Raw genomic sequence first — 144,179 nt, 5'->3', positions numbered from 1 at the left:
AAGATAGACCACAAGATTTCATCAAAAGTTTATCAATAGATTCTACGTAACAGAGCACCCTGGTAACTAAACTTAACGCTATAGTGATAATTACCCCATTCGTTTTAATACACGCAAACCAACGTGTCTTAAACTCAAATAACATACGTCCGTTAAAAGGCTAGCGCTCTAGCTCGGACGGGGATGTCAAGCCCTATGGATCCATATACAATTATTCGCGCCCACCAGTCCATATCCTATGTACTGGCAGCTACTAGTTACCAAAGCTAAGGGATTTTCGGTTTAACCCAGTGTAGAATTTAGTATGTACTTGTGTCTTATCGCGTTTAAAATAAATTGCATGTATTCTCAGCCCAAAAATATTTAAAGTATTTAAAAGGGGAGACTATAAACTCACAGTTCAATATTGCGATTCAATATTGTAGGTAAATTGCGTAGACGTAATGATGGTAGACGACTGTATGGTTGGCCTTGGATTCAAGAACAATACCCCGAACAATACTCAATATTTTCTTAGCTTAAAGCGGTTTGAAACCCGAATTAAAACACCCTCGTATATATCTTATTATTATTAAACTTAAATTATAATTATAATTATAATTATAATTATAAATATAAAAATTGATTAAAGAAAATTAAAGTGTGAAGAATTCGTGCAGAAATCTGGCGTATTTATAATACTTTTCGATTTACTGTAGCTCATGCGATCGCATGAGTTTTCAGTGTTTTTGCCATGCGATCGCATGGCCGCTTTTTCCGTTTTTGTTTGCTAGTTCGTCGACATCAAATAGTGTTACTGTAGCAAATAGTGTTACTGTAGCAAATAATGTTACTGTAGCAAATAGTGTTTACTGTAGCAAATCACTATAGCAAAGTCGTTTTCACTGTAGCACTGTAGCAAAATACGGTTTCACTGTAGCAAATAGTGTTTTACTGTACCAAATAGTGTTTTACTGTAGCAAAGTCATTTTTACTGTAGCAAATAGTGTTTTACTGTAGGAAAGTCGTTTTTACTTGTACACACACACACACACACACATATATATATATATATATATATACACACACATACATATAATTATTCATGAATCATCGAGAGTAATCAAAGGTAATTGTATATATGAAACAGTTCTAAAATTTTGAGACTCAATCTAACAGACTTTGTTTAACGTGTTTAAATAATAAATCGTATAGAGAATTGGTTTAAATAAGTCAAAAAATTTCGGGTCATCACATCGGGACTCACTAACGTGAGCAGGCTGTCGAGCACCCATTCCATTCGCGTGTACTTGAGTCGCGAACAATATAGTGCCAGATTTTGATAACTCGTGAACGCGAGTCATACAGTGTGAAGAAACTCGCGAACACGAGTTGGAGTCGGTAAGGAACAGTTTTTGGTGTTAATCAAGTCCTCCCATAAGTGAATTAGCACACGTCAAATCTTCCTTTTAAAAGTTGATTTACGGAATGTATACAATATCGGTCCGGTCCTTTCTCATTTTTTTAGGTTCGGCCCGTCCCGTACCGAAGACCGAAAAATATAAAAATTAAGAATCATGGACCGTACTGAAACTCCTAGAGAATGTTCGGTTCCGGTTCGATCCGGTCTGGTCCTCAGTTTTTTTTTCCTTTTTTTTCCGTACCATGACCATGCACACGTCAACAAATAGCCACATATTTATTAACTGCTGTTTGCCATATGTTTTGCACCATTTTCAGTCTAATATTGTCGTCGTTGCCGCAAAACGCCTTATAGATGCTCTAAGACCACTTGTATCGGGGTCTAACAACCCCGTTGGATCCTACGTGTTTGGCCAAAAACGCCAACTTGGCACTTGTATCGCGGCGTTGGTGATGGAAGTTTTCGAGGCGTTTCGGGCTATGCAACATGAAGGAAAACGGACCGTTGGGGGTGGTGATCGGTTGATTGGGAGAAAAAAAATAAATATATTTTCACTTTTAATAATAAAAATAAAATAAAACAAATAAATAAAACAGAAAAATACAAAATTAAATGTCACATCAGCATTCCACTAACACAACACCAACTCACAACACCAACTCACAACACCACCACTACTCCACTCAACAACACAACACATCCTAGTCATCAAAAAAGTGCAAAAAGTGCACAACACGAACTCACAACACGAGTCACCACTACAAGTGGTCTAAGTTTGATACATTAACAAAGCCTCACCAACACTTTTCTGATTAGTTAAAATTGAAAAATTAAAAGATTAGTTTAAGACAATTAAAAAGAAAACATGAATATTACAATTAAATAATTAAATTAAATAAATATTCTTAATATTAATTATTAATTATTATTAACATATTATCTATTATCTATTAGACAAATTAGACAAAATTTGTCTTATACGCGATGAACAGTACTATTTATATTTTCGCTTTTCACAAACCTAGCCCCCTAACATCACCTAAAATACAAATCACACCCCCCACTTTATACCTATATTCTAAATTCTAAATTATTATTTATCACATTACTAAAATCAAAAATACTGAATAATAACATCCACCACGCTTTACCGACTTGTACGTTGCGCTCAAACAGTTGCACCCACAGGGGCCAGTACTGTGCTACAGTAAATTTTTTTAATTTTTTTTTTGTCTCCAACGATAAAAGAAACAACTTTCGTAAATGAACCAACCCTTCAATGTTACCAAAAGATGTCGAAAAAAAAAATTTACAAAAAAATCAACTAACTTTTTTTCCTTTTTTTTTTCTTTTCTTCCTCAACGATAAAAGAGGCAACTTTCATAAACGGAACAACCCTTTAATGCTACCAAAAGATGTCGAAAAACATTCTTTTTTACAAAATAGATCAACTAACGTTTAAAAAAAAAAAAAAAAAACTCGAACGCTAAAATAAGCAACTTTCACAAAAGGAACAACCCTTCAATGTTAGATGTCGAAAAAATTCTTTTTTACAAAATAGATAATGACTTTTTTTAACTCGCATTTAAAACAGAGTCTCCGACGCGAAGCGAGAGCTCCACGACCAGTTAACCCTTAATCCCCTATCGACATATCACTTGACGTTAGTTACAAAACAGAGCACATGGAAAAGATATTGAGAATGATCCGATACAACCGACTTTCTATTCCAACTATATAACATCCTCGACAGCTATCCAATCAACCAATAATATATTGCCACGTAGACAATCTTTTATTTTTATTACTATATTCAACTACACCGGAAAATGGCTACTGTCTCTTCATTTCTTCATTTCCACATTGACTTGAAATATCAAACTCACAAATGCATAATATTCCAAATTGATTAAATAATTTCAAAGATAGCCGGCTATAAACCTCACATCCGTACAAAATTAAATACTGAAATCAAGGGCGGATACTGATAGGTTGCTTGCTTTGTAGCTCCAATTATATATAATAACAACATCATTAATAGGGTCAGTTGTTTTTCTCTCATTTGCACTCGTATTATTATAATAATTTATATTTATATTTAATAATTATAATTATACTTGCAATATTGTTTAGGTTGTGTTTGACCAAAAAAATTGGGGATTTTGATAGATTTTGATAGATTGTACACTTGATTAAATGAAATTCCTCTTGTAATTGGTGTATTTTTGGGTTGTTTGTGTTTGTAAATTGATGGTTCTTGGTTTATGCACACCAAGTGTTTGTGAAAAGTCCTCTCTTGTGTGAGTTTTAATTTGTGATTTTGTGTGTATGTTTTTATGGGAGTGATGGAAACGGTTGAAGAAGATAATCTGATTGATGCTGCTAGGCTTATTTTAAGAGCATTGGATTCAAATAAGAAAATTAGTAATGAAACAAGGAAGATATTGGGGGATTTAAGTGTTCGTTTGAGTTCGATTGTACTGAAAATTGATGTTGATGATGATGAAAAAGAAGAAGAAGATGGAGAACTTAGTGATATCAAAGGACGAATTAGTTCGATTCATGAAAAGATCATGAATTGGGAAGGTGATAAGTCTATGATATGGGATTGTGATCCTGAAGAAGCTAAGGAGTATTTAAAGGCGGTGGATGAAGCTCGAAGATTAGCCGAAAGTTTAGAGAGTTTGAATCTGAGCAAAGATGATGATATTCTGTTACGAAACGTGAACACTGTTATTCAAACGTCTATGGCTAGGCTTGAGGAGGAGTTTAGTCATATGCTTGTTCATAGTAGACAATGTTTCGAGCCTGAGCATGTTTCTTTTCGTTCTAATGAAGATGACGGTCTAGATGACCACTCAGTTGTGTCGTTCGGGGATGATTCAGTTGATGAGTCGATTCAGAGAGATAGTGTAAGCCGTGGGTCCGAGGTTGTTATTATGGATTTGATCAATCCTCAAGTGATTCCTGATCTGAAAGGGATTGCTAATTTGATGTTTGATTCGAGCTATGGTCGAGAATGTTCGCAAGCTTTTATTAGTGCACGTAAAGATGCGCTTGATGATTGTCTTTTTATTCTTGAAATTGAGAAATTGAGTATTGAAGATGTGTTAAAAATGGAATGGGCTTCGTTAAACTCGAAGATTAGGAGATGGACAAAGGCGATTAGGGTCTTCGTACGGGTTTATCTTGCAAGCGAGAAGTTTTTGTGTGACCAGATATTTGGGGAAAACGAGTCGGTCAGTTCGATCTGCTTTTTCGAGTCGTCAAAAGGTTCAATGTTGCAACTTTTGAACTTTGCGGAAGCTATTGCTATCGGGCCCCACCAGCCCGAAAAACTTTTAAGGATTCTTGACATGTATGAAGTCATGTCTGATGTCATGCCGGATATTGAAGGTTTGTATTCGGATGAAAACGGGTTGTACATTAAAAATGAATGTCAAGATGTTCTGATACGGGTCGGTGATTGTGTGAAAGCCACATTTATCGAGTTCGAGAATGCAGTGGGGTCCAACACGTCAAACACTGCTTTCCCGGGTGGCGGGAACCATCATCTCACTCGTTACGTCATGAATTACATTAAAACGTTAACCGATTACAGTGATTCTTTGAATGCTTGTTTGAAAGACAAGGATCAGTTGAAAGATGATCAAGATTCTTCGTTTTCACCAGACATAAGTCCGGATTCAAGAAACGGGAACTCGTTTTCGTCTCCAATGGCTTTACATTTCAGATCATTAATGTCGATTCTTGAATGCAATCTCGAGGAGAAAGCAAAGTTATATAAAGACGACGCATTGGGACACCTTTTCATGATGAACAATATAAATTACATGGCAGAAAAGGTGAAAAATTCAGAGTTACGAGACGTTCTTGGTGATGATTGGATTCGAAAACGTAACTGGAAGTTTCAACAATACGCTATGAGCTACGAACGCGCCACCTGGAGCTCGATTTTAAATTTACTCAGAGAAGACGGTTTGTCTAATTCAGGTAGTTCAGGTTCAACTACAAGAACTTTGCTTAGGGAGAGGCTGCAGGCGTTTTACGCTGCCTTTGAAGACATTTACAAAAGTCAAACTGGTTGGTCAATACCGAATATTCAACTTCGTGATGACGTGAGGATCTCAATGTCTCTTAAGGTGATTCAAGCTTATCGAAATTATGTTGGTAGACACGCTAATAACATAAGTGAAAGGTATATCAAGTATACAGCTGATGATCTTGAGAATTATATATTAGATCTGTTTGAAGGTACTCCGAAATCGTTACATAGTTTCTATAGAAAGTGATATCACTAGTTTTTAAGTGTGTTGTTTTCTTCGTGCTAGTAGATCGAGCCTGTGAGCTCGACCTACATTTAGCAATCAAGGTTAGTTGCAGGTCCAGTAGTGGAAGGGGCTGCAGGTTTGCATATGGGTCCTGTAACTTAATGGTTGCTTTAGGGTTTGAGTTTCAGATTGTTGGTCCTAGCACACCCTTATGTTGTAACACAGTGATAGTAATTGTTAATACTTATATAAGAAAATTTATGTATGACTTGTTTATTTTTTTTTTTCAAAAATCAAAGTGTAAAGCATGCTAAAAGTTTGTAAAAATAAGAGGAAAACATGTAAAAGCTATTCACATAACAACATTGTTCTCGCACATTTCATCAAATACCTTTTGGGCCCTCCTAAAATCATTAAAGTTGCAAAATATTCTCAATATTAGCATCCAAATTATAGGCAACACCATTTTACATAATTGAAATTATATACTTATACTCTATATGTTAAAACAAAATGGGGACTTGCTTAAAAGGTTAAGCTACCTGTGGTTGTCGTTGTATATCACCTTATTCAACAGAGATACAAGAGCTTGCAATATTATAATATTGTCGTATTGAATGTCATCTCTATAAATTTTGATTTAACCAAACGTTTATACGTGAGCTTTTACACATAAAAATATAAATAATAAAATAAATAATAAAATATCCCCAAACACCCTCCAATATAACACAACTACACATGAATAATAGTTTAAGCTCGAACTTGACTCGTTTGATATTTTACAAGCTCGAGTTCGAACTCGACTCGCTAGTTATATAATCTTTTTTCTTTATATTGTTAATTTTTTTTATATTTCAAATTCATTGTTTTTATAATTTTTATCAACATATAATAAAAATTCTATTATTCTTTCAACTATTATAAATAGGGTGATGATATATACACAACCAATTTTTACAAATACACAACCAAACATGTTTTACAGTGTTGTACAGTACAACACTGTAAAACACGTTTGGTTGTGTATTTGTAAAAATTGGTTGTGTATATATCACTACCCTTATAAATATATGATTAATTATTATATAACTATATATCATATTATTTAAAAATTAATAATTTGTGTATATAAATGAAAAGCTAGTTTAGACTCTCGAGTTTTTTCTAGCTCGAGATATGAAGCTCGAGCTTGTTAACTAAATGAGCGTCAAATTAAGTTCAAGCTCGGGCTCGATCTCGTGTAAGTTCGACTCGAATCAAGCTTTTAATGAATCGAGCTCGGGTAGCTCGTGAGTAGTTCGGCTCATTTAGAGCCCAATAGTACGAGTACTATTTAAATTGGGAGTAGAATGTAAATTTTTTGAAGAAAAAGCTACAATTGTAAATATATTTTATTTTTATTTTAAGTAAATGTAATAAAGTACTATTACTAAAACCCTGAATCTCTCAGTTCGTTCTTAAAACCCTAATTTACTTCCGCTCCCGCCGAATTCTTCACAGTTTTATTTTGCAGTTACTTGCATCACCAATTGTATCTATAGTGTCTGCCACAAATGGACATTGATGGAGATACTGATGATGTTACGAAAAGTGTTCAAGTACGGTTCGTCACGAAGCTCCAACCGCCGTTTAAAGCTCCGACGACCTCCGTTGCACTTCCGTCTAATCTCACCAGATTAGGCCTATCAGCTGTTGTTAATAATCTTCTGGAATCAGGTAATTATATCTTTCCAATTTTCAATTTTATCTACTGCTTTTAATTGTAGTTTTAGATGAACTGCACTTAAAGCTATAACTTTCTAATTAGATGTTGCTTTACATCCAATTAAGTTTGTTCACATGTAAATGTTGATGTACAAATTAATAATTACAAAAAAAGTTCTAGATCATTTGAATTGAAATTTATATTTTCGGTTCACATGAAAATTTCATGTATATATTGGTAACAAATTAGGGTTGAAACTATATGTTATATTTGTAAAACATGGTCAGTTGTATAATATGTTACATTGTTTAATATGTTTTATAGAAAATGATGAGTGGAAACCTGAACCATTTGATTTTCTAATTGATGGCGAGTTGGTGAGGATGTCACTTGAAGACTTTCTTCTTGCAAAGGGTATCTCAGCGGTATACTTTTTTTCGCCCTGTGACATCACGTTGTTTGTTTGATTTTAAATAAGTGCTGTATGTATATGTTTGGTTTATAATAAGTTTGAATATCAGGGGATGCTTGTAGTGGTATTATACTACAAGAAATGTAGGAAACTAGGATATAATAACCTTTTAGAGTATGCGTTAAAACATACAAGATTTATGCTACATGATTAATGAAAAGTCCTTAAGTACTCGTTTTGTCTCTATAGAAACTACTCTTTAGATTTTCGTGATCAGAACTTTGATCATCGTTTCCCATTTACTAGTTTAAGCATTTGTATCAGAGAGACTGAGAGAGAATTAATGATAAGGTGACGAAGGTTATATAATTAAGGATATTTGTTGGACTTCTATAATTTTCTATTCATCTTTGCCTCACAATACTTAATTTATCGCGTGTGGGGATGTCAACAGGAGAAAACTTTAGAAATTGAATACATAAGAGCTGTAGCTCCACGTAAGGAAGAGGATCCGTCATTACACGATGATTGGGTCAGTTCAGTTGATGGTTCAAGTCGGTAAGCCTTTTTTACATGAAGTGATAGAGTTTCTATTTTTTTCCCTTGTTTTATTCACGTGTGAAAATCATATCTGTTGTAGTCACTGGTAGGCATGAGTGACAACTTTGAAGCCCGATATCTATAAATAAAATATTGGGGAGGAATATTTTGCAAACGTTAACTTTTGATTTCTCATGTTCAGAAATATAGGATTATTTATAGTTATTTGTAATGCACAATCAACTTATGGACTTAGATTGCAGAAGTGGTCTTATACTAGATATTAAAATATCTTAATAAGTTATTTTAACGTGCACAAATGATTTTTTCATCTAGGTGTAGCTGAACTTGAATGGAGGTTAGATTATCTTTACTGATCGATGTACTTAATGTTGTTTTGCAGGTTCATTTTGACCGGTTGCTATGATGGATTAGCAAGGTAATAATGCCTTAAAAGTTCTGATTGATACTACTCAAGTGCTTCTCCTTCTCCACTGAAATAAATTGCAATGAAAAGTGTATGCTCCTTTATATGTGTAATGTAGGGTATGGAAAGCAGCTGGGGTTTGTACACATGTGTTGGAGGGACATAATGATGCAATCACATCAGTTTGTGTTGTGAAAGCAATAGGTATACAGGATTAGTTGGGTTATATACTATGTCGATTATCGTGCTTTCGGTGAATATAAACAGTTTCTATATTAGTAAATGAAGTTAAATACTCATTATTAAATGCTCAATTGAATAGACTTCATGAAAATGCAGAAGTTTGTTTTATCAATTAGTTCACTTGTCAGAGGTGAAAAACCTGTTTGATGTTGGGATTATTGATTTTACTTATATTAACTTAAAAAAAGTTTTTTTTTTTCTTTTTTCTTTTTTACTATGCAGATAATGAGAATGACACCAATCTTGTTGCCACTGGCTCAAAAGATAAGACTTTGAAACTCTGGAAGGTAATTTTACATAGACATTTCACTTTGAACAGACCTTTTCAGAATTAATAGTATTTTTTTTTTTTTTTTTTTTTTAAGGTTGATGGGGAGCCTCTTGCGGATAATTTGAAGATTGGAACTTATAGAACTCTTCGAGGGCATACAGCTTCTGTTCAAAGTCTTGCAGCACAGCCAACTGGGGATATGGTCCTCTTTTTTTGTTCTTTTGGTGTATATTTATTAATATTAATTTATATATTACATACTTCTGCTAGGTTTGTTAATATCTTTTATCTTTTGATGTTACAGATATGTTCAGGTTCTTGGGATTGTAGAATTAACTTGTGGGAAACAGAATCTAATGAAGGAGATATTGTTTCAACTAAGAAAAGGAAAAAAGGAAGCAAGGAAGAAGAATCTCAATCAGAGGTATTTATCGTTCAATTGGTCACAGAAGTAAGATGAGTTTTTTATGAGTTTGCTAAATATGTAACATCTAACATCACCTCAAGAAGCTATATTGTTTTTTTAGCTTATAAATATGTAATGCTTATTTCTAAAAGTGCATTTCTTTGACTATGCGATTGGGAAGAGTAGTGATTGAAACATAAAGTGCAATTAATAGATGGCTACCTTTGAATCATGTGCACACTCTGCATACAGATTAACTCCCAATCGCAGTACCATTATCTTCAGTAATGTTTGTTTCTCTGCTTCGGACCAGATTTAAAAGCGTAATGATACATGTTGATAAATACATTCTTGCTGCCTGTCGTTATACAGATTTCTATATATCTAAAAATACAGTAATTATCTGTTAATGTTAGCTGTTTGTCACTGGAAGAAAGTTTCTCCCAAGATGTACTTCAATAATATCATATCAACTATTGAATATGTGTAACAAATTTAATTTTTTGACTACTGATCTGCGGTTAAGTTCTTCTGTTCATCTTGAACATTAATATGGCCTAACTTTTAGTTGGTCATTAGATATGACAACTTTCGATAAACTGAATATTTTAACTACATTTTTTTTTTGTGCTCAAAGTTCATATTTTTTCTTATCTTTAAGTTTCTCATGCATGCAGGGAGAGGCTGTATCTACACTCGTGGGGCATACACAATGTGTATCTTCAGTTGTTTGGCCTGAACACGGAACTATTTATTCTGCATCATGGGACCACTCAATTAGAAGATGGGATGTCGAGACAGGAAAAGATACATTAAACATGGTATGCCTAATTAATGTGTATCATTTATCATTAATTAGCAATATCTTTAGATACTTATGTTCCGTACGAATGCTTACATTCAATGAATAATCTGAGCACCACTAGAAGCCTGCTACACAATAATAATATCCTTCATTATCTACATCTTTATATATCTTCACACCATATAAATACATTGCTACAATGTTCAAAGTTAGTATGTAATATTGTGTCAGTATTTTCACCTGCATTTTCGATTTTTATCTACAGTACTGTGGGAAAGTGATTAACTGCATCGATGTTGGGGGTGAAAGTTCTGCTCTCATTGCTGGTGGGGGCTCTGATCCTATTCTTAGGATCTGGGATCCTCGAAAACCAGGTATTCTTTCTCTGATCAAATGTACTTTACATGTAAAAGTGATAAGTGTACACATATTATTAATTCACACGTAACCCTTAATTTGTTGCAACAAATATTTCAGGAACTTTGGCTCCTAGTTTCCAGTTCTCGTCCCACACATCCTGGATAACAGCATGCAAGTGGCACAAAAGATCATGGTTTCATTTGGTTTCTGCATCTTATGATGGGAAAGTGATGTTATGGGACTTGAGAACCGCGGTATTTACTTTTTGCTTCTCCATGTATCTCAAGGTTGCAAAAATCGCTACTCGGGGAGTCTCGGATGTTGACTAAGTTTGACTTTGACTGATTTTGACCGAGTTTTGACCGATGTAACGAGTAATCCCGAGTTTGACCAATTTCCGAGTAATTCTGTATTTTGACCGAGTACTCACTGAGTAATTCCGAACTTTGCAACGCTGATGTTTCTTATCCACCTTTCAATACGAACATTTTGACTTTTTTTTGGTTCCAAGTTCTTGGAAAAAAACCAATGTATGCTTGTGTGCTTTGTCTCAAATGATTCTCGGGTAATTTGGTTTGTGAGAAAAAATCGTTTACTACGTTAAAAAGCCAGATAGAATGGTCTGGAAAATCTCTCGCATTAAGTTTATCCAGATTATTAACCTTACTGTTGATATCTGATCACTGTTATTTGTTGCAGTGGCCATTAGCTGTAATTGACTCGCATAAGGATAAGGTATTTGACTTTGTAATCACTAATCAGTATCACATGATTCAAGTCGATTGCTGTAACAGTCTGTTTTTGAAATCTACAGGTATTATGTGCTGATTGGTGGAATGAAGATAGCGTTGTAAGTGGAGGAGCAGATTCAAAGCTACGAATTTCTTCTGAAACTTGTATCCTGTGATTGTGACGGTATGTTTTTTTTGCTAAACTGGTGAATTGTTTTTTTTGATTTTTCTGACAAGCTTTGTAGTTTTATTTATTTATTTTTTTTTTTTTTATAATTTACTTTTAATTTTATGATTTGCGGTTTAGGATTGCTTATTTAAGCACTTATCTGATTATTTTATTTGCTATCCATATCCATTAGTCATATCAAACCTGTTTATCTGCTTATTTTAGAAGGCATTACAGCCTACATGAATGCGTGTAATATTGATTATTAACTAGCTTTGCCTGTTTTTACTTGATACAGAAAAGATGAAATATGTTTATCGAAAGCAAGAGTGCTAATCTTATGATCAAAAAGATTAATGAGGACTTGATATCTATGCTGGATTTCACCAATATTTTGCAGGATATCAGGGAAACTCAAATCCAATCACTTTCCATTTACTTATATCATAGGATGCAAAACTCATATGTGATTACAGTAACTTATTTATTGCACATTGCATAGTGGTGTTTACTGCTAGTCAGAATGCCTTCGACATTATTCTTTGTGATAGATTCATAGAAGAATTTTTTTGGGTGTCAGTCATGTATCTTTCTGTAATGCAAACTTGAATATGTTTTTCTTTATATGAATTCCAAAATCTACAGTAGCTGGTGGTTATGATATCTTAAAAGAACTAAATATTCTTGAAACCAAAAATGTAACTAACTGGCTAGATGAGCAAAATCCCCGAAAAACCGAAACCGAACCGGTACTGAAAACCGGTACCGATAGAGATTCGGTTTCAGTTCTTGATTTTGATAAGTTCCGGTATCGGTAAATTCGGTATGGGGAAACCGAATTACAAAGCCGAATTTTGTAATTTCCTTTTTTTTTTTTTTTTTTTTTGGGCAAAAAACTATAACTTTATAAAACTCGAGCTTCATCAAAAAGATGAAAACCCGCAACAAAGATACAAAACGAGGCACCGAGGCCCGCACAAGACTAAACAACCACTACAAGAACCTAACATGCTAACATTAAAGAACTAAGAAACCAAAAAACTTTATAAACCTACACGTTAACCTTTTATAGAACCTTTTTTCTTAACCTTGAACCCCTTCCTCACTATACGTTTCAGAAACGCCTTCGAATTAAGCAGTTTACCTTCCACCCTAATGCATCCTTCAAGATCTTTCGCCACCTCCTCAAAAAAACTATTAGTCAAACCCGATGTCTTACCTTCATCTGGGCCCAACAACCCAGGCCCAGTCCCATCAAGACTCCCCAAAACTACACCTGCATCCCGACCCATCTCCGGTGCCTGTCTATTTAGACCCGAATCGACCTGAGGACAACCATCATCCTCCACCACCAGCTTGCAAACCGGATGAACATCAGAAACACCATTCACCTCCAGAAAATCAGGAACACGATCCGAACCACAAACCCCATTATCCATTTTGTAATTCTCTGAAACCACATCGTCATTCCCTAAACTAAAACAACGAGCCCTTTTGTGACTGCGAAAACCATGAGAATCTAAAGCCGCTTGAACCTTGTCTACAGAAAACGTAACCGAGGGAGACCGATCCAAACCCAAACCTGCACAATCAATAGATTTACCCCCAATGTTCTTGCCACCCGTATGAGGACCCGTATTCACCCGAGAAGAACTTCCAACTTCAAAATTTTCAAACACAAAATTGCCATCACATCGAACAAAGTGCTCAGACTGAACCACAGGACTCGACGGCACATCCGTATCAACCATTACAGCTGTGTCAACATGTCGACCAACACCACCAAAAACAGAGGATCCGAAACAGACTCCCGTAGCTCCTGGTAGGTCACTCGAATGTACATCCATCAAAACAGAAGCGTTTAATTCCTGCACAAAGTCACAAGAAAAAGAAAGAATCCGTATTCTCTTCACAACCGAAGTGTCGGAGAGCTCGTTAACCCAAATATGTCCTTTAGCAAGTGAATCAGAGATTAACGCCACCGGGACAAGCTCATGAAGATGCTTAACACAAGTAGTTTCAATAAAAGCAAACGAAGATCCAATGTTTGATAAATCAGACGAGGGTTGAGCCACCTTCACCACCGTACCCACACCGCTAGCAACTTTCTTAATATTGTTATTTTAGTATTTCAGTGGCACATGATGACTTTGTCTATATAATATATGCATGTAGTAATACTAATATATGAAACATCACAATACCTTCTTAATGTTGATGGACGTGGACCTAAGTTATTTGTTTAACTGGTATCTTACACTGGACCACTATCTAATTTTGCGATGACAAGTAGATTGAATGATAAGTAGATTGAATGCATGTTAATTAATTTAAGTTGCTGTTATATGCTACCGGTCAAGAGTATCAGATATATCACCATCAGTTGGATAATGCAATCTGTATTACTTTGTCATGTAGTGATGATGAAATTAGTTTAAAAGAATTAAAATTTCTTGTATCTACATAATAATGAGTTGTAATCACTTGCATCCATTAATTTGTTTGAAATTTAAAAGACCAATGAGATCACGACATGTGGCGCGAAAATCACATATGATTGGAAAAAAAAAAATTCGAAAAAAAATAATTTTTTTTCGAAAAAAAAATAATTTTTTTTTTTGAAAATTTTTTTTCGAATTTTTTTTTACAATCACATGTGATTCTGCATGTCAATCACATGTGATTATGCATGTTAAATTCAATCACATGTGATTATGCATTTCAAATCTAATCACATGTGATTGTGCAGGTAAATAAAATGTGATTGTAGAAAAAAAAAATTCAAAAAAAAAAATTTCGAAAAAAAATTCGAATAAAAAAATTTTTGGAATTTTTTTTTCAATCACATGTGATTTCGCGTCACATGTCACGCTTTCATTAGTCCCTTTGATCTAAACTTAATTTATGGATTCAAATGAATATTACTCACATAATAAAAAAAAACTTAAACTTCTGATTCAAAAACTTAAAAGTACTAGGCATGAGCAAAATTATATGTATATTGTCATGTACTGATTTAAAAACTTAAAAACAATACATGTCATGTACTGTTTTTATGTTTATACCTACGAGGTCAATGGGGTTTGACTATATAACCTATGAACAAACAAGACTTTATAGCAAAAGCAAATGAACACCCCGAATTTAAGTTGCTAAAAAGTATATGAAAAAATCATTTTTCGGTATCATGAGGTACAATACCGAAAATACCCAAACCGATACCGGTACTGAACCGGTACTGTTTTAGGTATTCGATTCTCACTTTTCTTTATTTTCAGTATTCCGGGCTGCTCGTGTAGCGAGTAGTCGTCCTGGGATTAGTCAAGTTGACCGTTTGGATACCCAGGTTAAAAAAAAAAAATGTACTGTTTTTATGTTTATACCTACGAGGTCAATGGGGTTTGACTATATAACCTATGAACAAACAAGACTTTATAGCAAAAGCAAATGAACACCCCGAATTTAAGTTGCTAAAAAGTATATGAAAAAATCATTTTTCGGTATCACGAGGTACAATACCGAAAATACCCAAACCGATACCGGTACTGAACCGATACCGTTTTCGGTATTCGATTCTCACTTTTCTTTATTTTCAGTATCGAGATTTTCGGTTTCGGTACGGTATCTGTACCGATCTCATCCCTAGCTGGATCAATGGTTTTTGTTACAACGGTGTAAATAATTTTGAGTTTTATGCTCATTTACAAGAATCTCATATCTCATATTCTCATTAAAATGCATATACACCAAGTGGAAATTATGTTATTCTTGCTTTGTATTCGTTTCTTTTTTAGTTAAAAAAACTGACACGAGTAAGGGGCTCCATTATTATTTTTTTAGCTAAAAATATGAAAACTCGTATAGAAACGTAAACGTTTACAGAAGGAAAATATCCACAACAAGAATTTACAAATCTTGGGGGTCGTGACGAGGCTCGAACCTAGAAAGTTACAAAGAAAACTAACGATCAAACTATTCATAACCGAACCTCATCTGCTACAACAAACCCACTAACAAATGACCGAAAACAGGGAAAATACAACAAAGAAAACTAATGATCAAATTATTTATAACCGAGCCTCATCTGCTACAACAAACCCACTAACAAATGACCAAAAACAGAAAAATACAACCACATAGACAGCCACCTTAACCGAAACAATCCAAATGAGCAAGACTACTAATCAGACACGCATCAAAATATAAATAAAATAAAGATGATCAGTACCTATGGGCTACCTTCCTTAAATTGTCAATGAAAGTTTTTATCTTTTAGTTTTGTTTTTTTGCTAGTATTGTGTTTGCTTTTTTTTACTTGTGAATTGTGAATGTATTTTTAGCTCTTGGTACCGTTTCATGTAAGGAAAAGTGAAAGATGTTAGTAGTTTGAAACCGGGTCCGAGCTTTAAGGTTACCAAGTTGGGCAAATCGAGTTCGTTTATTTTACGTGACAATTATGAAGATTTGGTTGTTGGAGGTGCAATCCAAAGTATGTTCAAAGATGCTCGTGGGATGGCCGATGATGTTCGTGGGGTGGGCACTCCATCATCGACTACTTTAATTGGCGACACATCCTCCATTGTCCTTTCATTTAAGTTCGAGAACCGGGTGGGAAATAGGATTGGACGGGGACGGTCAACAATAACTTAAAAAGGTTGTGCCATAGATTGCTAGTATATTTCTTTGTTTTGTAGTTTGTTGTGTTCTTTGGTTTATTTGTATGATGTCTTTTATTTGAGATCGATTCTAGCGTTGTGTTTTGTTTCCTTGTTAAGTTAGTTTTTTTTTTTTTGTTTTTTGTTTTTTTTTTTTGTTTTTTTTGTTTTACTCGGTATGTCAGACGCGTTTCGGTTTTAGATAGTTTATCTTGATTTATTTTATCTAGCTTTCTGGGCACGAACTTTGTTTCGTTCCTTTCTTTTGTATTTCTTAGATAGTTGAAGTTATCCTTTTAAAAAAGTTTCTTTTATCCTATTTTCAGCTTAAAAAAAAAGTAAGAAATAAAAAATAAAATCGCATCATGTAAGGATGACAGCTGAGTAGAAAAATGAAAAAAAGATTCCTTCACTTTCACACGCGCATAAAGGTCGCGTAAAGCTAACAAACCGTACCACTCTACTGATCTACTCTCTTCAATTCATCCTTCACTCCAAGTCTCCAACCAACGATTACAACTCTCATCGATCCCAACCGTCCAATTCTTCATTTATAATAATCAACGGACAAGATTAATACACAAATACACCAACACTTCCCAACGCAAACCTGTAACTTGGTACTAGCATTTACACCAAAGTCCAGACCTTAGGTACGGGTCCGAACCTAAGGCCTTGAAACAAAAATAAAATTAAAAAAGTATATTCAGAAAAAAAGAAAGAAAAAGAGGCCGTCTTTCTCGGTCATCTGTTTTAGTGAGAGAAAGAGTGTTGTAGTCAGTAACAACAAAAAAGTAAGGAGCTAATATTATACGAGCTAAGCATATAGATATAGATACATATACATATATAATGTATAGACATCGAGAAATTGAATTGGAGGAGGAAGAAGAAACTGCATTCAGCTGCGATTTCATTTGAATTTATGATCTCCGGAAGCTATTAAAGTAAGTGTTTATGCTCACACTTCACAACTACCCCCAAATTTGCTTTTAATTGGATCAAAATTTTGACACTAGGTTTTAGTCTCGAAGGTAGCTGTAATTGAGTTGATTGTTAACTTAATTTGTGTTGTATCATGGAATATTATGGAAAATAGTGAAGTTTGCAATTGTTGCTTTTGCGTTATTTGTGAAATTTAAGTTAGGTTTTATGCTGTTGTGATTTTAGAGTTTAAGTTTTGGTATGCTGCAAGTTTTTGTTGTAGATTTAGGGTTTGGAGTTTATTTGAGTAGGATTTTGTGGATATTAGGGTTTATAGCTATTTAACCTTGTTGTGTTTTGTTTTTTTATGTATAAATAGTTTGAGTGATGGTTGATGAAATGTTTATTTGAGTCAGTCTGACTCTTCATTACCACAAAGACATGAATTCAGGCTAAAATTATGGTTACAGATCAAATGAATGATGCTCGTGAAACATCTATCTTGCCAAAATATGAAACACTGTAGTTTGCAAATAGGAAATGTAAATGCATATATATGTCGTTGTACTCGGCAACCTTCTCAGATTTGCTCATTTAATCAAATTTGAGGTTTGAAATCTTAATTTGTGATACTTGTCCCTGCACCATTTTCACGCTTGTTTTTCTTATCAGAAACTTGTAATTTATAGGTTTGATTGGAACTACGTTGCTGAAATTTCTGCAAATTTTGATCCAAGATGCATTCAGTGGTGAATCAGAGATATTAATATTTTTTTATTTCTAAACTTTGACAATAAGGCTTTAAATCGTTGATTAAGAGCAGAGGGTTAATAAACAATAGTGTTAGCAGCGTCCTCATTTTTAGTAAGATTCAAATGTTGCAGCGGCAAATTATGTTTAAGCAGCTAGAAGAACTGCAAAGGCAAAAAAAACTCCAAGAGTTAAATAACTCTAGGCAGCAGACTGATATATATCAACAATCGTTAATACACAATAAACAAGCCCCCGGGGCTCAATATGGACCCTTGATTAATGGAACACCTGTTCGAGATGCATCCCAAATGTTTATGTTTGGCAATACCAACTTGATCCAAGGGTTTCAAAACGGGTTGCCTTTCTCACAGGCTCAAAATCAAGTCTTGCATTCAATAAATCTTCCATCTCAGCCAATCGATGCACATAGTTTTGGTCGCTTTTCTCAATTACAGGGGATGACTTGCGAATCAATTGGTGAACAACTTGATGACACTAGTAGATCGTCTACGAGCGATCAATTTAACGTTCCTTATCAGGAGACAAACATGTTTGGACCAGGTTTTAGTCAAGGTCAAACAGGAACTGATCTTCAAGAATTCGAAAGGGGTCAAGAACAAGACATCAACCCGTCTCAAGATTCAAATACTTTGGATCCATTGGAACAGAAATTCTTATTCGATACGGATGATGATAGCGTGGGAGGTTTCGGGAAGATGTTTGAAGACACTGATAATGTACAAAGCTTCCCGTCTATTCAAAGTGGGAGTTGGAGTGCGCTTATGCAATCTGCACTTGACGAAACTTCGAGTACTGATACTGGGGTGCAGGAAGAGTGGAGTGGCTTGAGCTTTCAGAATCCAGATCTGTCTAATGATAATCACCGTCCTAGTTTAATGGAAACTGGGAATAATCCAACTTTATTTCAGAACAATAATTTTCAAAATGCATCTTCTTTAAATATAATACCGGAGCATCTAAAAACATCTAATGCAAGATCAAGCTTTCCCGGTTTTCAGCCGTCCCACAAAGAAGCCAGCGAGTATGAAGCAAGTGCACAAGTTCAAAGATTCTCTCCTTTACAGGTCCGTCAAGGACTGAATGAACCGGCTGGGGAGTTCGAGTCTGTCAATGTTGCTCCGAATAAAGGCAAGGAGTTTAATAAGGTAAACAACAAATGTAGTGTTATTAAAAGTATGTGCTATAGCTTATCTTACAATGTCCAAAAACTTAACAAATGATTACCGTGCCCTCCCTAGGGTTGTTTTCCCTCTAAAGCGTCTGAGGTGACAACTTTTAGAAGCAGTGATTCTTCTGGTTTGTCAACTAATGTGGATAGATCAGCTGACCTATCTTCTATGGACTCAAATGCTCAGACAAGGTGTGTACTTCTTCGTTATGCATGTGTAGGCTCCCATCCTATATATTGAGAATTGTAATGTTGACTTGATACTTAGTTAAGTATATAATGTAACGATCTTTAATATGTCTTTGAGCAGTCGTCATATGCCTGAGCGTCTTCACAAGGTAGACAAATTCAGAGAATATAAACATGGAACTCAGTCTGCTTATATCGGAACAGCTCCAGCAAACAAGATGCCTAAAACGAAAACCTCAGATGCATTTACTTCATCCAGTAATTCTTCTACTCCACAATCATTTGGCTTGAGGTTGGCCCATTCAACTCAAAAGCCTCCTGTCAATTACTTTGACTTATCTCAAATCTCCCAACATGCGGTATGTACGACTATTATAAACATAAACATTAAACATCCATTATATAATGGTCAAAGTGTCAACTTTCCATATTAGCGTCACTCTTTTTATCAGGTCAAGTTTTATCTTAATCATGATGCTTTGCAGGCAACATCTCATCTAGTCTCATTGAAGAACCAAGATGGTCCAAGATCATCACTAATTGAGGGTCAACGAGTTCCAAATTTAACAAGTGGAGCTAATGTATGGGTAGATATACCTTCAGAGCAAACCCTTTCTGGGACGGGAATCTATAAGGCGCCAGGTGGATCTCCTTCGACCTCAGATGTGGCAAATAGCAGAATGGAAACTGTTTCCGAAGCACCAAAGGAGTCGGAAGTGGCAAATAATTTATTGGAAGCTAGTCGGCACATATTGAATTCTCAAAGTTTAGATTACGCAAGACGTGCAGAAGCAAATGTTTCCATGCTGAAGCAATATATTTCCCCTCTGAATCCAGCATACTCTGATCCTAGTATAAGGGCAACATTAAAGAGTGAACCAACCTCTGTGTATGAAAATTACAGAAGCCTGCTCTTGCCATCAGCTGCAAGAGATGATCAGTTGGTCAAAATCTCATCTCATCCTCCTCTTCAAGATGTTTCTCATCTGCATAAAAATAATTCGTTTGTGCAAATGAATTTAACCAGCACAAGTCAAGATGGAAGCGTAAAGCCAGTAATTGGGATCAACTCGTATTCTACTAATCAACTATCTTCCGCTTATTTACAACATATAGATGTTGCTAATAAAGATTTGGTTGTTTCTCAATCAAAGAAGCGTAAATTTTCTACATACGATCTTCTACCATGGCATAAAGAAGCCGCACAAGGTTCTTCTAGGCTTCAAGGCATGAGGTGGGTCCTACAGATCGCTGACATATACAGTTGGAGATCTGTTGTATTTCCTTGTAACCTCTACAACGGTTGAGAGTGACTTATTGGTCCACCATTCAGTTTATGTAATGTGATCTGATCTTTGACTATATTTTTATGCAGCATTGCTGAATTAGAATGGACACAGGCTGCCAATCGGGTACCTGAAAAGGTGTGATTTTTGGTTGAGCAGTTTACATTATGATAATTTTGATACTTTTTCTAACGTTCATAATTTCCTTCAATAGTTGAAAGGAGAAACTGAAGCATTAGGGGACTTACGTCGGATGGTTCACCCAAAGAAAAAAATCATCTTAACAACACAGCTTATGCAAATGCTATTCCCGCCTATACCCGCGGCAATTTTATCAGACCATGCAACTGCATGCTATAATACCACAACATACTATGCTGCTAGATTAGCTGTTGGTGACGCCTGTAGTTTGGTATTTCATTTTCAAAAGCCTTGCGATATGTCTGACTCGTAAGATTGCAGTAAAAAATCTCATTTTTCTTAAATTTCCATTCTTATGTTATCATTGATCACTATTTAATAATGCATTTTTTTTACGAATGCAACTATGTTCCGAAGTTTAGCATATTTACTTTGTTATGTATATTAATTTTTTCTTACATTGCTATCCAGGTTGTCGGGGGAAGACGTAGTATCAAAGGGCACCGGTGATCAAAATCTCTTGAAGACTGTCGAAAAGCTTATTGATCGAGCAAAAAAGCTGGAAGATGAGCTTTTGAGGTAAAAACAGTGTCCTTTATCTTAGGAAATTAGCGAGCCCCAACAAGAAGTTGATAACCCAAAGTTATCACTCACCGCACAACAAACACACAACAAACAGATAATAGCAAAGAAAACGAAAAATTAATGTAAGAAACGTAAAGAAAAAAAAGGAATTTAACGTGGTTATATCCAATATTGCTATTGGTTTAAGCAATGGCCAACCGGAGAGAAATTCTCATTATTTTCGTAGGTGTTACGTTTACAAGAGGCTAGGGTTTCATTTCATCGGAGAGTACAAAATAAGAAACAAAAATTGCAAACTTGTTGCCTACGCTCTTCCTCGCGTTTCGCGAGAGGACCGGATCGCGAGGTTTTCACCGTCCGCAACCATGAAACCCTGATTGTTTTCTTGCGTTTCTCCTACAGATGTCGAGTTCCAGCACCCATCTTGCATTTCGCGAACTCACCTCCGCGTTTCGTGAGGTGTCACCGGAACCGACTTGTTTCTTCCATTTTGTTCCAACTCTTCACCTCAATAATCTCCCACTGAAGATTTTTATGGTTTAATCAAAAGCCTTACTTTTTGATCATACCCCACAACTCACACATAACCAACTGGTAACAACTTTTTATGATACCGCCGTGAATCCCGCCACACCTCCACATCGCTACACTACGAGGGAAGAAAATCTGTTGACACCAAACACACCCCTGAGTAATAATCCGATCTATGTTACTTGCTTGAGATCAAGAATCTCGCTCTAGATACATCACCTATCTCACTAGTTTAGGAGATATTAGGTCGGAATCTGACCCGACTCTAGCAACCCCATTGCCCAAGCAATTCATCCGTACATCAAACCATCCGCCCGATTTATGTTTTCATCAATGAATAAACCAGCTGGCAGAACAAACACGTGGACAATACCGTCTGGGCAGCCTTAGAGAACACGATCACACCGTGGATCTTCCCTTTGGCGCTCTTGCTTTCACCGGGGGAACACTAACCACATACGTGTGCACGAATTTCGACAAACCCGATTTTCACCCCGAGCCAACTCCCACTGTACGAGCCAACTCCCACTGTACGGATGTGTTCTTAACAGTGACTCTTTGAATACTTTCTTGTTCATCTTTTAAGGTCAGTCGCAACAAAGTTGCCATTGGATATGAAGTACCGAAGACTGTATTCAATTCTACTCGAATCTCCACTAGTTTCAATCCTTTCCGAGCTCCCGCTCTAACAAGATCCCTCAACAATACTAGAAAGCTCCAGCCCGTTAGGATTTTCAACACCTATTCTTCCACGTAGCCATCCCCCGAAGAATTATCAACCATATATACATGGTTCACGTCTTATACCCGCGAGCAATACCCGACCGCCCCTGAGCACCTTCTAATGCTACCAGACACGATGTAAAGCAGTTTATCATCCAAATGCACAATTGATATCAACCTTATCTTCTCTTGAGTTTGAGAATGAACCTGACATCCCTTAAGATCCATTTAGTACTAGGGTGTCTAAGTCTCCAATAATAACCGCAACATCAAGTACGTTATCATCCGCTAGACGAACCTTACCTGAAGAATATCTGAAATTAGTTATCTCGATATTGTACGGGGTAGCATGAAACGAGGAATCCGAATCCAACACCCAAGACCTGGCAAGAGCTCCCTCATAGCACATCAAAGCATCATCGATCACTACAGCCGTAGCGCTCCCACCCGACTTAGCATTCGCGCACTTTGACTTGTAGTGACCAACCCACTGACAATTCCTACACGTTACGTTCATACTTCTTGATGGATTTCTCAATCTAGTTCTCCTTGACCAACACTCAAAGCTGAACCCGAACTCTCACCCAATCCTTCACCGAGAATTAAATCTCGGATTCCCTCAAAAGTAAGCTTAGTAGTTCCAGATGAACCACTACCCATTGACCAAATCTCGGGTAATGAAGACAACGGAAACAATGCCTCCAACTTATCCTCGAATTTAACCCTGATTTTTTATCAGGTTAAAATCAAGGTAAACTCGTTCATATGATCTGCTGAGCCCTCGATCATTCTAGCGTTCACCAACTACCGTATCAAGAAAACTTTATTCAAACTAAAAGGCTTTTGATACATGTTAGATAAAGCCGTAATCAATCCTGCGGTGTGGTCCCTCACAATGTTGTAAGCGACGTTCTTGCCAGAGAAAGTCGAACAACCCCTAGGGCTTCCCTATCTAACAAATCTCATGCTCCTTGCTCAATCCCTTCCGGTTTAACACCTAATAACGGCTGGTACAACGTCTTATGTCTGCATCTTCCAGAAACTAAAATCACTAACATCAAACCTATCTACCTTCATGTCACTTTTATCTGTCATTGTTCCCAGATTACACTCGTAACATGAGCTATGATACCACTTGTTAGAAATTTGGTGAGCCCCAACAAGAACTTGATAACCCAAACTCCCAAAGTTATCACCCACCACACAACAAACAACAAACATATAATAGCAAAGTAAACAAAAAATTAATGTAAGAAACGTAGAAAATACAACGGATCTAACGTGGTTATATCCAATATTGCTATCGGTTTAATCAACGGCAAACCAGAAAGAAATTCTTATTATTTTCGTAGGTATTAGGTTTACAAGAGGCTAGGGTTTCAATTGCTATCGGTATTATTGCTATCGGTTTCAATTTATGGGAGACTACAATATAAGAGAATCTGCAAATTTGCTGCCTACGCCCTTCCTCACGTTTCACGAGATGACCCTCGCGATCCGCGAGGTCTTCACCATGCGCAACCATGAAACCCTGTTCGTTTTCTCACGTTTCACCTGCAGATGTCGAGTTCCAGCACCCATCTCGCCTCTCACGAACTCACCTTCGCGTTTCACTAGGTGTCACCTGCACCGACTTGTTTCTCCCGTTTTGTTTGAACTCTTCACCTCAACACTTTATTAGTGAATCTACTTTATTTTTAGATAAGCACCAATATCAAACTTAAAGCAAAAGAGAAAACCCCCCCGTTAAATTCAAGTTACATGATGATATTTGAATTTGGTGATAAAGTTAATCATGTTATTGCTAAGGCTATACTTGTCAATTGCTTTTCATGTGTACGAAAATGGTAATGAAGGTTGGAGAATGGAGCATCATTTGTAGATATAAATATAGAGTCCCAAGATTTGGAAAGATTTGCAATCATTAACCGCTTTGCCAAGTACCATAGCCGGGCTCTAATGGTTGCAGCTGAGACGGGTCCTAAGTTTTACCTTCAAAGATATGTAACAGCTAGTCAGATGCCCAGGATAGTACCCGAGGGGCATAATTGTCTTTCACTGTGATTGTTAATGATGCTATTGTTTTCACCTTGCCTGCTTTTATTATTGTCTAACTCATGTTTCTGAAAACAAAGCTAACTGATATCGATTTAGACGAAGTATATAACCTTCTCTTGTACATGTCCATGCGAAAATAAGAACCTATTTGAAGGTTGCCTTAAACCGTTGTGTTAATGACAGGTATGCACTTTCATCAAAAGTAATTTTTTAGAAAATTAACTGTTTGGAATTTATTACGTTAAACAGCAGTTAGTAACAGACAAACCAACCATTTAATCAAGTCTCCTGTGTGTCAAATGTGCATATCTAGCTTTGGATTCCGAACCTGTTTGTGGGGATGAAAAAATGAAAATATCTGTAGGGTTAGAAGACCTTTGTTTTGTTTGCTATCAGAAAACTGAAGTAATGGTACTAGGTTTCTGACACTGACAGAGTGGACCTTAACTGATGTTAAAATACTAAACTTATTCATTGTGGACCATGTTTTTCACATTTTGAAGTGTCATGAAAAAAGCTGTGGTGCCATGTCAACTGGTTCTATACAATCTAACAAGAAAATCACCAAAAAGAGCTCACCTTAGATGCTGAAACCCCTCATTTTCCACTTATTCTTGGGTGGTGGGCCTTCTGACAAAATTGTAACAGCGACAGTTATGACTGATGGGTTTAAATGAATTACAATCATAGTATGCAATGCGTCGTCAGAATTTTGCTTGAAGAAACGGTGCAGATACCGTGTGATTTGACATACTAGAAGATTTAGTCCTGTGATCATTGCTGTATGTTTAAATTTGATTGATTTTTTTTACTTTTATGAAATATTATTGTGGTCCACCGTCCACAATACAGATTTCTGGGCTGCTCTGCAGGGCTAAACTGTGTTTGATTGGTACTGACTTTGGTTGAACCGAACAAGTGAAACGCGAATGTTAGCCTAGTGCTAAAAAGGGCGAATAGCAATCGGGCTAAATGCATGGCTTCGACTCCAAATTCTATCGTTAAAGTGCTTCATTTCTGCCTATGGAATTTCAGTTATGTAAAAGTCGGTCTTCGAGGGCATAAAGAGGGCCTTATAATTCATAATGAGGATCTTATAATTCAAACTAGATATCGGATGAAAGTGGTATGACAACCTCAAACCCCGGTCCCCATGGGGATAGTTTTCTATTTGACTTTTGAAGCTTGCTGACTAGGGTTGGAAGCTAAATTAAGTCTCTACCATAACATAAAAGATTTCTTTTTATAGAAAAAATGAAAAATGGTAGGGACCGAGGCTCTGAAGGCTTTACAACTTTCTAGGGAATAGCACAAATGGATCAATCATGCGGTTTTGCGGTGTCTTCCAACTCGCTGTCCGTTCCCCTTCACCTTCTTTGCTGGACGAGAAGATGTGATTTGTGAAGGCCTTCCCACCACACGAAGTTCATACTTCGCCGGTGGGGAATTGAAAACCGGAAAAGCCCTTCGCAATCGAAGTTGAAAGCGGGGAAAAGACGACGAAAGCCTTTTTTTTTTTTTTTTTTCTTTCTTTTTCAGCCGAAAGGTGCTCTTACTAATCAAATCTGGATTTAATAAGAGTAGCTGACTAATCAAAATGTTATACAAATCCATAAAATTAAATCAACAAATATGAATATAATACTAATACATGAAAATTTAAGATTGATAACTCCTAACATTCTTGCTATAAGATTCTATAACCAACAGCATATTAATTATTCCACTTCCATCAAACTTCAATCAATTTTTATGACACTAATGGAGGCCAAGTATGTTTAAATCCATCTGTTATTAATAGAACCATGGAATATGACTGCCTGTTTTATCTAGTTTTCCACATTGTTTTAAGTGGGCTTATTTTGGGAGAGATGGTAACAGCCCAAATTATTTAATCATAACAAATTTTTTATAATCATCTAATTAAAAGAAGACAAACAGATACAAACACAGACACAAAGTCAGGACTCACGAACTACTAATTTGAATGCAATTATGGACTTGTTTAAGTTAATTAATTAATGATTCCTAATTGGCTAACAGTTACGAACAAGAAACAGAAGAAACAACAAAATATGTAGTTGGAACTTCAATCATTTATGTTTATCTGAGTAATAAATGAGTCATGTTAAGTGCAAAACATTACAGTTTGAATGAAAACTCAAATAAAAAAGAAACAAAAATGAAAAATACTCATGTTCTGCTTATTCCTTATCCAGCACAAGGCCATGTAATTCCTCTTATGGAAGCTTCACGGTGCTTCACCAACAACGGTCTTAAGGTCACGTTTGTGAACACCGAGGCAACGCACAAACGAATTATGAGTTCCTGGTCAAAGGAAAACGATCCGAGTGATTTGATGCAGATGGTTTCGATACCAGATGGGATGGGCCCACAGGACAACGGTAATGACATTGGGAAGAAGATAGAAACGATGTTCCGATTCATGCCTAACAAACTCGAAGAGTTAATAAACGGCATCAACAAAACACACGATGAAGATATCACCTGTATTGTTGCTGATTATTGCATGGGATGGGTCTCAAAAGTTGCACAAAAAATGGGAATTAGACTAGTAACATTTTGTTCCGGCCCAGCTGCAGTTATGGCCTTGATCATGAGCATTCAGAAACTGTTGGACGATAGAGTTATAGACGTCAACGGTGAGATCACTTTTTATTAAGAGTGCGTTGCATAATGATTAAACACTGGTTCAAAATCCGAAAGAGTTAAATGTTCTGATTGACTTAGTTCTAAACAACAATAACATGTTTGATAATTTTTTAAATGAATAAATAAAAAGAATATAATTGTTTGATAACATGTTTGATAATTTTTTAAATGAATAAATAAAAAGAATATAATTGTTTCATATGTGTTCTCAATATAATTTAAGAAGCATATTAAAGGAAATGGAGGTGTTGAATGGTTAAGAGATTATTTCAATTCTGAATGAATCAACACAGATTGTTGAATGGTTCAGCCGTCATTCGTCAGTAATAAACACATTAAATGCATAATGGTTTAACATTCAATGCTCAACCATTCAATTAAGAGGCATTCATACGTACGCTAATGCAATAAAATTTTGTTTCAGGAGTACCTTTGAATAATCAAATGATCCAGCTGTCAACAAACATGCCACCGATGACCCCTGCGCATTTCTTCTGGTCTAGCATAGGTGACTCAGCTACAAACAAAATTGTCTTTGAAAACACGATAGTAGGTGGTAAGGAAGCGGCAGAAACGGCCGACCGGATAATTTGCAACTCGGTAATGGAACTCGAGGCTGGTGCGTTCACACTCTTCCCAAAAATCTTGCCAATAGGTCCGCTTTTGGCAACCAACAGGTTCACAAAACAAATAGGCCACTTTTGGAATGAAGACTCTAGTTGCCTAACATGGCTCGATCAACAGCCCGTGTGCTCAGTAATTTATGTAGCATTTGGAAGCATCACAATCTTTAATCAGGCCCAGTTTGAAGAGCTTGCTCTTGGGCTCGAACTCACAAACAGACCGTTTTTGTGGGTTGTACGCTCTGGTACATCGGGCAGTATAATTGACCATAACAAGTATGTGTACCCAAGTGGATACATAGAGAGAGTAGGTACTCGTGGGAAAATGGTCAGCTGGGCCCCGCAACAGGAGGTATTAAAACATCCGTCGGTGGCGTGTTTCATGAGTCATTGCGGTTGGAACTCAACAATGGAAGGTGTCAGCAACGGTGTTCGGTTCTTGTGTTGGCCGTACTTTGCTGACCAGTTTCTTAACGCGAATTACATATGTGATATCTGGAAAATTGGTTTGGGTTTGAAAAAAGATGATAAGGGTATTGTGACGCGGGTAGAAATCAAGAGTAAAGTTGAGGAGCTACTGAGCAACAACATTTTGAAAGTCAATGCTTTGACTTTGCAAGAAAAAGTGATAAACAGTTTACAAGAAGGGAATAATACATCCAACAAAAATCTCACCGATGTTATTGATTGGATAAAGGGAGATTGATAATGCATTTGCAAAAGATATCTGTGAATGATAATGAAAAATCTTACAGTTGGGTGAAAATTAATATGAATTATATGATGATGTTGCTTATTATATAGTTCCACTTTGCTACACATTATTTGCAATTGCCTCATAAGTTAAAAGGGTTGAATATAGTAAAAAATACAGTATATGACAACAGCAGAGATAAAATATATAGAAAGCAAACAGTGATAGTTTAATCTCTAGTAATTAAAAAGGGAGACGTGATTTTAAAATACATAAAAAACAACAGTGATATTAAAAAATAAAGAGACAAGAACAAACAGATAAGAAAGCACTAACCTTTGTCAACCATGGCATCAAAGTAATATGAATTCGAGTCTCACTTGATCACAAATACAATGACCCATGGATGAAAGCTTGAATGATTTGGAAAATCTCGTTTCAATAGAAGCTGCACGGGGCAGGAACAACTGGGTAAACTATCAGATGTAATCTTTTAATGTAAATCTTGGAAAACTTATTACAAAAATAAACCGGAAATATGGCATTACAGGGCGGTCCTGTAAATTTTGATGCCCAGGGCGAAAGATCGAATTACGCCCTCCAAATTTTAAACGATAATTATGCCCAGTTCAATTCTGGCTATGCCAAATTGTTTAAAAAGGGAGTGTGACTAGAGGGTGCGCATAATGCGCAATTCATCCGGTATCAGGTCTCGCGCTCTCGGGAGGCTTAATTGCCCGAGGTTTTACCTTCTATGTGAGAGCCACGCTTACAAAAAAAAAAAAAAAAAAAAAAAAAAAACTTGAATATAGACTCAAAATAAATTATTTAGAATGATATTTTCGCGTGTTTCTAAATAAAATGTATAAGTAGACCTTAGAAACGTAAGATTTGTATTACACTTAAAATGTTAACTATAATTTGTGTGTTGATTTATATTGTAGACATGAATTTAATAGTATTTCATTTATTTTTCTTTATTAAAGTTAACATAATTACTCCGTATAAGTTAATTTGAACGAATAATTTTCGGAAGGTAAATTAACTTTTACTAATTTAAACTAAAAATAACTAAAAAAATATTTAATCATAATATTAGCTAAAGTGATTAAGAATTATAAAATAAACACTGTTATAATTCAGTAGACTTATAACTACCTTTGGTGGCCCGGTTTTTGACTGTAGACTACTAATAAGTATATAGAGGGAATATGAGAGAAGTATGTGTTTTATATATTTTTAGGAGTGTGCACATTATGAGCTCTTACATAACACATATATATACTCAAAAAATCTACTATACAATATCTTATAATAATAATAAAATTAGCATCCACAATTGATTTTTATAACACTCTCCCTTGGATGACAATTTTATTAGAGAATAACTAGTACTGCCTCGTTAAAAACCTTGCTAAAGAAAACCCATTGGGATAAAACTTTAGCTAAGGGAAAAAGAGTGCAGCATAGAGTTGACCCCCCCTCAAGTAGGCAACGCCTGAATTGTTACATCTTCTGAACATGCCTCATGCCAATATTATGAACGTATGTTTTGAAAATAGCAGTTGGAAGTGCTTTGGTGAAAAGGCCAGCAGAGTTTTTGCTGGACTGAACATATCTCATTTCAATCTGGTTGTCCTTAATGAGATTTTGAGTGTATGAGAAGAATCTAGGAGGTATGTGTTTTGTTCGGTCACTTTTGATATACCCTTCTTTTATCTGTGCTATGCAAGCTACATTATCTTCATAGATAGTTGTTGGACTTTTATCGCGTTCTAGTCCACAAGAATCAGTAATGAGTTGTGTCATTGATCTCAACCAAAAACATTCCCGAGTAGCTTCATGTAATGCAATCACTTCGGCATGATTTGATAATGTTGCAACTAGTGTTTGTTTTTTAGAACGCCATGATATTACGGTATCTCCATTTAGGAATACATATCCATTTTGAGATTTAGCTTTATGTGGATCAGATAAATAACCTGCATCTGCATAACCAACCAAATCTTGTTTCGATTCGTTAGAATAAAATAATCCTAAATCAGTAGTTCCTCGAAGGTATCGAAATATGTGTTTGATCCCATTCCAGTGTCTTTTGGTAGGAGCTGAGCTGAACCTTGCCAACAAATTAACTGCAAAAGAAATGTCAGGTCTTGTGCAATTTGTAAGATACATAAGAGCTCCAATTGTACTAAGATATGGTACTTCTGGTCCCAGGATATCTTCATGATCTTCACAAGGACGAAATGGATCAGTGTCATCATTAAGTGATCTAACAACCATAGGAGTACTTAATGGTTTTGCCTTGTCCATATTGAAACGTTTTAAAATCTTTTCAGTATATGTTGTTTGATGTACAAGTAAACCATTAGGCATATGCTCAATTTGTAAACCAAGGCAATACTTGGTTTTTTCGAGATCTTTCATTTCAAATTCTTTCTTTAGAAGTTGAATGGCTTCATGGATCTCTTTATTTGTACCTATGATGTTAAGATCATCAACATAAACAGCTATGATCACATATCCGGATGTTGTTTTCTTAATGAAAACACATGGGCAAATAAGATTATTGGTATACCTTTTGCTTATCAAGTAATCACTTAATCGTTTATACCACATGCGACCCGATTGTTTCAACCCATATAAAGATCTTTGTAACTTGATTGAGTACATTTCTTTAGGTTTTGCATTGGTTGCTTCTGATACCTTAAATCCTTCATGTATCTTCATATATATATATCACTATCAAGTGATCCATATAGATAAGCAGTCACAACATCCATGAGATGCATTTCTAAATTTTAGAAACTGCCAGACTGATTAAGTATCTAAAAGTAATTGCATCCATAATAGGAGAATAAGTTTCCTCATAATCAACTCCTGGTCTTTGAGAAAAACCTTGAGCTAGAAGTATAGCTTTATACCTTGTAACTTCATTTTTCTCATTTCTTTTTCGCACAAAACCCATATATATCCCACAGGTTTCACATCTTTAGGTGTGAGAATGATAGATCCGAAAACTTTTCTTTTATTGAACGATTCAAATTCAGCTCGTATTGCTTCTTTCCAATGATCCCAATCATGTCTATTTTGACATTCCATGACAGATTTTGGTTCTGGATCATCATCATCATTCATGATGTCATATGCAACATTATATGAAAATATCTCATCAAGATTTTTCATTTCATCTCGATTCCATAATATTTTTGAATGTGCACAATTGATTGAAAATTTCGTATTGACATCATCAATCTCCTCTGCAGAAGGAGTATTGATTTGTGGTTCTTCTTGAACACTTTCTTTTACCTCATTATCAGCTGATTTTTTTTCGAGGATTTTTATCTTTGGAACCAATTGGTCTCCCACGTTTCTGGCGTGACAAATACTCAAGAGTGACATTATTGCCAGCTTTTGGAATTTCAATTCGAACTGGAGCATTTACTGCTGGTATATATGATTTAATCACTCTTTTTGTATCTGTAAATGCATCAGGCAATTTATTCGCAAGTTCTTGCATATGCATTATTTTTTGAACTTCGGTCTCGCATTCTTTTGTGTGAGGATCAAGATACATTAATTGAGATTCACACCATGAAACATCTTTTTCTTTATTTTTTATTTCTCCCCCTAATCTAGGGAACAATGTTTCATTAAAGTGACAATCAGCAAAACGTGCTGTAAAAACATCACCCGTCATGGGTTCAATATATCTTATGATTGAAGATGTTTCATATCCAACATATATTCCCATCCTTCTTTGAGGACTCATTTTAGTGCGCTGTGGTGGTGCGATAGGAACATAAACCGCACAACCAAATGTTCTAAGGTGGGAAATATTTGGCTGATGGCCAAAAGCAAGTTGCAAGGGAGAATATGTATAACTTGCACTTGGTCTAATGCGAATTAATGATGCAGCATGTAAAATTGCATGACCCCATACAGATACTGAGAGTTTTGTTCTCATTATCAATGGTCTAGCTATTAACTACAATCGTTTAATTAGTGATTCGGCTAAACCATTTTGTGTATGTACATGAGCAACATGATGTTCAATAACAATCCCAATAGACATGCAAAAATCATTAAATGCTTGAGATGTAAACTCACCAGCATTATCCAATCTCACCCTTTTAATAGTATAATCAGGGAAATGTGCTCTCAATTTAATAATTTGAGCAAGAAATTTTGCAAATGCCATGTTTCGACTTGATAATAGACAAACATGAGACTATCTACTAGATGCGTCTATTAGGACCATGAAATATCTAAATGGTCCACATGGTGGATGAATTGGTCCACATATATCACCTTGAATTCTTTCAAGAAACATTGGTGATTCTTTTTCAACCTTAAGAGGTGATGGTCTTATTATCAATTTTTCTAAGTGAGCATGATGTACATGGGATAATTGCATCATGAGGGATCTTTTGATCCGTCAATGGATGTCCATGTGTATTTTGAATTATTCTTTTTATCATTGTTGATCCTGGGTGGCCTAATCTTTCATGCCACAGATTTATCATTACAGGATCACATGCCTTTTCATTAACTACCATGTGTGTTTCTGGTACATTTATATATGTATAATGTAAACCAGAACTAAGTCTTGGTAGTTTTTCAATCACTTGCTTCTTGTCAGTGATACTTAAATATTTATCATTTTCTGTAGTCACTGACTGATAATCATATCTATTTTGGTATATGTCAGAGAAGCTTAACAAATTTCTCTTTGACATGGGAGAAAATAAGGCATTTTTTATCAGAAAATTTGTACCATTTGGTAACATGAATTTTGCCTTTCCCATTCCTTTTATTAAATCCGCAGGACCTGATATAGTATGTACCGTTCCTTCTGTTGCTTTAAAATTAGTGAAATATTTTTTAGATTTGAGTATAGTGTGTGTGGTACCACTGTCTGCAATACAAAGATCCTCACCATTTGACTGATTTTGCACTCCAGTAGTGTACATCATGAACTTCAAAATATGAGAAACAAATAATGAGTATATAATTCATCAATATATTACATTCAAAAATATGTTATAAACGAAAGTACATAATAAGGAAACATATAGTAAAGTAGATATGGTATAGATCGTAAATCTACATCAATTTATTTGATATGGACATATAATAGGAAATTTATTCATTAAAGTAGTTACTTGTTGGCTCAGTGATTTTTGTATCAAGGTCATCCACAAGGTTTGCCTCTTTTCCTTTTTCTTTTAGGGATTCCTGATATTGATTAACAGAATATTGATTTGTTCGACAGTTTTTAGACCAATGTTCAATTTTACCACATCGATAACAAGAATCTTCAATATTCTTTGAAGAGCTTCCTTCAACATTATGATTGGTGGGATTGTATGGTGGTTGAAATTTATAATTTTGTGGATTATTATTTCTTTGTCCACGACCACGACCACCGTAACCATTACGACCATGACCACCACCACGACCATTACCATAAGGGTGATTTCGAACATAGTTATGATTTTTATTATTGTTATGGTAATTTCCATGATGATGGTTTTGGCCAATATGACCACGACCTCGCCCACGTCCTCGTCCAGGTGCATTTCTTTTTTATTATTATTATTGTTAATAGCATTAGTTTCTGAGAATGCTAGCGCACCCGTAGGACGAGACTCTTGATTCTTCATCAGTAATTCTTTATTCACTTCTGCAACTAAGAGATTAGTTTGAAGTTTGGAAAAAGTTTTGTAATTCTGCAATCTTAAATTTTCTTGTATAGTAATGTTTGCAGAATGCATTGTGGAGAAAGTTTTTTTCCATCATGTCAGCATCACTAATTTCTTGACCACATAATTGAAGCTTTGAACGGATCTTGAACATGGCCGAGCTGTATTCACTTACCTTTTTAAAGTCTTGGAACCTTAGATTTCTCCATTCTTCCCTCGCAGCTGGGAGTAATATTTCCTTTTGATTATCGAATCTACTCTTGATACTTTCCCATAAAACATGTGGATCTTTGATAGTGAGATACATATGTTTTAAGGTGATATCAATATGTTTGCAAATAAAAGCAATTAATTTTAATTTATCTTGATCAGAACAAGTATTGTTTTCTTTTAAAGTTTCTAGAATACCCAATGATCCAAGATTTATTTCTACATCCATGATCCATGATGTGTAGTTTGTTCCCGATACGTCTAGGGCATCAAACTCAAGCTTTGATAAGTTTGATATTTTATATTTTCAGAAAGATGAACAACATAAATTATAATCATAATCAATTTCTAATCATAGATAAATAATAAAATGAAATTAGAATTATTTTAAATTCATAAGTAGCAAACAACAGAATAATGGCATGATTACAAATGATAAAACCACAAGAGCAGGATAGAATATAGGTTCACCCGATGGTATATTAGTGACAATGATGATAGTTAATATGACCAATACAATAGGAAAAATCAACCTTGTGTGAATCATCTTTACAATTTTTTTTTTTTTTGATGGTGGTAATCTGAGAAAATGAAGATTGATTTGTGAAAATGTGAAAATGGAGATGTTTATTTTATATTTAAAAAATATAGTCGTTGTAACGTCGTCAGTTGACTTTAACAACCGTTATGTACATATGACCGTTGTAACGTCGTTAGTTGACGTTAAGGACTGTTATGTACTCGTTGTATTAATAATAATTTTTAATAAAAGAATTTTATTAGTACAAATACGATTACTATAAATATATTTAGTATAAATACGTTTAGTATAAATATGAAGATTAAGAGAATAAACATATTATGCATAAATAATAAATTTTAAGAATAAACATTAGTATGCATGAAATAAATAATGATTAATTGCATAAGTAATCATAAATGTTAGATAACATAAATATTAATGTTAGTGAAGTTAATAAGAGTTAGATTACAGAAATATAATTCAGGCGGTATAACCGACCATATATAACTTAAATAACATAAATATAAATGTTAGTGAAGTTAATAAAAGTTAGATTACAGAAATATAATTCAGGCGGTATAATCGACCATATATAACTTAAATAACATAAATATAAATGTTAGTGAAGTTAATAAAAGTTAGATTACAGAAATAAAATTCAGGCGGTATAACCGACCATATATAACTTAAATAACATAAATATAAATGTTAGTGAAGTTAATAAAAGTTAAACAATTTTTTACCTTGAATAGTGACGTGTGCTTGCTTAGATAAACCTTGATTATACGGAGCACTTCGTGCTGATAACGTGTTATAATTCAGTAGGCTTATAACTACCTTTAGTGGCCTGGTTCTTGACTGTAGACTACTAATAAGTATATAGAGGGAATATGAGAGAAGTATGTGTTTTATATATTTTTAGGAGTGTGCACATTATGAGCTCTTACATAACACATATATATACTCAAAAAATCTACTATACAATATCTTATAATAATAATAAAATTAGCATCTACAATTGACTTTTATAACAAACACCTATCATAAGATTTGTAAAATATAAATGTTGTTATGTATTAAGGTTTCATGTAATGTTAACCTATCGATAATAAGGACTATATAAATTTTATTTTTTGTTACATTGTAATAGAATAAATAAAATAATAATAATCATTATTTTATTTATTATTTGTATACTTATATATGATTTACAGTATCATTTTCATTTCATTTATTTTATCAATAATAAATAGAAAATAAATAGTTAATGGGCCCACGCAATCATAATGATACAACCACTTTCCCGATTAGTCTTTTTCTTCCATACGGCCTCTTATACCTCCATTAAACCCTAATTTGAAATTTCAACGTTTCTTCTAAAAAGTTAAAAATTGATCATATACATTTGGTGCCTCTCATTTTCTGATGCCCAGTGGAGTTGTACTTGCCGCCCTATACCAATGTCGGCCCTACGGCAATAATCAAGGTTGGAGATCTCGGATCTCGGGGAGATCTCGTTTAGACATTTTTTTGGAGAACTCGACATCTCGGAAAAATCTCGGGGAGATCTCGGACGTTGACTTTTTAGTTTTTATAATATAAATATATAAAAATAAATAAATATACGTATATTTATATACATTTTTACGAGATTTTACAAAAAATCCAAGAAATGAGCAAGAAAATATGAAAAAATACGAGATTTTATAAGAAAATTTGAGAAAGAAAGCTTAGAAAGCTTTGTTGGTTCAAAAGTTATTAGTTGAGGAAGAGACAACATAAGGAAGTGAAGTGAGTGTGACTGAGTCAGAAGAAAGCAGAGATGGTAATGATGTGGAAGGATTTGCTGAAGGTACGGCTCTACTGTCTAGGCGTTTCAAAAAGTTTAGTCATAAGACAACCAACAGACCTTACAAACTCAGCAAGAAGCAAGGAGTTAGTTATTATAGCTAATCTACTGTCAGACCTAAATCAAAATGTTACAACTGTGATAAGGTAGGAAACTTTGCATCTGAATGCATGTGCAGAAAACCTTCCGCACACGCTAACTCATTCTCAAAAGCTGATAAGTACAAAAACAAGTACAAAGCTATGACGGCCCAGCTAAAAGAAAATTGTAAGGCTGAGAAGAAAGAAAAGAAACCAGAAAAGGTTCTTGTGGCAGAACACCATGATTGGGATAAGACCAGTTCATCATCTTTCAGATAGTGATTATGAAGAGAATTGCACTAGTGTTTCATCTGGTAGAAAGATGTGTTTAATGGCTAAGAAAGTTGATGAGGAAGATCATGGTAGCACATTTTTAGCTGACATGAGGGAAGCCAACTTGAACTCAATAGAAATCTAAATTGATGTATAAGGTAGAAAATTTTCGAACTTATATTGTTGATGAGAAAGCTGAAATGTTTGACTATCTAAGAATTGATCTCTACCGAGGTAGCAAAAGGGGGAAGTTTTTAAATCTGAAATTAAGATCTTGAATGGAAAATAAAAAGTTAATTCTTTGGAAATCTACTTTGAATAAAGAAACTTCAAGTCTTAAATATCAAAACTTTATCATCCAAGCCTTACATGTGGAGGCAACAGAGGTTAAGAACCAATTTATAAACCTGGAAAAGTTTGTAGCCTCTTGGATCACTTCTGCTCAACGCACAATTAAATGTGTAAATGATCAAGTTCCAGCCCAAGTTGAGGCATTCTTTACTGGTGTATGCTGCTACTGCTCATGCAGAAGTTGCATTCATGTACCTTATTCTTGAAATTGATCTTGAGGCTTTATTTCCAAACACATTTTCTAAGATAGTTAAGGGTAAAAAGGTCTTAAAAAATAAACTTGTTAGATCTAATTAGATCTCACTACCGTCCATGAAAGAAAATTTTAGAGACTAAAGCAAAAGATGCTAAGTCTAGTGAGACCAATACCTCACTCTATGAGGTTACTGATCCCTCCAGTGACTTTTATATGTCTCCAAAAGAACTATAGATTAAATGGATATTCTCAACAACAAACATAAGTCAAAACTTACGTTGATTAATCCCTCGATTTCTCTAAGTACTTCTACTGCTATGCATGTTTTGTCTACTTCTGAAAGTTCCACTTGTCTACAAGCAAACCAAGACGACGCAATAATGAATTCAACTGCTTGGTCTACTGAACTTTCAAATGCTATTAAATAAAAGTGTAAAGGCAGGGCAGTAGCAAATTTTGAAGCTGTGTGCAAGAGGAAGAATCCTCATAAGAGCAAGATTCAAAAATCTAAAGGAAATGAGTCTAGTGGTGAGTCTTCTATGACGCATGTACTGGCTGAAAAGCTGGACAGGCTCCTGTTGGTAGTTACAAACAACCAACAGTAGATACCATCTTTCTATCCTTCCTACACCAATGAATTCATGCAACCACACAAAGTTAGGAAGTGTTATAACTATGGCAGTAAGAAACATTTGTCCCATCAATGTTCTGAGTACAAAAAGGATGAAAAAGTATATCTTGACAAAATTGCCAAGATTCATTATGTACCCAACATTGACACCCCGATCTCGTCTGTTGCTGCTTATTTTAGCAAACCAGCAGTAAGGAAGATCAAATCGTCAAAGATGAATCTTCCAGAACCCATCCTTGGATGGATTCCCAAAAAGAATTAATCTCTTATTTGGTGTGTAGGGCATTGAAAAACAAGCAAACCTGGTATCTTGACAGCGGTTGTTCAAAACATATGACTGGATGTAAGTTCCTGCTGATGGACTATCAAGAGAAGGATGACCCAGTTGTTACTTATGAAGATAATTCAAGAGGTTACACAAAAAGTTTTGGCACTTTAACTAATGGGAATGTCACTTTCTCAAATGTAACATATGTTGTTAGGCTTAAACATAATCTACTCAACATAAGCCAACTGACAAACAAGAGAAGGATAGTCCAATTCATAAGAAAATTTAGCACTATCTTTGAAAAAATAGGGAAACCCTTGCTGACTGCAAAGAGACATGAGAACATGTATCAGATTGACATGAATATTGCTATCAAAACTACTGATACTTGGTTCTACTCATAGTCAGCAGATAACTTTAAATGCTTATGGCACAAAAGACTCTCACATCTCAACTTCGAAGATATTCATAAGATCTCAAGTTAGAGGTTAGTGTATGGGTTACCCACAATGTCTTATGTGAAGGACATATTGTGTCATGGTTGTGAAAAGGGAAAGCATCACCATACATCTTTCAAGTCCAAGCATATCTCATATGTTAAGAAACCATTCCACTTAAACAATATGCATCTTTTTGGACTTGTGAACATTTCCAGCTGTAGTGGGAAGGGATATACACTGGTCATTGTTGATGAGTAGATGCAGTTGGTATTCTTCTTAAAGAAAAAAGTGAAGCTGCTGATGATATTATCAATGTTATCAAAATAATGGAGATGTTTAATGGACAGCTGGTGAAGCAGCTAAGAAGTGATCATGGCAAAGAATTCAAAAATGCAACACTTGAAGAATTATGTGCTGACAAAGGCATTTTACAAAACTAATCTGCTGTGACAACACCTCAACAAAATGATGTTGCAGGAAAAAAGAACAAAACTCTCATTGAAGCAGCAAGATCTATATTACCTGAGTCTGGGCTGAAAACTCCTACTGGACAGAAGCTGAAAATACTGCCTATTTTACCCAGAATAGATATTTGATTGTTAATAGACGCCAAAAGACTGCATATGAGGTCCTTAAGGGAAAAAGACCCTCCATTGGATTCTCCCTTGTATTCAGCACTCTTTCTTGTATTCTAAATAATAAGGACCAACTTGGAAAATTTGTTGCTAAAGCTGATGAACAAATATTCCTTGGATATTCTAACATGTCAAAAGCCATGTCTTCGGGTCAAGATGATGTGGAATTGATTTTTGAAAAGCCAACTCAACAAGATCTTGATGATGAAAAATGAGTAGCAGTACCCTAAAATATCCTAGTTGTTGGGTTCTACGATGATGAGTTAGATTTATCCATCTCATCTGTTTCTAAAACAATTGGACCTACTGGCTCTACTAAGTATAGGATAAACCAACGATACATACTTGACTGTCTGATGCATGTGCATAAGTATTGGCCAACCAGCACCACAAGATTTTCTACTTAGATTTTTCAGTGAATATATGATAAATAGCTGACACAATAATAATGTTCTCAAATTAAATGGATGTAATGTATTCCCAATATTTTTCAAATCAATATGTAACACATTAAATGTAACAAATGATTTGAATTTAAATTTTTTTTAAATTTAAAGTATAAATGATTTAAATTAAATATCTTACAATTTAATGCTTATTGGAATGAGTGTTTAAACCGTTTCTCTATCCACCAACCGTTTATTGCACCTCAAAAATGTGCAAAACTATCACACATACCCACGCGCCTGCGGACAATAGTTTCTCTCTCATGCACTTTTGCAGCTAATACCCATTGTCTAAATAGATGATTCACCTTCCTTTTTGGATCATTATTATCAAGACCTAAATCCCCAAATTCTCTTAACTCTCAAATCTTCAACTTTCATCTTTTTCAAACTAATTCAATGGTACAACAACAACAACAAGGCAAACAACAACAGCAAGAATGCAAACAACCACAACCTGCTGCACTTTTTGAACTTCATGAAATCTAGTTGATGCACCTGGTGCTCCGACACATCACTTGATTCTATTGTTTAATGGCAATGCTCTTCATATTCTAGAAATTCTGCCAAACGAATCTCTTATGGCTACGAGAACATGGTTCTCTAATTCAAATGGTCTCTCATTGACTTTACAATCACTGGTTCCCTTGATGATGTCTTTTCGAAGACTCTAAGGCCTTTTTGGTACACTTGCAAGATGGGCAGAGTGCATCACCGACATTGTGACAAATGATGTTGATTGCTCAATCACTGCTGGAATCATCCGACAAGCACTTCATCTTCCAAAAGGCCCATTCGTTAAATCACCAAGCAATGCCATATATCTGAAGAAAGTCCTGCAGTACATCCAGTATGATGGAATTCTCACCACTCATAGACCGACAAGAAACTAGATGCCTCCATTCTGAGGTTATTTCTTTGGTGTTCTTACTCAGTGTACGAGTTTTAAATCTAGCATCTTTGATCAACGCTATGAATTTGAGCTAAAGATAACACATGCTCTGTTGTTTGGGCACAACATTGATTTTACTTTAGAGATATACATCAAGCTTCGTGAAGCAGTGCAGTAAACCAAACACAATGAAGTCATCCATTTCCCTAGATTCCTAAGTCATTATTTTTCTTAGAAGTTGATGGGTTCCTTTATAGAAATCATTGATCTTACGAGGGTGTTCAACCCAAAGAAGGGTGGGATGTTCAATAAAAGAAGTGTGAAACCATATCTTGGTTTAATACAAGAAATGTTGATGTGTATTCTTGTTGAACATCGAGCAACCCTTGAGTTAACATCTAACGTTGTTACTGATGCTGGGGGGAGGGTCCTCAACAAGTAGAGCCAGTGGAAGAACCTCTTGCTACTTCAGAACTCAAGAAAGGGACAACCACAGTATCAATTACAAGTAAAGTATTATTGGTTATAGAATCTTGGTGCTCCTCTTTCAGAGACAGCCCCCGTCTAATATTATAATTCTACTAAACTAGTTATGAAATATATTGCTCAACCATTTCTTGATACAGTCGAAGTCTTTAATACTGAGCCCCAACACGTTACATGGGAGACATCACCAGTATCAACTACTGAGATTTTTGAAGATTTAGCTATGCAATATAGCGATCCTGTTGTAGAGACAACACCTGTTGCAACTGTTAAATATTCCAAAGCACCGGCTATGGAATTTGGTGCTCCTATTGACCAACCCACAGATGACCAAACAACAAATGTTTCAAACTTAATCTCCAATATTGATCCTGTTGTTGAAAATAAATCTTGTAAAAACCAAAGTACTTCACATGTTGTATATCCTAGTGGTTTTAAAACAAGTGTGAAGAGGAGTAGCAACCCATACTTCTCTAACGAAGCACTACCACACTTTTCAAAATCATACATTAAAAGATATCCTCTGCTGACAGTACAACCAGTAGAGATCATAAATCACCCCTAAAGCAGACTTGAGCCAGCTCTTCATCGTGTTGAGCCATCTTAAGCTACAACACAAACAACCAATACTCCAGATAATATAGATAGTATTAGCACTATAACATCTGAACCTAACATATATCTTACACAATCTGAGTCAGCATATGTCACCTATGAGTCAGCAAAGTCACAATTGCCGTTACAGACACCGTACTCCATCTCAATCGAAGGAATGACCAAAACACAAGTCATTTCCCAAAGTCTAACATCTGATGCAATTTTTGAGTCATATTTATTTGGTTATGCTATTGGAAACTTAACATGTTCTGTTGTTCCAGATGTTGTTTCAGATAAGCTCTTGTTGCCTATGTGCCTTATGCATGCAATCCTGATGTTATTGTACCAAAGGTACCTCTACAAGGAATTTAGTTGTCTCCCAAAGCAACTCAGATAGTTGAACAGATATTTGCAGATCCATTTACTACTTTAGTGTCTACAACTAATCCTTCTGAAGATGAGTTATTGGATCATATTATTCAACTTGACCAGGTAGGTCAACAAGAAGTGCTTCAGTATCTTGCCAGCTACCAAAATGTGAATGAGAGTAATTTTTATGATTTTATTATTCTAACTCCTCACATTGCTCCACCTACATGTTCTTGGGCCTCTTCTAGATCTGCTAAAGTAAAGGACATTGTTCCTTACAATGGAGACGATATTGATAAAGAAATTATTTTAGACTCCAATCCAGTTGTTGCTGATACTAAACAAGTGAGCCCTGATTCTGATAGGGGTGTTGGTTCTGCTGATGATATTGATACTGGTTCAAACCTACGGTCAAGGGTAAAAAAAGGCGATGATCATGGTGATGGTCATGATGATGATGACTTTCCAGCTCCATCACAACCACGAATTCGGCTACACAGAGCTCTTACTCTACCCCCAACTCATTTAAAAGTGGATGAAATGCAAGGGTTATCCAATCTTGCTGTTCAGTGAGCTGTTTCTTAAATGTTGCCTTCTATTGAGTAGTAAATCTATCAAGCAATGTGTAAGGCTTTTCAAATTGCCAATGATGTTGCTCATCCACATGCTTCCATTACTGCTTTAGAAGGCTATCTCAAGTAGATAGTTTTTTTCTCTAACACAATTGCAAAAGACATCCACCAACATCAAGTGTCCTCTAATAAAAGAAGTCAAAAGCTTATGTCTTATAAAGAGTACCTGTAAGACATATCCACTCTTAAAGCTGAAATTGAAAAAGAGAGAATGGTTGATCGCTATATCAGTGGGGAGAATGTTCTTCTGGAAGAAAAGAATGCTAGGCTGAAAAAAAGGTTGATGCCTGAATCCCAACTTCTGAGTTTGTTCAACATCTGGACACTCTCAGGCAGCTAGTTGAATCGTCTACTGAATCAACAACAGAATTGGAGCATATTACTATGATCACCTCCAGGATTGAAGTGAGAAATATCAATCTGTGCAGAAAGAAGTTTGGCAGTGAACCAGCACCCAATCTATCCCATGCTGATGCTGAATGGAATCATTATGTGTTGTCTCAAGACAGTGACAGTGACAGTGATACTGAGCTATTTATTTCCCAAGCTTCCACTTCAACCCTTTATGATGCCAAAAAGGAAGAGAAGCAAAAGAAGCATGAAAAGAAGAGAAAAACATTCGAGGGGAGCATGAAACTATAAAAGCGTTCAAAAAGACAAGCCAAAATATTGGAGCTAGTAAACATGAATGAGCAGATGAATCTGTTAAAGCAGTATGACAAGAAAAGTTATAAAAAAAGATGCGGATTTTATAATCAGACTAGAGAAAAAGAAAGTTAAGATATATGCTGAAAGAGATGAAAAGATCAAAGGAATGACAAACGAGTAAGTTTAAACCTATCACAGGCTCAAGTAGATGTCTCAAGCAGAAAAGCTAGAAGCACTTAAAGAATTTCTCTCTTCTAAGTGTCCTAATGTTTATACTGTTCCTAAATCTAGTTCAACTAAACCAGCATCCACAACAACAACAGAACAACAACAACGACAACAACAACAACAACAACAACAACCAGTAGAGGCTAATCAGCCCACTGTTGGTCCAGATATTCCACTAGAAGCTAATTAGTCTTCTGCTGAGGGGGAGCTTCAAACTTCTACTCTTGTCTTGGAAACACAAGAACCAACATCAACATAATAACCATCACCATAGAACCCATTGACAAGCAATGGGTAAAAGAAAAGCCCAAGGAAAATGAACCTTCAAGGTCAGAAGCCCTATTTGACTCAGGTAATGAAGGTGCTGAGCCAGGTAATTCACCTAATTCACCATATGAAACTCCTCAAAGTAACGTAATAAAAACTTTTATTTCTCAATAAAAGTAGGAAAGAGAAATTTCAGGACTCAACATGCGAGGTTGAGATAGAAGACCCAACACGAAGTGTGTTGCTGGGTGACACAAATGATGAAGACCCAACAAAGTCGATTGAGTTGGGTACACAAAAAGAATTACCAAGTGCTAGTTCAGGACAAGCTCCAGTCATTTATTAACAACCAGCAGGATCATCAGAGACTGAAGCTCAACTTCAAAGAATGATGGGAATTCTTATTCAAGAGGAACCAACAGGTCCTTCTGGCACAACTAAGGTAATTTTGTACCATAACAACCATCTTCCCCAAAAGCTCATGATAAACATGTTACATGGGAAGATGACGATGAATCTGAAAAACCCTCTTCTCCTCCACCTCTGACACAAGAAGAATTAGAAGCGAAAAGGCTGAAGATCACTGTTGAAGAGCTGCGAGAAAGAAAATCCCTATAATTAGAACTAAATAAACCGAGGATTCGATCAATATTTCATCCTCTAGACCGGAAGCATTACATCAATGCAGCTATAGTAGAAATGGATATCAATTATTATCTTGTAGCCACTGAACACAGAGGGTAAGTACATAGGAATACGGGGAAATTTTTGAAAAAGCATCAGCACTGAATATAAGCACAAAAGAATATATTCTTGCCCAAGCTTTTGCAGTTAAGATAAAAAGAGAGCTTGATGATCAAGTGCTAAGAAAAGCGGCTCTGCTGCTTGCTGCTTCTGTCGATAAAGAACTGGATGTTGAAAAGAAAGCAGCAAAGAAGCAAAAGCCTAGGAAGAAACCTAATGGTTCTTCTAATCCACCATCCATCAATGTTATTGTAGAAGTAGCATGGGATAATGTTCTGAGAATAAAAATACAAGGATGTGATGACCAGAAGACGTAGAAACTCAAAGATCTTCATGTTCCAAAGATGCACTAATCACACATTAAACATCAGTAGAGAAAGTGAAAGTTAAAAGAGAATGTAGTTGAAGCATTAAGGCGACTGTTTGCTAAATCAACAAAGTATGTTGATGCCCCTGTTGTTAAAGTCGATGATGACCTTGAAAAGAAGAAGAAGGGAACTGGTACTGGCTCAACTTTCACTAGAAGAGAACCAATCATCTTGCCACCAGAAATTCCCAAGCTTACAATTGAAGATCTCAGTTAACTCTTTAAATTGATGCCTGTAAAAAAAGAGGAGAAATGTTGGTTTAACTAAAAATATTGATTCTGGAATTTTGTAATATGTATATTATACTCAATGTAATGTATTGTTGTTAAAGTATAATATGACTGAGTTTATCTTAAAAAGTATAGCATGTTATAAGATCCCAGAAAAGTGAACCAAAGGAACAAATCATTGTTTATTTTTCTAAGTCCTTTATTGCCGAGCTTTAGTATTTGCTTTTCATGTTACATGTTTTGTCATCATCAAATAGGGGGAGATTGTTGAGTTCCCTAGATAATTAAGAATTTAGTTATGACAAAACATGATTATTAACACTAATTGTAATGTGCACCCAATATAGGTTTACTTAAATTATTTCAAGTTTGTAAATAGCACTATATGTTGTGATTTAGTGTTTTATTATGCCGCCTTTACTATCAGCACAAGATAGTTGAAGATTAATGGGAACTTCGAAACCAACAGACGGATGATGCTGACCCAGCAGCAGATCAAAGAAGAACCACCAGAAGAAGAACCAACATAGAACACTTAAAAGAATTATGTTTATCAAAGACATAATTGTTTCATGTATTTTCTACATCAAACATGTTATTTGAATGATGTCGAGGACTAAGTTGAAGAGAAAAGGACACAAGTTGGTGGCTGACAAGTAACCTTACAAGACAAAAGTGGAATGCAGAAGTATAACTCATGCACAGTTCATGGTTATACTTTGGCAATTCCTTGGGAACACAACATTATATTTATTTATTCAAATATTGTGTCCACCCATTTTGGGTTGTTCCTAAATTAGCTTCAAACTAAAAGATGACCACGTGACTTCTGAATTATCTGTCTGCTGAAGTACAAGCATCCAAATATCCAGCAGACAATAGAACCATTACATGGTTAATAGACTCATTATAAATAGACAAGTTCACCAATTTAATATTTAGCGGTGTAAGATTTAAACTATCAAGTCTGTAAAATCTTGTATATGCTTTCAGTGTGTCTAAGTTATCAAGGCATAATCTGCATCAACCTATTATTTATTTTGCTCTAAGATAATAGTGATTCTTTGAGATTATATCAATAAAAAGAACAAGTTGAAAATTACTTGGACTCGTGTGTGTGTGTGTGTGTGTTTAAATAGTTTGCTTAGTTATACATAAATGTTAAATCACTTTAATTAGTAAAAGAATAGTATTCACCCCCTCTACAAGACTTCTTGTTGTTAAGTGGGACCACCAAACAATTTATCATGTTAAAATAATCATATACAGAAAGTGAACACTTACAAATGAAATGAAATAAATATACACAATTTAGCAATTAAAAAGAATAAAATATAAACATTCGTTATAAATTATATTGTTATATGTTATATTATACTACCTACGTTTCATTACAAATATTCACTTACTTTTTGCTCACAGTTTTAGAAAATCTCACTAACTCATTTTTCCACCAATTCGAAATCTTTTTTCTCCAGAATAACTTCTTTTAATTGGTGATAATACAAAGTGAACACTTGAAATGGAACATCCAAAATAGTAATAAGGACACTTGTGGGGGACAGAGGGAAAACTAATTAGTTGACACTATGGGTGAGTTTGTTTACCTCTTAATTGAATGGTTCAACGTAGAATACTGAATTGTTCAGCATTCATCATGTTTGTTTCTGACCTCTAAATGATATATGATGCTAAATGGTTCAGCATTCAATTTTGAACAATTCAAAGTTGAAATACTCTCTTAACAATTAAACACCTGGATTTTTTGTAATATTATACATACTCAAATCATATCCAAAACACCTGAAAAATAAATATATTGATTTTTTTATTCATGTAAAACGTTAATTAGGTAATTTTCTCCAATTCATACCGTTCATTCAAAATGATTATCAGATAGTAGTTTATTTTCATTCATAACCAAGTTTATTTAGAGAATTTGAATCATTCAGATTACAAGCAATTCAGTGTTAAATCATTCAATCTTATCAAACATAACCTAACATTAATTAAATAGTTTTAAAACAAATATAATTACAGAAATTGAATCTACGTCTGGAAGGAAACAAATAATTGCGTCAACCACTAAGCCATGTAGCTTCATTTGCTTATTATTTGCACATTAATTGTTTAACATGTAATTAAATTTGGGGAAAAAAGGTTAGTGGACGTTGACGTTATGCTGATAATATATTGTAATATTACACACTATTCTTAAATGAGTTTTGGACTTAAATTAACGACTTGTCTTTTTATCTATTAATCATTTTGAACATTTGTATTATTTTGTGTACACAAGATATACCTATAAATTGAAGAACAAACTACGTTCACAATACGTTATGTTGATAATATGCTTTTGCAGTTTTATTAGTTATTATTTAAACTTTTCAAATAATTAAGATTAGTGTAGGAACATGATGGCACGTGATATGAACTTGAATGTTAAACATATTATTGTTACAATATACAGTTTGGAATCTTGTTGTATTATAGTTGCGTTAGTTGGGACTTATACTTACATATAATTTGGTACTATCTTTTAATTCATAATCTTTCTTCTTTGCAGTTCTAAATTTGAATTTGCGTTTCTGAATTTGTCGGTGTGATGCTTCAGTCAAAGTTTGTATTATTTGTTTGTCAATATTGGTTTTGGTTAATTGAATAAAGATTGAAAGTATTGTTGAAATTTTAGTGATTCTCACTTTCTTTAACAATCATCTACACAACACCTATTTAGGAACACATTCAAGTACTATAGTCAATTTGTTTCTTTTTCGAATAAATGAACTAGCATAAAACAAAGTGGTCTTTTATCAAATGATAAAAAAAACCCAACAATACAAGTCACGAACCAAACATGAATAAAACAAACAATGCCTAAGAAGCACAACAACAAAAACAACCGGAAAAAACCAAATTTCCCGGACTAAGGAGAAAATAAATAACTAAAACTAACACACAAATTGCCTAACACAAAAAATAACCAGAAAGGGAAAGAGAAAATAGCAAAGCCTTTTCTAAAGAATCGATGATTAATTCCCTCTGAAAGTTAATTACGTTATGTCTATTTTATTTTTAGGTGTAATTAAGGATTGAATATATGTCCAAAAGAATATACTCTATGGTAAACTAGCATTTTTGTCTTATACGTAAAACGCAAACAGTGCGATCAACTAACAATAATATGGCTTTATTTATTTTATATAGAGTATATAGTATAAAGTATACATAATTACACTTGTTACACTTGAAAAGAATGTGACAAATAAATCAAAGAACGTATTATATGAAGAACGGCAAACAACTAAGGAAGAGCACCACAAATTCTCCTTATGACTCCTTCCTGGCCCATTAATGGCTTAATTTCCCTCATCTTGATCATTGCAGCTGCAAAATCAGAATTGAACTTGTTACGATTGTTGCTATATTCCGTAACAATGCTATCAGTTGATCCACCCCTGAAAAGCACTTGATCTGATTCAAGTAGACCCTTCTTTTGTATCAAATTCTTGAAGTAGTTGTTGTCAAACGAATTCGGTGTCACCAAATCTAGTGATGCTAGATTCGTATTCCCATCGATTGTAGGGCAACGACATCTATGAGTGCTAGCAAATCCAGCATCTATATTTGGTCCATTGCTATATATCCTGTCGCGAAATGTAAAGCATTGAGCTTGCCCTAAAGTATGAGCTCCTGCATGTCAATATCAATATATTATTAATTGTTTGGTGATTAATACTCTATTCATCGCAAGATAAGTCTCCCCTTTAAATAATATGAGTAGAAAATTAACCTTTTTACCATTAACTATACTTTTACACGAAGTCTATGTCTAAAGTAAGGGATAAAGTGAGTTTAGACTCTTAATTTTACGTAAAATACACCAAAGACATTTAATTTGAGACGGGGAGTAACATTTAGTAAATCATAATGTTTTTTTTTTTCTAAAAAACAATTACTAAGTCATAATATTTTTATAATCCAAATTATATTGTGTAATAAATAATCACCTGATAGTGCAACCATGTCCCTTGTGTTGAGTCCAACATCATTAAAGGTGGAAAAAGTGATTGCAGTGGAGCTGAGAAACCAGGAAGAACACCACTTTCGGCTAGAACAATGTTAGCTGTGGTTGAATCTCTTCTTCCTAGCTTAACTGACCAAGATGGACCACCAACCATTTCAGATGCATCACGGGCAGCCAAAGTCAGTACATCAGCACATGATACAACACCAGGACATAGTTTCTCAACCTCGGACTTTGCAGCTTCTATTACTTCGTAACCTCTAACAGAATTCTTGTTAGGAAATGTCTAATGCCCCGTCCTAATCCCTCTGGATGAATACATTACATTTGGTTACATCGCGAGGTATTTGACCTCTATTGAAATGTCCCGTTCTTATTGATTAAAAACGTTCCATATTAATTGATTTCGTTGCGAGGTTTTGACCTCTAAATGAGACGTTTTTCAAAGACTGCATTCATTTTAAAACAAACCATAACCTTTATTTCATCAATAAAGGTTTAAAAAGCTTTACGTAGATTATCAAATAATGATAATTTAAAATATCCTGTTTACACACGACCATTACATAATGGTTTACAATACAAATATGTTACAACAAAATAAGTTTCTTGAATGCAGTTTTTACACAATATCATACAAGCATGGACTCCAAATCTCGTCCTTATTTAAGTATGCGACAGCGGAAGCTCTTAATAATCACCTGAGAATAAACATGCTTAAAACATCAACAAAAATGTTGGTGAGTTATAGGTTTAACCTATATATATCAAATCATAATAATAGACCACAAGATTTCATATTTCAATACACATCCCATACATAGAGATAAAAATCATTCATATGGTGAACACCTGGTAACCGACATTAACAAGATTCATATATAAGAATATCCCCATCATTCCGGGACACCCTTCGGATATGATATAAATTTCGAAGTACTAAAGCATTCGGTACTTTGGATGGGGTTTGTTAGGCCCAATAGATCTATCTTTAGGATTCACGTCAATTAGGGTGTCTGTTCCCTAATTCTTAGATTACCAGACTTAATAAAAAGGGGCATATTCGATTTCGATAATTCAACCATAGAATGTAGTTTCACGTACTTGTGTCTATTTTGTAAATCATTTATAAAACCTGCATGTATTCTCATCCCAAAAATATTAGATTTTAAAAGTGGGACTATAACTCACTTTCACAGATTTTTACTTCGTCAGGAAGTAAGACTTGGCCACTGGTTGATTCACGAACCTATAACAATATATACATATATATCAAAGTATGTTCAAAATATATTTACAACACTTTTAATATATTTTGATGTTTTAAGTTTATTAAGTCAGCTGTCCTCGTTAGTAACCTACAACTAGTTGTCCACAGTTAGATGTACAGAAATAAATCGATAAATATTATCTTGAATCAATCCATGACCCAGTGTATACGTATCTCAGTATTGATCACAACTCAAACTATATATATTTTGGAATCAACCTCAACCCTGTATAGCTAACTCCAACATTCACATATAGAGTGTCTATGGTTGTTCCGAAATATATATAGATGTGTCGACATGATAGGTCGAAACATTGTATACGTGTCTATGGTATCTCAATATTACATAATATAGAATACAAGGTGATTAAGTTATGGTTGGAATAGATTTGTTACCAATTTTCACGTAGCTAAAATAAGAAAAATTATCCAATCTTGTTTTACCCATAACTTCTTCATTTTAAATCCGTTTTGAGTGAATCAAATTGCTATAGTTTCATATTGAACTCTATTTTATGAATCTAAACAGAAAAAGTATAGGTTTATAGTCGAAAAAATAAGTTACAAGTCATTTTTGTAAAGGTAGTCATTTCAGTCGAAAGAACGACGTCTAGATGACCATTTTAGAAAACATACTTCCACTTTGAGTTTAACCATAATTTTTGGATATAGTTTCATGTTCATAATAAAAATCATTTTCTCAGAATAACAACTTTTAAATCAAAGTTTATCATAGTTTTTAATTAACTAAACCAAAACAGCCCGCGGTGTTACTACGACGGCGTAAATTCGGTTTTACGGTGTTTTTCGTGTTTCCAGGTTTTAAATCATTAAGTTAGCATATCATATAGATATAGAACATGTGTTTAGTTGATTTTAAAAGTCAAGTTAGAAGGATTAACTTTTGTTTGCGAACAAGTTTAGAATTAACTAAACTATGTTCTAGTGATTACAAGTTTAAACCTTCGAATAAGATAGCTTTATATGTATGAATCGAATGATGTTATGAACATCATTACTACCTTAAGTTCCTTGGATAAACCTACTGGAAAAGAAAAAAATGGATCTAGCTTCAACGGATCCTTGGATGGCTCGAAGTTCTTGAAGCAGAATCATGACACGAAAACAAGTTCAAGTAAGATCATCACTTGAAATAAGATTGTTATAGTTATAGAAATTGAACCAAAGTTTGAATATGATTATTACCTTGTATTAGAATGATAACCTACTATAAGAAACAAAGATTTCTTGAGGTTGGATGATCACCTTACAAGATTGGAAGTGAGCTAGCAAACTTGAAAGTATTCTTGATTTTATGTAACTAGAACTTGTAGAATATATGAAGAACACTTAGAACTTGAAGATAGAACTTGAGAGAGATCAATTAGATGAAGAAAATTGAAGAATGAAAGTGTTTGTAGGTGTTTTTGGTCGTTGGTGTATGGATTAGATATAAAGGATATGTAATTTTGTTTTCATGTAAATAAGTCATGAATGATTACTCATATTTTTGTGATTTTATGAGATATTTCATGCTAGTTGCCAAATAATGGTTCCCACATGTGTTAGGTGACTCACATGGGCTGCTAAGAGCTGATCATTGGAGTGTATATACCAATAGTACATACATCTAAAAGCTGTGTATTGTACGAGTACGAATACGGGTGCATACGAGTAGAATTGTTGATGAAACTGAACGAGGATGTAATTATAAGCATTTTTGTTAAGTATAAGTATTTTGATAAGTGTATTGAAGTCTTTCAAAAGTGTATAAATACATATTAAAACACTACATGTATATACATTTTAACTGAGTTGTTAAGTCATCGTTAGTCGTTACATGTAAGTGTTGTTTTGAAACCTTTAGGTTAACGATCTTGTTAAATGTTGTTAACCCAATGTTTATAATATCAAATGAGATTTTAAATTATTATATTATCATGATATTATCATGTATGAATATCTCTTAATATGATATATATACATTAAATGTCTTTACAACGATAATCGTTACATATATGTCTCGTTTAAAAATCATTAAGTTAGTAGTCTTGTTTTTACATATGTAATTCATTGTTAATATACTTAATGATATGTTTACTTATCATAGTATCATGTTAACTATATATATATATATATCCATATATATGTCATCATATAGTTTTTACAAGTTTTAACGTTCGTGAATCACCGGTCAACTTGGGTGGTCAATTGTCTATATGAAACATATTTCAATTAATCAAGTCTTAACAAGTTTGATTGCTTAACATGTTGGAAACATTTAATCATGTAAATATCAATCTCAATTAATATATATAAACATGAAAAAGTTCGGGTCACTACAGTACCTACCCGTTAAATAAATTTCGTCCCGAAATTTTAAGCTGTTGAAGGTGTTGACGAATCTTCTGGAAATAGATGCGGGTATTTCTTCTTTATCTGATCTTCATGCTCCCAGGTGAACTCGGGTCCTCTATGAGCATTCCATCGAACCTTAACAATTGGTATCTTGTTTTGCTTAAGTCTTTTAACCTCACGATCCATTATTTCGACGGGTTCTTCGATGAATTGAAGTTTTTCGTTGATTTGGATTTCATCTAACGGAATAGTGAGATCTTCTTTAGCAAAACATTTCTTCAAATTCGAGACGTGGAAAGTGTTATGTACAGCCGCGAGTTGTTGAGGTAACTCAAGTCGGTAAGCTACTGGTCTGACACGATCAATAATCTTGAATGGTCCAATATACCTTGGATTTAATTTCCCTCGTTTACCAAATCGAACAACGCCTTTCCAAGGTGCAACTTTAAGCATGACCATCTCTCCAATTTCAAATTCTATATCTTTTCTTTTAATGTCAGCGTAGCTCTTTTGTCGACTTTGGGCGGTTTTCAACCGTTGTTGAATTTGGATGATCTTCTCGGTAGTTTCTTGTATAATCTCCGGACCCGTAATCTGTCTATCCCCCACTTCACTCCAACAAATCGGAGACCTGCACTTTCTACCATAAAGTGCTTCAAACGGCGCCATCTCAATGCTTGAATGGTAGCTGTTGTTGTAGGAAATTTCTGCTAACGGTAGATGTCGATCCCAACTGTTTCCGAAATCAATAACACATGCTCGTAGCATGTCTTCAAGCGTTTGTATCGTCCTTTCGCTCTGCCCATCAGTTTGTGGATGATAGGCAGTACTCATGTCTAGACGAGTTCCTAATGCTTGCTGTAATGTCTGCCAGAATCTTGAAATAAATCTGCCATCCCTATCAGAGATAATAGAGATTGGTATTCCATGTCTGGAGACGACTGTGTCATCTTCTCTTATTGGCAGGAAGTGTGCTGATTTGGTGAGACGATCAACTATTACCCAAATAGTATCAAAACCACTTGCAGTCCTTGGCAATTTAGTGATGAAATCCATGGTAATGTTTTCCCATTTCCATTCTGGGATTTCGGGTTGTTGAAGTAGACCTGATGGTTTCTGATGCTCAGCTTTGACCTTAGAACATGTCAAACATTCTCCTACGTATTTAGCAACATCGGCTTTCATACCCGGCCACCAAAAATGTTTCTTGAGATCCTTGTACATCTTCCCCGTTCCAGGATGTATTGAGTATCTGGTTTTATGAGCTTCTCTAAGTACCATTTCTCTCATATCTCCAAATTTTGGTACCCAAATCCTTTCAGCCCTATACCGGGTTCCGTCTTCCCGAATATTAAGATGCTTCTCCGATCCTTTGGGTATTTCATCCTTTAAATTTCCCTATTTTAAAACTCCTTGTTGCGCCTCCTTTATTTGAGTAGTAAGGTTATTATGAATCATTATATTCATAGATTTTACTCGAATGGGTTCTCTGTCCTTCCTGCTCAAGGCATCGGCTACCACATTTGCCTTCCCCGGGTGGTAACGAATCTCAAAGTCGTAATCATAAAATAATTCATTCCACCTACGCTGCCTCATATTCAGTTGTTTCTGATTAAATATGTGTTGAAGACTTTTGTGGTCGGTATATATAATACTTTTAACCCCATATAAGTAGTGCCTCCTAGTCTTTAATGCAAAAACAACCGCGCCTAATTCCAAATCATGCGTCATATAATTTTGTCCGTGAATCTTCAATTGTCTAGACGCATAAGCAATCACCTTTGTTTGTTGCATTAATACACAACCGAGACCTTGCTTTGATGCGTCATAATAAATCACAAAATCATCATTCCCTTCAGGCAATGACAATATAGGTGCCGTAGTTAGCTTTTTCTTCAATAACTGAAACGCTTTCTCTTGTTCATCATTCCATTCAAATTTCTTCCCTTTATGCGTTAATGCAGTCAAGGGTTTTGCTATTCTGGAAAAGTCTTGGATGAACCTTCTGTAGTAACCAGCTAGTCCTAAAAACTGGCGTATGTGTTTCGGAGTTTTCGGGGTTTCCCACTTTTCAACAGTTTCTATCTTTGCCGGATCCACCTTAATACCTTCTTTGTTCACTATGTGACCGAGGAATTGAACTTCTTCCAACCAAAATGCACACTTTGAAAACTTAGCGTACAATTCTTCCTTCCTCAATACTTCTAACACCTTTCTTAAATGTTCATCTTGTTCTTGGTCATTCTTTGAGTAAATAAGTATGTCATCAATGAAAACAATGACAAACTTGTCAAGGGATGGTCCACACACTCGGTTCATAAGGTCCATGAACACAGCTGGTGCATTAGTTAAACCAAATGGCATGACCATAAACTCGTAATGACCGTAACGTGTTCTGAAAGCAGTCTTTGGAATATCATCTTCTTTCACCCGCATTTGATGATACCCGGAACGTAAGTCAATCTTTGAATAAACAGACGAGCCTTGTAGTTGATCAAATAAGTTGTCGATTCTCGGTAGTGGGTAGCGGTTCTTGATGGTAAGTTTGTTCAACTCTCGGTAGTCGATACACAACCTGAATGTACCATCTTTCTTCTTGACAAACAAAACAGGAGCTCCCCACGGTGATGTGCTTGGTCGAATGAAACCACGCTCTAAAAGTTTTTGTAATTGGCTTTGCAGTTCTTTCATCTCGCTGGGTGCGAGTCTGTAAGGAGCACGAGCTATTGGTGCAGCTCCTGGTACAAGATCTATTTGAAATTCAACGGATCGATGTGGGGGTAATCCCGGTAATTCTTTCGAAAATACATCGGGAAATTCTTTTGCGACGGGAACATCATTGATGCTCTTTTCTTCAGTTTGTACTTTCTTGACGTGTGCTAGAATAGCATAGCAACCTTTTCTTATTAGTTTTTGTGCCTTCAAATTACTAATAAGATGTAGCTTCGTGTTGCCCTTTTCTCCGTACACCATTAAGGGTTTTCCTTTTTCTCGTATAATGCGAATTGCATTTTTGTAACAAACGATCTCTGCTTTCACTTCTTTCAACCAGTCCATACCGATTATCACATCAAAACTCCCTAACTTTACTGGTATCAAGTCAATCTTAAATGTTTCGCTAACCAGTTTAATTTCTCGATTCCGACATATATTATCTGCTGAAATTAATTTACCATTTGCTAATTCGAGTAAAAATTTACTATCCAAAGGCGTCAATGGACAACTTAATTTAGCACAAAAATCTCTACTCATATAGCTTCTATCCGCACCCGAATCAAATAAAACGTAAGCAGATTTATTATCAATAAGAAACGTACCCGTAACAAGCTCCGGGTCTTCCTGTGCCTCTGCCGCATTAATATTGAAAACTCTTCCGCGGCCTTGTCCATTCGTGTTCTCCTGGTTCGGGCAATTTCTAATAATGTGGCCCGGTTTTCCACATTTATAACAAACTACATTGGCATAACTTGCTCCGACACTACTTGCTCCGCCATTACTCGTTCCGACACCATTTGTTCCTTTCGTTCTATTAACCCCTGGTCCGTAGACCTCACACTTCGCCGCGCTATGACCATTTCTTTTACACTTGTTGCAAAATTTGGTGCAGAACCCCGAGTGATACTTTTCACACCTTTGGCATAGCTGCTTCTGATTGTTGTTGTTATTGCGATTATTATTGTTGTTGGGATGATTGTTGTAGTTGCTGTTGTTGTTGTTGTTGTTGTTGTTGGGCCGTTTGTTGTAGTTGCGATTGATGTTGCGATTGTTGGGATAATTGTTGCGATTATTGTTGTAATTGCTGTTGTTGTTGTATTGGTGATTCTTATCACCGTTTTCCTCCCACTTTCTTTTGACTTGCTTCACATTGGCCTCTTCAGCAGTCTGTTCTTTAATTCTTTCTTCAATCTGGTTCACTAGTTTGTGAGCCATTCTACATGCCTGTTGTATGGAGGCGGGCTCGTGTGAACTTATATCTTCTTGGATTCTTTCCGGTAATCCTTTCACAAACGCGTCGATCTTCTCTTCCTCATCTTCGAATGCTCCCGGACACAATAGGCACAATTCTGTGAATCGTCTTTCGTACGTGGTAATATCAAATCCTTGGGTTCGTAACCCTCTAAGTTCTGTCTTGAGCTTATTGACCTCGATTCTGGGACGGTACTTCTCGTTCATCAAGTGCTTGAATGCTGACCACGGTAGTGCGTACGCATCGTCTTGTCCCACTTGCTCTAGATAGGTATTCCACCATGTTAACGCAGAACCTGTGAAGGTATGTGTAGCGTACTTCACTTTGTCCTCTTCAGTACACTTACTTATGGCAAACACCGATTCGACCTTCTCGGTCCACCGTTTCAATCCGATCGGTCCTTCGGTTCCATCAAATTCCAAAGGTTTGCAGGCAGTGAATTCTTTGTAGGTGCATCCTACATGATTTCCTGTACTACTAGATCCAAGGTTATTGTTGGTATGTAGCGCAGCCTGTACTGCGGCTATGTTTGAAGCTAGAAAAGTACGGAATTCCTCTTCATTCATATTCACGGTGTGTCGAGTAGTCGGTGCCATTTCCTTCAAAATAGTCAAATGGAACAAGTTAATCATACAGAATATTAAGAGTAGTTAATAGTATTTCGTAGCATAATATGAACTCATTTATAAAAGCTTTTTCTTCATATTAGCGTTTTATAAGTTTAAATTCGGGTAGTACCTACCCGTTAAGTTCATACTTAGTAGCTAATATACAATTCAACTACTACAATTCTATATGAAAAACTGATTATAATAATATTTCGCGTTCAAACTTTTACACAATATTTTACAAACTTACAATACCGCTTATTTTACATATAGCATGAAATATAGCACACAATAAATTTGATACAAGATGGTTGTGAAGATAATTCTAGCTAGTACACAAGTCGTTCAGCAAAGGCAATAAAGACACGTAATTCATACGTCCAGAAACAAGTCATGCATTCTGGTTTTACTAGGATTACTTCCCATCCTTGGTCTTGTGGAACATAACCGTTATGGCCGTTGATAAGACAGCGTGTTGTAACGTCGTCAAAGGGACGAGGGTTACGTAATGTCCAACAGTCCCGTTACAATCTAAAAACTTCATTTCTTACCCTAATTACCGACTCCGTCACTTGTGGGAACGTTTTGTTTAATAGTTGTAGCCCGATGTTCTTGTTCTCACTTTGGTGAGAAGCGAACATTACTAATCCGTAAGCATAACATGCTTCTTTATGTTGCATGTTAGCCGCTTTTTCTAAATCACGAAGTCCAATATTCGGATATATTGAGTCAAAATAATTTCTTAACCCATTGCGTAAAATAGCATTTGGGTTCCCCGCAATATATGCGTCAAAGTAAACACATCGTAACTTATGGATTTCCCAATGTGATATCCCCCATCTTTCGAACGAAAGCCTTTTATATACCAAGGCATTCTTGGAACGTTCTTCGAATTTCTTACAAACTGATCTCGCCTTAAATAGTTGTGTCGAAGAATTCTGACCGACTCTAGACAAGATTTCATCAATCATGTCTCCGGGTAGGTCTCTTAAAATATTGGGTTGTCTATCCATTTTGTGTTTTTATACTGTAAAATAGACAAGAGTTAGATTCATAAAAAAAAAATACTTATTAATACAAGCAATTTTTACATATATCATAAAGCATAAGCACACTATATTACATATATTACACCACACGAATACAACTATCTTATTCCGACTCGCTTGTTTCTTCTTCTTTGGTTTTGGTTCGTTTTGCCAAGTTTCTAGGGATATATGATGTTCCCCTAATACGAGCCGTCGTTTTCCACATTGGTTTAGAAAAACCTGGTGGTTTAGAGGTTCCCGGGTCATTGTTACAACTTAAGGACTTCGGGGGTTGACGATACATATAAAGTTCATCGGGGTTGGAATTAGATTTCTCTATTTTTATGCCCTTTCCCTTATTATTTTCTTTTGCCTTTTTAAATTCAGTTGGGGTAATTTCTATAACATCATCGGAATTCTCGTCAGAATCCGATTCATCGGAGAATTGGTAATCCTCCCAATATTTTGCTTCCTTAGCGGAAACACCATTGACCATAATTAACCTTGGTCGGTTGGTTGAGGATTTTCTTTTACTTAACCGTTTTATTATTTCCCCCACCGGTTCTATTTCTTCATCCGGTTCCGATTCTTCTTCCGGTTTCGATTCTTCTTCTGGTTCCGACTCTTCTTCCGGTTCCTCTTCGGGAACTTGTGAATCAGTCCACGAATCATTCCAATTTACATTTGAATCTTCATTATTATTAGGTGAGTCAATGGGACTTGTTCTAGAGGTAGACATCTATCACATAATATCAAACGCGTTAAGAGATTAATATATCACATAATATTCACATGTTAAAAATATATAGTTTCCAACAAAATTTGTTAAGCAATCATTTTTCAAGTAAACACGGTCGAAGTCCAGACTCACTAATGCATCCTAACAAACTCCATAAGACACACTAATGCAAAATTCTGGTTCTCTAAGACCAACGCTCTGATACCAACTGAAATGTCCCGTTCTTATTGATTAAAAACGTTCCATATTAATTGATTTCGTTGCGAGGTTTTGACCTCTAAATGAGACGTTTTTCAAAGACTGCATTCATTTTAAAACAAACCATAACCTTTATTTCATCAATAAAGGTTTAAAAAGGTTTACGTAGATTATCAAATAATGATAATTTAAAATATCCTGTTTACACACGACCATTACATAATGGTTTACAATACAAATATGTTACAACAAAATAAGTTTCTTGAATGCAGTTTTTACACAATATCATACAAGCATGGACTCCAAATCTCGTCCTTATTTAAGTATGCGACAGCGGAAGCTCTTAATAATCACCTGAGAATAAACATGCTTAAAACATCAACAAAAATGTTGGTGAGTTATAGGTTTAACCTATATATATCAAATCATAATAATAGACCACAAGATTTTATATTTCAATACATATCCCATACATAGAGATAAAAATCATTCATATGGTGAACACCTGGTAACCGACATTAACAAGATGCATATATAAGAATATCCCCATCATTCCGGGACACCCTTCGGATATGATATAAATTTCGAAGTACTAAAGCATCCGATACTTTGGATGGGGTTTGTTAGGCCCAATAGATCTATCTTTAGGATTCGCGTCAATTAGGGTGTCTGTTCCCTAATTCTTAGATTACCAGACTTAATAAAAAGGGGCATATTCGATTTCGATAATTCAACCATAGAATGTAGTTTCACGTACTTGTGTCTATTTTGTAAATCATTTATAAAACCTGCATGTATTCTCATCCCAAAAATATTAGATTTTAAAAGTGGGACTATAACTCACTTTCACAGATTTTTACTTCGTCAGGATGTAAGACTTGGCCACTGGTTAATTCACGAACCTATAACAATATATACATATATATCAAAGTATGTTCAAAATATATTTACAACACTTTTAATATATTTTGATGTTTTAAGTTTATTAAGTCAGCTGTCCTCGTTAGTAACCTGCAACTAGTTGTCCACAGTTAGATGTACAGAAATAAATCGATAAATATTATCTTGAATCAATCCACGACCCAGTGTATACGTATCTCAGTATTGATCACAACTCAAACTATATATATTTTGGAATCAACCTCAACCCTGTATAGCTAACTCCAACATTCACATATAGAGTGTCTATGGTTGTTCCGAAATATATATAGATGTGTCGACATGATAGGTCGAAACATTGTATACGTGTCTATGGTATCTCAAGATTACATAATATACAATACAAGGTGATTAAGTTATGGTTGGAATAGATTTGTTACCAATTTTCACGTAGCTAAAATGAGACAAATTATCCAATCTTGTTTTACCCATAACTTCTTCATTTTAAATCCGTTTTGAGTGAATCAAATTGCTATGGTTTCATATTGAACTCTATTTTATGAATCTAAACATAAAAAGTATAGGTTTATAGTCGGAAAAATAAGTTACAAGTCGTTTTTGTAAAGGTAGTCATTTCAGTCGAAAGAACGACGTCTAGATGACCATTTTAGAAAACATACTTCCACTTTGAGTTTAACCATAATTTTTGGATATAGTTTCATGTTCATAATAAAAATCATTTTCTCAGAATAACAACTTTTAAATCAAAGTTTATCATAGTTTTTAATTAACTAAACCAAAACAGCCCGCGGTGTTACCACGACGGCGTAAATCCGGTTTTACGGTGTTTTTCGTGTTTCCAGGTTTTAAATCATTAAGTTAGCATATCATATAGATATAGAACATGTGTTTAGTTGATTTTAAAAGTCAAGTTAGAAGGATTAACTTTTGTTTGCGAACAAGTTTAGAATTAACTAAACTATGTTCTAGTGATTACAAGTTTAAACCTTCGAATAAGATAGCTTTATATGTATGAATTGAATGATGTTATGAACATCATTACTACCTTAAGTTCCTTGGATAAACCTACTGGAAAAGAGAAAAATGGATCTAGCTTCAACGGATCCTTGGATGGCTCGAAGTTCTTGAAGCAGAATCATGACACGAAAACAAGTTCAAGTAAGATCATCACTTGAAATAAGATTGTTATAGTTATAGAAATTGAACCAAAGTTTGAATATGATTATTACCTTGTATTAGAATGATAACCTACTGTAAGAAACAAAGATTTCTTGAGGTTGGATGTGAAATGTCCCGTTCTTATTGATTAAAAACGTTCCATATTAATTGATTTCGTTGCGAGGTTTTGACCTCTATATGAGACGTTTTTCAAAGACTGCATTCATTTTTAAACAAACCATAACCTTTATTTCATCAATAAAGGTTTAAAAAGCTTTACGTAGATTATCAAATAATGATAATCTAAAATATCCTGTTTACACACGACCATTACATAATGGTTTACAATACAAATATGTTACAACAAAATAAGTTTCTTGAATGCAGTTTTTACACAATATCATACAAGCATGGACTCCAAATCTTGTCCTTATTTAAGTATACGACAGCGGAAGCTCTTAATAATCACCTGAGAATAAACATGCTTAAAACGTCAACAAAAATGTTGGTGAGTTATAGGTTTAACCTATATATATCAAATCGTAACAATAGACCACAAGATTTCATATTTCAATACACATCCCATACATAGAGATAAAAATCATTCATATGGTGAACACCTGGTAACCGACAATAACAAGATGCATATATAAGAATATCCCCATCATTCCGGGACACCCTTCGGATATGATATAAATTTCGAAGTACTAAAGCATCCGGTACTTTGGATGGGGTTTGTTAGGCCCAATAGATCTATCTTTAGGATTCGCGTCAATTAGGGTGTCTGTTCCCTAATTCTTAGATTACCAGACTTAATAAAAAGGGGCATATTCGATTTCGATAATTCAACCATAGAATGTAGTTTCACGTACTTGTGTCTATTTTGTAAATCATTTATAAAACCTGCATGTATTCTCATCCCAAAAATATTAGATTTTAAAAGTGGGACTATAACTCACTTTCACAGATTTTTACTTCGTCGGGAAGTAAGACTTGGCCACTGGTTGATTCACGAACCTATAACAATATATACATATATATCAAAGTATGTTCAAAATATATTTACAACACTTTTAATATATTTTGATGTTTTAAGTTTATTAAGTCAGCTGTCCTCGTTAGTAACCTACAACTAGTTGTCCACAGTTAGATGTACAGAAATAAATCGATAAATATTATCTTGAATCAATCCACGACCCAGTGTATACGTATCTCAGTATTGATCACAACTCAAACTATATATATTTTGGAATCAACCTCAACCCTGTATAGCTAACTCCAACATTCACATATAGAGTGTCTATGGTTGTTCCGAAATATATATAGATGTGTCGACATGATAGGTCGAAACATTGTATACGTGTCTATGGTATCTCAAGATTACATAATATATAATACAAGTTGATTAATTTATGGTTGGAATAGATTTGTTACCAATTTTCACGTAGCTAAAATGAGAAAAATTATCCAATCTTGTTTTACCCATAACTTCTTCATTTTAAATCCGTTTTGAGTGAATCAAATTGCTATGGTTTCATATTGAACTCTATTTTATGAATCTAAACAAAAAAAGTATAGGTTTCTAGTCGAAAAATAAGTTACAAGTCGTTTTTGTAAAGGTAGTCATTTCAGTCGAAAGAACGACGTCTAGATGACCATTTTAGAAAACATACTTCCACTTTGAGTTTAACCATAATTTTTGGATATAGTTTCATGTTCATAATAAAAATCATTTTCTCAGAATAACAACTTTTAAATCAAAGTTTATCATAGTTTTTAATTAACTAACCCAAAACAGCCCGCGGTGTTACTACGACGGCGTAAATCCGGTTTTACGGTGTTTTTCGTGTTTCCAGGTTTTAAATCATTAAGTTAGCATATCATATAGATATAGAACATGTGTTTAGTTGATTTTAAAAGTCAAGTTAGAAGGATTAACTTTTGTTTGCGAACAAGTTTAGAATTAACTAAACTATGTTCTAGTGATTACAAGTTTAAACCTTCGAATAAGATAGCTTTATATGTATGAATCGAATGATGTTATGAACATCATTACTACCTTAAGTTCCTTGGATGAACCTACTGGAAAAGAGAAAAATGGATCTAGCTTCAATGGATCCTTGGATGGCTCAAAGTTCTTGAAGCAAAATCATGACACGAAAACAAGTTCAAGTAAGATCATCACTTGAAATAAGATTGTTATAGTTATAGAAATTGAACCAAAGTTTGAATATGATTATTACCTTGTATTAGAATGATAACCTACTGTAAGAAACAAAGATTTCTTGAGGTTAGATGATCACCTTACAAGATTGGAAGTGAGCTAGCAAACTTGAAAGTATTCTTGATTTTATGAAACTAGAACTTTTGGAATTTATGAAGAACACTTAGAACTTGAAGATAGAACTTGAGAGAGTTCAATTAGATGAAGAAAATTGAAGAATGAAAGTGTTTGTAGGTGTTTTTGGTCGTTGGTGTATGGATTAGATATAAAGGATATGTAATTTTGTTTTCATGTAAATAAGTCATGAATGATTACTCATATTTTTGTAATCTTATGAGATATTTCATGCTAGTTGCCAAATGATGGTTCCCACATGTGTTAGGTGACTCACATGGGCTGCTAAGAGCTGATCATTGGAGTGTATATACCAATAGTACATACATCTAAAAGCTGTGTATTGTACGAGTACGAATACGGGTGCATACGAGTAGAATTGTTGATGAAACTGAACGAGAATGTAATTGTAAGCATTTTTGTTAAGTAGAAGTATTTTGATAAGTGTATTGAAGTCTTTCAAAAGTGTATAAATACATATTAAAACACTACATGTATATACATTTTAACTGAGTCGTTAAGTCATCGTTAGTCGTTACATGTAAGTGTTGTTTTGAAACCTTTAGGTTAACGATCTTGTTAAATGTTGTTAACCCAATGTTTATAATATCAAAAGAGATTTTAAATTATTATATTATCATGATATTATGATGTACGAATATCTCTTAATATGATATATATACATTAAATGTCGTTACAACGATAAACGTTACATATATGTCTCGTTTCAAAATCATTAAGTTAGTAGTCTTGTTTTTACATATGTAGTTCATTGTTAATATAATTAATGATATGTTTACTTATCATAATATCATGTTAACTATATATATAACCATATATATGTCATCATATAGTTTTTTTACAAGTTTTAACGTTCGTGAATCACCGGTCAACTTGGGTGGTCAATTGTCTATATGAAACCTATTTCAATTAATCAAGTCTTAATAAGTTTGATTGCTTAACATGTTGGAAACATTTAATCATGTAAACATCAATCTCAATTAATATATATAAACATGGAAAAGTTCGGGTCACTACAGTACCTACCCGTTAAATAAATTTCGTCCCGAAATTTTAAGCTGTTGAAGGTGTTGACGAATCTTCTGGAAATAGATGCTGGTATTTCTTCTTCATCTGATCTTCACGCTCCCAGGTGAACTCGGGTCCTCTACGAGCATTCCATCGAACCTTAACAATTGGTATCTTGTTTTGCTTAAGTCTTTTAACCTCACGATCCATTATTTCGACGGGTTCTTCGATGAATTGGAGTTTTTCGTTGATTTGGATTTCATCTAACGGAATAGTGAGATCTTCTTTAGCAAAACATTTCTTCAAATTCGAGACGTGGAAAGTGTTATGTACAGCCGCGAGTTGTTGAGGTAACTCAAGTCGGTAAGCTACTGGTCCGACACGATCAATAATCTTGAATGGTCCAATATACCTTGGATTTAATTTCCCTCGTTTACCAAATCGAACAACGCCTTTCCAAGGTGAAACTTTAAGCATGACCATCTCTCCAATTTCAAATTCTATATCTTTTCTTTTAATGTCAGCGTAGCTCTTTTGTCGACTTTGGGCGGTTTTCAACCGTTGTTGAATTTGGATGATCTTCTCGGTAGTTTCTTGTATAATCTCCGGACCCGTAATCTGTCGATCCCCCACCTCACTCCAACAAATCGGAGACCTGCACTTTCTACCATAAAGTGCTTCAAACGGCGCCATCTCAATGCTTGAATGGTAGCTGTTGTTGTAGGAAAATTCTGCTAACGGTAGATGTCGATCCCAACTGTTTCCGAAATCAATAACACATGCTCGTAGCATGTCTTCAAGCGTTTGTATCGTTCTTTCGCTCTGCCCATCAGTTTGTGGATGATAGGCAGTACTCATGTCTAGACGAGTTCCTAATGCTTGCTGTAATGTCTGCCAGAATCTTGAAATAAATCTGCCATCCCTATCAGAGATAATAGAGATTGGTATTCCATGTCTAGAGACGACTTCCTTCAAATACAGTCGTGCTAACTTCTCCATCTTGTCATCTTCTCTTATTGGTAGGAAGTGTGCTGATTTGGTGAGACGATCAACTATTACCCAAATAGTATCAAAACCACTTGCAGTCCTTGGCAATTTAGTGATGAAATCCATGGTAATGTTTTCCCATTTCCATTCCGGGATTTCGGGTTGTTGAAGTAGACCTGATGGTTTCTGATGCTCAGCTTTGACCTTAGAACACGTCAAACATTCTCCTACGTATTTAGCAACATCGGCTTTCATACCCGGCCACCAAAAATGTTTCTTGAGATCCTTGTACATCTTCCCCGTTCCAGGATGTATTGAGTATCTGGTTTTATGAGCTTCTCTAAGTACCATTTCTCTCATATCTCCAAATTTTGGTACCCAAATCCTTTCAGCCCTATACCGGGTTCCGTCTTCCCGAATATTAAGATGCTTCTCCGATCCTTTGGGTATTTCATCCTTTAAATTTTCCTCTTTTAAAACTCCTTGTTGCGCCTCCTTTATTTGAGTAGTAATGTTATTATGAATCATTATATTCATAGATTTTACTCGAATGGGTTCTCTATCCTTCCTGCTCAAGGCATCGGCTACCACATTTGCCTTCCCCGGGTGGTAACGAATCTCAAAATCGTAATCATTCAATAATTCAATCCACCTACGCTGCCTCATATTCAGTTGTTTCTGATTAAATATGTGTTGAAGACTTTTGTGGTCGGTATATATAATACTTTTGACCCCATATAAGTAGTGCCTCCAAGTCTTTAATGCAAAAACAACCGCGCCTAATTCCAAATCATGCGTCGTATAATTTTGTTCGTGAATCTTCAATTGTCTAGACGCATAAGCAATCACCTTCGTTCGTTGCATTAATACACAACCGAGACCTTGCTTTGATGCGTCACAATAAATCACAAAATCATCATTCCCTTCAGGCAATGACAATATAGGTGCCGTAGTTAGCTTTTTCTTCAATAACTGAAACGCTTTCTCTTGTTCATCATTCCATTCAAATTTCTTCCCTTTATGCGTTAATGCAGTCAAGGGTTTTGCTATTCTGGAAAAGTCTTGGATGAACCTTCTGTAGTAACCAGCTAGTCCTAAAAACTGGCGTATGTGTTTCGGAGTTTTCGGGGTTTCCCACTTTTCAACAGTTTCTATCTTTGCCGGATCCACCTTAATACCTTCTTTGTTCACTATGTGACCGAGGAATTGAACTTCTTCCAACCAAAATGCACACTTTGAAAACTTAGCGTACAATTCTTCCTTCCTCAATACTTCTAACACCTTTCTCAAATGTTCACCGTGTTCTTGGTCATTCTTTGAGTAAATAAGTATGTCATCAATGAAAACAATGACAAACTTGTCAAGGTATGGTCCACACACTCGGTTCATAAGGTCCATGAACACAGCTGGTGCATTAGTTAAACCAAACGGCATGACCATAAACTCGTAATGACCGTAACGTGTTCTGAAAGCAGTCTTTGGAATATCATCTTCTTTCACCCGCATTTGATGATACCCGGAACGTAAGTCAATCTTTGAATAAACAGACGAGCCTTGTAGTTGATCAAATAAGTCGTCGATTCTCGGTAGTGGGTAGCGGTTCTTGATGGTAAGTTTGTTCAACTCTCGGTAGTCGATACACAACCTGAATGTACCATCTTTCTTCTTGACAAACAAAACAGGAGCTCCCCACGGTGATGTGCTTGGTCGAATGAAACCACGCTCTAAAAGTTCTTGTAATTGGCTTTGCAGTTCTTTCATCTCGCTGGGTGCGAGTCTGTAAGGAGCACGAGCTATTGGTGCAGCTCCTGGTACAAGATCTATTTGAAATTCAACGGATCGATGTGGGGGTAATCCCGGTAATTCTTTCGGAAATACATCGGGAAATTCTTTTGCAATGGGAACATCATTGATGCTCTTTTCTTCAGTTTGTACTTTCTCGACGTGTGCTAGAACAGCATAGCAACCTTTTCTTATTAGTTTTTGTGCCTTCAAATTACTAATAAGATGTAGCTTCGTGTTGCCCTTTTCTCCGTACACCATTAAGGGTTTTCCTTTTTCTCGTATAATGCGAATTGCATTTTTGTAACAAACGATCTCCGCTTTCACTTCTTTCAACCAGTCCATACCGATTATCACATCAAAACTCCCTAACTCTACTGGTATCAAATCAATCTTAAATGTTTCGCTAACCAGTTTAATTTCTCGATTCCGACATATATTATCTGCTGAAATTAATTTACCATTTGCTAATTCGAGTAAAAATTTACTATCCAAAGGCGTCAATGGACAACTTAATTTAGCACAAAAATCTCTACTCATATAGCTTCTATCCGCACCCGAATCAAATAAAACGTAAGCAGATTTATTGTCAATAAGAAACGTACCCGTAACAAGCTCCGGGTCTTCCTGTGCCTCTACCGCATTAATGTTGAAAACTCTTCCACGGCCTTGTCCATTCGTGTTCTCCTGGTTCGGGCAATTTCTAATAATGTGGCCTGGTTTTCCACATTTATAACAAACTACATTGGCATAACTTGCTCCGACACTACTTGCTCCGCCATTACTCGTTCCGACACCATTTGTTCCTTTCGTTCTATTAACCCCTGGTCCGTAGACCTCACACTTCGCCGCGCTATGACCATTTCTTTTACACTTGTTGCAAAATTTGGTGCAGAACCCTGAGTGATTCTTTTCACACCTTTGGCATAGTTGCTTCTGATTGTTGTTGTTGTTGCGGTTATTATTGTTGTTGGGATGATTGTTGTAGTTGCTGTTGTTGTTGTTGTTGTTGTTGTTGTTGGGCCGTTTGTTGTAGTTGCGATTGATGTTGCGATTGTTGGGATAATTGTTGCGATTATTGTTGTAATTGCTGTTGTTGTTGTATTGGTGATTCTTATCACCGTTTTCCTCCCACTTTCTTTTGACTTGCTTCACATTGGCCTCTTCAGCAGTCTGTTCTTTAATTCTTTCTTCAATCTGGTTCACTAGTTTGTGAGCCATTCTACATGCCTGTTGTATGGAGGCGGGCTCGTGTGAACTTATATCTTCTTGGATTCTTTCCGGTAATCCTTTCACAAACGCGTCGATCTTCTCTTCCTCATCTTCGAATGCTCCCGGACACAATAGGCACAATTCTGTGAATCGTCTTTCGTACGTGGTAATATCAAATCCTTGGGTTCGTAACCCTCTAAGTTCTGTCTTGAGCTTATTGACCTCGGTTCTGGGACGGTACTTCTCGTTCATCAAGTGCTTGAATGCTGACCACGGTAGTGCGTACGCATCATCTTGTCCCACTTGCTCTAGATAGGTATTCCACCATGTTAACGCAGAACCTGTGAAGGTATGCGTAGCGTACTTCACTTTGTCCTCTTCAGTACACTTACTTATGGCAAACACCGATTCAACCTTCTCGGTCCACCGTTTCAATCCGATCGGTCCTTCGGTTCCATCAAATTCCAAAGGTTTGCAGGCAGTGAATTCTTTGTAGGTGCATCCTACACGATTTCCTGTACTGCTAGATCCAAGGTTATTGTTGGTATGTAGCGCAGCCTGTACTGCGGCTATGTTTGAAGCTAGAAAAGTACGGAATTCCTCTTCATTCATATTCACGGTGTGTCGAGTAGTCGGTGCCATTTCCTTCAAAATAGTTAAATGGAACAAGTTAATCATACAGAATATTAAGAGTAGTTAATAGTATTTCGTAGCATAATATGAACTCATTTATAAAAGCTTTTTCTTCATATTAGCGTTTTATAAGTTTAAATTCGGGTAGTACCTACCCGTTAAGTTCATACTTAGTAGCTAATATACAATTCAACTACTACAATTCTATATGAAAAACTGATTGTAATAATATTTCGCGTTCAAACTTTTATACAATATTTTACAAACTTACAATACCGCTTATTTTACATAAAGCATGAAATATAGCACACAATAACTTTGATACAAGATAGTTGTGAAGACAATTCTAGCTAGTACACAAGTCGTTCGGCAAAGGCAATAAAGACACGTAATTCATACGTCCAGAAACAAGTCATGCATTCTGGTTTTACTAGGACTACTTCCCATCCTTGGTCTTGTGCAACATAACCGTTATGGCCGTTGATAAGACAGCATGTTGTAACGTCATCAAAGGGACGAGGGTTACGTAATGTCCAACAGTCCCGTAATAATCTAAAAACCTCATTTCTTACCCCAATTACCGACTCCGTCACTTGTGGAAACGTTTTGTTTAATAGTTGTAGCCCGATGTTCTTGTTCTCACTTTGGTGAGAAGCGAACATTACTAATCCGTAAGCATAACATGCTTCTTTATGTTGCATGTTAGCCGCTTTTTCTAAATCACGAAGTCCAATATTCGGATATATTGAGTCAAAATAATTTCTTAACCCGTTGCGTAAAATAGCATTTGGGTTCCCCGCAATATATGCGTCAAAGTAAACACATCGTAACTTATGGGTTTCCCAATGTGATATCCCCCATCTTTCAAACGAAAGTCTCTTATAAACCAAGACATTCTTGGAACGTTCTTCGAATGTCTTACAAACTGATCTCGCCTTAAATAGTTGTGCCGAAGAATTCTGGCCGACTCTAGACAAGATTTCATCAATCATGTCTCCGGGTAGGTCTCTTAAAATATTGGGTTGTCTATCCATTTTGTGTTTTTAAACTGTAAAATAGACAAGAGTTAGATTCATAAAAAAAAATACTTATTAATACAAGCAATTTTTACATATATCATAAAGCATAAGAACACTATATTCCATATATTACACCACACGAATACAACTATCTTATTCCGACTCGCTCGTTTCTTCTTCTTCGGTTTTGGTTCGTTTTGCCAAGTTTCTAGGGATATATGATGTTCCCCTAATACGAGCCGTCGTTGTCCACATTGGTTTAGAAAAACCTGGTGGTTTAGAGGTTCCCGGGTCATTGTTACAACTTAAGGACTTCGGGGGTTGACGATACATATAAAGTTCATCGGGGTTGGAATTAGATTTCTCTATTTTTATGCCCTTTCCCTTATTATTTTCTTTTGCCTTTTTAAATTCAGTTGGGGTAATTTCTATAACATCATCGGAATTCTCGTCGAAATCCGATTCATCGGAGAATTGGTAATCCTCCCAATATTTTGCTTCCTTGGCGGAAACACCATTGACCATAATTAACTTTGGTCGGTTGGTTGAGGATTTTCTTTTACTTAACCGTTTTATTATTTCCCCCACCGGTTCTATTTCTTCATCCGGTTCCGATTCTTCTTCCGGTTCCGATTCTTCTTCCGGTTCCGACTCTTCTTCCGGTTCCTCTTCGGGAACTTGTGAATCAGTCCACAAATCATTCCAATTTACATTTGACTCTTCATTATTATTAGGTGAGTCAATGGGACTTGTTCTAGAGGTAGACATCTATCACATAATATCAAACACGTTAAGAGATTAATATATCACATAATATTCATATGTTAAAAATATATAGTTTCCAACAAAAATGTTAAGCAATCATTTTTAAAGAAAACACGGTCGAAGTCCAGACTCACTAATGCATCCTAACAAACTCGATAAGACACACTAATGCAAATTTTCTGGTTCTCTAAGACCAACGCTCGGATACCAACTGAAATGTCCCGTTCTTATTGATTAAAAACGTTCCATATTAATTGATTTCGTTGCGAGGTTTTGACCTCTATATGAGACGTTTTTCAAAGACTGCATTCATTTTTAAACAAACCATAACCTTTATTTCATCAATAAAGGTTTAAAAAGCTTTACGTAGATTATCAAATAATGATAATCTAAAATATCCTGTTTACACACGACCATTACATAATGGTTTACAATACAAATATGTTACAACAAAATAAGTTTCTTGAATGCAGTTTTTACACAATATCATACAAGCATGGACTCCAAATCTTGTCCTTATTTAAGTATACGACAGCGGAAGCTCTTAATAATCACCTGAGAATAAACATGCTTAAAACGTCAACAAAAATGTTGGTGAGTTATAGGTTTAACCTATATATATCAAATCGTAACAATAGACCACAAGATTTCATATTTCAATACACATCCCATACATAGAGATAAAAATCATTCATATGGTGAACACCTGGTAACCGACAATAACAAGATGCATATATAAGAATATCCCCATCATTCCGGGACACCCTTCGGATATGATATAAATTTCGAAGTACTAAAGCATCCGGTACTTTGGATGGGGTTTGTTAGGCCCAATAGATCTATCTTTAGGATTCGCGTCAATTAGGGTGTCTGTTCCCTAATTCTTAGATTACCAGACTTAATAAAAAGGGGCATATTCGATTTCGATAATTCAACCATAGAATGTAGTTTCACGTACTTGTGTCTATTTTGTAAATCATTTATAAAACCTGCATGTATTCTCATCCCAAAAATATTAGATTTTAAAAGTGGGACTATAACTCACTTTCACAGATTTTTACTTTGTCGGGAAGTAAGACTTGGCCACTGGTTGATTCACGAACCTATAACAATATATACATATATATCAAAGTATGTTCAAAATATATTTACAACACTTTTAATATATTTTGATGTTTTAAGTTTATTAAGTCAGCTGTCCTCGTTAGTAACCTACAACTAGTTGTCCACAGTTAGATGTACAGAAATAAATCGATAAATATTATCTTGAATCAATCCACGACCCAGTGTATACGTATCTCAGTATTGATCACAACTCAAACTATATATATTTTGGAATCAACCTCAACCCTGTATAGCTAACTCCAACATTCACATATAGAGTGTCTATGGTTGTTCCGAAATATATATAGATGTGTCGACATGATAGGTCGAAACATTGTATACGTGTCTATGGTATCTCAAGATTACATAATATATAATACAAGTTGATTAATTTATGGTTGGAATAGATTTGTTACCAATTTTCACGTAGCTAAAATGAGAAAAATTATCCAATCTTGTTTTACCCATAACTTCTTCATTTTAAATCCGTTTTGAGTGAATCAAATTGCTATGGTTTCATATTGAACTCTATTTTATGAATCTAAACAAAAAAGTATAGGTTTCTAGTCGGAAAAATAAGTTACAAGTCGTTTTTGTAAAGGTAGTCATTTCAGTCGAAAGAACGACGTCTAGATGACCATTTTAGAAAACATACTTCCACTTTGAGTTTAACCATAATTTTTGGATATAGTTTCATGTTCATAATAAAAATCATTTTCTCAGAATAACAACTTTTAAATCAAAGTTTATCATAGTTTTTAATTAACTAACCCAAAACAGCCCGCGGTGTTACTACGACGGCGTAAATCCGGTTTTACGGTGTTTTTCGTGTTTCCAGGTTTTAAATCATTAAGTTAGCATATCATATAGATATAGAACATGTGTTTAGTTGATTTTAAAAGTCAAGTTAGAAGGATTAACTTTTGTTTGCGAACAAGTTTAGAATTAACTAAACTATGTTCTAGTGATTACAAGTTTAAACCTTCGAATAAGATAGCTTTATATGTATGAATCGAATGATGTTATGAACATCATTACTACCTTAAGTTCCTTGGATGAACCTACTGGAAAAGAGAAAAATGGATCTAGCTTCAATGGATCCTTGGATGGCTCAAAGTTCTTGAAGCAAAATCATGACACGAAAACAAGTTCAAGTAAGATCATCACTTGAAATAAGATTGTTATAGTTATAGAAATTGAACCAAAGTTTGAATATGATTATTACCTTGTATTAGAATGATAACCTACTGTAAGAAACAAAGATTTCTTGAGGTTAGATGATCACCTTACAAGATTGGAAGTGAGCTAGCAAACTTGAAAGTATTCTTGATTTTATGAAACTAGAACTTTTGGAATTTATGAAGAACACTTAGAACTTGAAGATAGAACTTGAGAGAGTTCAATTAGATGAAGAAAATTGAAGAATGAAAGTGTTTGTAGGTGTTTTTGGTCGTTGGTGTATGGATTAGATATAAAGGATATGTAATTTTGTTTTCATGTAAATAAGTCATGAATGATTACTCATATTTTTGTAATCTTATGAGATATTTCATGCTAGTTGCCAAATGATGGTTCCCACATGTGTTAGGTGACTCACATGGGCTGCTAAGAGCTGATCATTGGAGTGTATATACCAATAGTACATACATCTAAAAGCTGTGTATTGTACGAGTACGAATACGGGTGCATACGAGTAGAATTGTTGATGAAACTGAACGAGAATGTAATTGTAAGCATTTTTGTTAAGTAGAAGTATTTTGATAAGTGTATTGAAGTCTTTCAAAAGTGTATAAATACATATTAAAACACTACATGTATATACATTTTAACTGAGTCGTTAAGTCATCGTTAGTCGTTACATGTAAGTGTTGTTTTGAAACCTTTAGGTTAACGATCTTGTTAAATGTTGTTAACCCAATGTTTATAATATCAAAAGAGATTTTAAATTATTATATTATCATGATATTATGATGTACGAATATCTCTTAATATGATATATATACATTAAATGTCGTTACAACGATAAACGTTACATATATGTCTCGTTTCAAAATCATTAAGTTAGTAGTCTTGTTTTTACATATGTAGTTCATTGTTAATATAATTAATGATATGTTTACTTATCATAATATCATGTTAACTATATATATAACCATATATATGTCATCATATAGTTTTTTTACAAGTTTTAACGTTCGTGAATCACCGGTCAACTTGGGTGGTCAATTGTCTATATGAAACCTATTTCAATTAATCAAGTCTTAATAAGTTTGATTGCTTAACATGTTGGAAACATTTAATCATGTAAACATCAATCTCAATTAATATATATAAACATGGAAAAGTTCGGGTCACTACAGGATGATCACCTTACAAGATTGGAAGTGAGCTAGCAAACTTGAAAGTATTCTTGATTTTATGTAACTAGAACTTGTAGAATATGTGAAGAACACTTAGAACTTGAAGATAGAACTTGAGAGAGATCAATTAGATGAAGAAAATTGAAGAATGAAAGTGTTTGTAGGTGTTTTTGGTCATTGATGTATGGATTAGATATAAAGGATATGTAATTTTGTTTTCATGTAAATAAGTCATGAATGATTACTCATATTTTTGTAATTTTATGAGATATTTCATGCTAGTTGCCAAATGATGGTTCCCACATGTGTTAGGTGACTCACATGGGCTGATAATAGCTGATCATTGGAGTGTATATACCAATAGTACATACATCTAAAAGCTGTGTATTGTACGAGTACGAATACGGGTGCATACGAGTAGAATTGTTGATGAAACTGAACGAGGATGTAATTGTAAGCATTTTTGTTAAGTAGAAGTATTTTGATAAGTGTATTGAAGTCTTTCAAAAGTGTATAAATACATATTAAAACACTACATGTATATACATTTTAACTGAGTCGTTAAGTCATCGTTAGTCGTTACATGTAAGTGTTGTTTTGAAACCTTTAGGTTAACGATCTTGTTAAATGTTGTTAACCCAATGTTTATAATATCAAATGAGATTTTAAATTATTATATTATCATGATATTATCATGTATGAATATCTCTTAATATGATATATATACATTAAATGTCTTTACAACGATAATCGTTATATATATGTCTTGTTTAAAAATCATTAAGTTAGTAGTCTTGTTTTTACATATGTAGTTCATTGTTAATATACTTAATGATATGTTTACTTATCATAGTATCATGTTAACTATATATATATATATATATATATATATATATATATATATATATATATATATCCATATATATGTCATCATATAGTTTTTACAAGTTTTAACGTTCGTGAATCACCGGTCAACTTGGGTGGTCAATTGTCTATATGAAACATATTTCAATTAATCAAGTCTTAACAAGTTTGATTGCTTAACATGTTGGAAACATTTAATCATGTAAATATCAATCTTAATTAATATATATAAACATGAAAAAGTTCGGGTCACTACATCTATATGATACATTTTACAAACATTGCATTCGTTTTTAAAAGACAAACTTTCACTACATCAGAAGTTGACGGCATGCATATCATTTCATAATATATCCAACTAATAATTGACTTAATAATAATCTTGATGAACTCAACGACTCGAATGCAACGTGTTTTGAAATATGTCATGAATGACTCCTAGTAATATCTCTAAAATGAGCAAATGCATAGCGGAAGATTTCTTTCATATCTGAGAATAAACATGCTTTAAAGTGTCAACCAAAATGTTGGTGAGTTCATTAGTTTATCATAAACAATCATTTTCAATGATATAATAGACCACACGATTTTCTTTATTCAATAATCATACACTCGCAAGTGTTTAAAAATCATTCATATGGATTGAGCACCTGGTAACCGACATTAACATCATTCATATAGAATATCCCCAAAACAGAAATCCATCTGTATAATATAAACTCGAAGTACTAAAGCATACCATTTTCCAGTATGGGGGGAGTTAGTGCCCGTAGATCTATCTTTAGGATTCGCGTCAATTAGGGTGTCTGTTCCCTAATTCTTAGGTTACCAAGCTAAAAGGGGTGATATTCGATTCGATAATCCAACCATAGATTGTAGTTTTAAGTACTTGTATCTATTTCGTCAAACATTTATAAAAGCAGCGCATGTATTCTCAGTCCCAAAAATATATATTGCAAAAGCATTTAAAAAGGGAGTAATGAAACTCACCATACTGTATTTTGTAGTAAAAATACATATGACAAAACTGAACAATGCAGGGTTGACCTCGGATTCACGAACCTATATCATTTGTATATATTAATACATATGATCGTAATCAAACAAGTTATATATATATATATATATATATATATATATATATATATATATATATATATATATATATATATATATATATAATTTACTAATTATATTATTTTCATATGTCTCAAATATTTATTTGGTATATACAACTAGTAATGTTGTTATGTTATATGTTTTAAATATATTTTTATATATGTATATATCATTTGTTTGTTAAATTTTTTTAGTAATACTACGATTATATTAACATTGGTAAAAATGATAAATCATAATTCTTAAAATTACTAAATAAGGTAGTGTTGTTAATAATTATATTAATGATAATAATAATAATGATATTTATAATAATAACTGTAAAATATTAATTTTTCATTTAATGATACTTATAATAATGATTTTAGTAATTACATATTAGTAATACTTATTATAACATAAATAATCATACTTATAATGATAATAATAATAATGACAATGTTAATGGTAATACTTATAACAATAATAATGATAAATATGATATTAACAATTATAAACATATTGATAATGCTAATATTTATAAAATGATACAAAGTTTAACATTAATGATAATAATAATAATAATCCTAATCATGTTAATAATTATAATAATAGTTATGCTAGTAATAACCTTAATAATAATACTTTAAGTATTCTAATAAACATATTAATGATATTAGTAATAATAACAATTAACAACAACAACAATTAATAATAATAATAATAATAACATTAATAATAATGATCAACAATAATAATATTTACAATATTAATAATAATAGATATAAAGATAAGGATTATACCCTTTGTAAGAAATTTTACAAAAAGAATGCCCAATACTGGAATCGAACCAGAGACCTCCCGTTCATAATCACTACACTTAGCCAATTGAACCGTCCAACTTTTCTGATTTAAAACCCCATTCAACATCTTTTAACTCCTTATCTAATCTGTTAAACTACTTCTTCTTCTCCATTAGTTCAAACGACCAGTGGGTACCATTTATAACATACTAACGAATTCAAGAATTGTTTTAAGCTTGTAATTTAATTGTAAAAGACTTGTAATGGTTTAAAAAATAAAAAAAATAAAAAATAAAAATATGTATGCAGACCTGCTGCTGCCGTCGGTGTTTAAAGAAAAAAAATTTGATTTTGCAATCTAGACCATTATAGACTAAATTCATCACATGAAATACATTTTAATTCACTCATAGAAACTATCTCAAACATCAATTGAATTCAAAACATCAAAACCAACCTGAATTTCTCGATGAATATAAATTGTTGACTTTTTATATATAACTTTGACTCACGAATTTGATTTCGATAGGAAAAATTGATGTTTAGAACTTTGCAGGTAGTTTGAATTGGAGATTACAAGGACAACTGCATTATTACATTTTAAGATTTTATTTAGATTCGAGGTTTTTGACAAAAAGTTCAAGAATAGAGGCACCGGTGGTTGTTCTTGGTTTATCCATTTAAATTCGATTGATTTATGGCTGCTAAGGGTAATGTATAGCTGTTAGTCGATGAAAGAAGGTTGTATGATTAACCTAACACAAGAATTGATTGATTATATAATGGATTTTAAATTAATCAGACACAAGGACAGAAAAAATAAATAAATAAAATAAAACTTGAATACGATTATTAACTGATTTGTTTGATTCTGTGATTTTATTCGATTCTGTAACAAAGTTAGAGACAAGAACAAAATTTATTTACAGTAGAAAGGTACGTGCACTGATTCAGTGTTTTATTCCATATATGTATGATTTTATTTAATTAATTAATTAATAATTATAATTATATTAATAATAATCTATATTACTAATATTAATAATAATAATAATAAAAGTAATAATACTATAATGATATCAGTAGTAATGATTTTTATTGAGTTTAATTAAAAATAATGATAACAAATGTGTTAATATTACTGTTAGTAATGATATTAATAATTAATAAATTGTATTATTTTCTAATAATAATAACTATAATAATATTAATGATATTAATAATACTAATATTGATAAAGTTAATAATAATAATAAATATCCATTAATAACAACTAAATTTGTAATCTTACAACTAATTGTGATAATAATAATGCTATTAATGATATAACAAATCAAATGTATCAAATTTCATATTATAATTTAATGATATTAATAGTACTGGTATTTTTAATGTTAATAATAATAATGATATACTAACTATAATTAAGCTTGTAATTACATTTAATATATAAATTTTACAATTTACTACTTATGTAATGTTTACTATTTGTAAAGTATATAATTAATTATTTACACCAATATATATATATATATATATATATATATATATATATATATATATATATATATATATATATATATATATATATATATATATATATATATATATATATATATATACATAGAATCATATTTATTTAAATTCATTTTAAATTACTTGTAATAGTTAAACTTTTATATTTACATTCTGAAATACATCTTGTTAATTATTTTCAAATATCATATACACTTATATATAGTTTTATCTTTATTAATCATTTTATTAACTTGTATTTTACTTTACATATTCAATTTTAAATATTTATCTTTTATAAATTTCAGATTATTATTTATACTTACATTCATATATATATATATATATATATATATATATATATATATATATATATGAAACAACACAACCCGTATTCCATACGATAAATTTTTTTTTATACAATACACATTTACGCGCCAATTAAATATGTAAACCATTCAACAAGTTCCATTTGAACGTACAACAATTTAAATGTTTACCAAAGGCACAAAGGCCAGTAATTAAGTTTAATACAAGTTTGACCTACTACAATGATAGTTTATAATCCAAACGACATTCGAGCATGGTTTGGGGCTAAACTACCCAAAACGTTAGGCCACTTCAAAAGCTATCCAAAAAGCACCCCCTGTCAACACAAACGGGAGACAACTAATCCAACCATATGCCCTTACCCTTGTCCAAGCCAGAACCTATAAAAATGGTAAACAACGAGAGGGTAAGCAATGCTTAGTGAATGCAATAGTTATACATACATATATATAACCCATCTATTTTCAATCACAAATACCAAATACCTCGCACGAACATGTAACTCACATAGCAAGTCAATCATACCCGAAATACCAACAAGTCGTACATTGACACCAAATCTCATTAGCATATACTCAACACCATATATATATATATATATATATATATATATATATATATATATATATATATATATATATATATATATATATATATAATGCTAAATGATCACAACACAATATGGTTAACCATAACGCTATGGTGCTACCGGCACGTGGTTCACACCATACGCATTTGAGTCTCACTCTTTTATAGTGCTACCGGCACATGGTTCACACTTTGACGCTACCGGCAAGTGGTTCACGCCTCATTTTATAGTGCTACCGGCACGTGGTTCACACTCGATGCTATCGGCACGTGGTTCACATCCTATATCCATCACATACATGTTATGGCACTACCGGCACATGGTTCATACCATAACATTCACAAATAAACACGCCATATACATGAACGTATAATTATTCCACTCACCTTGTCACAGGGATGATGATTTAGCACTTCCGAGCTTCAACGCAATGTACCTAAATCATTAAGTGCACATTCAATTTCACAACTAGTGGGATTAACCACAATACTCCCACTTGAGCATTTAATGACTCAATTTGCATTAAATGACTCAATACTCACAACCGCCCATAAATGGCCAAGACTCGACTTTAATCACTAAGACTAGTGAATTAAAGTCTATTAAATTCAATTAACACAAAACTTAGGGTAATCCATACCCATTTCAGCTAATTAGGTCAACTAGTACATTTTGACCCATTTTATAATACTTAGACTCACAATCAAGTCAAACTTACTCATTAACACTTCTTTCATAAATCTTAAAGTGCATTAGTGACTAACAACATCAATTGACACTTACAACCTCAAATCACAAGGCCAAAACCCTAGATTGTGGCTATTAGGGTTTCATTACAACAACATAACCCAAACTCACCCGTTTTACCACCAAATGGGTATTACAAATCTCTAGTAACCAAAACCCTAGCCATTAACCAATTAAAACTCAAAACTTAGAGTTAGAACTTATCAAGACTATCAACGTGTAGCTAGAGACGCAAGGAACAACTTTAATTCTTGCTCCAAAGATCAACCCTTAATCCTTCACTCTCAAATCTCACTTTTAATCTAAATGGATTTTAAGTTTTGGGAGAGAAATTGGAAAGAAAAGAGAAAAGAAATTAAATTAAATGAACAAGTGGTGGAGGTTTAATGCTCCTATCAGATCTACACATTAAATTACCAATTTGCCCCTTAAATTTATTTAATTTGAGCTAGAATCAGAGTCAGAACTGCAGAGGTGCCGCGGCGCGGCCCATTTGTCGCGGCGTGACCTAAAGAAGGAAAAACTACCCCTTTTAACTTAACTTCTGATCTGGAATTGCTTTATATGTCGCGGCGCGGCATTAGCCGTCACCTGGACACCTCGACAAATTTAAGCAAATTTTGATTTTATTTAATTCGTACACTTAAATCCCGCTTCCTATATTCGCCTAACCTTCAACAATGGTCTCACAAGACTTAATGCTATCAAAACCCACGTATAAACTTGTATATGCACCCATTATCAAGTGTATATATATATATATATATGTATATATATATATATATATATATATATATATATATATATATATATATATATATATATATATATATCTATACAATTTCGCACAATCTAGCGAGTTACAAACGTACAATGATTTTGTATGTACCTTTCGATATGTACTGGAAAAACGGGATGTTACAACTCTCCTCCACTTGAATCGGAGCGCGTCCTCGCGATCCAAGCCGCATGACAAGCCGGAAGATAAACCAACACAAACTCTTCGGGCTCCCAAGTGAACTCGGAACCGTTACTACGACGCCATTGAACCTTAAAAGTCCTTACCTCTTTATGTCTCAATCTTTTGACTTTCTCATCAAGTATGGCAATCAGTTCCTCGATATACTCTAACTTATTATTTAGCTCAATCTCATCTAATGGCACCCAAGATGAATCATCCGCAAGACACTTACGGAGATGGGAAACATGAAATGTATTATGGATCCCCGCAAACTCTTCGGGTAATTCCAAATGGTACGCGACTTCACCAACACGAGCTAAAACCTTAAATGGTCCAATAAACCGAGGAGCTAACTTTCCCCGTTTTCGAAATCGAATAATACCTTTCCATGGCAAAACTTTGAGCATCACCATGTCACCTTCTTGAAATTCGATCGTTCGTCTACGTTTATCGGCATAAGATTTTTGCCTATCTTGAGCCTTTTTCAAATGCTCTCGAATCACATCAATCTTGCTATTCGTCTCTAAAACCAAATTGGTACTCCCGATTTCCTTTTGTCCCACTTCACCCCAACAAATCGGGGTTCGACACCTACGCCCATAAAGCATCTCATAAGGTGGCATCCCGATACTAGTATGATAACTATTATTGTACGAGAATTCCACCAAAGGCAAGTGCTCGTCCCAACTACCACCAAAATCGATAATACATGGCCGTAACATATCCTCCAAGGTTTGATTCGTACGTTCGGTTTGACCGTCCGTTTGAGGATGATACGCCGTGCTCAACTTCAATTGCGTACCCATATCTTCATGAAACTTTTCCCAAAACCGAGATGTAAAACGAGTATCTCGATCTGAAATAATAGATATAGGAACACCGCGTCGAGAGATGACTTCCTTGATAAACAACTTAGCCAAGGTCTCCGACGATATCGCTTCCTTAATGGGAAGAAACAAAGCGCTTTTCGTCAATCGATCTACTATAACCCAAATCGAATCAAATTGGGTTCTCGCCGTTTTAGGTAACTTTGTGATGAAATCCATGGTAATGTGCTCCCATTTCCATTTTGGGATTTCTAACGGTTGTAACTTACTATACGGCTTTTGGTGCTCGGCCTTAACTTGCAAACACGTGACGCATTGCTCAACATACTTCACAACATCACGTTTCATGCCCGGCCACCAATAATCTTTCCTTAAATCAAGATACATTTTCGTTGCGCCCGGATGAATGGAATACTTTGACTTATGTGCTTCATCAAGTAGCACTTGTCGATAATCTCCCATCTTAGGCACCCACACTCTTCCTTGAAAAGACAACAAACCCCGCGAGCCCATAGTAATGAACTCCGAGGCTTGTTGTGAACGTAAGCCTCTATTTGAATCATGCCGAGTTTTTCAAGAAAATCGTTAGTAATAATCATACGTAACAATCCCAATCGTAACGCCGGGTGATGACTCTTTCGACTTAACGCATCCGCGACCACATTCGCCTTGCCCGGATGATAAAGTATTTCACAATCATAGTCTTTTACCACATCCATCCACCTACGTTGACGATAATTCAAATCTCATTGATTAAAGAGATGTTTCAAACTCTTATGATCCGAATAAATCGTACACTTGACACCATACAAGTAATGGCGCCAAATTTTCAACGCATGCACAACCACCGCCAACTCAAGATCATGAGTCGGATATCTCGTCTCATGTTCCTTTAATTTTCAAGAGGCATAAGCGATGACTTTACCTCTTTGCATTAGAACACACCCGATTCCATTTAACGAAGCATCACAATAAACCGTCATGTCTTCCACTCCTTCTGGCAACACTAACACCGGTGCTTGACACAACTTCTCTTTTAGCAATTGAAAAGCAATTTCTTGCTCGTTCTCCCAATTAAATCTCGCGTTCTTCCTTGTCAACTTCGTCAATGAAGAAGCGATTTTAGAAAAGTCTTGGATAAACCGACGATAATAACCGGCCAATCCGAGAAAACATCTGACCTCCGTAGGCGTAGTCGGTTGTCTCCAACTCTTCACCGTCTCTATCTTCCCCGGATCTACTTGAATGCCATCTTTGTTCACAATGTGGCCAAGGAATTGAACTTCCCTTAGCCAAAATTCACATTTGGAGAACTTAGCATACAACTTCTCCCTTCGTAATGTCTTCAAAACCTCACGCAAATGGCGTTCATGTTCGTTCATACTTTTCGAGTAGACTAGTATGTTGTCAATGAACACGATCACCGACTTGTCCAATATAGGTTGGCACACTCGGTTCATAAGATCCATGAATGCCGCCGGTGTATTCGTAAGACCAAAAGGCATAACTACGAACTCAAAATGCCCATAACGTGTTACAAAAGCCGTTTTCTCAATATCTTCCTCACGGACCCGCATTTGGTGATAGCCGGACCGTAGGTCAATCTTAGAGAAATACGTCGCACCTTGGAGTTGATCAAATAAATCGTCGATCCTAGGCAGTGGATAACGATTCTTAATTGTCACTTTATTCAACTCCCTGTAGTCGATGCACATTCGCATACTACCATCCTTCTTTTTCACGAATAAAACCGGAGCGCCCCACGGCGAAGCACTCGGTCGAATAAAACCCTTCTCAAGCAACTCTTGGGTTTGATTTAATAACTCTTGCATTTCCGTTGGTGCTAAACGATAAGGAGTTTTAGCAATGGGAGTAGCTCCCGGAACCAACTCAATACGAAATTCAACTTGTCTTTCCGCCGGAACACCCGGTAACTCATCCGGAAAAACGTCTTCGAATTCACTAACTACCGAAATTTCACGAATAGGTGGTGGCTCGTCACAAGTATCAACAACATGGGCAAGAAAAGCCATGCCACCACTAACAAGAAAACGTCGTGCCCGCACAAAAGAACATATCGGCACAAGTCTTCTTCGCTTTTCGCCATGAATAATTAACTCTCCCCCTCTAGGGGTCTTCACACGAATAAACTTCTCATGGCACGTGATATCGGCTCTATTACGATCGAGCCAATCCATACCAACAACGATATCAAAATCGCCCAAAGTCATAGGGATGAGATCAATTTTAAAGTTTTCGGCACCAAAAACAACATCACAATTTTTACACACATCAACCACTAGCACCATCTTGCCGTCCGCTATTTCGACTTCCACCGGACGACTTAACTTAGCTAATGGTCTATCAAGTTTAGGCACAAATTTTGGAGACACAAACGACAAATTTGCACCGCTATCAAATAAAATCCTTGCCGGATTAGAGTTAACCATAAAAGTACCTGAGACAACTTTGTTGGATTGCTTAGCTTCATCATTCGTCATCAAATAGTTGCGACCCCTAGCCGTGCCCGCCGTTCTCTCCAATTTCTTAACATGATCATTATTCAACTCGGGACATTCCGGCTTCTTGTGCCCTTCCTTACCACAATTATAGCAAGTAAATTTGTTCGGGCCATTGGTACAATCACGGGCCATGTGTCCCCTTTGTTTACAATTAAAACACGTGGGCCTGAAACCCCCGGAAGCACCCTTCTTCACATTATTTAAGCTTTCAGAGCCTTTCTTGTTCTTTTTATTTGAAAAGTTCGAATGGCTCGAACCTTCAAACTTTCTCTTTGAAAAAGTGAAATCACTCTTCCTCGGAACCTCCGGTTCAAAACCACAAGAGGACTCGAATAGCTCTTCAAAAGTCTTAGCCATTCCCCGACTAATCTTACCCTTTAACTCATTGTTCAAGGTACGGTAGAAATCTTTCATTAGCTTGTTATCGTCACCAACATATTCCGGGCAAAAACGAGTCTTTGCCAAAAAGGTAGACTTGAGAGTAACCAAGTCCATTGAACCTTGTTGCAAATGATGCAACTCGTCCCGGATTCTATCAAGGTCGGAAGAAGTTCGGTATTCTTGAAAAAATTCCTTCTTAAACTCCTCCCATGTCAAGCTCATACATTGCTCTTCACCATACAAATTGATTTTATCGTCCCACCACAACTTACCTTCTTCATGTAACATGCTAGACCCATACCTCGTCTTCTTCTCGGGAGGACATTTCGCGGTACGGAAAGCTCCCTCGATATCGTAAATCCAACAAGTGCTTTTCAATGGATCCCTCACCCCATTAAACATCGGAGGTTGAGTATCCTTGAAATTTTTGTAGTGGAAGTCCCGCCTTTCACCCCCACCATTACCTTCACCCCCTCGCCTCGAGGATAAATGTTTCTAGCCTCTAAAGCCTCCTCTATTGCGGCTTTCATTCGATCGTTGATCATTTCGGTCACTTGTCCATCGACCGACTCTTGGAAGACCTTTCGGACATCGTCAAGAAAATCCTTCTTTAACTTTTTAAAGATGGCCTCAACCTTGGCCGTGAGTTCAACATCCTCACTCGTACCACCGTTATCATTATCGTGTCCGTTTCTCGTCTTAATTCTATAAAACGGAAAAGATTAAACAAAGAACGAAAAGACATAACATGTAAGTATATACATGTACACCACACTACTCCATCTTGCTCGACAATCGTCGTACATTACTTGTTTGACACGATTTGCACCCTTAACAATGGTAGCTAATCATTGTTACGCGAGCACGTCGCATTAACTTGCTAGTACAACGTCCATCTCGCTCGATGCTTACTAAACACAACACAAATCAATTAGCACAAGGTTAGTTCACATAAACCAAAGCACTAACAATTCCCGATTAGACCCAAAGTCCTACAAGTCCCGCATAAAGCGCTCACACAATAAAGCCCAAGTCTAGGCACCTATCTTAAGTCGCCTAAATCCCTTAGACCATGCTCTGATACCACTTGAAACAACCCAACCCGTATTCCATACGATAATTTTTTTATACAATACACATTTACGCGCCAATTAAATATGTAAACCATTCCACAAGTTCCATTTGAACGTACGACAATTTAAATGTTTGCCAAAGGCACAAAGGCCAGTAATTAAGTTTAATACAAGTTTGACCTACTACAATGATAGTTTATAATCCAAACGACATTCGAGCATGGTTTGGGGCTAAACTACCCAAAACGTTAGGCCACTTCAAAAGCTATCCAAAAAGCACCCCCTGTCAACACAAACGGGAGACAACTAATCCAACCGTATGCCCTTACCCTTGTCCAAGCCGGAACCTATAAAAATGGTAAACAACGAGAGGGTAAGCAATGCTTAGTGAATGCAATAGTTATACATACATATATATAACCCATCTATTTGCAATCACAAATACCAAATACCTCGCACGAACATGTAACTCACATAGCAAGTCAATCATATCCGAAATACCAACAAGTCGTACATTGACACCAAATCTCATTAGCATATACTCAACACCATATATATATATATATATATGTATATATATATATATATATATGTATATATATATATGTATATATATATGTATATATATATATATATATATATATATGTATATATATATATATATATATATATAATGCTAAATGATCACAACACAATATGGTTAACCATAACGCTATGGTGCTACCGGCACGTGGTTGATAATGCTAAAAACAAACATATATTTCATAGCATTATTCCTCAAGAAAGACAAGCTTTTAGTTGCAATTGTTCTATTTAAAAGTGATATTCGTTTAAATAATAAAAGGTGAAGACAAAAGACAGATTTGACGAATTGAAGACGCAAACGACCAAAAAGCTCAAAAGTACAAAATACAATCAAAGAGGTTCCAATTATTGATAAGAAACGTCTCGAAATTACAAGAGTACAAGATTCAAAACGCAAAGTACAAGATATTAAATTGTACGCAAGGACGTTCGAAAATTCGGAACCGGGACCAGAGTCAACTCTCAACGCTCGACGCAACGGACTAAAAATTACAAGTCAACTATGCACATGAATATAATATAATATATAAATAATTCTTAAAAATTATATATATATTATATTAATATTTAAAACCGTCGGCAGACTAAGATCCAATTTGGAGTGAGCTGTATTTTCAAACTCCGCGACTCGCGGAGTTTGAAGGCAAAAATTGCCGCGAGTCGCAGAGTATCCCTGAACTCAATTCCCTATAAAGCCAACCGAATTCTGATCATTTTTCACAAACATATATCCATCCTCTCTATATCTATGCGTAAATATTTATATTTATATTTATATTTTAATTTTAATTTTAATTTTAATCCTAATAATAAGGGTATGTTAGCGAATATTGTAAGGGTGTAAGTCGAAATTCTGTCCGTGTAACGCTACGCTATTTTTAATCATTGTAAGTTATGTTCAACCTTTTTAATTTAATGTCTCGTAGCTAAGTTATTATTATGCTTATTTAATCCGAAGTAATCATGATGTTGGGCTAATTACTAAAATTGGGTAATTGGGCTTTGTACCATAATTGGGGTTTGGACAAAAGAACGACACTTGTGGAAATTAGACTATGGGCTATTAATGGGCTTTATATTTGTTTAACTAAATGATAGTTTGTTAATGTTAATATAAAGATTTACAATTGGGCGTCCCTATAAATTACCATATACACTCGATCGGACACGATGGACGGGGTATTTATATGTACGAATAATCGTTCATTTAACCGGACACGGGAATGGATTAATAGCCACTAGAATAATTAAAACAGGGGTGAAATTATGTACAAGGACACTTGGTATAATTGATAACAAAATATTAAAACCTTGGGTTACACTCAGTCGACATCCTGGTGTAATTATTAAACAAAGTATTAAAATCTTGTTACAGTTTAAGTCCCCAATTAGTTGAAATATTTAACTTCGGGTATAAGGATAATTTGATGAGGACACTCGCACTTTATATTTATGACTGATGGACTGTTATGGACAAAAACCAGACGAACATATTAAATAATCCAGGACAAAGGACAATTAACCCATGGGCATAAAACTAAAATCAACACGTCAAACATCATGGTTACAGAAGTTTAAATAAGCATAATTCTTTTATTTCATATTTAATTTCCTTTATTTTATATTTAATTGCACTTCTAATTATCGCATTTTTATTGTTATTGTATTTAATTGCACTTTTAATTATCGTACTTTTTAATTATCGCAAGTTTATTTTATCGCACTTCTATTATTCGCAATTTCATTATCGTTATTTACGTTACGCTTTAATTTAAGTCTTGTATTTATTTTTAATATTTTACATTTGGTTTTAACTGCGACTAAAGTTTTAAAATCGACAAACCGGTCATTAAACGGTAAAAACCCCCCCTTTATAATAATAATATTACTTATATATATATATTTGTATTTTTATAAAAGTAAACTAATATAGCGTTAAGCTTTGTTTAAAGATTTTCCCTGTGGAATGAACCGGACTTACTAAAAACTACACTACTGTACGATTAGGTACACTGCCTATAAGTGTTGTAGCAAGGTTTAAGTATATCCATTCTCTAAATAAATAAATATCTTGTGTAAAATTGTATCGTATTTAATAGTATTTTCTGCTAAAATATAATAGCTATTTTATATACACCTCGCATAAACATCAAGTTATTTTTGGCGCCGCTGCCGGGGAATCGCTTAAAAGCCGGAAGCGCAACGCTAATATAAAAAAAAGATTTTTAGTTTACTTTTATTAAAATTCGTTTTTATAAAAATACGTTTTAAATATTCGAAAATATAAAAAGAAAAACAAAAATATAAGTATTTTTAAGATTTTGTTAAATATTTAAGTTTTATAAAGTTTCTTTATTTTTATATAAGTTTTATTTAAGTATTTTATTTTCATTTAAAACATAAAAAAAAACCGAAAATTTTTTTTTTTAATATATATAAATCTATTTTTAAGATATTTTTAAAATTATAAAGTAGTTCTATTTTTATTTAAGTTTTTAAATATAAGTTTTTATTATACAAATATTTTGATATAAACAGAAAATATAAAAACAGAAAATATATAAAAAAAACGTCAAATTTAAAACTGTACCAGAGTTGAATTTTGGAACCCCGCGACTCGCGGGGTTTGCTGCTTGAAATACCGCAACTCACGGAGCTACCCTGACACCGACAGAACCCTAATTTAGCATTTATTACGGGTAATTATTAACTATTATTATTATTAACCCTAATTAATTATTATTATAATTAGTTTTACTTTTTATTTAATTTATATTTTAGTTAAATTAGTTTAATTAAATTGTAAAATTAATAGTTTTAATAAATAAATAATATAAAAATAATATTTTTATAAAAATTGTATTTTTTTACAACTTTTAGTTTATTTTTATATTTTATCCCTTTTTAATCGTTTTAGCGTAATATTTGTATTTTTAGCTCATATTTAGTTTTAAACTTAGTTTTTGCCATAGTTATTTTTACTTCAAGATTTTTAGGCTTTGCCGTAGAATTTCTTAAGTGCTTTTTCTTTAAACTAAGATTTAGGTGCTTTAGAATTTTGCGACGCCTTTTTAAGTTTTAGTTTCTTTTTAAGTGATTTCCATTTGGGATTTAGTTTTTCCTGTAAGCTTTAATATTTTTAGACGACTTTTACCTATGTATCAATTATCATTCCAATTAGTAATCTCAATTTGCGATTATAATTTTAAGTTAGTTGTAGTAATAAGGTTAGGTTAGTCAAGTGTTTTTAAGTTTTATAAGTTTCTTTTATTTTTCCGTCACCTTTTATTTTTCAACCATTTTTCTTTTTCGACCTTTTTCCGACACGCTCTTTTTCTTTCTTATTTCTCACTATTCTAGTTTTAGGACATAGATTTTTATTCTACTTCTTATCTAAATTTCTTAAAATTACGAAAATTTATTTTAAGTGGTTAAATTGATTGACATCAAAATTTTCTGGTTCGTAGTAATAGTTGGATTTGTACGTGGACCGGGTTATTGGAGCCAAACAGTCCTCAATTATATTGAGACCAAACGAATCCTGCCCCTCTGCTGCATCTTTTGGCTATTCGAAATGTGGGCAAAATCAGAAAAGTCTATTGATTGGATAACTTATTATAATTTTTCTTTCCTTTTAAAAACTAATAGGATATTCAGTGAATGCACCGAGCAAGACGTTCACCACCTTTTGTACGTTCACCACCTGTAACTAGATCATGACATTTAGCAAATATTACCACCGTTGATTTTTCTTTAGAATCGTCATCCAGTCGACCAAGTACTCCAGTTCAAATTTCCGATAATCCATTTTTTGAACCCGACCTCACAATTGAGAATCCGGAGAATATTCAGGAACGATTCATAGATCCTGAACCATTAAATTTTCATCCTGAACCACCAATCATTCAAACAGAGATTGTTGAGGAACGAACCATTAAATCAGAATCCTCTAGTGATTCCGATTCAACAAATTCAATTATGGAGAATCTGGAACCTTTAAGTATGGAAGACCGAATGAGAGCTAAACGCACTGGCCAAGGTCACGCAATTACTCATCCAGACATTAATGCGCCAGATTATGAAATCAAAGGACAAATTCTACACATGGTGACTAATCAATGCCAATTTAGTGTGCGCCGAAGGAAGATCCAAATGAACATTTACGTACCTTTAATAGGATCTGCACACTATTTAAAATCCGAGAAGTGGAGGATGAACAGATATATCTCATGTTATTTCCCTGGACTTTAAAGGGAGAAGCCAAAGATTGGTTGGAATCGTTACCTGAAGGGGCGATTGATACATGGGACGTTTTAGTTGAAAAATTTCTTAAACAATTCTTTCCTGCATCTAAAGCCGTAAGACTTCAAGGAGAAATTGTTACGTTCACACAGAAACCAAATGAAACTCTATATGAGGCGTGGACAAGATTTGGAAAGTTGTTGAGAGGATGTCCGCAACATGGTTTAGACACCTGTCAAATAGTACAAATATTCTACCAAGGATGCGACATCACTACAAGGAAAGACATAGATATAGCAGCTGGTGGTTCTATTATGAAGAAAACCGAAACTGATGCTTACAAAATTATTGATAACACTGCTTCCCACTCACATGAGTGGCACCAAGAAAAAGATATCGTTAGATCATCTAAAGCAGCTAGAGCCGATTCTAGCCATGACTTAGATTCCATTTCTGCAAAGATAGATGCTGTCGAGAGACGAATGGAAAAGATGACTAAAGATATTCACTCAATACGAATTAGTTGTGAGCAGTATGGAGGACCACATTTGACAAAAGATTGTCTCAGTATTGAATTAACAATGGAACAAAGAGAGAATATTTCATACATAAACCAAAGACCTGGAAATAATTATCAGAATAATTATCAACCGCCAAGACAGATTTACAATCAAAACCAGAATTATAACAGAAATATTCCATACAACAACCAACAAGGTCCTAGCAATCAACAAGTATCCAATAATACTTACAACCAGCAAAGACCTAATTTTCAAAACAAACCACCGCAACAAACCGATGATAAAAAGCCAAATTTAGAAGATATGATGACGAAGCTAGTTGAAACTCAAACGCAGTTTTTCACATCTCAAAAACAAACCAATGAACAAAATGCTCAAGCATTTAGAAATCAACAAGCTTCTATTCAAAATCTGGAACAAGAAGTAAGTAACCTAGCAAGGTTAATAGGTGAAAGAAAACCGGGAAGTCTACCTAGTGATACAAATGCTAACCCCCGGAATGAAACAGCTAAAGCCATTACCACAAGAAGTGGTACAACACTTAAACCACTTGAAATACCTGTAACTTCTGATGAAGCTATTCCTACTCCACAAGAACCCCAACCTAATCAAGATAAGGAAAAAGAACCGGTAGTTGAAAAGGTTAATGAAAATAACACAGTTAAGGCTAAACCTTATGTTAAACCATACCAACCACCACTTCCTTACCCGAGTAAAATGAAGAAAGAGAAACTTGAAGCCGAGCAATCCAAATTCTTGGATATGTTTAAACAGATAAATGTAAATCTTCCTTTTATTGATGTGATTTCAGGAATGCCTAGATATGCTAAATTCTTGAAAGATCTAATCTCAAATAGAAAGAAAATGGCAGAACTCTCGGCTGTTACCATGAATGCTAATTGTTCAGCAGTGCTGTTGAATAAGATACCAGAAAAACTATCTGATCCAGGAAGTTTCACAATTCCATGTTTTCTGGGTAGTCTTAGTTCAATAGAAGCATTGGCAGACTTAGGTGCTAGTATAAATCTAATGCCGTATTCACTATACGCTAAACTAGACCTTGGAGAATTGAAACCAACCAGAATAAGCATACAACTAGCCGATAGATCAATAAAATATCCTAGAGGGATAATGGAGAACATGCTAGTTAAAGTTGGTACTTTAGTCTTTCCAGTAGATTTTGTTATTCTGGACATGGAAGAAGATTCTCGAGTTCCTCCCATATTAGGAAGACCATTCTTAAACACGGCTAAAGCAATGATAGACGTGTTCGGTAAGAAATTGACCCTAAGTATAGAGGACGAGAGTGTTACCTTTTCAGTTGATAGAGCAATGCAACAACCACAATCTGCAGATGATACATGTTATTATATTCAAACTATAGATGCACATGCAGAATTATTAGAAGAATTTCCAGAATTACAAGGAACAAGAGAATGTTCTTTAGGAGAAGGTAATGAACCAATTGATGAAGCTGAAATGTTAGCTACACTTATAGCTAATGGATATGAACCAACAACAGAAGAAATTCAAATGCTAAAAGAAGAAGACAGATATCGATATAAATCATCGATAGAAGAACCTCCGAAATTAGAGTTAAAGCCACTTCCAAACCATTTGGAATACGCTTATTTACATGGTGAATCTGAATTACCTGTAATAATATCGTCTTCTCTTACTGAAAATGAGAAATCACAACTCATTTCTGTGTTGAAAGCTCATAAACCAGCCATTGCATGGAAGATTCATGATATTAAAGGAATAAGTCCTTCGTATTGCACACATAAAATCCTTATGGAAGAAGGTCATAAAACGTATGTGCAACACCAACGAAGACTAAATCCTAATATGCAAGATGTAGTTAAGAAAGAGATTATTAAACTGCTAGATGCAGGTCTAATTTATCCAATTTATGATAGTCCATGGGTAAGCTCAGTTCAATGCGTGCCTAAGAAGGGTGGCATGACTGTCATTACAAATGAGAAAAATGAGCTTATTCCTACTAGGACCGTAACAGGATGGCGTGTGTGTATTGATTATAGAAAATTAAATGACGCCACCAGAAAAGATCACTTTCCCTTACCTTTCATAGATCAAATGTTGGAAAGATTAGCCGAAAATAGTTACTATTGTTTTCTAGATGGATTTTCCGGATATTTTCAAATTCCAATAGCACCCGAAGATCAAGAGAAAACCACATTCACGTGCCCTTATGGTACTTTTGCTTACAAACGCATGCCATTTGGACTTTGCAACGCCCCTGCAACCTTTCAAAGGTGTATGATGGCGATTTTTCATGACATGATAGAAGAATGCATGGAAGTTTTCATGGATGACTTTTCAGACTTCGGTGATACATTTGAATCATGTCTAGTTAATCTGGAACGAATGCTTATTAGATGCGAATAATCAAATCTAGTTCTTAATTGGGAGAAATGCCATTTTATGGTTAAAGAAGGCATCGTTCTTGGTCATAAAATTTAAAAAGAAGGAATTGAAGTGGATAGAGCTAAAGTAGATGTAATTGCTAAACTTCCACATTCCACCAATGTTAGAGGAGTTAGGAGTTTTCTAGGGCATGCCGGTTTTTACCGACGTTTCATAAAAGATTTTTCTAAAATTGCCACTCCTATGAATAAACTCCTAGAAAAGGATGCTCCATTCATCTTTTCAGATGAATGTATCAAATCTTTTAATATTCTTAAAGAGAAACTCACTAATGCGCCGATCATGATAACACCAAATTGGAATCTACCATTTGAACTAATGTGCGATGCAGGTGATTTTGCAATGGGAGCTTTTTTAGGACAAAGGATTGAAAAACGATTTCAACCTATATATTATGCTAGTAAGACGTTACAAGGAGCACAAACGAACTATACAACTACTGAAAAAGAACTCCTTGCTATTGTCTTTGCTTTTGACAAATTTCGATCATATCTCGTTTTAGCAAAAACGGTGGTCTATATCGACCATTCTGCTCTTAGATACCTATTTTCAAAACAAGATGCTAAACCAAGATTAATCCGTTGGATCTTACTCTTACAAGAGTTTGATACTGAAATCCGAGATAAAAGAGGAGCAGAAAATCTCGCCGCTGATCATCTTTCTCATCTTGAAAATCCCGAATTAGAAGTTCTAAATGAATCGGCCATACAAGACAACTTTCCTGATGAATATCTATTGAAGATAGATTATAAAGAAATTCCATAGTTTGCAGACTATGCAAACTATTTAGTATGTGGATTCCTTGAAAAAGGATTATCGTACCAAAGACGAAAGAAATTCTTCAGTGATATAAAACACTATTTTTGGGAAGATCCACATCTGTTTAAAAGTTGTCCCGATAGAATAATACGCCGATGTGTATTTGGAGATGAAGCTAGTAAAATATTAAACCATTGTCACACAGGACCAATAGGAGGGCATTATGGGCCTCAACTAACAGCAAGAAAAGTTTATGATGCTGGATTCTATTGGCCTACAATTTACAAAGACGCACACCTTCTTTGCATATCCTGTGATGCTTGTCAAAGGGCCGGAAAAATAAGTCAACGTGATGAAATGCCACAAAATGTCATCCAAGTATGTGAAGTATTTGACATTTGGGGTATTAACTTTATGGGTCCATTTTCAAAATCTCATAATAATCTCTATATTCTCGTAGCCATTGATTATGTATCTAAATGGGCGGAAGCACAAGCTCTCCCAACTAACGATGCACGAGTTGTAGTCAACTTTTTAAAACGTCTTTTTGCAAGGTTTGGAACACCGAAAGCTTTAATAAGTGATCGGGGTACTCATTTCTGTAATAATCAACTTGAGAAAGTTCTTAAAAGATATGGAGTAACTCATAAAATCTCCACCGCATATCATCCACAAACAAGTGGACAAGTTGAAAATACCAACCGAGCTTTAAAACGTATTCTAGAGAAAACCGTAGGATCAAATCCGAAGGAATGGTCCATTAAATTGGAGGATGCACTCTGGGCTTTTAGAACAGCCTACAAAACTCCAATTGGAACCACACCTTTTAGACTTGTTTATGGAAAAGCATGTCATCTTCCAGTAGAAATTGAACACAAAGCAATTTGGGCTTTGAAGACATGTAATCTTGATTTACATGAAGCCGGACGTCTACGATTAAGTCAACTAAACGAATTAGAAGAATTAAGACATGAAGCATACGAAAATTCGTTAATCTATAAAGAAAGAACGAAGAAATGGCATGATAAAAGAATCAGAAGTTCAAAAGAATTTAAAGAAGGAGACAGAGTTCTTCTTTTCAATTCATGATTCAAGCTATTTCCTGGAAAATTGAAATCAAGATGGTCTGGACCATTCATATTCAAAAGAGTTTTCCCATACGGAATGATAGAATTAATAAATTCAAATGGGATTGAATTTAAAGTTAATGGTCACAGAGTTAAACACTACATAGATAGTCCGATGGAAGTCGACAACGAAGTTAATCACAATTTTGACACCACAGCTAACTAAGTGTGGGGAGAATCAAGTCTTTAAAGGATAAAATGTATTTCTGTTAGAGTTAGATTGTCTGTTTTCGTGTAGTTCTCGAAAATGGAACCCGAATGGTCTTTCCCTAGCAGACCCTAAAGAACTAGTCTTCTCCCCCCATTCTGAATTTTTATTTTTTTTTAGGTTTTTACAAAATGAAGACTGCCTGTGAACTAAACCATGGTCTAATGCTACAAGCTTTGATCACTAAACGTAATAATGACACACTACCGAGTGAAATAGTATCAGTAATCAGAGAAAGATTGGACGGAGTTAGAAAAGAATCCAGATGCGAAGATAATAAGTTACAATTTGGTAAAGGAAAATCAAAATCCGCAGCGAAAAGAAGAGCAAGACACCTAGAAAGATGTCACAAATGCGGAAAATGGTCACATGGAGGTAAATGTTCAAATAATCAAACCTATTCAAACACCGAATTTGTTACTTTATGCAGAGACGGACCGTTCGTATGTTTAGAAGAAAAAACACTGAATGCTCGAGGTTACGCCTATGTAGCCATGGAAAACCAATTAAACCGACTATCTTATGAATGGGATAGATCATATAACTAAGAAATCTATTTCACAGGTATGTTTGTACAGTTTTTATTTTTTTTATTTTTAACCTTTTGATAATAAACGCTAATTTGTTCGCTATAAAGTATTAAATTGGTATTGAATAAAATTAGGTTTGGCGACCGAAATTATTGATATCATTCAAAAATTTATTACATCACTGCAAAATTTAACATTTATTCTTAAGGTATAAATATCTTTAATCAATCAACCCAAAATATTTCAAAAATTCATCATGAGTTAAATTAGGTATTGGAACCGAAATTACTTTACCGAAAAGAGGGGCGCATATTTTTGATAATATTTGATTGATTAAAGTGGGATAAAAAGCCAAAAAGATTTTAATTTTATTTTTACCATGTTTTTAAAATTAATATATAAATCTTAAATTAATATTGTAAACTTTGTAAAAACAATATTTTTAAAATTGTAAATATTTGAAAAATTTATATAAGTTTGGTATGAATTTATAATATGAATTTTTAAATTAAGTTTGGTGCGAATTTTTAATTTTTAAAATATGAATTTTTAATTTTATGCATTTCAAATTTTATGTTTGGTGTGAATTTTTAATATTAATTTTGAATTTTATATTTAAATTGTGTGAATTTAAAAACAAAAATTTACTATATCTCATTAAGTTAAAAATATGATTTTTAAAATTCATCGTAAGTTGAAGACTAGGTCTTTAAACCGAAATTGCGTTACCCAAGGGAGGGACGAGAACTTTTATTATCATTATTTTTAATCTTATTGAATTAAAGTATGCCAAAAACAAAAAAAAAAAAAAAAACCAAAAATCTTAGCTTTTAAAACAATAGCTACAAAAAGACAAATTTTAAAATTTTGTCGAGGGACGGACTAGGACATCGATCCAAAACGACCTCGTCCTAAATAACAAGGGAAACAAAATTTTAAAATTTTAAAATTAATTACTTAATTGTTTTAATTAGTATAAGATATAGCGAAAAAAAAAAAAATAACAAACTCCGCGACTCGCGGAGTTTGAAGGTTTAAACCCCGCGACTCGCGGGAGGACCAAAAATCAGAAAAAAATAAAACGCAGAACTGATCAGTTGCACACCACAAACACACTAAATACTGCGAAAATACTGCCGAAAAAACCCGCAAAAACACCCCCAAAATCACAATTTTTAACCGTTAATCATCAAATCTTTTACTAAAATCATGTTGAGAAGGATGCTATCAAGGAATTACTCAAGAAAAACGGTAAATTTCTACACCTAAACACCATTTAATCCGAAAATTAGTGTTCTTGAGCAATTTTTTCCCCAATTTGATTTTGATGCTTTTTATTGTAATTATGCTTAAATTGTTTATGTATTATGCTTGTATAACCTAGATTGATGCTATTTAACATGATTAGAAGCCTTAAACTTCAAATTTTGAGTAATCTAGGGTTTGTGTTCTTGAGCAATTTGGGGTTTTTTGATATAAACAGGTTATGGCCGATTTTTGTCATGAATTGTTGCTAAATTAAGTAGTGTAACATGTTTAGGTAGTTAAATGATCCAAACTTTGAGCCTAAACATGATTTTGAGAATTAAAGTGGACTTTTTCAAGTCTAAAATTCATGAACTTGATTTTTGAGAGATAATGCCATTTGAAACTTGTTTAATTGCTAGTAATGATTATTTTGACATGTTATTTGAGTTGAATGCTTATGAACTTGGCGAAAATTTTCGTATATGCTTATTTGAAAAAGTGTAGATTTGATAAAAATGTAAATATGAGCTTAAGTTTGATATAAATTGATCATGTCATTGTAATTATTTTGATTGATGATTTTGCTGACACTAATGCATATTTGGATGCACAAAAATTGTGTTTGATGTGTTTTGCAGACTGAAAGGGGTGAATCTTCATCCCAAGCTCGCAATGCTCCTGCTGAGAATGCGGAACAACAGGAGGTGGATAACTACTACAAGCAAGATATACCTCATCCAGTCATGACATTTTCTGATATGCACTTAGAAGATTTGCACCCGAACCTGAGATTTGACAGACTTTGGATAGATTATCCGAAATACCAAAGGGGTTTGCATACTCTTCATTCTAAAGTTGTTGAGGTACCGAGGGTCATAGAATGGGGACCATTAGAAGCTGTAGAATTGGCCGGGCCAATTAGGGAATTACTTGCACAAAGGTATGATAATTCTACTTTTAATGACTGGGTACGTTTATTCACCATGCGTAGACCTGTATATAAAGTATGGTGTGAAGAATTGTTGTGTAGTATAGAATTAAATGATCGGGTAGCTAGTTTAACCGATCGATCTTTTATTAGATTTTTGTTAGGAGGTTCGATGCGCCACATGTCTTTACTAGACATGGCTCAGGCTTTACGTATATATACGCCTGAGGAGTTAGCATCTGCCGATTGTAGAGGGTTGATACTAAATGGTAGAAAGATAGATGAAAATTTTGATACACATGGTGTATGGAGTCAAATGACAAGCCATCACCGATTCAAAGGGGGAAATTACTCTTATTTGGATATAGATAGAGCTGAATTAAGAGTAATTCATAGGTTTTTAGCTAATTCGATTACACAAAGAGGTAAGAACAAGAAAAAGGTAAATGAACAGGATTTGTTTTACCATATGTGTATTCGAGACCCACAAAGCGCTGTAAGTATACCTTATTGTGTGGGTTATTATTTATCAGCTATGGTTAGGGGGATGAGACCGCATAGCATAATAGGAGGTGGTATTTTTATTAATTTGATTGCTGAATATCTCGGTGTGGATATAAGTCGGGGGGGGGGGATTATTAGTAGAAGAACCAGAACCCCGCGATACAATAGGTTTAAATGTATACCATGGTGCGAAAGTTTTGAAGAGGCGAAATAACGCCGCAGTACAATACCATGGTAGACATCCACAGGTTGAGAGAAATCAACAGCAAGGTAATGTAGGAGGGGGAAATGAAATGCAAGAAATGCAAAGGTTTATAGCTTCACAGGAGTACGAAAATGCTAGACAGAGAGCATTTGAAGATTGGCAAGTTCATCAAAACCAAATCATAGCTCATTGCCAACATATAGGTAGAAACTATATTCCTACTCCAAAACCCATATTCCCTCCCTGGTCTATAGAGATGCAACCACCATATCCTACGTATAACCCTACCGAAGCATTTTATAGCACCTATGGTTATGCATGGAACCCCTATTGGTATCAATATCATCCCTAGTCTACTTAGTTTTATTTATTTTGTAATTTGTAATGTTGATACGTTTAATACTTATGTTAATATTGTAATAGTTTTTATAATTTTCTAACTTTTATTCTTAGATTTTAATAATTTTGAATGTGGGGTAATATACCAAACTTCAAAAATATGTATATATGTTTGCAGTTTATCTTATGTACACAACAGGGTAAAACAACGCATTTTCAAAGACTGGCATTAAGTTCAGCAAAAGCAACTAATTTTGACGACAAGATGCAAAATATATGTGAAATAACAACAAGACGGAATGAACAAATGATTTGCACCATTTATCATTCAACAAACAAACGCCAATATGTTTGGAAACTTTGGTAAAAATTTAATCATTTTCACACAAATCACCCTCAATAATTTAAATTGTTACTGATTTCTTGCAAATGAGGGCATTGCAAGATCTTAAGTGTGGGAAGGGGTTAAATTCTTTCGGATTTTATAATTTTTATCTTAAACACTTGGTTACCATTAAAAATACTAGTAAAGCAGTAGTTGTATTAGAATCTAGTGCTCTCAGATAATAAAGAACAGCCCTAGTCTTATATACTGACTACCCAATTCTAGTAAAATTTTTCAAAATTTTCAATTAAATGAACTCAAAATCATGTTTATACATATTTATGAACGATAAAACTAGGTTTTAACACCGAAATTATTGTAACCTCGGAAAGGACATAAATTGAGAAACAAACCAAAATGTTAAAATTCATTTAAAATGGAATAGAGGACAATAAAAAGGAAAATACAAGCCAAGTGTGGAAAAATTCTCCAAGTTATTCAAAACATATATCACATATTTTTGTACAAATAACTGAAAATACTTTTGCTTTGGACTAAACTAAAAAGTTTTACCTGACTTACTGTAAGAAAGATGGATCTACACGATGAATCAATTCCATCATTAAAAGGAAGTAAAGTCTTCCAAAAAAGACACGCGCTTCTTGATTTAGGTCAAGAAGTTGTCGTCCAGACCAGCTGTAGGTTGACGAAAAATCTAGAAAAGTCATCACTAAAATCAGCAGGAAATCCACGGACCTTAGCATTAAACAGGGTCGCCAAGTGGTCAGATTTATCCTAACCATGAGAAGGATTTATCTCGTAAAATGGGGGGTACCATGCAAATTAGCTGGATAAGACTAATGAATCAGATCCCCAGAAAGGATAATCTCCTTAAAAGATCAAAAATCAGCTTTTAAGCCTGATATTACTCAATCCTTGAGATTGACCTTAAAGATTGAGAATTACAAACTCATGGAATTCAATGATATCTAAACTCGAGCTTGAACGAGAAAATATTTTGATCAAAATTACAAACCGATTTGTTTTCTGAAAACCCTATTTTCAATGCGTTCATTACCATTGAACGTAAAATCCTAGGAATTCACCTTGAATTCATTAGGTCACCTGAACTAAATCGGGTGTCAACCGTAAGAACGGTGGTTGCATAGTGGTCAAAGACAGGACCTTGTGCCAGACCGAAAAATCATAAGGGTGAGCTTTACTATTGCTCCTACCAAGGATAGTAATTGCGTCCGACACGTTATAGACCATAATTAAAAGCATGTCAGGGGACATTGCCTTAACAGTTGCTTGTTCAACGCTTTCCTTTACAACCGGACGGTGGTTTACCGAAAGGTAATATACGGGACAAGTAAACTGGACGTGTTGCTTTCTAAATACAAGGTTAGCAAGTGGGTGACACAAAATCGCAAGTTTTGAGCTAAAATTTTCAAATCTGAAACCCACCAAACCCACAAAAATATTTTGCAAACACCGGTAAAGGGTTATTCCGGAAAACTTATCTTGGGTAAAAACTAGATTTAATTTTCAAAAGATCAAATGTTTTCATAAAGATCCAATTTCCTTAATGGATCTAAATTTTTATAGTCATGTGGGACTGTAAACCATATCGTTACTACCATTGTTTATACCGCCGTATAGAAATCACTGATGTACAAAGTGTGAAGAATAAAGAAGTGATTCTAGTATTTCAAGACGATATTGCTTGAGGACAAGCAACGCTCAAGTGTGGGAATATTTGATAATGCTAAAAACAAACATATATTTCATAGCATTATTCCTCAAGAAAGACAAGCTTTTAGTTGCAATTGTTCTATTTAAAAGTGATATTCGTTTAAATAATAAAAGGTGAAGACAAAAGACAGATTCGACGAATTAAAGACGCAAACGACCAAAAAGCTCAAAAGTACAAAATACAATCAAAGAGGTTCCAATTATTGATAAGAAATGTCTCGAAATTACAAGAGTACAAGATTCAAAACGCAAAGTACAAGATATTAAATTGTACGCAAGGACGTTCGAAAATCCGGAACCGGGACCAGAGTCAACTCTCAACGCTCGACGCAACGGACTAAAAATTACAAGTCAACTATGCACATGAATATAATATAATATATAAATAATTCTTAAAAATTATATATATATTATATTAATATTTAAAACCGTCGGCAGACTAAGATCCAATTTGGAGTGAGCTGTATTTTCAAACTCCGCGACTCGCGGAGTTTGAAGGCAAAAATTGCCGCGAGTCGCGGAGTATCCCTGAACTCAATTCCCTATAAAGCCAACCAAATTCTGATCATTTTTCACAAACATATATCCATCCTCTCTATATCTATACGTAAATATTTATATTTATATTTTAATTTTAATTTTAATTTTAATCCTAATAATAAGGGTATGTTAGCGAATATTGTAAGGGTGTAAGTCGAAATTCTGTCCGTGTAACGTTACGCTATTTTTAATCATTGTAAGTTATGTTCAACCTTTTTAATTTAATGTCTCATAGCTAAGTTATTATTATGCTTATTTAATCCGAAGTAATCATGATGTTGGGCTAATTACTAAAATTGGGTAATTGGGCTTTGTACCATAATTGGGGTTTGGACAAAAGAACGACACTTGTGGAAATTACACTATGGGCTATTAATGGGCTTTATATTTGTTTAACTAAATGATAGTTTGTTAATGTTAATATAAAGATTTACAATTGGGCGTCCCTATAAATTACCATATACACTCGATCGGACACGATGGGCGGGGTATTTATATGTACGAATAATCGTTCATTTAACCGGACACGGGAATGGATTAATAGCCACTAGAATAATTAAAACAGGGGTGAAATTATGTACAAGGACACTTGGTATAATTGATAACAAAATATTAAAACCTTGGGTTACACTCAGTCGACATCCTGGTGTAATTATTAAACAAAGTATTAAAATCTTGTTACAGTTTAAGTCCCCAATTAGTTGGAATATTTAATTTCGGGTATAAGGATAATTTGACGAGGACACTCGCACTTTATATTTATGACTGATGGACTGTTATGGACAAAAACCAGACGGACATATTAAATAATCCAGGACAAAGGACAATTAACCCATGGGCATAAAACTAAAATCAACACGTCAAACATCATGGTTACAGAAGTTTAAATAAGCATAATTCTTTTATTTCATATTTAATTTCCTTTATTTTATATTTAATTGCACTTCTAATTATCGCATTTTTATTGTTATTTTATTTAATTGCACTTTTAATTATCGTACTTTTTAATTATCGCAAGTTTATTTTATCGCACTTTTATTATTCGCAATTTCATTATCGTTATTTACGTTACGCTTTAATTTAAGTCTTGTATTTATTTTTAATATTTTACATTTGGTTTTAACTGCGACTAAAGTTTTAAAATCGACAAACCGGTCATTAAACGGTAAAAACCCCCTTTATAATAATAATATTACTTATATATATATTTGTATTTTTATAAAAGTAAACTAATATAGCGTTAAGCTTTGTTTAAAGATTTTCCCTGTGGAACGAACCGGACTTACTAAAAACTACACTACTGTACGATTAGGTACACTGCCTATAAGTGTTGTAGCAAGGTTTAAGTATATCCATTCTCTAAATAAATAAATATCTTGTGAAAAATTGTATCGTATTTAATAGTATTTTCTGCTTATATACACCTCGCATAAACATCAGTGGTTCACACCATACGCATTTGAGTCTCACTCTTTTATAGTGCTACCGGCACATGGTTCACACTTTGACGCTATCGGCACGTGGTTCACGCCTCATTTTATAGTGCTACCGGCACGTGGTTCACACTCGATGCTACTGGCACGTGGTTCACATCCTATATCCGTCACATACATGTTATGGCACTATCGGCACATGGTTCATACCATAACATTCACAAATAAACACGCCATATACATGAACGTATAATTATTCCACTCACCTTGTCACAAGGATGATGATTTAGCACTTCCGAGCTTCAATGTAATGTACCTAAATCATTAAGTGCACATTCAATTTCACAACTAGTGGGATTAACCACAATACTCCCACTTGAGCATTTAATGACCCAATTTGCATTAAATGACGCAACACTCACAACCGCCCATAAATGGCCAAGACTTGACTTTAATCACTAATACTAGTGAATTAAAGTCTATTAACTTCAATTAACACAAAACTTAGGGTAATCCATACCCATTTCATCTAATTAGGTCAACTAGTACATTTTGACCCATTTTATAATACTTAGACTCACAATCAAGTCAAACTTACTCATTAACACTTCTTTCATAAATCTTAAAGTGCATTAGTGACTAACAACATCAATTGACACTTACAACCTCAAATCACAAGGCCAAAATCCTAGATTGTGGCTATTAGGGTTTCATTACAACAACATAACCCAAACTCACCCGTTTTACCACCAAATGGGTCTTACAAATCTCTAGTAACCAAAACCCTAGCCATTAACCAATTAAAACTCAAAACTTAGAGTTAGAACTTACCGAGACTATCAACGTGTAGCTAGAGACGCAAGGAACAACTTTAATTCTTGCTCCAAAGATCAACCCTTAATCCTTCACTCTCAAATCTCACTTTTAATCCACATGGGTTTTAAGTTTTGGGAGAGAAATTGGAAAGAAAAGAGAAAAGAAATTAAATTAAATGAACAAGTGGTGGAGGTTTAATGCTCCTATCAGATCTACACGTTAAATTACCAATTTGCCCCTTAAATTTATTTAATTTGAGCTAGAATCGGAGTCAGAACTGCAGAGGTGCCGCGACGCGGCCCATTTGTCGCGGCGCGACCTAACGAAGGAAAAACGACCCCTTTTAACTTAACTTCTGATCTGGAATTGCTTTATATGTCGCAGCGCGACCCAGTTTGTCGCGGCGCGGCATTAGCCGTCACCTGGACACCTCGACAAACTTAAGCAAATTTTGATTTTATTTAATTCGTACACTTAAATCCCGCTTCCTATATTCGCCTAACCTTCAACAATGGTCTCACAAGACTTAACGCTATCAAAATCCACGTATAAACTTGTATATGCACCCATTATCAAGTATATATATATATATATATATATATATATATATATATATATATATATATATATATATATATATATATATACAATTTCGCACAATCTAGCGAGTTACAAACGTACAATGATTTAGTATGTACCTTTCGATATGTACGGGAAAAACGGGATGTTACAATATATATATATATATATATATATATATATATATATATATATATATATATATATATATATATATATATATATATATATATATATATATATATATATATAGTTTACAAACTATTGTTCGTGAATCGTCGTTAATAGTCAAAGGTCAAATGAATCCATCTAAATAGTTCAGAAATTTTAAGACTCAATATTACAGACTTTGCTTATCGTGTCGATTTCATATAAGAATAAAGTTTTTAATTTTGATCGGAAATTTTTGGGTCATCACAGTACCTACCCGTTAAAGAAATTTCGTCCCGAAATTTGATCGAGGTCGTCATAATTAACATTAAAAATGTTTTCATGACGAATTTAAGTTGATAGAAAGAGTTTTATCATTATCAATTAATATAGATAAAAAGATTCGATTATGTGAAGCGTACGAGTGAAGCTATCACAAAAGAGTGAATTGAGAGAAAATGAAAATTAATCTTAACCGGTGACGTAGTCACGGTTGATTTCCGGAAATCAAGGAATTTAAAGAAAATCTTCGAAATCTAAAAGATTTGATTCTTCGGTGAATAAGGAAATTAAGGTTTCTATAATTAAATACGGTGATCTACCTCGATTACACTGTCTGATATTTCCATTATAAATTAAGCTCTTCCGTTCCATTATTTTCCACCACTCTCATTTTCTATACTTTAATTCATATTTTCAAATCATCAGTCAATATGCTTAATCCAGTTTTAATTCTGGATATAATTCTAACTTTTATATCAATCATTCTCCTTTTTCATCTACCCCCGGAGGAATCTATTCACTTCTACTATTACCTTGGGGTTATAGTATTCCTAATTCTCCAGTGTATTTATATTGTTATACGCATTGATATACACAGTTTGTAATTTCTGTGTTGTTATTGGGTTTTATATCTTCCCTTATATTTCGAAGCCCCTGCTTCTGTCTCCTATAATCATTGTCATCCACAGTTAATGCTTTTTCTTATTTACTGCGATTTATACCTCCATTTACACTTCGAAGCTTTATGCTCTGTTTTCTCTTCTATCCATTAAGTACCTCAAGTAATGGTCCAGAATTCGTAAGTATGAAGTTTCGAATGAAATTAATGTTCTAAACAAGAAAGAACGTAAGAGCACGATTTGATTTGTTAAATTACCAGAATACCTCGGAAAAGACCGAATCATCAAGAAAAATATTTTCTTGATATGTTTAATGATTAGATAGAATGTAAGAGTCGTGTAACATGGCACATGATGACGTTATGGTCTGTGAATCATCACGTTCCATTAGAAACTCAGCATGACTTACTGTAATATAATCACGTTGATCAAGTGTCATTATATTATACTAACTCATGCATCAATTTCCAACATTACTTCAAAATCATTCATAATTCAAACTCAAATTTTAAAGAAATTTTGAAACTAAAGTAGTTTCCTTTATGATGTAATATAGATAGCACGAAGAGATAAATAATTTCGGATGAGAATATTTATGAAAATATCTTCAGAAATATCGAAGATATTTATGATGATATTTTAGAATTTCTAAGTTCGATGGTTGATGAAGAAAGATTTTATGCAAGATTTTAACATGAGTACGGAGCAAGATATTCGTTGAAGGTTCATCGGATCCAGAATTACCTGGTTTCTTTGAATATATGGTATGGTCCTTGTATTTGGCCTTGGTCTCTTTTATGGTTTGCTTAAATCTATTTTTCAGTACCAAATTTTCTATCGAGCGTTCCTAACACTCCCTTCTTTATCATCAAACTTTTGGCTGTTTAGACCATCTACAATTTTTTTCTATTTCCTCTGCATTTAATGCTACCATACCTGAATCATCGGCTATTAATCCAAGGTAGTTTTAAGAGAATTGTGTTTTTAGATGATTAAACGCTGATGGTAATATAGTGAAATATAAAAGGTTCCCTGGTAATAATAAAAGAGCACACGTATATATCAAGGTTATAATAAGGTTGTTCCGAACGAAAGTCAAAATTAACTTGCTGAAGCTGTGACAAAATTTGCTACTTTGAAAAGGGATTGCAAAGTTATTTTTCGGTAATAACAATGCCAAAGGAGCTAGCACAGATAAGTGTGAAACGTTTACTCAGTTTCCGAGAGTTTTTCAGGTGCATAACTATATGCATCAATCTTTTCTTTCGTAGATAAAGTGCGGTTGTTTCATCCTCTCGATTGAGGTGTTTTCAAGAATCATGAAAGGTTTGAACGCATATTGTAATCGTCAAGATACAAATGAGGTTTAAGATGAAATCAAGTGGCAAACTTGAAGAATGTTTAGTTTCATATGTTTTAATCAATATTTTAATTCATTTTAATTGTCCACTGTTATTAGTCCACAGTCGATAGTCCACAGTTAACAGTCCAATAATTCATATATAGTTTAATATATAATATTCAAATTAATTAATACGTATCGTGACCCGTGTACATGTCTCAGACTCGATCACAACTAAAAGTATATATATTATTGTAGAATCAATCTCAACCCTGTATAGCTAACTCGGTCATTACTACATATAGAGTGTTTATGGTTATTCCAAATAATATATATAGATGCTTCGATACGATATGTCAAAACCTTGTATACGTGTCCCGATATTTAAAGTGCGTAAAATAAATAACAAAAATTAAATGAAGATAAATAAAATTGCGAGAATTTAAATTGCGATAATTAAATTGCGATAAATAAAATGTAATCAGTTAGCTAGGAACAGTTAGCTAGGATTTTGTTAGCGTGGATTTTTAACAAAATTTTCTCATGGTTAATTTGTTTGTTTCTAATAAATTTTATTTTGTCCAATGTTTTCTTCATTATGCCACTTGTTGGATTCTGATAGGTCAAAATCCAAATATGAAATTGAATGAAAATGGTTATTCTGCGGTGAACGGATATGTATATCGGTGGTTGTAAGTAGGATAGTAAATGACTGTTATTCCTCGGGTATTACCTACCCGTTAAAATATTTTTATCATTAACAGTTTGTACAAAAGAATTTGTAATTACAATCTTTATGAAAACATATATACATATATATTTTCTTCAGATGTAATCATGGATTTAATGAGTTAATATAATATTAAGCTCATTTGATTTACCGTTATAACTAGAATACATAATCTCTAAAACATTAGAGATTACATAATCGCCATGAGGAACGAAGGTAATTGATGTAGAACGATACGATGATTATATTCAAGGTACAGAATGAGATGTTGAGGCATGGATTGTTGATGGTACTGGTGCTGTTACTGCTGGTACTGTTGGTGCCGGTGATGTTGCTGAAGCTGGTAAATTTTGCACCATATTCTCCAAATTGATTACTCGAGCGCGAAGTTCGTTGACTTCTTCTATTATTCCGGAATGATTTTTCGGTCGGAACGAGCGGATGAATAATGTTTAGAATTGTAGATAGAATATAATCGTGATGAGCTACTCTGGAAATGAGAGAGAAAATGGTATTACGGACAGGTTCGCCGGTAAGTGCTTCAGGTTCATCGTCAAGAGGGAAAATCGGTGGGTGAAAGGGATCACTTCTTCTTGTCTCCATTGATTAAGTAGACTACGAACCCATCCCCAATTCATCCAGAATTGAAGATGACTAGTTGGTTGATCCATTTCGTTTACACTGCTTTTGGAGCTTAGGTGAATATCCATGTCGGAATAGCTGTCGGAATAACTATCGGAATAGCTATCGGAATCTGAAGGACTCGAACTGGTTGAGGGATTCATCTCGTATGATCAGATGAAGGATTTTTGATAAGAAATAAATTATAGGATGTAGATTAGTACCATGCAATACATAATTTACATATGCATATATAATACTAAAATCCCATAAGTTACGGAGGAATCTACGGAAGCTGTCAGGAAAAGGTAACAATAACAGATACACTAAGATATGAATTTATCTATACACTGTCTATGCAATAGAGGCAGTAAGACGTGTCTAGACTTTAAGGATGATAAGCAAATAATTTTTGACAAGAAAAATATGCAAAACTTTTGACATGCAGACACGGTCGAAGTCCAGACCCACTAATGCATCTAAACAACTATCAGTTAGACACACTAATGCAAACCTGGTTTGCTAAGACTACCGCTCTGATACCAACTCTAATGCCCCGTCCTAATCCATCTGGACGAATACATTACATTTGGTTACATCGCGAGGTATTTGACCTCTATATGATACATTTTACAAACATTGCATTTGTTTTTAAAAGACAAACTTTCACTACATCAGAAGTTAACGGCATGCATACCATTTCATAATATATCCAACTAATAATTGACTTAATAATAATCTTGATGAACTCAACGACTCGAATGCAACGTCTTTTGAAATATGTCATGAATAACTCCAAGTAATATCTCTAAAATGAGCAAATGCATAGCGGAAGATTTCTTTCATACCTGAGAATAAACATGCTTTAAAGTGTCAACCAAAAGGTTGGTGAGTTCATTAGTTTATCATAAACAATCATTTTCAATGATATAATAGACCACAAGATTTCCTTTATTCAATAATCATACACTCGCAAGTGTTTAAAAATCATTCATATGGATTGAACATCTGGTAACCGACATTAACATCATGCATATAGAATATCCCCAAAACAGAAATCCATCTGTATAATAAAAACTCGATACTAAAGCATACCATTTTCCAGTATGGGGGGAGTTAGTGCTCGTAGATCTATCTTTAGGATTCGCGTCAATTAGGGTGTCAGTTCCCTAATTCTTAGGTTACCAAGCTAAAAGGGGTGATATTCGATTCGATAATCCAACCATAGAATGTAGTTTTAAGTACTTGTGTCTATTTCGTCAAACATTTATAAAAGCAGCACATGTATTCTCAGTCTCAAAAAATATATATTGCAAAAGCATTTAAAAAGGGAGTAATGAAACTCACCATACTGTATTTTGTAGTTAAAATACATATGACAAAACTGAACAATGCAGGGTTGACCTCGGATTCACGAACCTATATCATTTGTATATATTAATACATATGATCGTAATCGAACAAGTTTATATATATATATATATATACATATATATATGTATATATATATATACATATATATATATATACATATATATATATATATATATATATATATATATATATATATATATATATAATTTGCTAAATATATTATTTTCATATGTCTCACATATTTATTTGGTATATACAACTAGTAATGTTTTTATGTTATATGTTTTAAATATATGTATATATCATTTGTTTGTTAAAATAGTAATTTTAGTAATACTACGATTATATTAACATTGGTAAAAATGATAAATCATAATTCTTAATATTACTAAATAAGGTAGTGTTGTTAATAATTATATTAATGATAATAATAATGATATTTATAATAATAACTGTAAAATATTAATTTTTCGTTTAATGATACTTATAATAATGATTTTAGTAATTACATATTAGTAATACTTATTATAACATAAATAATCATACTTATAATGATAATAATAATAATGACAATGTTAATGGTAATACTTATAACAATAATAATGATAAATATGATATTAACAATTATAAACATATTGATAATGCTAATATTTATAAAATGATACAAAGTTTAACATTAATGATAATAATAATAATAATCCTAATCATGTTAATAATGATAATAATAGTTATGCTAGTAATAACCTTAATAATAATACTTTAAGTATTCTAATAAACATATTAATGATATTAGTAATAATAACAATTAAAAACAACAACAATTAATAATAATAATAATAATAACATTAATAATAATGATCAACAATAATAATATTTACAATATTAATAATAATAGATATAAAGATAAGGATTATACCCTTTGTAAGAAATTTTACAAAAAGAATGCCCAATACTGGAATCGAACCAGAGACCTTCCGTTCACAATCACTACACTTAGCCAACTGAACCGTCCAACTTTTCTGATTTAAAACCACATTCAACATCTTTTAACTCCTTATCTAATCTGTTAAACTACTTCTTCTTCTCCATTAGTTCAAACGACCAGTGGGTACCATTTATAACATACTAACGAATTCAAGAATTGTTTTAAGCTTGTAATTTAATTGTAAAAGACTTGTAATGGTTTAAAAAATAAAAAAAATAAAAAATAAAAATATGTATGCAGACCTGCTGCTGCCGTCTGTGTTTAAAGAAAAAAAAATTTGATTTTGCAATCTAGACCATTATAGACTAAATTCATCACATGAAATACATTTTAATTCACTCATAGAAACTATCTCAAACATCAATTGAATTCAAAACATCAAAACCAACCTGAATTTCTCGATGAATATAAATTGTTGACTTTTTATATATAACTTTGACTCACGAATTTGATTTCGATAGTAAAAATTGATGTTTGGAACTTTACAGGTAGTTTGAATTGGAGATTACTAGGACAACTGCATTATTACATTTTAAGATTTTATTTGGATTCGAGGTTTTTGACAAAAAGTTCAAGAATAGAGGCACCGGTGGTTGTTCTTGGTTTATCCATTTAAATTCGATTGATTTATGGATGCTAAGGGTAATGTATAGCTGTTAGTCGATGAAAGAAGGTTGTATGATTAACCTAACACAAGAATTGATTTATTATATAATGGATTTTAAATTAATCAGACACTAGGACAGAAAAAAATAAATAAATAAAAATAAAACTTGAATACGATTGTTAACTGATTTGTTTGATTCTGTGATTTTATTCGATTCTGTAACAAAGTTAGAGACAAGAACAAAATTTATTTACAGTAGAAAGGTACGTGCACTGATTCAGGGTTTTATTACATATATGTATGATTTAATTAATTAATTAATTAATAGTTATAATTATATTAATAATATTCTATATTACTAATATTAATAATAATAATAATAATAATAAAAGTAATAATACTATAATGATATCAGTAGTAATGATTTTTATTGAGTTTAATTAAAAATAATGATAACAAATGTGTTAATATTACTATTAGTAATGATATTAATAATAAATTGTATTATTTTCTAATAATAATAACTATAATAATATTAATGAAATTAATAATACTAATATTGATAAAGTTAATAATAATAATAAATATCCATTAATAACAACTAAAGTTGTAATCTTACTACTAATTATGATAATAATAATGCTATTAATGATATAACAAATCAAATGTATGAAATTTCATTTTATAATTTAATGATATTAATAGTACTGGTATTTTTAATGTTAATAATAATAATGATATACTAGCTATAATTAAGTTTGTAATTACATTTAATATATAAATTTTACAACTTACTACTTATGTAATGTTTACTATTTGTAAAGTATATAATTAATTATTTACACCATATATATATATATATATATATATATATATATATATATATATATATATATATATATATATATATATATATATATATATATATATATACATAGAATCATATTTATTTAAATTCATTTTAAATTACTTGTAATAGTTAAACTTTTATATTTACATTCTGAAATACATCTTGTTAATTATTTTCAAATATCATATACACTTATATATAGTTTTATCTTTAATAATCATTTTATTAACTTGTATTTTACTTTACATATTCAATTATAAAGATTTATCTTTATAAATTTCAGATTATTATTTATACTTACATTATATATATATATATATATATATATACAGTTTACAAACTATTGTTCGTGAATTGTCGTTAATAGTCAAAGGTCAAATGAATCCATCTAAATAGTTCAGAAATTTTAAGACTCAATATTACAGACTTTGCTTATCGTGTTGATTTCATATAAGAATAAAGTTTTTAATTTTGATCGGAAATTTCCGGGTCGTCACAAAATGCACTCTTTTCACTTACTATTGAAGGACCATCATCTATTAAGATTGACGCATTACAACCCTGCATAACATGTTCAAAAATGTTACGTACGATATATTCAAATCAAATGAAAACTAACTATATATGCAGATGTTATATATGGATGAGTTATATTTGATAAAATATAAATGATTAAGCGCTGAATCGTTTTTAATCTAATTAATTTAAAGGTTCTTATTCAACCTCGTTAAAATGATGATGACTTGTTTTATTAAAAATTAACGTGTTAACATCTGATGTGTGCGAGGTGTAGTACGTAATACTATTAATTTTACTACGAAATACTATTAAATACGATACAATTTACACAAGTTATTTATTTATTTATTGAATGGATATACCTAAACCTTGCTACAACACTTATAGGCAGTGTACCTAATCGTAGAGTAGTGTAGTTTTTAGTAAGTCCGGTTCGTTCTACAGGGAGCTAGCTGAGTTTAACGCTATATATATACTTTAAACTATATTTGTATATATATATATATATATATATATATATATATATATATATATATATATATATATATATATATATATATATATATATATATATATATATATATATATATATAAGTAGTATTATTATTATTATAAAGGGGGGTTTTTACCGTTTAGTGACCGGTTTGTCGATTTTATGTCTTAAGTCACAATTAAAACCTAATGTAAAATATTAAATATAAATATAACTTAATTTAAACGTAAAGTAAATGACGATAAATAAAAGTGCGATAATTTAAAGTACAAAAAATAAAATTTCGATTAATAAAAGTGCGATGAGATATAAAATAAAGAAATTATGCTTATTTAAACTTCCGTAATCATGATGTTCGACATGTTGATTTTAATTTATTACCATGGGTTAATTGTCCTTTATCCTGGATTATTCGATATGTCCATCTGGTTTTTGTCCATAACTGTCCATCGGTCATAAATATAAAGTGCGAGTGTCCTCGTCAAATTACCCTTATACCCGAAGTTAAATATTCCAACTAATTGGGGACTTAAACTGTAATAAGGTTTTAATACATTGTTAATGATTACACCAGGTTATCGACTGTGTGCAATCCAAGATTTTAATACTTTATTAACAATTACACCAAGTGTCCTTGTATGTAATCCACCCCTGTTTTAATTAGTCCATTGACTATTAATCCATCTCCGTGTCCGGTCAAATGAACGATTATTAGTATTTATAAATATCCCACCCATTGTGTCCGATCGAGTGTATGTGGTTATTTATAATTACCTTAAATTGTAAATCTCTATATTAAATTAGCGAACTATCATTCAGTTAAACAAATATAAAGCCCATTAATAGCCCATAGTCCAATTTCCACAAGTGTGGGTCTTTTGTCCAAACCCCAATTATGGTCCAAAGCCCAATAACCCCGTCTTAATATTTAGTCTAACATCACGATTACTTCAGCTTAAATAAATATAATAATAACTTAGCTACGAGTCATTAATTTAAAAAGGTTGAACATAACTTACAATGAGTATTAATCGCGTAGTGTTACACGGACAAAATTTTGACTTACAAACTTAAAACATTCGCCACTATAACCTTATTATTGTTAACTTAATATTAAAATTATAATTATAAAATATAAATATAAATATATTGAGAGAGAGAGAGAGAGTAAGAGATCAGTTGATGAAGGTGTACTTCTCTCGTCCGAATTCGATTGCTATTTATAGGACCTGGCCAGATATTTTACTCCATGCGATCGCATGGAGTTTCTTCTTCATGGCCATGCGATCGCATGGCCTCCTGGGACAGCTCATAATGCTTTGTCTTCTTGTTTTGCCGACACATTTAAATATAAATATATAATATATATATAGTTTTATATAAATATATATATATATATATTATTATATTCATGTGGATAGTTGACTTGTAATTTTAGGTCCGTTGCATCGCGCGTTGACACTCGGCTTATGTCCCGGTTCCGGATTTTTTAACGTCCTTTCGCACGATTTAATATCTTGAACTTTGCGTTTTGCGAAATGTACTCTTGTAATTTTTAGACGTTTCTCACCAATAATTTGAACCACTTAGATTGTACTTTGTACTTTTTAGCTTTTTGATCGTTTGCGTCTTCAAATCGTCGAATCTGTCTTTTGTCTTCACCTTTTATTATTTAAATGAATATCACTTGTAAATAGAACAATTGCAACTAAAAGCTTGTCTTTCTTGAAGGATAATGCTATGAAATATATGTTCGTTTTTAGCATTATCAAATATTCCCACACTTGAGCGTTGCTTGTCCTTAAGCAATATAGAACTTGAATAAAAACTTTACTAGAATCACTTCTTTATTCTTCACACTTTGTACATCAGTGATTTTAATACGGCGGTATGAACAATGATGGTAACGATGTGGTTTACAGTCCCACATGACTATAAAAATTTAGATCCTTTAGGAAATTGGATCTTTATGAAAACATTTGATCTTTTGAAAATTCAATCTAGCTTTTACCCTAGATAAGTTTTTCGGAATAACCCTTCACCGGTGTTTGCAAAATATTTTTGTGGGTTTTGTGGGTTTCAGATTTGAAAATTTTAGCTCAAAACTTGCAGTTTTGTGTCACCCACTTGCTAACCTTGTATTGAAAAAGCAACACGTCCAGTATACTTGCTCCGTATATTTCCTTTCGGTAAACTACCATCTGGTTGTAAAGGAAAGCGTTGAACAAGCAACTGTTAAGGCAATGTCTAATGACATGCTTTTGATTATGGTCTATATCGTGTCGGATGCAATTACTATCCTTTGTAGGAGCAATAGTAAAGATCACCCTATAGTTTTTCGGTCTGGCACAAGGTCCTGTCTTCGACCATGCTATACAACCACCTTTCTTACAGTTGACACCCGATTTGGTTCAGGTGACCTAATGAATTCCAGGTGAATTCCTAGGATTTTACGTTCAATGGTAATGAACACATTGAAAATGGGTTTTCAGAAAACAAATCGGTTTGTAATTTGATCAAAATATTTTCTCGTTCAAGCTCGAGTTTAGATATCATCGAATTTCATGAGTTTGAATTCTCAATCTTTAAGCTCAATCTCAAGGATTGAGTAATATCAGGCTTAAATGCTGATTTTTGATCTTTTAAGGAGATTATCCTTTCTGGGGATCTGATTCATTAGTCTTATAAGCTAATTTTCACGGTGCCCCCCCATTGTACGAGACAGATCCTCTCATGGTTAGGATAAGTCTAACCACATGGCGACCCTGTTTAATGCTGAGGTCCGTGGATTTCCAGCTGATTTTCGAGAAAACTTTTCAAGGATTTTCGTAGACTCTACAACTGGTCTGGACGACAACTTCCTGACCTAAATCAAGAAGCGCGTGTCTTTTTCTCGGAAGACTTTACTTCCTTTTAAATCAAGTGGCACATTTCTTTCAAATATATTATAAGAAATCAGGTAAAACTGATTAAAATCGTCCAAAACAAAAGTACCTTCAATTATTTGTACAAAAATATGTGATATATGATTTAAATAACTTGGTAAATTTTTTCCACACTTGGCTTTTATATTTCTTTCTTTGCCTTTTTATTCTCTTCTATTCCATTTTAAATGAATTCAAGCATTTTGGGTTGTTTCTCAATTTATGTCCTTTTCGAGGTAACAATAATTTCGGTGTTAACACCTAGTTTTATCGTTCATAAATATGTATAAACGAGATTTTGAATTCATTTATTTGAAAATTTTTAAGAATTTTTACTAGAAGTGGGTAGTCAGTATATAAGACTAGGACTGTTCTTTATTATCAGAGAGCACTAGATTCTAATACAACTACTGCATTACTAGTAAAGTTTAACGGTGGCTATTAAACCAACTGTATAAGTCAAATTTTTTTTTTAAAACCGAAAAAATTTAATCCCTTCCCACACTTAAGATCTTGAAATTCCCTCATTTACAAGAAATCAGTAACAATTTAAATTATTAAGGGTGATTAGCGTAGAAAAATGATTAAATTTTACCAAAGTTTCCAAACATATTGTTGTTTGTTTGAATGATAAATGGTGCACATCATTTGTTTATTCCTGCAGTTTGTATATCACATTTATTTTGCATCTTGTCGTCAAAATTAGTTGCTTTTGCTGAACTTAATGCCAGTCTTTGAAAATGCGCTGTTTTACCCTGTTGTGTACATGAGATAAAATACATACAATACAAATATAAACATGCATGGTATTTTGAAATGGGACTTAATATCCCACTTTCAAATTACAAAAATGAAATATTAGTACAAAATAAAAAAAATGTTAAACATTACATAAAAGTATCAAAATGTTAAATGTTCATATCATCGCTCGGGTTCCATGGTTGGTGATAGGTGTCCTGGTAGGCTTGATTGGGGTCGTACAGGTCAAAGGGTGGTCGCATGTCAGGCTGATGTGGTGGATAGTAAGCAGGTCGAGTCGGGATGTAGTTATGTGGTACCTGATATGATAGTTGGCTCATGATTTGGTGCTGATGAACTTGCCAGCTATTGTGTTGGCGTCGCCTGAATTGCTCATACTCATTCGCGGTTCTCCACTGCTCATACTGATGATGCCTAGCCTAATTATTCATTTCCACCTCATCTATATGCTGGAAGACATCAGTATAACTATCCCTAATGACATCCCTAATGTCATCTGCTTCCTCCATCTCCTCATCCGAATCCCTCTCTACCTGTGGATGGGTGCCCTGATATGGTATTGGCATATTATGCCTCCGTTTTAGTACCTTTGCACCCTGATAAACCTGCAAGCCTATGCTCTCGGCTTGTTCCTCAATCTCTATCATCGGACCCCCATGCTCTTTATCTATACCTAAGTACTCTCCAATGAGAGTAACAAAAATACCTCCCCCTATAATACTTCCTGCTTGCATACCCACAACCACTTTAGATAAATAGTGGCCTACGCAATAAGGAATGTTAACAAAGCTCCTCGGGACTCGAATACACTTAAGATAGAATAGATCATTTAGGGTCATTTTCTCTTTGTTTCTACCCCGTTGTGTAATCGAGTTCGCTAAGAATCTATGAATTATCCAGAGCTCTGCTCTATCAATATCTAAGTAGGAGTGTCTTCCACCCCGCGTAAATTCCCTAAATCTTGACATACGCCTCCATATGGCGTTAGCTTCAAAATTCCTATCTACTCTTTCACCTTCAGTAATTAAACTATTACAATCAGGTGTAATAATCTCAGCGGGGGTGTAGATTAATAAAGCTCTAGCCATGTCCAACATGGACATTCTGTACATTGTACCTCCTAAAAGAAATCTAATAAAACTTTTATCTCCTATCATAGTAACTTCATTATTTAACTCTATAGTGCTAAGCAATTCAACACACTATTCTCTATATATAGTTCTACGTGTAGTAAATAAGTGGATCCAATCGTTAAATGTAGAGCTACCATAACTCTGGACTAGTAAATCCCTAACCAGTTCGGCTAGGTGAACCGCTTCCAAAGGCTCCCAATCGATTACCCGAGGCATTTCAATATTTTTGTGGTAAAGAATGTGCATGTTCTTTTGAAATTTCGGGTACTCTATCCAACAACGATCGAATCTTAGGTTGGGATGTAACTGTTGGTCATCGATAAGTGGGTGCATAATCCTCGGGTGAGGCTGAAATTGACGATAATGAGTGTAAAACAGTGGTTCCGCCTCATAATATAGCATGTGTTGATCATTATGTTGTTGTTGTTCAGGTTGTGGTTCCGGTTGTGGTTCTTGATCAGGTTCTTGTTCATGTTGTCTAGACGATGATGCACCGTCCGTATCTGTATTTCTCTACAAAACACATTAAACACAAAATTTATGCATCCAAATATGCATTAGTGTTAGCAAAATAACAAATTAAAACAATTACAATAACATGTTTAATCCATATTAAACTTATACTTATTTTCAAATTTTTATCAATTCTACAATTTTTCAAATAAGTATATATGAAAAGGTATACAAAGTTCATAAGCATTCAACTCAAATAACATGTTAAAATAACCATTACTAGCAATTAAACAAGTTTCAAATGGTATTTACATCAATTTAATAAAGTTCATGAATTTTAGACTTAAAAAGCCCATTTTGATGCTCAAAAATGATGTTTAGGATCAAAGTTTGGGTCATTTAGCTACCTAAACATGTTACACTACTTAATATAGCAATAATTCATAACAAAAATCGGCCATAACCTGTTTATATCAAAAAGCCCCAAATTGCTCAAGAACACAAACCCTAGATTTCTAAAAAATTTGAAGTTTAAGGCTTCAAATCATGACAAATAGCATCAATCTAGGTTATGCAAGCATAATATACCAACAATTTAACTCTAATTAAGCTAGAAATCATCAAAATTAAATTAGGACAATTAATTATAATTATCACAAAAATTAGGAAATTTAGGAGTTTAGGGGTGAAATTTCTACCTTTTTGCTTCCCCATCTGAAGAAAGGCATGATTATAGCGGATTGTAGTGACAAATTTGGTGAATTTTGATGAAAAAAATGATGATTTTAGGGGTGTTTTTGAGAGTGTTTTCGTATTTGTGTGTGTGGGTGTTATGAGACAGAGAGCAGCTCGTGCATTTTATCTATATGAGCAGATCTGGGTGCCCATGCGATCGCATGGGTTTCCCTTGCAATCCCCATGTGATCGCATTGGGTGTTTTTTTTTTTTTTTTTTTTTTTAATGAAACCTTTGCTTATAAAACAAATAATTAATTAATTTTAAAATTTTGTTTCTTTTTAGAATGAGGGCGTTTCGGTACGTTGACCTAGTTCGTCCATCGACAAAATTTTAAAATTTGTCATTTTAAAGCGATTGTTTTAAAAGCAAAGATTTTTGGGTATTTTTTAAATGTTTTTGGCATACTTTAAATCAATAAGATTAAAAATAATGATAATAAAATTTCTCGTCCCGCCCTCGGGTAAAGCAATTTCGGTTCAACGACCTAGTCTTCAACTCACGACGAATTTTAAAAATCATATTTTCAAATTAATAAAATAAAGTACATTTTTGTTTTTAAATTCACACCAAACTTAAATTTAAAATGAATATTAAAATTTCATATAAATATTATTAATATTTATATACATTAATTTTACAAACTTATATTTAAAAATAATATAATTATATATTAATTTTAAAAACAGGGTAAAAATAAAGTAAAAATCTTTTTGGTCTTTAATCCCACTTTAATCAATCAAATATTTACAAAAATATACGTCTCTCTTTTGGGTAAAGTAATTTCGGTTATATTACCTAGTTTTACTCCTGACGAATTTCTGAAATATTTTGAATTGATTGATTAAAGATATTTATACCATATGAATAAACGGTAAATTTCGCAGTGATGAATTAAATTTTTGTATGATATCAATAATTTCGGTTTCGCATACCTAATTTTATTGAATATCAATTTAATACTTTATAGCGAACGATTCAGCGTTTATTATCAAAAGGTTAAAAGCAATAAATAAAAACAAATAAAAACTGTACATACTTACCTGTGAGAAAGAATTCTCAGAGACCTGCTTTAGTCGACTCATAGGAGAGTCGTTCGATTTGGTTTTCCATAGCTACATAGGCGTAACCTCGATTTTTCAATAACTTTTCTTCTAAACATATGAATGGTCCTTCTATGCATAGAGTAACGAATTCAGAATTGGAATGTGTTTGATTGTTCGAACATTTGCCTTCGTGTGACCATTTTACACATTTATGACATCTTTCAAGGTGTCGTGCTCTTTTTTTGTTGCGGATTTTGATTTTCCTTTGCCAAAATGTGTCTTATGATGATCTTTCCTGAGTTCTTTCCTTACTTCGTCCATTTTTCCTCTTATGAATGATACCAGTTCACTGGGAAGATGTTATTATTACGTTTAGTAATCATAGCATGTAATAGTAGACCATGGTTCAAATCAAAGGAATTCTTCATCTCGTAAAACCTAAAAGAAATAAAAATTCAGAATGGAGGGAGAAGACTAGTTCTTTAGGGTCTGCTAGGGAAAGACCATTCGGATTCCATTTTTGAAAACTACACAAAAACAGAACATCTAACACTAACAGAAATTCATATTACCCTTAAAAGATTCGAATCTTCCCACACTTAGTTAGCTGTGGTGTCGAAATTGTGATTAACTTCATTTTTAACTTCCATTGGATTATCTATGTAATGTTTAACTCTGTAACCATTAACCTTAAATTCAATCCCATTTGAATTTATTAACTCTACTGTTCCGTATGGGAAAACTCTTTTGACTATGAATGGTCCAGACCATCTTGATTTCAGTTTTCCAGGAAATAGCTTGAATCGTGAATTGAAAAGAAGAACTCTGTCTCCTTCCTTGAATTCTTTTGAACTTCTGATTCTTTTATCATGCCATTTCTTCGTTCTTTCCTTATAGATTAACGAATTTTCATATGCATCATGTCTTAATTTCTTCTAATTCGTTTAATTGACTTAACCGTAGACGTCCGACTTCATGTAAATCAAGATTACATGTCTTCAAAGCCCAAAATGCTTTGTGCTCAATTTCTACTGGAAGGTGACATGCTTTTCCGTAAACGAGTTTAAAAGGTGTGGTGCCAATTGGAGTTTTGTAGTCTGTTCTAAAGGCCCAGAGTGCATCCTCCAATTTCATGGACCATTCCTTTGGATTCGATCCTACGATTTTCTCTAGAATACATTTTAAAGCTCGGTTGGTATTTTCAACTTGTCCACTTGTTTGTGGATGATAAGCAGTGGAGATTTTATGAGTTACTCCATATCTTTTGAGAACTTTCTCAAGTTGATTATTACAAAAATGAGTACCCCAATCACTCATTAAAGCTTTCGGTGTTCTGAACCTAACAAAAATACGTTTTAAGAAGTTGACTACAACTCGTGCATCGTTAGTTGGGAGAGCTTGTGCTTCCGCCCATTTAGATACATAATCAATGGCTACGAGAATGTAGAGATTATTATGAGATTTTGGAAATGGACCCATAAAGTCAATACCCCAAACATCAAATACTTCACATACTTGAATGACATTTTGTGGCATTTCATCACATTGACTTATTTTTCCGGCCCTTTGACAAGCATCACAGGATTTACAAAGAAGGTGTGCGTCTTTGAAAATTGTAGGCCAATAGAACCCAGCGTCGTAGACTTTTCTTGCTGTGAGTTGAGGCCCATAATGCCCTCCTGTTGGTCTTGTGTGACAATGGTTTAAGATTTGACTAGCTTCATCTCCGAATACACATCAGCGTATTATTCCATCGGGACAACTTTTGAATAAATGCGGATCTTCCCAGAAATAGTGTTTTATATCACTAAAGAATTTCTTTCGTTTTTGGTACGACAACCATTTTTCAAGGAATCCACATACTAAGTAGTTTCCATAGTCCACAAACCATGGAATTTCATTATAATCGATCTTCAAAAGATATTCATCAGGAAAGTTATCTTGTATAGCAGATTCATTTAGAACTTCTAATTCAGGACTTTCAAGACGAGAAAGATGATCAGCGGTGAGATTTTCTGCTCCCTTTTTGTCTCGGATTTCAATACCGAACTCTTGTAAGAGTAAGATCCAACAGATTAATCATGGTTTGGCATCTTGTTTTGAAAATAGGTATCTAAGAGCAGATTGGTCGGTATAGACCACCGTTTTAGCTAGAACGAGATATGAACAAAATTTGTCAAAAGCAAAGACAATAGCAAGGAGTTCTTTTTCAGTAGTTGTATAATTCGTTTGTGCTCCTTGTAACGTCTTACTAGTGAAATAAATATGTTGAAATCGTTTTTCAATCCTTTGTCCTAAAACGGCTCCCATTGCAAAATCACTTGCATCGCACATGAGTTCAAATGGTAGATTTCAATTTGGAGTTATCATGATCGACGCATTAGTGAGTTTTTCTTTAAGAATACTAAAAGATTTAATGCATTCATCCGAAAATATGAATGGAGCATCTTTTTCTAAGAGTATTCATAGGAGTGACAATTTTAGAAAAATCTTTTATGAAACGTCGGTAAAAACTGACATGCCCTAGAAAACTCCTAACTCCTCTAACATTGGTGGGATGTGGAGGTTTAGCAATTACATCTACTTTAGCTCTATCCACTTCAATTCCTTTCTTTGAAATTTTATGACCAAGAACGATGCCTTATTTAACCATGAAATGACATTTTTCCCAATTAAGTACTAGATTTGATTGCTCGCATCTATTAAGAATTCGTTCAAGATTAACTAGACATGTTTCAAAAGTATCACCAAAGACTGAAAAAAGTCATACCTGAAAACTTCCATGCATTCTTCTATCATGTCATGAAAAATCGCCATCATGCACCTTTGAAACGTTGCAGGGGCATTGCATAGTCCAAATGGCAAGCGTTTGTAAGAAAAAGTACCATAAGGGCACGTGAACGTGGTTTTCTCTTAGTCCTCGGGTACGATTGGAATTTAAAAGTATCCGAAGAAACCATCAAGAAAACAATAGTAACTGTTCACAGCTAACCTTTCCAACATTTGATCAATGAATGGTAAGGGAAAGTGATCTTTTCTGGTGGCGTCATTTAATTTTCTATAATCAATACAAACACGCCATCTCGTTACAGTCCTAGTAGGAATAAGCTCATCTTTTTCATTTGTGATGACAGTCATGCCACCCTTCTTAGGTACACATTGAACTGGGCTTACCCATGGACTATCAGAGATTGGATAAATTAAACTTGCATCGAGCAGTTTAATAATTTCTTTCTTAACAACATCTTGCATATTAGGATTTAGTCTTCGTTGGCGTTGCACATATGTTTTATGACCTTCTTCCATAAGGATTTTATGTGTGCAATACGAAGGACTTATGCCTTTAATGTCATGAATCTTCCATGCAATAGCTGGTTTATGAGCTTTTAGCACATAAATGAGTTGAGATTTTTCATTTTTCGTAAGAGAAGACGATATTATTACAGGTAATTCAGATTCACCATGTAAATGAGCGTATTCCAAATGGTTTGGAAGTGGCTTTAACTCTAATATCGGTGGTTCTTCTATCGATGATTTGTATCGATATCTGTCTTCCTCTTTTAGCATTTGAAGTTCTCCTGTTGTTGGTTCGTAATCATTAGCCATGAGTGTAGCTAACATTTTAACTTCATCAATTGGTTAAGTTCCTTCTCTTAAAGAACATTCTCCTGTTCCTTGTAATTCTGGAAATTCTTGTAACAATTCTGCATGTGAATCTATAGTTTGAATATAATAACATGTATCATCTGCAGATTGCGGTTGTTGCATGGCTCTATCAACAGAAAAGGTAACACTGTCATCCTCTATACTTAGGGTCAGTTTCTTACCAAACACGTCTATTATTGCTTTAGCCGTGTTTAAGAATGGTCTTCGTAATATAAGAGGAACTCGAGAATCTTCTTCCATGTCCAGAATAACAAAGTCTACTGGAAATACTAAAGTACCAACTTTAACTAGCATGTTCTCCATTATCCCTCTAGGATATTTTACTGATCGATCGGCTAGTTGTATGCTTATTCGTGTTGGTTTCAATTCTCCAAGGTCTAGTTTAGCGTATAATGAATATGGCATTAAATTTATACTAGCACCTAAGTCTGCCAATGCTTCTATTGAATTAAGACCACCCAGAAAACATGGAATTGTGAAACTTCCTGGATCTGATAATTTTTCTGGTAGTTTATTCAATAGCACTGCAGAACAATTAGCATTCATTGTAATAGATGGGAGTCCATTTTTCTTCTATTTGTGATTAGATCTTTCAAGAATTTAGCATATCTTGGCATTTCTGAAATCACATCAATGAAAGGAAGATTGACATTTATTTGTTTAAACATATCCAAGAATTTGGATTGCTCCACTTCAAGTCTTTCTTTTCTCATTTTACTCGGTTAAGGAAGTGGTGGTTGGTATGGTTTAACATAAGGTTTCACCTTAACTGTGTTATCTTCATTAACCTTTTCAACTACCGATTTTGTTTCCTTTTCTTGCTCAGGCTGTGGTGCTTGTGGAGTAGGAATAGAGTCATCAGAAATTACAGGTATTTCAGGTGGTTTAAGTGTAATACCACTTCTCGTGGTAATGGCTTTAGCTGTTTCATTTCGGGGGTTAGCATTTGTATTGCTTGGTAGACTCCCCAGTTTTCTTTCACCTATCAACCTTGCTAGGTTACTTACTTCTTGTTCCAGATTTTGGATAGAAGCTTGTTGATTTCTAAATGCTTGAACATTTTGTTCATTAGTTTGTTTCTGAGATGTGAAAAACTGCGTTTGAGATTCAACTAGCTTCGACATCATATCTTCTAAATTTGGCTTTTTATCATCGGTTTGTGGTGGTTTATTTGGAAAAATAGGTCTTTGCTGATTGTAAGTATTATTAGATACTTGTTGATTGCTAGGTCCTTGTTGGTTGTTGTATGGAACATTTCGGTTATAATTCTGATTTTGATTGGAGTTTGGTCTTGGCGGTTGATAATTATTCTGATAATTATTCCAGGCCTTTGGTTCATGTATGAAACATTCTCTCTTTGTTCTATTGTTTGTTCAATACTAAGACAATCTTTTGTCAAATGTGTTCCTCCACACTGCTCACAACTAATTCGTATTGCGTGAATATCTTTAGTCATCTTTTCCATTCGTCTTTCGAAAGCATCTAACTTTGCGGAAATGGAATCAAAGTCATGGCTAGAATCGGCTCTAGCCGCTTTAGATGATCTAACGATGTCTTTTTCTTGATGCCACTCATGTGAGTGGGAGGCTGTGTTATCAATAATTTTGTAAGCTTCAGTTGCGGTTTTCTTCATAACAGAACCACCAGCTGCTATGTCGATGTCTTTTCGTGTAGTAATGTCGCATCCTTGGTAAAATATTTGTACTATTTGATAAGTGTCTAAACCATGTTGAAGACATCCTCTCAACAACTTTCCAAATCTTGTCCACGCCTCATATAAAGTTTCATTTGGCTTATGCGTGAAAGTAACAATTTCTCCTTGAAGTCTCACGGCTTTAGATGCCGGAAAGAATCTTTTAAGAAATTTCTCAACTAAAACATCCCATGTATCAATCGCCCCTTCAGGTAACGATTCTAACCAATCTTTGGCTTCTCTCTTTAAAATCCAGAGAAATAACATGAGATAGATCTGTTCATCCTCAACTTCTCTGATTTTAAATAGAGTACAGATCCTATTAAAGGTTCGAAGATGTTCGTTTGGATCTTCTTTTGGCGTACCACTAAATTGGCATTGATTAGTTACCATGTGTAGGATTTGTCCTTTGATTTTGTAATCTGGCGCATTAATGTCTGGTTGAGTAATTGCATGACCTTGGCCAGTGCGTGTAGCTCTCATTCGATCTTCCATACTTAGAGGTTCCGAATTTTGCATGATTGAATTTGTTAAGTCTGAATCACTAGAGGATTCTGGTTTAATGGTTTCTTCCTCGACAATCTCTGGTTGAGTAATTTGTGATTCAGGAGGAATGATTAGTGGTTCAGGATCTCTGAATTGTCCTTGAATATCCTCCGGGTTCTCAATTGTGAGGTCGGGTTCAAAAAATGGATTATCGGAAATTTGAATTGGAGTACTTGGTCGACTAGATGATGATTCTAAAGAAAAATCAACAGCGACGATATTGGTTAGATGTCTTGATCGAGTTACAGGTGGTGAACGTATGAAAGGTGTTGAACGTTTTGCTCAGTGCATTCACAGAATATCCTATTAGTTATAAAAATAAAAAATTATATAAGTTATCAAATTTTTAGACTTTTCTAATTTTCCCCACGTTTCGAATAGCTAATAGATGCATCAGGTAGCCAGGACCCTTTAAATCGGAAGCCCACAACTCGCCACTAACAAATCCAACTATTAATACGAACCAGAGAATTTTGGATGTCTATTAATTTAACCGCTTAAAATAATTTTTCGTCAAAATTTTGAAGATAATAAAAATCTATGTCCTAAAAACTAGAGCGTCGAGAAATAATAGGAAGAAAAAGAGTGCGTAAAAAAACGTCGAAAAATAAAAGGTCGAAAAATAATAATAAGAAAGTAAAGCGTCGAAACTTAAAAGTCTAAAAAACTAAATATTAAAAGTTGCGTCTAAAGGTATTAAAGTTTAAAAGGAATTATATATCCAAAATGACAATAACTTAATAAGCACTAAAATCTATTAAATATTAAAGCGATAAGTGACGTCGTAAAATTCTAAAGCGTCTAAATCTTAATCTAAAGGAAAAGCACTTAAGGGATTCTACGGCAAAGCCTAAAAATCTAGAAATAAAAATAATTATGGTAACAACTAAGTTTAAAACTAATTACGAGCGATAAAAATACAAATTACAAATTAAAAGATCAAAATATACAATTTATAAAAAGAGACAAAAAATGATAAAATTACTTATTTTATAAAAATATTATTTTTATATTATTATTTTATAAAAGTATTAATTTATATATTAATAAAACTAATTAACACTTAAATTAAACAAAACTTAAACTAATTAATATTTAAATAAAACCCTAATCTAATTAATTAATAATAATAATAAAAACCGTAACCCTAATCCTACTGTACGAGGTTCAGACCCTGTCAGTTTACCTCATGCGAACAAATGAGTTTTCTACACTGCAGCCATGCGATCATATGGCTTGCAGATTCAGATAAGATGCAGGCTCAGATTTTGCAGGTTCACCTTGTGTAATTTTTTTTTTTACTTTTTACTTTATAATCTTTACCAAATTAATATAAGTAATATTTATAATCTTATATTTTAAGAAATAAAAAAATACTTTTATACTTTATATAAAAAAATATATTTTCTTTTTATTTAAACACTTAAATAGATATATATATATATATATATATATATATATATATATATATATATATATATATATATATATATATATATATATATACTTTTTTAATATTTTAATATTTTTATGTTTAAAAATTCTTATATTTTTACAAAAATAGATTAAAAACTAAATATATTTTTTATAGCGTTTCGCTTTTGGCGTTGTTGAGTTCCCCGGCAGCGGCGCCAAAAATACTTGATGTGTGAGAGGTGTAGTACGTAATACTATTAATTTTACTACGAAATAGTATTAAATACGATACAATTTACACAAGTTATTTATTTATTTATTGAATGGATATACCTAAACTTTGCTACAACACTTATATAGGCAGTGTGCCTAATCGTTGAGTAGTGTAGTTTTTAGTAAGTCCGGTTCGTTCCACAGGGAGCTAGCTGAGTTTAACGCTATATATAGACTTTAAACTATATTTGTGTGTGTATATATATATATATATATATATATATATATATATATATATATATATATATATATATATATATATATATATATATATATATATATATATATATATATATATATATAAGTAGTACTATTATTATTATAAAGAGTGGTTTTTACCGTTTAGTGACCGGTTTATCAATTTTATGTCTTAAGTCACAATTAAAACCTAATGTAAAATATTAAATATAAATATAACTTAATTTAAAGCGTAAAGTAAATGACGATAAATAAAAGTGCGATAATTAAAAGTGCGATAATTAAAAGTGCAATAATTTAAAGTACGAAATATAAAATTTCGATAAATAAAAGTGCGATGAGATATAAAATAAAGAAATTATGCTTATTTAAACTTCCGTAATCATGATGTTCGACATGTTGATTTTAATTTATTACCATGGGTTAATTTTCCTTTATCCTGGATTATTCGATATGTCCATCTGGTTTTTGTCCATAACAGTCCATCGGTCATAAATATAAAGTGCGAGTGTCCTCGTCAAATTACCCTTATACCCGAAGTCAAATATTCCAACTAATTGGGGACTTAAACTGTAATAAGGTTTTAATACATTGTTAATGATTACACCAGGTTATCGACTGTGTGCAATCCAAGGTTTTAATACTTTATTAACAATTACACCAAGTGTCCTTGTATGTAATCCACCCCTATTTTAATGAGTCCATTGACTATTAATCTATCACCGTGTCTGGTCAAATGAACGATTATTAGTATTTATAAATATCCCGCCCATCGTGTCCGATCGAGTGTATGTGGTTATTTATAATTACCTCAAATTGTAAATCTCTATATTAAAGTAACGACTATCATTCAGTTAAACAAATATAAAGCCCATTAATAGCCATAGTCCAATTTTCACAAGTGTCGGTCTTTTGTCCAAACCCCAATTATGGTCCAAAGCCCAATAACCCCGTCTTAATATTTAGTCCAACATCACGATTACTTCGGCTTAAATAAACATAAAAATAACTTAGCTACGAGACATTAATTTAAAAAGGTTGAACATAACTTACAATGAGTATTAATCACGTAGTGTTACACTGACAGAATTTCGACTTACAAACTTAAAACATTCGCCACTATAACCTTATTATTATTAACTTAATATTAAAATTATAATTATAATTATAAAATATAAATATAAATATATTGAGAGAGAGTAAGAGATCAGTTGATGAAGGTGTACTCCTCTCGTCTGAATTCGATTGCTATTTATAGGACCTGGCCAGATATTTTACTCCATGCGATCGCATGGAGTTTCTTCTTCATGGCCATGCGATCGCATGGCCTCCTGGGACAGCTCACAATGCTTTGTCTTCTTGTTTTGCCGACACATTTAAATATAAATATATAATATATATAATTTTATATAATTATATATATATATATATATATATATATATATATATATATATATATATATATATATATATATATATATATATATTATATTATATTATATTATATTATATTATATTATATTCATGTGGATAGTTGACTTGTAATTTTAGGTCCGTTGCATCGCACGTTGATACTCGGCTTATGTCCCGGTTCCGGATTTTCGAACGTCCTTTCGTACGATTTAATATCTTGTACTTTGCGTTTTGCGGCTTGTACTCTTGTAATTTTTAGACGTTTCTCACCAATAATTTGAACCACTTGGATTGTACTTTGTACTTTTTAGCTTTTTGGTAGTTTGCGTCTTCAAATCGTCGAATCTGTCTTGTGTCTTCACCTTTTATTATTTAAACGATTATCACTTGTAAATAGAACAATTGCAACTAAAAGCTTGTGTTTCTTGAAGGATAATGCTATGAAATTTATGTTCATTTTTAGCATTATCAACATCTATTTACATGAATAAATAAAAGATATAATTGTTTTCTACGAGTATATATTTTAAAAAGGTTATTCAAAGAAAATGAATGTGTGCTTAATGCTAAGAGGATATCAACTTTCAATAACACATATTTTGGTTTCATCTAGCCCTACTAATATTTGTCATTCGGAGTTTACAAATGAATCATTCGTTCAAGAGGCATTCAAACAAATCCTTAGTTATTACCTGAACGAAGCAATCATTCGTTCAAGAGGCATTTAAACAAATCCTTAGTGAAGACGAAGTAACGAAGCTACCATGCGACGTTCACGAGATATGGCTGTTCCGATGGAGGTCCTGATTGTACGTAATGCATTGGGACATGTGATACGAGCATGGATACAATATTGTACGTGTGTCCATGTATTAGTTGTACGTGTGGTCATGTGAAGTTGCAAAATGCCCATGTTTCAAAGTCAGCAAGCTCATGCATGTGTCTTTAGCACTTAGTCACGTTTTTATTATTGTTTATTAATTAGAGTAGTTATTAGTAGCATTTAGTAAGTTGTACGTGTGAAGGAGATAAGAGTTGTTGCACGTACACGTTTGTCCCATGTATTCCTTATTATTAGGAGGTAATGTTAGACGTAGTATCCATGTATCAGTAGTATAAATATGTAGGTTATTTTTATGAAAGGGTATGAATGAAAGATTGGTTTAATCCAAAAGTCTGTTTCTCTCTTGTTTTCTTTGGAGACTCGCCATCTCGAATCGGCTTTATCCTAGGAGTTAGCGGTCAACTCGAATACACAGTATCAATGGTGCTCTCAACGTGAGTCCCTTAAGACTTTAGTTGATAAAATGAACGAGTTCGTCACCAAATTCGACACTATGTTGGATATTATGATCAACAATACAACCACCACCAACCGACTACTTGACAAGCTATCTAATCAACTCACTGCCCATACTTCAACCACCACCAATCATATTGACTCACTGACCAAACAACTTACCATTCAAAAAACCATCCAGCCCCCCCCTTGTCCACAAGCGACTCCACCATAATCACCCTCGATGACAACATTCCGACCGGCACCATACACCCACAAACATTTACCCCTGACCCTCCTAAAATTATGCCTCCCTTTACACCGCTACTACCCAATTCCAAGAACGACATGATGGTCCATACCACGATCCCGACCACCATTTCACTTTTACAACCTAGTTTTGATTCTCGAGAGCATCAAAGTATTCGGGTTTCTTGGCAAGGATGTGACCCGAGAGAAATAACCTGGGAGGATGTCTATGGGTTTCTTGGTTACCCCATGTTCTTCAAGTTGATCATTCACCACAGTGCCATCCGAATGCTACCGTTTCAACCTTCTTATGGATGAGGACGACCACTCCCAAAACCACCATGGAAGATTTGGATGCTTTGCATTTGTATCCAACCTTTTCAAGCAGCTTATGAATGTCCATCCCCAAAACCACCATGGATGCTGACGCACATTTCAACCTTGAGGACAAGGTTGATTTTCAAACGGGTGGGTATTGATACGAGCATGGATACAATATTGTACGTGTGTCCATGTATTAGTTGTACGTGTGGTCATGTGAAGTTGCAAAATGCCCATGTTTCAAAGTCAGCAAGCTCATGCATGTGTCTTTAGCACTTAGTCACATTTTTATTATTGTTTATTAATTAGAGTAGTTATTAGTAGCATTTAGTAAGTTGTACGTGTGAGTTAAGAGTCGTTGCACGTACACGTTTGTCCCATGTATTCCTTATTATTAGAAGGTAATGTTAGACGTAGTATCCATGTATCAGTAGTATAAATATGTAGGTTATTTTTATGAAAGGGTATGAATGAAAGATTGGTTTAATCCAAAAGTATGTTTCTCTCTTGTTTTCTTTGGAGACTCGCCATCTCGAATCGGCTTTATCCTAGGAGTTAGCGGTCGACTCGAATAGACCGTATCAACATGTATCGTCGTAGAATGTGGTAGATAGTTGAGCTTGAGATGGTGTATAGTTGGTAACAATGAGAAGTAGCAATAAGCAGATGGGTGCAAACGTATTTTTGGAAGCCATTTGATTTGATAATAATAGATTATGTGAAGGAATTGTGAAATGGAATCTTAAAGAAAGGGATATGTGGATGGAATTTATAGTAAGTTGTAAACCGCGTGATTGATAGTTTAATAAGATTTAGTTGTATTTGTTTGATAAATCATATATTTACTTTGTTTATTCTTCGGTTTGGATATATAGATAGATAGATGCATGGATTGATCAGCTGGCATGCAAGAAAGGGTTTGAGTTTTTCACGAAGTCAATAAAGTATAAAAATTAACTCTATTAAAAGGTGTAAAGTAAAATGTTGAATTACTAACTTTTTTGTGACAAGCTAATAATATTTTATAAGACGTGCGTGAAAATAAATTTTATTTAGTTAGTGTTAAGTGTTGTTTATTTCAAAAAACGCTAATCTAGATTTAATGATACCGCAACCCGCATGCGCATTCTATACGTATGCGGGCGCTCGCTAGCATGCATATGCGTGTACTTTGTATGCGGTATGCGGCATGCGGTGTTGTGTCGAATGCTTTGTTCCCGGTACGGCGATTACTTGGTCATCACGTTGATATCTTTTCCATAATTACATCTGTGATTCGGGGGAGTTTGTTATGGAAGAGATTACCATTATCTTGGATGATTCTAGAATTAGGGTTTACCTATATATATACTAACCCTAATTATCATTTCAAAGAGGATCACATAACGTAACCATTGTCTGCTACACATCTCACGTAGCAAGCATCATCTTTCATCTACTTAAGGTTTACATGTTAATTCCTTATTAACTAGCACCTACAACCTTACATGGGGCCTTCTGATCAACGACCGTTATCGAAGGTGGACTTAATCACTTGGCCACCCCGCCGACATCATCATGTCAGCCATGGTTATTCACGGTAGCCGGACCAGAGAGCCAAGTTCTAAGATCCTTAAACCCCCCTTAGCTTATTGAACAGGCATATCGACCCTATGGAAAATATATGCATGATCAAGTGGTGCTTTCATTGAGAGACGAACTAATTCAAGACATGTTTAATTGTTTTTTCTTTTAATAAGTTTTGAATTATAAGGCTCATTATTCACAAAATTTATGAATTTTTTGTCTCTTTTACAGTATCATGACTTCCGGGTACTCATCGGAATGTACTCAAATAGACAATCAAAACACGCCGACTGGTAATCAGCAGACGCAAACTATGACTACGGGGGCAGGATATACGGCTTACCCTCCACCAGTTTCCGGCGAGCCTTTTCAAATGTACAAGCCGATATACCCGGATGGAATTACACCGCCAAGGGCAAACTCACCAGTCACAACCACACAGCTGGATTTCTCCTCGGTGGATCCAAGGGTCATCTTGGTAGGCACTAGCAGTGAAACAGTAGGTCCGCATGTGGTATGCTGCGGCCAGGTACCTATTTAAAGTAACAAGGTTTCAATCCCTCTGCAGACGCAGAGTGTTCAACAAAATTCGTCATTTACACCATTGCAACCTTGGCAACCGCCATGTCCAGTATCACAATTTCTGACCCCTGCGGATGCACATGCATTACTTAATAGTTGGGGGTTTGGTGTCATTCCAGATGCAAACTCTCATTGGACGCCAATCACTGCGCAACAGCAAAGTACTGCGCATGCAGTTGGGCTCTTAACGGCGTATCCTCAGGTGTCACAGGCATCTGCGCCACAGGTTTCGGCACCTTTTCAGCTACCCGTATACTCTGCGCCGTCAAGCCTGCCTTCTTTCCAACGCAGCAGCCTTAACTATATCCGCAGACGACGGGGCAACCTTGGTAAAATATTCAGGGGCAGGCGAATCTCGCAAGCCAATTTATGCAGGCGGCACCTCCTGATATGGTCCACTTATTTTCGCAACCTGATTTCGTTCAGGATATGATGAAGCGTTTCTTCGCAGGACTCAAAGGGGATCCTGTTAAACCGCCCTTTGAGCTACCAACTACTTTTGACAAGTTTCCTCCGCATATAACCGTGTATCCGTTTCCATCAGCACCAAAGATACCTCACACGCTAGGTACCTACAATCGATTGACTGACCCAGATGATTTCCTGCAGCGTTTCGAAGACGCGATGAGCACCCAAGGGTGGGTTGATCCAGTTGCATGTCAGATATTTCCCATGACGTTGCAGGGTATTGCGCGTGAATGGTTCAATAAACTTCCAGCGGGTAGCATATCCGGGTTCATGGATTTGCGTACGAAGTTCTTGCTGCAGTATCAAAATCAAAGGCCGCGCAAACGCACTCACATTGAATGTCACGATATTGTGCAGAAACCCAAGGAATCTTTGGGAGAATTTCTCACGAGATATACTAATGAGTGCTTGCGCATACCGGACCTAAAGCCAGAACAGCAGATTTCTGGGCTGATACATGGTATACGTGCAGAGCGTCATCCAACGCTGGTAAGGCGTCTGCGCCATACAGTGCCAACAACTTATGCTGAAGCGCTTAATGAATGCCATGATTATATGCGGAGTGGCGAAGATAATGATATTCCAACAGCTAGCTCACGCAATGAAAGGAAATACAATGATGATCGTTCGTGCGATCAAAATTGCGGTAACAACTCTCGCGGAAGATACCTTAGTGGTGGACCTATAAGAAATGATAAAGGGCGAGCAAGTGGTGATTTTCGAAACAATAATCAGCGCGGTATCAATAATCAGATTTATGCGCTGCTCAAAAGCTTGTCTAAAACACCAAAAGAAATTTTGGCAACCGAACCAGTATGCGCAACCTTTACGGTTCCAACTCCGCTGACAGAATTTGGCAAGCGGGATAAAACAAAATACTGCGAGTTGCATGACGATCACGGCCATGACACCAATCGGTGTAAAAATTTAATGGAGCGAGTGCTGGAAGTGCTACGCGCAGGAAAATTAGATCATCTCAAGCCGCCAAAGAAGGATAAGGGAAAGGAAGCAGAAGAGAGTTCAAAAGCCAAAACGTTCGTATGGTAAAAAATAGATAAATCTAAAAGTGCCGATGTAACCATCAATATGGTTGACGCAGACAAAGTTGGCCAGCGAAGGAAATACAACGACTACCAGGATTGGGAGCTCATTCCAATTTCATTCCCTCCCGTAATGTCGATCGACACAGTAAACGAGCCCATTATCATCAAGTGTCGCATTCCTAATTGCGGAATACAGATCAAACGCATGTATGTTGACACCAGGAGTGGTGTCGACATTATGTATGAGCATTGATATCGTTTCCTTCCTACAGAAGTTAAAGCGCAGTTACGCCAGCCCGATATTACGCTATCAGGGTTTTCTGGAGAAAGCTAATGGCCGCTAGGCCTGATAGAGCTAATAATAGAGCTTGCGGACGATAAGAATCTGTAGTTGGTCAGACACGAGTTGGTTGACTTTTATGTGGTTCGTTCGACTTCGAGTTACAATGCGCTACTAGGGAGAAATTTAATATGACGTTTTAATATTATACCATCGGTAGTGCATGGCTTGATTAAGTTTCCTACAATGGGAGGAATTTCCATGATTGCATCACATCAAACAACCGACTTATGTGGTTCGGTTGTGCCTGTAAACATTCCCAGCATGGGAGAACAACTTGCAAGCAGTACGGTCATAGCTAACCGTTTGCACCCGGATAAGCGTATCAAAATCGGCGCATGCTTGTCAGCCGAAACTAAGGCTAAGTTGCATGGAATATTATACGCAAACGCAGATGTTTTTGCATGGCAAGAATCAGACATGACTGGGGTTCCGCATGATATTGCGGAACATAAGTTGAATGTTAATCCATCACTCACACCCGTTAGACAAAAGAAGCGGCATATGGCTCTTGAGCGCAGTGATTGGTTATGCGCAGAAGTAGATAACCTTGTTAAAGCAACATTCTGCGGGAAGTGCGGTATCAGACATGGGTTTCTAATCCTGTGTTGGTGAAAAAGGCTGACGGCAATTCGCGGATGTGTGTCGATTTTAAAGACATCAATAAAGCGTGCCCCAAGGACAACTACCCTCTCTCGGAGATAGACTGGAAGGTAGAATCATTATCAGGTTTTCGGTACAAGTGTTTTCTAGATGCGTACAAGGGTTATCATCAAATCTTAATGGTTGCGGAAGATGAGGACAAAACTGCTTTTCATACACCGCAAGGTATTTATTGTTATACGAAGATGCCTTTCGGATTAAAGAACGCAGGCGCAACCTATCAGCGCGTAATTGACGCAGCTTTCAAGCACCAAATTGGTAGGAATCTCGAAAGCATACGTCGATGACTTGGTAATTAAAAGTAACACCGAAGAAGAAATGCTCGCAGACATCCTAGAAACATTTGCGTCTCTGCGCAGGATCAACATGTGGTAACGGCGCGGGGAATAAAGGTGAATCCCAAAAAGAATGTGGCCATTGATAGTTTACCATCTCCAAGAACAAAGAAAGATGTGCAGAGTCTAACCGGGAAACTCGCGGTGATTACGCGGTTTCTGTCGAAAGCCGCAGAAAGGCAGCTCCCATTCTTCAATACTTTGAAGAATTGTTTAAAGTAAAAAGATTTCGCATGGATTCAGGAAGCAGAATCAGCTTTTCAGGAGATGAAGAAGGTGCTCGCTGAGTTACCAACACTCACCGCGCAGGTATCAGGAGAAACGATTTCGCTGTACCTTGCAGCATCGAAAGAAGCTATCAGCTCAGTTCTTATCGCAGATCGCGGAAAGGTAATCAATTCTCTTTTACTTATATGAATTATTTATTTCGTGGACAAGTAACATTGAGGTTTTCTCAGACGCAAATGCCGTTCTACTTCGTAAGCAAGATGCTGACAGCAAGCGAAGTAAACTATACACCAATAGAAAAGCTAGTATATGCGCTAGTCCACACGGTGCGGCGTTTGCGCCGGTACTTTCAAGCACATCCAATTGTGGTTCTAACTAATCAACCGATCAAGCAGGTTGGTAAATACCTAATTTGCGCAATGTCCGGGGCTACTGCATTGACTAACGCAATCATTTTTCTTTCAGGTGCTATATAAGCCTGAGATTTCTGCCCGAATGGCTAAATGGGCAGTTGAGTTAGGAGAACACGAAATAAATTTTTCTTCACGAAGCGCGGTTAAGGGTCAAATACTTGTGGATTACTTAGCAGAATTTCCTGCGGATGTTGAAGCATCGGCTGAGCAGCAGGGTGTGCCTGCACCACCCTTGTCATCATGGGAGTTATATTCCAATGGTGCCTGCAGCGCAGCTGGCGCGGGTGCAGGTGTAATTTTATCTGGCCCAGATGGCGAAAAGCACACATATGCGTTGCGGTTCAATTTCGCTGTTACGAACAACGAAGCAGAATATGAGGCTTTGTTAGCAGGTATGCGTATTGCGCATAAATTAAATGTTAAAATTCTGCACGCTTATGTGGATTCAAAGCTAGTATGCAGTCAAGTCAGCGGAGACTTTAAAGAGCATGACATAGCCATGAAGCAATATTTATCGCTTGTTCATAACCTCGCTGACCAGTTTGAGGCTTTTCAAATCTCCCACGTAATGCGGGGGCAAAATAAGAAGGCGGATGCGCTTAGCAAATTGGCTGCTTTGGCCTTTGATCATCTGGGGAAGAAAATTCTTATAGAAGAACTACATGCAAAGTCTATTGTTATGATACCTTTAGTGGCACCTGTTGAGGAATCCAGCTCGACGTGGATGACACCCATCATTTGTAATTCCAATTCCATTTGTAATTCCAATTGGCCAACAGGCCATGATGATTCTCCCGAAAAACCAGCCAATGAAACCGCAGTAGGTTTCATCAAAGCCTGAATTTGTGCGGGCAGCTTGAGAAAACATTGCTTGTACATGATATCTACACTGCTACAAGTGTCAACATGTACCTTCATGATTATAATGCCGGTATTAGCAACACGACATGAAATAACCACGGGCTTATCAACATCCGCATTCAAACACGCTGAGGGAAATGTAATAGAGGGACATTTCCAGCTAACAATTTGCGCCGAAATTTGCAGCACTGACATTTCACCGTGCACTTCGACCACATTAATCACTTGTACCCCGCGATGATTTTCTTTCTTATTTACCATCCGTACTCCCAAATTTTTCACCGCAGGAGCTTTCCGCTCAACCGCGTTTGGGGCACTCGAACCATTAGCTTCAGCTGGCATAATGATCGCATTCGCAGTGCTGGATGAGTTTTGCGCCAACAAATGGTCCAACTTACCCTGTTCATACGCTTCCGCAATAAATTTCGCTAAATCTCTGCAGCGGTTGGTGTCATGACCGTAATCGTCGTGAAAGACACAAAACTTTGATCTGTCACGCCTGCTGTTTTCTCCCAATGGCTGCGGATCAGGGAAAGACTTAGCAACTCGCTCTTGCAGTAAGATTTCTTTGGGCGTTTTTGTTAGCATCTGAATGATATTGAATGACTCATTATTCCACTTGCGCGTAGAATAGCGGTTATTACGGCCATATGAATTGTTATCGTTCTGACCTTGAAACCTGTCATTCCGCTGATATCCGCCGCCACCATTTTTTCGCGAAAATCCTGGACCGCGATAGCTATCGCTGTTACCATCTCTGAAAGAGTCATTGTCATCTCGCCAACTTTTATCTCTACCCCAGCCACATGCAGGGGTAATACTGCTATCTTCTCCTCCGCGGATATAATCATAAGTTTCCTGTTGTACTTTTGCGAATGTCTGCGGGACATCTCTTCTTAATCGCCGCACAAGCGTAGGGTGTCGCTGTGGGTTGATAGCATGCAAGAAACCAAAAATTTTCTGATCTTCATTCAAACGCAGAATTTTCTGGCACTCATAAATATACCGCGTAAGTAGCGCACTTAGAGTCTCCTTGTTGCCTTGTTTAATATCGTGACACTCTATATGTGTCTTTTTCTGCGGTAATAAATTTTGAAACTGCAGCAAAAACTTTTCTCGCAGATCCACAAAGCCAACGATACTGCTGTAGTGACCCGAACTTTTCCTTGTTTATATATATTAATTGAGATTGATATTTACATGATTAAATGTTTCCAACATGTTAAGCAATCAAACTTGTTAAGACTTGATTAATTGAAATATGTTTCATATAGACAATTGACCACCCAAGTTGACAGGTGATTCACGAACGTTAAAACTTGTAAAAACTATATGATGACATATATATGGATATATATATATAGTTAACATGATACTATGATAAGTAAACATATCATTAAGTATATTAACAATGAACTACATATGTAAAAACAAGACTACTAACTTAATGATTTTTAAACGAGACATATATGTAACGATTATCATTGTAAAGACATTTAATGTATATATATCATATTAAGAGATATTCATACATGATAATATCATGATAATATAATAATTTAAAATCTCATTTGATATTATAAACATTGGGTGTAATGACCCGGACTTTTTCGATCGATCTATACTTATAAGATTAATATTTACATAAATTAAACCTTACCAACATGATAAGCAACCCAAATTGTTGAGACTTATGTTTTTGAAAAGAGATTTACACAACGTTTGACCGTCTAGTTTGACCGATGATATCACGAACTATATAACATATGATAATTATACGTTTGTGTATATATATGTATATATACATATTTAACATGATCTAAGGATGTTTTAATATCTCATTTTGTATTAATAACAATAAGTTATAAGTATATTTTGAAACTACTAACTTAAGTTTTCAAAACGATAACTTTAAGTAACGTTTTTTGATATAAATACTTATAACCTATAATGTTTATACATATATCGTATATGTAATGTATTTAATCACTTTTTAAGGACTTAAATACATAAAACAATATAATTATATTCACAAAAGATAACTATATTTGAATCCTCGTTCCGTTTTCACAAGATTTCTATACGTATATCTAGAGTATATGTACTCGTATCATACCTAACTTCTATACGTATTTACTATTGGTATATACACATCAAATCACCACCTAACTAGCCCTTGTTACTGCCCTAAGGTAGAGGTAATTACTTTTGTAAGATAGTATGACTAATTACACAAGATTACAAGCTTGGAAATTTGTCCATGTCCCCCCCCCCATTCACGTTTTTAATGGGGGTATTCTCACCTCATTTTGGTTCAACTTCTATCATCATTTCTCTAGCTAAACACACACACTTACTAGCCTCATGTCTCTCTAAGAACTCCAGCAAAAATCCTCTCAAGAATCACCTTAAACACCACCATAACAAGATCAAACAAAAACACTACAAAAATACAACTTTCATTTCAAGTTTATGTCTTAAGTTGCTTCCAATCTTTCATCCAACTCCATCACTCTTTTGGTTCTAGGTTTTTACTCCTCTTTTACAGCAACCTTGTCCAAGTAACTTGAGGTAGTAACTTTGTTCATAACCTTATTCGATTCATATATATATAGTTATCTTATTTTATGGTATACAATTTTAACAACAAGAACATAGTTTGAATGATTTCAAACTTGTTTGCAAACTAAATAGATCCTTCTAACTTAACTTTTAAAATACTTCAAGACCTGTAATATATCATAAATATATTCTAATTTAACAAGCTATAACTTGGTTTTTCAAAGAACACCTTAAAAACTGTTTTTACGACGTCGGAGTGCAACCGGGGGCTGTTTTGGGTTGGATAATTAAAAACTATCTTGAACATTGAATTGGAGGTTTATTTTCTGGAAAAATGATATTTACTATGAATATGATAACACATAAAAATTTCATGATTTAACTCAAAGTATAAGTACTTTTAGAAAAATAATCATTTAAGGTTGTTTACATGATGGAAAATGATTAACTTCATAAGTTTCACCAAAGTTTGACCTATGACCTGTGATTTCGAATACAAACTAAGGTATTTACAGTTCATATTCTTAAAGAAGGACTCGATCCAAGGAAGTGGCAAGTTGAACCAACGAAAACGGAGTTGTAACGAAGAAACTATGACCAAAACAAAATCGGATATCCAAGACTAGTTTAGCCACGAAAATAATTGGAGAAAAATTAAATAAATCACATCTTTTTAAAATAACATGATATTTTATATATATGTACTCATAATTTAATTTTATATATTTCAGGATCACCCGTAAACAATACGAGAAGATTAATCATAAGATCCCATGATTGTACGCAACACGTCATTTGACAACACCGGTACTTTATGTACGCAACACGTCATTTGACAACACCGGTACCGTGGGTCAAGATTAATCCCGACCAATACGAATACGATGGGGTTTTATTTATTTATTAAACACCTAAATATGAACCATTAAAATTGAATTGCTAACTACGGACTAAGAAGACATTAAAAGTATTATAAGTATATATATGTGACGATTGTTTAAAATGAAAATATATTGATATATTATATATGGATAGGTTCGTGATATCAATCGGAGACCAAGTCAAAATATATATATCTTCAAGGCAAAAGTGAGTATATAGTCCCACTTTTAAACTTTAAACATTTCGGGATGAGAATACATGTATTTTATGTTTTACGATATGGACACAAGTAACTGAAAAATATATTCTACGTTGAGTTGTACCACTGACATACTTCCCTGTAGCTTGGTAACTACTATTTACAGCGGTATTGTAAACGCGAATCCTGTTGATAGATCTATCGGGCCTGACAACCCCAACCGGACTGGACGACCAGTATTCAACGGTTGCACAGTACTTCGTTTCGTGACTACACTTGGTACGGTGTAGTAAGATTTCATAATAAAGGGAATATGCGACGTGATTAAATGTTAAGTATGGTTATCAAGTGCTCAACCACTAAGAATATTTTTATTAAAATGTTTATATATGAAATCTTGTGGTCTATATATTTATATCGCTGCCGGCATTAAACCTATATCTCACCAACTTTATGTTGACGTTTTAAACATGTCTATTCTCAGGTGATAACTAAAAGCTTCCGCTGCAACATGTTGAATTTAAACAAGATCTTGAGTATGCATATTTGTGTCAAAAATAAAACTGCATATCGGAGGATTTGTAATGTAAAATATGCTAGAAATCGTATTGTTATCATCACATGTAAAGTTTGTAAGTCTAAGATTATCGCTAAACGATAATCATCTTTATTTTGTCTAAAGCTTGTATCAAAATAAGAATTATGGTTTGTAATGTAAAATATATGCAGTTGTTCTTTTAAAAATGTCGCATATAGAGGTCAATACCTCGCAATGAAATCATACGTTATCTAACACGTTCTTATGGTTAAGGACGGGTTATGACATGTGGTATCAGAGCGGTGGTCTTAGCGAACCAGGTTTGCATTAGTGTGTCTAACTGATAAGTCGTTAGGATACATTAGTAAGTCTGGACTTTGACCGGGTCTGATTTTAAAAACCATTGCTTATCATTGTTGGTTAAAATTTATATGTAAATATTATGTAGTACTAATGGGTTAGTTGTTGTGTGATAGATGTCGGGCTCAAAACTTATTATCACATTCAGCGACTCCGAACCAGAATCTTCAGATGGTGTTCCAGTCATTAACCTATCCGATGACGAAAATAATATCTTTGGGGAAGACTCACAAATTCCAGATGAACCGACTATAGAGAACCCGGAAAGTGAACCCGAGGAGGAAAGTGAACCCGAGGAGGAAAGTGAACCCGAGGAGGAAAGTGAACCCGAGGAGGAA

General features: G+C 34.2%; 4 protein-coding genes and 1 pseudogene across 5 annotated transcripts; 4 read left to right on the top strand and 1 right to left on the bottom strand.

Annotated features, from left to right (window-relative positions):
• Window positions 1-3,258: 3,258 nt before the first annotated feature.
• On the top strand, window positions 3,259-5,938 carry LOC139866098 (exocyst complex component EXO70E2-like). The gene has a single exon (XM_071854231.1). It carries the CDS (start codon window positions 3,739-3,741, stop codon window positions 5,692-5,694), a length of 1,956 nt encoding a protein of 651 aa, XP_071710332.1. The 5' UTR covers window positions 3,259-3,738; the 3' UTR covers window positions 5,695-5,938.
• A 1,189-nt stretch (window positions 5,939-7,127) lies between these two features.
• Window positions 7,128-12,315, top strand: LOC139866836 (ribosome biogenesis protein WDR12 homolog). The gene is made up of 14 exons (XM_071855126.1): window positions 7,128-7,392; window positions 7,706-7,806; window positions 8,248-8,351; window positions 8,737-8,772; window positions 8,879-8,964; window positions 9,226-9,290; window positions 9,369-9,476; window positions 9,579-9,698; window positions 10,358-10,501; window positions 10,751-10,859; window positions 10,963-11,099; window positions 11,545-11,580; window positions 11,660-11,760; window positions 12,044-12,315. Exons 1-13 carry the CDS (start codon window positions 7,230-7,232, stop codon window positions 11,750-11,752), a joined length of 1,302 nt encoding a protein of 433 aa, XP_071711227.1. The 5' UTR covers window positions 7,128-7,229; the 3' UTR covers window positions 11,753-11,760; window positions 12,044-12,315.
• A 4,840-nt stretch (window positions 12,316-17,155) lies between these two features.
• LOC139866357 (uncharacterized) lies at window positions 17,156-24,934 on the top strand. Of its 2 annotated transcripts, none has more exons than XR_011765410.1 (9): window positions 17,156-17,347; window positions 18,014-19,243; window positions 19,337-19,458; window positions 19,577-19,814; window positions 19,941-20,689; window positions 20,831-20,879; window positions 20,956-21,202; window positions 21,354-21,461; window positions 24,578-24,605. XR_011765410.1 is itself a non-coding variant. In XM_071854579.1 (9 exons), the coding sequence occupies exons 2-9, from the start codon at window positions 18,200-18,202 to the stop codon at window positions 24,783-24,785; spliced, it is 2,754 nt and encodes a 917-aa protein (XP_071710680.1). In that variant the 5' UTR covers window positions 17,156-17,347; window positions 18,014-18,199; the 3' UTR covers window positions 24,786-24,934. The 2 variants fall into 2 exon arrangements, 1 of the variants encoding a protein (XP_071710680.1); XM_071854579.1 differs by having other exon boundaries at window positions 20,956-21,191; window positions 24,578-24,934.
• Window positions 24,935-26,961: 2,027 nt separating this feature from the next.
• On the top strand, window positions 26,962-28,781 carry LOC139868693 (UDP-glycosyltransferase 83A1-like). Its single transcript, XM_071857025.1, has 2 exons — window positions 26,962-27,442; window positions 27,877-28,781. The coding sequence occupies exons 1-2, from the start codon at window positions 26,962-26,964 to the stop codon at window positions 28,779-28,781; spliced, it is 1,386 nt and encodes a 461-aa protein (XP_071713126.1).
• A 20,363-nt stretch (window positions 28,782-49,144) lies between these two features.
• Window positions 49,145-133,496, bottom strand: LOC139866680 (lignin-forming anionic peroxidase-like; annotated as a pseudogene).
• Between the last annotated feature and the right edge of the window lie 10,683 nt (window positions 133,497-144,179).

This window comes from Rutidosis leptorrhynchoides, chromosome 9 (assembly GCF_046630445.1).
Source record: "Rutidosis leptorrhynchoides isolate AG116_Rl617_1_P2 chromosome 9, CSIRO_AGI_Rlap_v1, whole genome shotgun sequence".
Taxonomy (NCBI): domain Eukaryota; kingdom Viridiplantae; phylum Streptophyta; class Magnoliopsida; order Asterales; family Asteraceae; genus Rutidosis; species Rutidosis leptorrhynchoides.
This window is presented reverse-complemented; position numbering and strand designations above follow the sequence as displayed.

Bases quoted from the DNA above. Each gene is read 5' to 3' on its own strand.
- LOC139868693 (XM_071857025.1), top strand. From the start codon at position 26,962: ATGAAAAATACTCATGTTCTGCTTATTCCTTATCCAGCACAAGGCCAT. The intron at 27,443-27,876 runs GTGAGATCACTT...ATTTTGTTTCAG, and splicing joins TAGAGTTATAGACGTCAACG to GAGTACCTTTGAATAATCAA.
- LOC139866098 (XM_071854231.1), top strand. From the start codon at position 3,739: ATGGGAGTGATGGAAACGGTTGAAGAAGATAATCTGATTGATGCTGCT.
- LOC139866357 (XM_071854579.1), top strand. From the start codon at position 18,200: ATGTTGCAGCGGCAAATTATGTTTAAGCAGCTAGAAGAACTGCAAAGG. The intron at 20,690-20,830 runs GTGGGTCCTACA...ATTTTTATGCAG, and splicing joins TCTAGGCTTCAAGGCATGAG to CATTGCTGAATTAGAATGGA. The intron at 21,462-24,577 runs GTAAAAACAGTG...ATGGTAATGAAG, and splicing joins CTGGAAGATGAGCTTTTGAG to GTTGGAGAATGGAGCATCAT.
- LOC139866836 (XM_071855126.1), top strand. From the start codon at position 7,230: ATGGACATTGATGGAGATACTGATGATGTTACGAAAAGTGTTCAAGTA. The intron at 9,699-10,357 runs GTATTTATCGTT...TCATGCATGCAG, and splicing joins AAGAAGAATCTCAATCAGAG to GGAGAGGCTGTATCTACACT. The intron at 11,100-11,544 runs GTATTTACTTTT...TATTTGTTGCAG, and splicing joins TATGGGACTTGAGAACCGCG to TGGCCATTAGCTGTAATTGA.